The 126,631-nt window shown below is 50.7% G+C and overlaps 6 protein-coding genes and 6 pseudogenes across 7 annotated transcripts; 5 read left to right on the forward strand and 7 right to left on the reverse strand.

The window, feature by feature from the left end:
* Positions 1-7,257: 7,257 nt before the first annotated feature.
* On the reverse strand, positions 7,258-16,225 carry LOC127038245 (probable G-protein coupled receptor 33). 2 transcript variants are annotated; one of them, XM_050930765.1, is made up of 2 exons: positions 16,110-16,225; positions 7,258-10,176 (listed from the first exon to the last, which is right to left on the reverse strand). In XM_050930765.1, exon 2 carries the CDS (start codon positions 10,168-10,170, stop codon positions 9,121-9,123), a length of 1,050 nt encoding a protein of 349 aa, XP_050786722.1. In that variant the 5' UTR covers positions 10,171-10,176; positions 16,110-16,225; the 3' UTR covers positions 7,258-9,120. The 2 variants fall into 2 exon arrangements, with proteins under 2 accessions (XP_050786722.1, XP_050786723.1); XM_050930766.1 differs by having other exon boundaries at positions 7,258-11,193.
* A 3,224-nt stretch (positions 16,226-19,449) lies between these two features.
* Positions 19,450-21,844, reverse strand: LOC127038356 (probable G-protein coupled receptor 33; annotated as a pseudogene).
* Positions 21,845-22,590: 746 nt separating this feature from the next.
* On the forward strand, positions 22,591-25,605 carry LOC127038357 (probable G-protein coupled receptor 33; annotated as a pseudogene).
* Positions 25,606-33,778: 8,173 nt separating this feature from the next.
* Positions 33,779-37,495, reverse strand: LOC127038242 (probable G-protein coupled receptor 33). Its single transcript, XM_050930763.1, has 2 exons — positions 37,363-37,495; positions 33,779-36,232 (listed from the first exon to the last, which is right to left on the reverse strand). Exons 1-2 carry the CDS (start codon positions 37,384-37,386, stop codon positions 35,177-35,179), a joined length of 1,080 nt encoding a protein of 359 aa, XP_050786720.1. The 5' UTR covers positions 37,387-37,495; the 3' UTR covers positions 33,779-35,176.
* A 4,746-nt stretch (positions 37,496-42,241) lies between these two features.
* LOC127038358 (probable G-protein coupled receptor 33) lies at positions 42,242-45,620 on the forward strand (annotated as a pseudogene).
* Positions 45,621-47,995: 2,375 nt separating this feature from the next.
* LOC127038359 (probable G-protein coupled receptor 33) lies at positions 47,996-50,553 on the reverse strand (annotated as a pseudogene).
* Positions 50,554-55,596: 5,043 nt separating this feature from the next.
* LOC127038239 (probable G-protein coupled receptor 33) lies at positions 55,597-76,672 on the reverse strand. The gene is made up of 2 exons (XM_050930758.1): positions 76,434-76,672; positions 55,597-57,868 (listed from the first exon to the last, which is right to left on the reverse strand). The coding sequence occupies exons 1-2, from the start codon at positions 76,503-76,505 to the stop codon at positions 56,837-56,839; spliced, it is 1,104 nt and encodes a 367-aa protein (XP_050786715.1). The 5' UTR covers positions 76,506-76,672; the 3' UTR covers positions 55,597-56,836.
* On the forward strand, positions 62,099-67,738 carry LOC127038248 (probable G-protein coupled receptor 33; annotated as a pseudogene).
* Positions 73,182-75,896, reverse strand: LOC127038255 (probable G-protein coupled receptor 33; annotated as a pseudogene).
* Positions 76,673-79,793: 3,121 nt separating the features above from the next.
* Positions 79,794-82,634, forward strand: LOC127038244 (probable G-protein coupled receptor 33). Its single transcript, XM_050930764.1, has 2 exons — positions 79,794-79,914; positions 81,445-82,634. Exon 2 carries the CDS (start codon positions 81,451-81,453, stop codon positions 82,498-82,500), a length of 1,050 nt encoding a protein of 349 aa, XP_050786721.1. The 5' UTR covers positions 79,794-79,914; positions 81,445-81,450; the 3' UTR covers positions 82,501-82,634.
* Positions 82,635-93,947: 11,313 nt separating this feature from the next.
* Positions 93,948-97,671, forward strand: LOC127038261 (chemerin-like receptor 1). The gene is made up of 2 exons (XM_050930782.1): positions 93,948-94,127; positions 96,507-97,671. The coding sequence occupies exon 2, from the start codon at positions 96,514-96,516 to the stop codon at positions 97,450-97,452; it is 939 nt and encodes a 312-aa protein (XP_050786739.1). The 5' UTR covers positions 93,948-94,127; positions 96,507-96,513; the 3' UTR covers positions 97,453-97,671.
* A 2,437-nt stretch (positions 97,672-100,108) lies between these two features.
* Positions 100,109-114,832, reverse strand: PPP2R1A (protein phosphatase 2 scaffold subunit Aalpha). Its single transcript, XM_050930756.1, has 15 exons — positions 114,717-114,832; positions 109,807-109,897; positions 109,240-109,340; positions 108,570-108,802; positions 108,008-108,155; positions 107,672-107,827; positions 107,267-107,381; positions 106,688-106,758; positions 106,144-106,278; positions 105,711-105,884; positions 105,178-105,238; positions 103,064-103,218; positions 102,695-102,837; positions 102,285-102,376; positions 100,109-101,622 (listed from the first exon to the last, which is right to left on the reverse strand). Exons 1-15 carry the CDS (start codon positions 114,792-114,794, stop codon positions 101,606-101,608), a joined length of 1,770 nt encoding a protein of 589 aa, XP_050786713.1. The 5' UTR covers positions 114,795-114,832; the 3' UTR covers positions 100,109-101,605.
* Between the last annotated feature and the right edge of the window lie 11,799 nt (positions 114,833-126,631).

Here is a 126,631-nt window from a genome sequence, read left to right on the forward strand (position 1 = left end):
CATGGCCAGGTTCTGTGTAACAGACACACTGGGGAAAGCTTCGAGTTTGAGGGTTTTAAGCTAGAAAAGGTAGTGGCAGCAATTTCCATGAATTCCTTCACCAAGGGACTTACCAAGAACATGTCGGTGAAACAGGAATCCTCGCTTCTCTTTTCTCAATGCCCAGCCACCCTGCCGCTCAAACCGCCCAGAGCTGGGGATACAACCCAGGAGTCCTGACCCACAGACTCCACTCTAAGAGCACTTAGGGTAGGGACATTGCCTGGACAGCTAGTCCAGCTGTAAGCAGCCATGTGGACTGAGAGGCCCAGCAAAGGTTAATAAAGACACCCCAGATTTTTCAAGTACTTACCCAATGCAGCTCTACACCTGCATGCGATGTTCTCCAAACCTCACTTTAGCTGCATAGCATCCCACTGCCAGAGTCATTCATTGCTTCCTGGAGGACCAATGCATCAGGCCTTCTTATGGGGTGGCACTGGCCTATCATCAGCACCTCCCTGTAGCAGAGCCTTGTGGTGAGTCCTCAGCAACTGAGCTCTCCGGACGAGTCACACACAGTCTGTATGTGAAATACAAACCAAACTTTGTCCAGGGTACAAGTCCAACAGGAGCCTGTCTCAGTGCCCTCTGGCATGTCTGTATCTGCAGCTCTGTCCTTCACAGCCCCCTGGCTCAAACTGGCTCCCAGCCCCTTCTGAGCTCTCTCAAATTATCCCTGCTCTGGTATGGAGCAGTGCCCCAGGGCTCCCTATCTGGAGGTGATGTCTTCACCCTTTCTGGGCCTCTCGCCCCAGCTCTCCTGCTGCACCACTAAAAGTTCAGTTCCACCTTCTGGGGTGCATCAAAAGTCCAGGCCAGATGTCCAGTGGGATACAGGCCCACTCACTACTCCAGATCCCAGCCTAGGGACCTCACGGATATCAGCCACCAGCCTTGTCTCTTTAAATAAACTGTGTCACTGCTACAATTCACTAGGCCACTTCCCCAGAGCCACAGCACATTCTTCAGCCACACCTCAGGGTCATGTCCTGGTTGAACCCCAGCAACCACCCCAGAGCCCTTTCTTGCTCCCCCAGGTCTCTGCAAGCACTGCTCTATCCCAGAGCCTTTAGCTCAGCCAAGACATCTACACTCCTCCAACTCCAGCAAAGAGCTGCACCCAGTACCTTTTATATGGGCCTGCTGGACCTGGATTGGCTGCTCCCTGCAGCCTCTCTGATTGGCTGTGTCCCAAACAGCCACTCTAGGCAGCTTGGAGGACCCTCTCCACTGCCCTTTTCTGGGTCAGGATGTGGCGGGCCCTCAGGGCCTCCTCCACTTTGCCACAGACCTAATAAATTGGCTCCCAGAAGGGGAGTGTTTTAATTCCCTTTGGACTGAGATGTGGAGTTCTATACCCTGCCCCCAGTGTGGACAGTCTTAGACAGACTCTAGGAGTCCACCTCTGTAGCTTAACAAAGAGAAAGTTAAGCAGGGACCTGATACCCATCTGTCAGTACTTCCATGTAGAGCAAATATTTGACCATGGGCTCATCAATCTAGCTGAGGAAGGTCTAACGTGACCCAGTAACTTGAGGCTGAGGTTAGACAAATTCAGGCAGGAAATAAGGTGCTTATCTTTAACAGAGTGGAGAATTTACCATTGGGGCCATTGACTGACGTTTGCGGTGGATTCGCCATCACTGGCTATTTATAATCAAGGTTGGGTGTTTTTCTGAAAAATCTGCTGTAGGAATTGTTTGGGGACGTTCTCTGGCCTGTGCTATATGGAAGTCAGTCTTCCTATATGGTCACAATGGTCCCTTCTTATCTTAGAATCTCTGAATATAAGAAGCCACAGAAATTTGATAGCATTGTGGTTAACCTGTGGGACTCCCTGCCACTGGATATGAGTGGGGTTAACCTGTGGGACTCCCTGCCAGCAAACACAAGTGTTATCAACCCAAGGTTCTCTCTGCTACTGAACAAGAACGGTGTCAATCCAGAGGATGCTCTAACAGGTGCCTCCTGAGCACCTCCTTGAGGTCAGATGTTGTGCTGCAGTACCTGGCCTTAGTTCCCCTTGTATTAATATCAAAAGGGGGAAAAAACACATTCCCCTTCTGGGGTCCAGTTTATTTCCTCCAGACACACATTGGCCTTCTGGGCCCTGAGCCTCATTCAGTGTTTTTATCTCCATAGGTGGGAAGCCCCCAGCCCTCCCTCCTGGAGATGGCTCACAGTTCAAGGTGTCTCTCTCCCCTCAGGTGGACTAAAGCCCATTTCCCCGTAAGGAACAGCCACCTGGTTACAGATGGCACTCAGTGCCATTGGGATTAACTTGTGGGACTCCCTGCCACTTGGGATTATTAGGCTTAACCCATGGGAATCCACGCCACTGGGGATTAGCCCATGGGACTCTCTGACACTGGGGATTAGTGGAATAACCCAGGTGTGACCGTTTTTGTGGTACCAAGGACTGTGAGTCGTCTTCTTATCCTCTATCCCCCCCCAACAGTGCCCACACCTGTTGGTATGGTTCAACTCAACATCACAGCGCTGAGATGTGTTTATAGTGAAAACATACATACGTTTGTTATCCAAGGGGCGTGATGGAAGAGCCAGTAATGGGAAAAAATAGGTCATAGAGAAAGCAAAATCACAACTTTCTTCCTAGAGATTTCCCTGACAAGGCTGCGATCCCGCCTAAGAAAGTTTCTCTCACTCGTCACATTCACAGCCTTTCAACTAACCTCGGTTGAGATCCCTGGCTGACATCTTGATGCAGAATAAAATGGTGTCTCCTTGCCTTCTGCCTCTATCCCCTCTGTCTTTGAATACGGCCAGTATTTTTTTTTTTATGGGGTGCTCCTTTCCATGTAGATGGCCCTCCCGTTGCGTTGGCTCACGATGCCTACTCTACATGGCCAGCTGAAAGCCCAGCGAATAAATCTCTTTTGTGTGGCAGGAAGCCCATCTCTCTACCTCTGCTGCACTACAGAAGAACCATATGTAACTCCTGCCACTAATACCTAGTGCCAGAGAGTCCCACTGGTTTGCCTTGGTAATAGCAAATGTCTGTGGCATCTTGGCAGGATTAGCAAAGAAATTCCCCTTCAGACCCAACGAGCGGCCCCTGCCCCTCGTCTCCACTCACCTGGGCAACGCAGCACCCAGCATAGAGAGAGACTCGGATGGTGGGTGTTTGCCCAGCAAAGCGTCCGTGAGTCTGTGCTGTCCTGTGTGTTGAGTTGACTCTCCTTAACTCTGTGTCTTCTACACGCTCCGCCTCCACCTGCTCTGTGAGCTGGAGAAGCTGCAAACCATAAGTGGAAATGATCATTCAGATGCTGTCTTAGCAAAGAGACAATCTAAGAAACAGCCATTGCTTTAAAACTAGCCCCCACTCCCCTGCCAGAGCTGGGGATAGAATCCAGAACCCCGGCTCCTAAACCTCCAGCTTTTCTAATCCACTAGCCCCCACTTCCCTCCCACATCTGGGACTAGAACCCAAATGTCTTCAGTCACCCCTTCCCTGCTCTAACCACTAACGCTGAGGCCTCAGCAGGAAGCAAGAGCCCTCCAGTCCCAGGGCTGCAGTGGGGTCCAGGCATTGGGGCTCCTCCAAACCACTTGGTGCTTCTGCCTGGGAGTGGTGTCAGGGCGTGGGGGTTTCCCCAACCTAGCCCACCCAGTGCTTCTGCCAAAGCTCCAAGATTTCTGCTGAGGTGGGGTGTCCATTTTTACGGGGCCCCCAAATTGGTCAGAGTCCTTGGGCACAGACCCCATCAGTCCAATGGATAATTCGCTACTGCCCAGCCAGACTCCTTACGCCGGTCGGGTGTGTAGAGCAAGGGAGCACAGAACTATGGGGTCCAGTGGTACACCCTGGACAAATATCAACACCACCCGCCACCCGTCGGATGGAGTCATGTGTCCAAAGGCATTAGAGCTTCGACGGGGCTCTCAAAGAGGCACGTGCCCCAGAGACACAGCCACGGTGCCTGGCATGAATGTGGCCAGGCTTATGCCCCGAAGTTGGACGTGAGTGTGCAGAGAGGAAAAGGCCTTTGGATTCAGGGGGCTGCTTGCAACCAGGTGCTGCAGAAACTGAGCTCAGAACTGCCCAAGAACTGGGAGCCCGAATCCTGCCCACAGCAGATCTGCTAAGGGCGCCCAGGCAGCCGGGCCTGCGGAGAAATCTCTTCCTGTTGGAACTGATGAGTCAAAGTGCTCTGAAACCCACACACCCGCTCAGCTTGGCTTTAAACTGGCCACCTCTGAGCAAGGCCGGAGCATAGCGACTGGGGCAGGTTCAGAGACTTCTGATCCAGGGCCTTCAGTTAAAGCTGCATGAAAAGGAGTTGCTCTTAATTTTTTCACAACGCTCTGAGAACCAGTTGCAGACTTGTATCGACTTGGAAAGTGGCACCAAGCTGCAGGGACTCTGCTGGAGTCGGCGAGAGCAAAGTGCGGTCGTTTGATCAGGGACATTGGGAGATGCAGCCCCCTGAAGATGAGCAGCTGTTAATATTCACACCTTGCACTGACGCCCCCATGCGGTGGGCAACTACCTTGAAAATGGGCACTCAGAAACAGAGGTGGAGGTGGGGTTTGTGATGCAAATTTGGGGTCATTTGGTCCAGGGGTGCCCACAGTACTGACGCCTCCCCACACATGCTGTTTGAACATGTTCAGATGGTTATAACGTTCGTGGTGCAGAGCGAGGGGAAAAAGGAAAGAGGTTGAACTTTGGGAAACGTTGAGCCTAGTTGGACCCTCAGTTCGGCTACACCACTGGACAGAGGACAGGTGTGGCCGTATTGCAAAAGTGAGTCCGCTCCTTGAGCTGTTCACACCTGTATTTAATAGCAGTTCACACCTCTGCGAGGTACGGCTTCCACCGGAAATTGAGGGTGAGTAACACCCATGCTGAGCTGACACATGGGGGCTTAGAGACACAACCACTGCTCTTTTGTTCTAAACATGGAGATGTTTGAGTTCTTGTCCCTATTATTAACATTGACCTGGTGTCTTCAGCTGCAACAAGGCTGAAATGGGACCACAGAAGGCATGTGAGTCCTGTGCCAATAACCGAATTGTCAGGTCTCTAGTTGCTCTGAACAATCGGGGTAGTGGGGGTTTGAGTCCTGGAGTGACTTGGAAACCAGGAGTTTCTAGAACCTAGCCACAAATCTAGAATTCACAGGACACTATTTTTTTTTCAAACACATAGATGCTTGGATCCTTTGAAGTGCTAGACCATGTCAGATCTGATTGGGTTTCAAGACATTGTCACATCTAGAACTCAAGAGGTTCTAGAGCTAGCCAGATATCTAGAACCAAGGCGTAAGGCTACAATGTTGTCATAGATATTTTTAGTAAAAGTCATGGACAGGCCACAGGCAATAAACAAATTATCATGGAAGCCGTGACCTGTCCCTGACTTTTGATAAAAACATCCCTGACATAATATGGAGGCAGGAGGATCCAGCACCATGCTTCCATCCCTCACAGGGCTAAGAGCTGCAGGAACCCCATTTCCCAGGAGTTGGGAGGGATCCCCCTGCCACCCTGCAGGGCTGGAGCTGTGGAGGTCCCCCATGCCCACAGCCACTGAGCAGCTCTGGGATTCCTCTGATGCAAGCGGTGGCAGCTGGGAGCTGTGGGGGGGGGGGCTGGTTGCCCGCTGGAGACAAGCCACTGCAGGGTGGAACTTTGCCAGGGGTGGTGGCTGGGCAGCTCAGGGGTCACTGCTGATTGTGGCAGCTGGTCAGTTGTTGGATGTGCTGCTGCTGGCTGTGGCAGGTCAACTGTGAGGCCCACAATGTCATGGAGGTCACTGAGTTATGGTTTCCGTGACTTCTGCTACCTCTGTGACATAACCTTAGCGTTACTCATGAGGTACTATGGTGTGTGTGTGTGTGTGTCTGTGTGTCTATTTTATACACAGACACAGACACACACATACACACAATTAAAATCCCAGTAGTACATAATGAAGTCTAGACATCTGAGTGGTTCTTAAAACTCATGGGTTTTTTAAAACCCAAACTGATCCTATGTGGTCTCGGACATCATATATGAGGTTGGAAAATGGGATGTTCTAGACCACATATGAGTTGTTTGGATTTTAAAGCTTTGGTAGACCTAGAACGCAAGCGGTTCAAGAACCAGCCACATATCTCTAATGAATAGGACCCTATTAGTTTTGAAACATACAGTGGCTTGGAAAACATGATATTCTAAATCTGGCACACATCAGATCAGTTCACATTCCTAACACTGACAGACCTGAGATCCAAGATGTGAAGAACTGGCCCAGGATTCCTAGAATCCATGAGATCCTATTGAATTTTGAATCAGGGAGAGGTGTTATCTGTCACAGTTGGCAGTCTTGTTTCATCTGAGCAGTATGAATGGAAAAAGATTTTTGAAATAGATGATTTAAGCACATGTCTAATTTACCTGCAACCTCCGCCCATAGCTAATGGCCCACACAGGCCTAGCTTCCTTAGATACCCTAGTGGGTCCAGGTGACAACTGGTTCAGCTCCCCGACAACGTCTGCCTGACCTCTGGAGAGAATCAGAGATTCCAAGGCCAGAAGCAGCATGGTGGTCCCCTACTCTGACCTGCTGCAGAACATCTCTGAATTAGTCCCTGGTTGAACTGGAGCAGACATGTTAAAAATACTGGGTTAAAAATTGTTGGTGATGGAGAAATCATCAGGATGAGTCCTTTTTACTCTTTATAATCTTTTGGATCTGCTGACCTCCAGGCTTGGCCCAGATTTTGTAATTTAGCTAGAGCTGGCAAGTGAGATCTTCACAGTTACTGGGACCTGGGACCAGAGGTGAAGAGGGAGGCCCACACTGAAAATGCCAAGGTCAGGGCAGGCTGCAAAAAGGAGAGCACTTTATCCCAAAACTGGTGGTTAATACAGTAGTTAGATTCACTAACCAGTCACAAGCTATGCTCCTGATCCCTCACAAGGGTTATCAAGAAGCCAAGAAAAAAAGAAAGAAATCACACAGCCCCCTTTACTGCATTCCAATCTAGGCTCCCAATCAGCAAATTGGTCCAGTAAAGTGAGAAGTTACTTAAAACTCTATTCACTGTACAAAATGTTCTTCTAGATCCCCAAAGGGCCAGCCACATTTCCAGATCAATACTGGTTTGGATTTTACCCAAAAAATTCCATGTTGCCAGCAAATCCTTTAACATCTAAAACCAAAGGTTTTACTGTAAACAGAAAGAAAAGAAGAAGCAGAGAGTTAAATGGTTCCAAGCAATCAGATACACACAGACACTTCAAAGCCCATTTATCAGTGGTCAGTTTGCTGGCTTGTAAAGTCCCCCTGGAACACACCCAAAGCTTGGATTGGTCATTCAGTCCTTTGTTCAGAGGTGCAGTTTGTAGAGAAGTTACTTCAGAGTTGAAAGGATGATTGAAGACAAAATGGAGAAGGTGCATCTGCCATCTTCTATCCTGGGTACATCCTCTGTCCCAAACACAAGTTCCCAGCATGCAGGTACGGAAAAGCTCTAGGAGTCTCCTGTCCACAGGCATGTCCCAACAAGTCCCGCTGACTCAAACGCATAGCCCCCGGCTTCTCTCAGTGGGTTTATTGTACAATGATTTCCCTTGATGAGTCATCCAACAGTCTAGGCAGTGCTAATGCCAATCTATCTGGGGGTTTCACCCAGATACACAGCACACTATCAATATACCGCACATATTTATAACTCACACTACATATATCACACATACATATAAACAAACTTACTATATTTAGAAAATCATATATTACCACTAATATCTTACGTGGCATATCTGGTATAATTCATGCAATTTCATAATATTGGTATCCATAATGTTAAGAATGGTCATCCACATTCCGTACAGCGATACGGTTACTAGCTTGGACGTTACCTCTTCACTACCCTGAATGTTCATGGGCAGGTGGTTTCTTTGCTCTTCGCTCTTCATTCTCCTGGCTTCTTTTCCTGACTGGTCACTCTTAAACTAAGCCAGAGACTCTCCACACTAAATATCCCAGTGAGTGGGTCACACAGTGTTTGTAAATTATGTCAGAGCCACCACAGAAAACTTACAGAATGTATGTAGTTCAAGGAATGCCCGGGAATTATTATTTATTATTATCTTTTATTTTGGTAGCATTGGGAACCCCAAATCCTGGCTCAGGACCTCACAAAACACAGAGCAAAAACACAGTGTCTGTCCCAGACAGCTCACAATCTAAGGGGATCCATGGACAGAGACCTGGGCTGGGACACAGCTGACATGGGTTTGTTCTGGGTCGTGCCACTGGATGGACCAAAGGTTCTATTGGATGACCTTGGCAAAGTCACTTCCCCACTCCGTGCCTCAGTTTCCCCATTTGTGAAAACTGGAAGACTGCCACTGACCTCCTTGCTAAAGTTCTTTGAGATCTACTCATGACAAGCACTAGAGAAGATCTAGATATCACTATAGCAATATACAGACCCTTCGACGAAGTGGGTATTCACCCACAAAAGCTCATGCTCCAAAACATCTGTTAGTCTATAAGGTGCCACAGGATTCTTTGCTGCTTTTACAGATCTAGACTAACACAGCTATCCCCTGATACTAGACCCTTATATAATATACCACACCTAATGGATTGTAAACCATTTGGAAATCTAGAACCCCATTGAGACTTTTAGCAAACAATCTGGAACCTGTTGGATTCTATGGGGTTTGAAAGCAGTCTAGAATCCAGTGATGTCCTAGATCCTGTTGGGAATCTAGAACTCATAGACTTTGAGTTTGAACACATTAAGAGGCTTACTATAAAGGAGATTCCAGAACCAGCTAGTGATGCAAAATCCAAGAGAATCAATTAGATGAGAACACATTGAGAGATCTAAAACAAACAAGATTCTGAGGCTGGCTACTGATCTGGTGCCATTGATGACAAATTGAGTTTGAAAAAGTTGAGTGACCTAGAATGCATGGGATTCTAGAGAGAGGAGGGAATCTAGAATCCAGGGACATTACAGGGTTCGTGAACAGTTAGATACTTGGAACCCATTAGGATTTAGAACTGTCAGGAATCTAGGGACAAAGAGAATGTCAAGTTTTCAACTCTCCCTAAGTCTGACCACCTTGTTTTGTGTTCTCAGCTTCTGACCCATGTCTTCCACTAGACTCGGGGCCACTGCTGCCAAGATCGTCAGCAAAAGCCGCCTTGACTAGAGTGACAAGAGACGTTCTGAAGACCTGCCAGAACTTCTCCCCCATAAAGAGATAGAGGATGGGGGTGAAGCAGGTGTTGAAGCTGCATGACAAGATGTAAATGATCAAGAGGGGGCCTCTCACTAACTCTGTCTCCTCCTTGTAGAGCTTCAATCCATAGTAGAGGTGGTAGGGCAGCCAGCTGAGGAAAAAGGAAACCACCGCGATCACTATGACTTTGAAGGGCTTCCCTGCCCACACCAGCTTCTTCTCTCTCATCTTCAGCCCAACGTGGACATAGCATCCCATGATGGTGCAGAAGGGCAGCAGGAAGCCCAGCAGGAACTCAACCATGAAGAAAGCCTGGTGGACCTGTCTGCCCAGTTCCCGCATCTCGGCTCCATTCCAGTCTCTGGAGAGGGTGTAATTACTGATGCAGATGATCCTGCCCCCATCCACCTCACGGGTCTCCCGGAAAGCCAGGTAGGGAGCGCTGAGACCGAAGGAGGCCAGCCACAGACCCACAATCAGCTTCCCAGCACGGGGGAGGGTGCGGTGATTCCGGGACCAGATGGGATGGTGAGTGAGGATGTAGCGGTCCAGGCTGATGAGGGTGAGAAGGAAGGCAGAAGTGAACATATCCACAGAGATGAAGGTATAGAGGAGCTTGCACATGGCTGTGCCGAAGACCCAGTGTAAATCCATGAGGAGGTAGACGATGAAGAAGGGGGTCATCAGGGTGAAGAGGAGGTTGCAGGAGACCAGGGAGAGGAACCAGAGGGTGGTCACCGTCCTCCTCATCTTCAGCCCCAGCACCCACAGGTACAGCCCGTTCCTCAGCACACCCACCAGGAAGGTGGGGAAGAGCAACACTGCAGAGGCCAGGTGAGCGGTGTTCACTGCTGCTGGGGGCTGACTGGAACTCACCTGAGTGGTTGATGGGAGAGTCGTGTTCCCTTGGTCCATGGTGCCCTGGGGAGAGACAGAAGAGGAGTTGGAAGGGATGACCGTGAAGGGGAAAGGGAAGAGTGGAGGAGGAGGAATGAAGCAATAACAGAGGAGGTTAGGAACTCACTATTGGATAGGACCTAGCTGGGCACCCTCTGGTCCTCCACAATATCCAGGCTGGATATTCTCCGTAACTGGGCTATAGCCGGTGGAACTCCCTGCTACAAGATAGGACTATGGGCAGCAGAGGAGGAAAAGGGTGCTAACAAATGTGGGAGGAGTGGGGAAGGGGACAGTCTAGTAGGTCAAATACACAGCTGTAATCTGGGTGATGGACCGGCTCGGGGTGGGGTGGGGAATGGGACACAAGGCTTTTTCCCCCCCTAGCAGATGCCAGCTCCAATCTGTCTCCAGGGCAGGGACTGGCTGGCTCAGGGAGGTGGGGATAGGTGTTGTTGACTCCAATCATGCAGGAGTTGGTGATGGTGGAAGTCACTGCTACAAGCTGGACAAAGCCACCCACCCAAAACTGTCTTCTGAGCTCATCTGCCTGCCACAGGAATTGTTGCTACACCCTGACTTGTGAGAATGGGCAGGGTTCTTCTCACCTCAATGTGACACAGGAAGCCTCAATCCACTGACCTACTTCCCTGCCCCACAGCCGTGCTACCAGCCCTGCACAATCTGTTCTAACCTCATTGACTCCCTTGGGTTCTGCATCACTAGCTGGATCTGGAATCTCATTTCTTGTAAGCCTCTCAATGTGTTCAAACTCAGTCTATGGGTTCTAGATTCCTGGCTGGATCTAGGACCTCTGGGTTCTTACCTCTGCCTGGGAATCCCTCTGCCCATTGTCGCGACTCACCTGGGTAGCGCAGGACCCAGCAGAGAGAGAGAGTTAGATGGTGTTTATTTGCTCAGGAAAGCATCCGTGAGTCTGTCCTCAGAACCCCTGAGTCCTGCCCTGTGTGTTGTATTCACGCCCCTTTACTCTGTGTCTTCTACATGCTGTACCCCCACCAGCTCTCTGAGATCCACAAGCTGCAAACCATGAACGGAAATGATCATTGGACACTGTCTTAGCAGAGAAACTGCCTAAGCAACAGCCATTGATTTAAAACCGGGCCCCACTTCCCCTCTGAGCCTGGCACAGAACCCAGGAACCCTGGCTCCCAGCCCCCCACTCTAATGCACTAGATTCTTAGCCAGCAGCTGATCTATTGAGCTGTGCCCCCGTGAAGAGGAAGGGCCTGTATTTTGCACAAGTCTTTTCCTGACAGGGGCTGCACCCAGAGATAACCCAGCCCTGTTAGCTCACTACAAAAGCTGAGTCACAAATGATGCAAGTCCCAGCTCAAGGGGGTGGAGGGTCTAGTGGTTTGGAGCTTGGGGAAAGAGGTCACTGGGAGCCAGGACTCCTGGGTTCTGTAGTCAGCCCTGGAAGGGGGGTGGAGTCTAGTGGTTAGAGCAGGTCAATAGCCATGAGGGCTCCTGTGTTATCTACATGTTGTGGGTACATCCCTGCATGAGACAACTCCTGTGACATCCTGCCCCTTCCCTTTCTAGATAAAATCTCAGTCCCCCCTCCCAGACCCTCCCCAGAGTGTTCGTTACACAGGTCCCATCCTCGGAGCTCCCCAATAGGAACCCAGTGCTACTGGGAAAATAACCCCCAAGAGCATGGTATGCTAGACCAAGGTTGAATTCTGAGGAGAGTGGGGCCTAGTGGTTAGAATGGGGGAAAGGGGCTAGGAGCCAGGGCACCTTGGTGCTGCCTCTGCTTGGGGAGAGGAGTGGGCTCCTGTGATCAAGGCGGGGCTGCAAGCCAGGACTCCTGGGTTCTATCCCCAGTTCTGTGTGGAGAGTGGGGTCTAGTGAGCTGGAGCAGGGAGAGTGGGGTAGGAGTCAGGACCCTGCAGTTCTATCCGTGGCACCAGGAGAGGATGGGGTCCAGTGAGATAGATCAGGAGGCATGGGTGTTGGGAGTCAGAACTCCTGGTTTTCCCTGTATCGGGCGGGGGACTTGCCAGGTTGTGCAGGGAGGAGAATGAAATGCAGGGATTGTCAGTGCAAGGGCTCCACACTTCTGTCTCTCCCTCTTCTCCTGTCCCCTTTGTGTTCTTCCCACACCCCCTTAGGGGCTCATGGCCCCTCTGCATTCCCAACTGGCCTGATCCCTCACAGCCCCTCTGCCTTCCCTGCTGACTCGGCCCCTCCGCCTTCCCAGACAGCCAGACTCCTCATGGCACCCCCACCTGCCTCTCATGGCACCTCCACCTTCCCAGCCAGCCCAGCCCCTCACGGTCCCTCTGCCTTTCCAGCCAGCCCAGCAACTCACCCAACTGTTGAGAATAGGCCACTTCCACCTTGAGTGAACTTGTCTCATTAGCACTGACCCCCCACTTTGTAATGCAACTCCTATCTTTTCATATGCAGTAATATATATATATACAGCTTATTGTATTTTTCACTCCATGCATCTGATGAAGTGGGTTTTAGTTCAAAAAAAGCTTATGCCCAAATAAACTGGATCATCACTACGGTGCCACAAGGACTCCTTATTGTTTTTCCTGATAGACTAAAATGGCTACCCCCTGAAACCTGTTTCACTACTAGGTCAGGTGGTCCTGGCACCTGATACTAAATATTACCTGGGACTTCTTGTAACTTTCCACTGGAAGGGAAGGGGGTGTCAAGTTAGGGAAACAAAGGATTCCTGCCTTATGTAAAACTTATTTAAGAGTGGGGAGGAAGGGAAACAGGACTCCTCTCCACGGCCTGTCTGCCCAAGAAGAAAGACTGCTAAAGTCACCTGAAGAGAGGGCGGGGCGGGGGGGGCAGGGAGTCCACACTGAGACAGGGATCCAGTCTGAAGAGAAATATAACTGGAACGGTGAACCACAGAAACTTTGCAACCTGCCTAAAATAACATTTAGGATAAGAAATTACATGGTGTAACGTGTTTCTTAAGTATATTGAGCGTAGCTTGCGTACTTTCTTTTACTTGCTCAGTAATCTGCTTTCTTCTGTTGTCTCTTATACTCACTTAAAATTCATCTTTTCCAGTTAATAAACTTATTTCTTCTTTATAACATAACCCTGTGTGTACAATTCATAATTGAAATGTGTATGTTGGGGTGGCGGGGGGAAGAGGCTGTGCGTACCTTCCTCCACATTGAGGGAGGAAGCGGATTTCATAATATACCTTTGTGTCTGCACTCCAAGAGAGGTGGACACCTGAGTGCTGGGTAAGTCCTGTGAAAGTAGAATGAATTATATTGTGAAAATAGAAAGGATTAAAGAAATGCTGTCTGTACCTTTAAGAAAAACTGTTGGAATGTTGCAATCCAGGTGTCAGGAATACAGACATTCACATAGAACAATTGCACCATTTAAGGGCAATTGGTGAAGTATTAGCCTCAGATCCATAAAGAGTTAGTAAGGAAGTAGGATATGCATGCTGTGCCCCAGGTGAATTTTACAGTTTTGCTTTCTTTGTTCCTTTGTCTGATTCCCGCTCTTTTATCTGTATAAATAAGACTGTTTTGGCCTTGCATGGCCGCTCACATATTCTGAATGTTATTGGCAGAGCGCTGTGCTAATAAAACAGAGTGGTCTGACAAATTGTGAGTCCTGATTCTAACTTTGACAGTCCCTTATGTTCTTATAAGCTGAACCTTCCCAGAACTGATCTCAGTGTCTGTTTTGTTCTGCAGTTTGCTGTGGCCCTGCCTGTGTGTGCTGGAGGAAGCTTAATAGCTTGTCTCAGCAAGACAGGTAAAAAGGGTCCCCAGATTGGCATAACAGGCAGGCTCAGTGGTATCTGAGCACATTTGGTGGCATCCTAAGGAGGGCAGCCCGTTACACTGTGGATCTCAGGAAGGTCCCAGCTCTGGAAGGAGGGTTACTTGGAGATTTATGAAACAAGTCTCTTATGCAAAGGGCCAAGGGCTGGAGATTTAACTTCGCCAAAGTGGCTGGTCATGCTTGGAGCTTCAAAATTTTGAATGTCTCCGATGTGAGTGGTGTGATGTTCAGAAATTATTCAGCAACCTCCCTGTGGAATATCAGGTCTCTTTAAGGGTGCTCAGCTGGGAAATATCTGAAAAACTAGAAGCACAAAAAAATTGCCAACATTTTTGGGAAACTAAACTTGAAAGTCAATAGGGCAATGGAGTGAACAGGCTAGATTCTCAGCTGGTGTAAATCAGTATGTCTGTTGTTTTCACTTCAGAACTCTTGAGTAATTCTACTGCCTCTGAGTTGGGGGTGGGGAGTGAAGTCTGGTGGGTTAGAGCAGCGGGGGCTGGGAGCCAGGACTTCTGGGGTCTATCCCCAGCTCTGGGTAGGGAGTGGGATCTAGTGGTTAGAACAGGGGATACTGGGAATCCGGACTCCTGGGGTCTATCCCTGGCTCTGGCAGGGAAGTGGGGTCCAGTAGTTAGGGTAAGGGAAGACCAAAACAAGGATTCCTGCATTCTCTACATTTTGCCGATGCATTAAATCGTGAACTGAATCCTGAGAACGGCTGCCTCCTCCTGGTCTAGCTAAACCCCCCCGGTAATGCCCAGCCCTGCTGGGACACCTCACAAACTGCAGGTTGGGTGTGCAAAGATGGATCAGGACAACATCAGACTCCTCATCTCGAGGTGCAAAGACAAAGAAAGGTGCCCGTGGTCCACCCCCAGCCAGCACACAGTTCAGGGTGTGTATTTCTCCCTGCAGAGTTCCTGCACAAGCTACATTCTGCAGAGGTGTGAACGGGCCGTGAGCCAAAGTACAAACACTTTAGTTGAACAACTTTTGAAATATTTCTATACCAGTCCCTGCCCTCATTTAACAGCCAAGTTCCGGGGCTGTCCATGCTCTGCATTTCATGATGGTCCGAGCCTTCGGTTTTCCCCTGGCTCTGCAATAAGAATGTCCTGACAATCTGAAAACGAGATATTGGCTCAATTTTTTGGAGAGCGGCTGAATCCTGGGAGCTCCTTGACCTAACGCTCCCAAATTTGCCACACAACCCCCACCCCAGCCTCTGTTGCAGAGTGCAGGTTTTCAGCGCAGTTGCCCTACACGCGGGGGTGTCCATGCAATGTGGATATTATGAGCGGCTCACATTTCATGAACTCCCCAACCAAACGGTCACCCTTTTTCCCCAGCAGACTCCAGCACAGCAGATGAGACCTTTCCCCACTAGAGGCTCTGGCTCTGATCTGGCTTCAGGGCCTTGGACTAGGTGGTTCAGGGAGGTGGGGATCGGGGGTGTTGACTCCTAGCATGCAGGAGCTGGAGCCAGTGGAACTCTCTGCTACAAGGTGGAAATAAACCATCCCTCCCTGACCCTATCTCTTGTACTCATCTGCCTGTCACAGGAACTGCTGCAACACTCTGACTCGTGAGAGCCTGCAGGGTCCTTCTCACCCTCATTGTAACACAAGAAGGCCCCAATCCACCAAGCTGCTCCTCTGCCCCTCAGCAGTGCTGCAGCTCTGAACCAGGGACCTCTGGGCTATTGTCTCTGTCGGGGACTGCTTCCTCCACGGCCTTGTTAGCTTGGTGTCCTCTCTGCCTTGCAGACTGGCCTAATGGTTACAGCAGGGGAGACTGTGAGGCAGGACTCCGGGGTTTTAATCCTGGCTGTGGCAGGCGAGACAGGTTTAGTGGGTCAGAGCTGCAGGAGCTGCGGGGAGGGACGGGGGTCCTGTGTCTTAGAGCCTGGTAATGGGGAACACCTCATCTGATTAACCTGAAACAAAAGAGGAAAATTCACCATGTCACAGACCCCACCTACTACCTCTGTCTATTGAGTCCCCATGTTAACCCCATTAATACCCAGTGGCAGGGAGTCCCACAGGTTTGCCTTCATAATAGCAAATGTCTGTGGCATCTAGGTAGGACTAACAAAGAAATTCCCCTTCAGACCCAACGAGGGGCAGCTGCCCATTGTCTCGACTCACCTGGGCAGCGCAGGACCCAGCGCAGAGAGACTCGGATGGTGGGTGTTTGCCCAGCAAAGCGTCCGTGAGTCTGTACTGCCCTGTGTGATGAGGTCACTCCCCTTAACTTTGTGTCCTCTACACGCTCCGCCTCCACCTGCTGTGTGAGCTGGAGAAGCTGCAAACCATAAATGGAAATGATCATTCGGACACTGTCTTAGCAAAGAAACCACCTAAGAAACAGCCATTGCTTTAAAACTAGCCCTCACGCCCCTCCCAGAGCCAGGGATAGAGCCCAGCAATTCTGACTCCCAGCCCCCCACTTTCTCTAACCCACTAGACCCCACTCCCCTTCTACATCTGGGGCTAGAACCCAGCTGTCCTGAGTCACCCCTCGCCTGCTCTAACCATTAACCCTGAGGCCTTGGTAGAAAGCAAGAGCCCTTCAGTCCCAGGGCTGCAGTGGGGGTCTGGGTGCTGGGGCTTCCCCCATCCAACCAGGCACTTCTGTCAGGAAGTGGTGTCGGGAACAGTGTTCGGAGGCGAGGATTTTCCCTCCCTTGCTAACCCAGTGCTTCTGCCAGGGCTCTGGGATTTCCACTGGGGTGGGGTGTGCATTTTTCTGGGGGCCTCCAATTGGCCAGAGCCGCTAGGCATAGGCCTCTTTGGTCCATTTTGATAATCCACTACTGCCCAGACAAGCTCCTTAGACCGGTCAGGCGCGGAGGGCCAGGGATGCACAGAAATGTGGGGTCCAGCGGCACCTCTCAGAAAATATCAGAGCCACCTGCCACCCATTGGAGGGAGTTGTGTATCCAAAGGGACTAGAGTTTCAACGGGGCTTTCAAAGAGGCACATGCCCCAGAGATGCAGCCACGGTGCCTGGCATGAGTGTGGCTGGGCTGTTGCTCCGGAGCTGGACGTGAGTGTGCAGAGAGGAAAGGGATGTTGGATTCAGGGGGTCTCTTGCAACCAGGTGCTGCAGACCCTGAGCTCAGAACTGCCCTAGAACCATTGGAAATACCATGAAGCCCTGCGTTAAAAATTGTAGGTGATGGAGAAACCGGGTTGGTCTTTTTTAGTCATTGTCATCTTTTGGATCTGCTTGCCCCCAGCCTTGGCCAAGGTTTTGTAACTTGGCTGGAGTTTGCAGGTGAGATCTTCACAGTTGATGGGACCTGGGACCAGAGGCGCAGAGGGCTGCTCACACTGAAAATGCCAAGGTCAGGGCAGGCTGCATTAAGGAGAGCAGTTTATCCCAAAACTGGAGGCTAATACAGTAGTTAGATTCACCAACCAGTCACAAGCTGCGCTTCTGATCCCCCACATGGGTTATCAAGAAGCCAAGAAAAAAAGAAATAAATCACACAGCCCCCTTTACTGCATTCCAATTTAGGCTCCCAATCAGCAGATTGGTCCAGTAAAGTGAGAAGTTACTTAAAACTCTATTCACTGTGCAAAATGTTCTTCAGATCCCCCAAAGGACCAGACACATTCGCAGATGAATACTAGTTTGGATTTTACTCAAAATACCATGCTGTCAGCCAATCCTTTGACATCTAAACCCAAAGGTTTTACTGTAAACAACAAGAAAAGATGAAGCAGAGAGTTGTTAAATGGTCAAAGCAATCAGATACACACAGAGACTTCAAAGTCCATATGCCAGTTCTCAGCAGAATTGATGAGTGTCCTTGCTTGTAAAGTCCCTCTGGAACACACCCAAAGCTTGGATGGGTCATTCAGTCCTTTTTCCAGAGCTGCAGTTTGTAGCAAAGTTACTCCAGAGGTCGGAAGCAGGATCAAAGACAAAATGGAGAAGATGTAGCTGCCATCTTATATTCTTCGTACATCCTCTGTCCCAAACACAGGTTCCCAGCATGCGGGTATGGAAAAGTTCTTGGAGTCTCCTGTCCACAAGCATGTCCCAACAAGTCCTGCTGACTCAGAGGCATAGCCCCTGGCTTCTCTCAATGGGTTTACTGTACCGATTACCCTTGATGGGCCATAGATCAGACTATGCAATGCTAATGCCAATCTCCCTGGGGGTGTCAGCCATATACACAGCACAAATTGGAGATATCAATACACCACTCATATTTATAACTCACAATGCAAAGCTGGCACATACATATAAACAAGCTTACCATATGTAGGAAATCATACCTTTCCCACTGATACCTTACCTAACTGGTATGATGCATGCAATTTCTTAATATTGGTATCCATAATGGTATGAATGATCACCCACATTCCATTCAGTGCCACAATTACTAGCTTGGACTTTACTAGCTTTACCACCCTGAATGTTCACGGGCACGTGGGTTTCTCTGGAGCCACTCTTGTTTCTGCTGGCTTGCTTTCCTTACCGCCTGCTCTTAAACTAAACCAGAGCTTGCTCACAGGAAAAATCCCAGTGAGAGTGTCAAGCGGAGTTTTTAAATTATGTCTGAGTCGCCCCACAACATTTACAGAATCTATGTAGTTCAAGGAATGCATGGGAATGACTATTTATTATTATTTTTTATTTTGGTAGTGCTGTGAACCCCAGTCCTGGCCCAGGACCCCACTGTGCTAGGTGCTGTACAAAGAGAACTCACAATATAAGGAGATGCATGGATGGAGATCTGGGCTGGGACACAGCAGACATGGGTTTCTTCCCAGTTGTGCCAGTGGATGCACCGAAGGTTCTACTAGGTGACCTTGGCCAAGACACTTCTCCACTCTGTGTCTCAGTGTCCCCATTTGTAAAAATTGGAAGACAGCTAAAGATCTCCTTGATAAAGTTGATTGAGATTTACTGACTAGAAGTATGGAGAAGAACTAGATATCACCATTGTAATATACAGACTCTTCTATAATATACTACACTTCATTGATTTTAAACCATTTGGAAATCTAGAACCCAAATGAGACTTTTAGCAAACAATCTGGAACCTCCTGGGTTCTATATGTTTTGAAAACACTCTAGAATCCAGTGATATCCTAGATACAAACAGGAATCTAGAACCAATAAACTCTGAGTTTGAACACATTGAGAGGCTTACAAGAAATGAGATTCAAGAGCCAGTGAGTGATGCATAATCCAAGAGGGTCAATTAGGTATGAATACATTGAGAGATATAAAACAAACAAGATCTTGGAGCTGGTTACTGAACTAGTGCCATTGATGACCCATTGAGTTTGAAAAAATTGAGTGACCTAGAACACATGGGATTCTGGAGAGAGCAGGGAATCTAGAATCCCGGGACACTGCAGGGTGTTTGAACAGTAAGATACCTGGAACCCATTAGGATTTAGAACTATCAGGATCTAGAAACAAATGAGATGCCAAGTTTTCAACTCTCCCTAAGTCTGGGCATCTTCAGGCCATCACCTGTTTTCTGTTCTCTTGTCTTCCACTAGACTCGTGGGTACCGCTGTCAAGATCATAAACAAAAGCCACTTTGCCCAGAGTGAGAAGAGATGCCCTGAAGACCTGCTGGAATTTCTCTCCCACAAAGAAGTAGAGGATGGGGGTGAAGTAGGCATTGAAGCAGGAAAACAAGATGTAAATGACAAAGAGGGCACTCATGATGGACTCTGGCACCTCCTTCTTGTAGAGCTTCAAGCCATGGTAGAGGTCGTAGGGCAGCCAGCCAAGGAAAAAGGAAACCACCATGGTCACTATGACTTTGAAGGGCTTCCCAGCCCATGCCAGTTTCTTCCTCTGCCTCTTCAGCCCAATGCAGACATCGCATCCTGCAATGGTGCAGAAAGGCAGCAGGAAGCCCAGCAGGAACTGGACAATAAAGATGGCCAGGTGGACTCATCTCCCCAGGTCCTTTGTCTCGAGTCCATTCCAGACTCTGAAGAGGGTGTAATTGTTGATGCAGATAATCCTGTCCCCGTCCACCGCCTGGTCTCCCGGAAAGCCAGGTAGGGTGTGCTGAGAACGAAGGAGGCTAGCCACAAGCACACAATCAGCTTCCCAGCCCGTGGCACTGTGCGGTGATTCCGGGACCAAATGGGATGATGAGTGAGGATGTAGCGGTCCAGGCTGATGAGGATGAGATGGAAGATGGCAGAGAACATGCCCACGGAGATGCAAGTGTTGAGGATCTTGGACATGGCTTTGTCAAATACCCAGTGTAAACCCATGAGGAGATAGACGATGAAGAAGGGGGTCAGCAGGATGAAGAGGAAATAGCAGGAGACCAGGGAGAGGAACCAGAGCGTGGTCACCGTCCTCCTCATCTTCAGTCCCAGCACCCACAGTTACAACCCGTTCCCCAGAACACCCACAAGGAAGGTGGGGAACAGCAACATGGCTGCGATGAGGTGAGAGGTGCTCACAACTGCTGGGGGCTGACTGGAATTCACCCAAGTGGTTGATGGGAGAGTCGTGTTCCCTTGGTCCATGGTGCCCTGGGGAGAGACAGAAGAGGGTTTGGGAGGGATGACAGTGGAGGGGAACGGGGAGAGTGGAAGAGGAGGAATGAAGCAATAACAGAGGGGGTTAGGAACACACAAGTGGACAGGATGTAGCTCGGCACTGTCTGGTCCTCCAGAATATCCAGGCTGGATATTCTCAGCAACTGGGCTATAGCCAGTGGAACTCACAGCTACAAGGTAGAACTATGGGCAGCAGAGAAGGAAAAGAGTGATAGCAGACTTGGGAGGAGTGGGGAAAGGGGACAATCCAATAGAAGAAACACACAGCTATGCTGAGAGTACCATGTCACCGTGGTCTTGATGACGGGCTGGCTCAGAGGAGCGGGGAATGGGAGATTAGGCCTTTCCTCCCTAGTAGACGCCAGATCCAATCAGCCTCCAGGGCATGAATTGGCTGGCTCAGGGAAGTGGGAATCGGTGCTGTTTACTCCAAACATGCAGGAGGTGGTGATGGTGGAAGTCTCTGCTAAAAGTTGGAAAAAAACTGCCCCACCCCCAGCCTGTCTTCTCTGCTCATCTGCCTGTCGCAGGAATTCCTGCCACATCCTGACTCATGAGAATGGGCAGTGTCCTTCTCACCCTCATTGTAACACAGGAAGTCTCAATCCACTGATCTACTTCTCTGCCCTGCAGCCATGCTGCCAGCGCTGCACAATGTGTTCTGTCCGAATTGATTCTCTTGGATTCTGCATCACTAGCTGGATCTGGAATCTCATTTCTTGTAAGCCTCTCAATGTATTCAAACTCAAAGTCTATGGGTTCTAGATTCCCAGCTGGATCTAGGACCTCTGGGTTCTTACCTCTGCCTGGGACTGCATCCTCCCCATGGCCTTGTTAGATTGGAGTTCTTTCTGTTTTGCAGAATTGCCTAATGGTTAGAGCAGCGGGGGGAGCTGGGATTTCTGGGTTCTATCCTTGGCTCTGGGAGTGAGGTGCAGGGCTGGGGGTCAGAAGTTCTGGGCTGTGGGAGGGAAATGGGGTCTTCTGTCTTAGAGCTTTGCAAGTGGGAAACACCTCGTCTGATTAAATGTCAGAGATCTCACCTCCTACTTCTGTCTACTGAGTACTCCAGGTTAACCCCAGTATTACCCAGTGGCAAGGAGTTTCTTGGGCTAACCCCCCAGATACCCAGTGGCAGGGAGTCCCACCGGTTTGCCTTGACAATGGCAAATTTCTGTGGCGTCTAGGTGGCCTTAAAATGGAAATTCCCCTTCAGAGAGAACAGGGGGGTCTCTGCCTATTGTCTCGACTCACCTGGGCAGTGCAGGATCCAGCACAGATAGAGACTCAGATAGCATTTGTTTGCCCAGCAAAGCATCTGTGAGTCTGTCCCCAGCATGCCTGAGCCCTCCCCTGTGTGTTGTGTTCACTCTCCTTAACTCTGTGTCTTCTACATGCTTCAACCCCACCGGCTCTCTGAGATCCACACGCTGCAAACCATGAACGGAAATGATCACTGGACACTCTCTTAGCAGTGAAATCACCTAAGGAACAACCATTGCTTTGAAACTAGCCCCACTCCCTCCCAGAGCCTGGCACAGAACCCAGGAGTCCTGGCTTCCAGCCGCCCTGCTATAATACACTAGAAGCGTAGCCAGCAGCTCATCTTTGGAGGCGTGCCCCCGTGAAGAGGAAGGGCCTGTATTTTGCACAAGTCCCTTTACTGACACAGACTGCACTATTACCCAGAGATAAAGCGGCTCTGTTAGCTGACAAAAAAGGCTGAGTCACAAATGATGCAACTCCCAGCTGAGGAGTGGGGGGTCTTGTGGGTTAGAGCAGGGGAAGCGGGCACTGGTAGCCAGGGCTCCTGGGTTCTGTCCCCAGCTCTGGGAGGGGGGTGGGGTCTAGTGGTTAGAGCAAGCCAATAGCCGTGAGGAGGGCCTGTGTTATCTACATGTTGTGGGTACATCCGTGGGTGAGAGACAACTCATGTGACATCCTGTCCCCTCCTGTCCTAGATAAAATCTCAGTCACACCCAGCCCTCCCCAGAGTGTTCGTTACACAGGCCCCATCCTCAGAGCTCCCCGACAGGAACCCAGTGCTACTGGGAAGACATCCCCCAACAGCATGGTACATGAGACCAAGGTTGAATTCTGGAGAGAGTGGGGTCTAGTGGTTACAGCTGGGGACCGGGAGCCAGGACTCCTGGATTCTGTCCCCAGTTCTGTATGGAGAGTGGGGTCTAGCGAGTTGGAGTAGGGAGAGTGGGGTGGGAGTCAGGACTCCAGGGTTCTGTCCAAGGCCCAAAGAGGGGATGGGGTCCAGTGAGATAGATCAGGGGGCATGAGTGTTGGGAGCCAGAACTCCTGTTTTCCCTGTATCAGGCTGGGGGACTTGCCGGGTTGTGCAGGGAGAAGAATGAAATGCAGGGATTGTCAGTGCAAGGGCTCCACACTTCTGTCTCTCGCTTCTCCAATCCCCTTTATGTTCTTCCCACACCCACTTAGGGGCTCACAGCCCATCCGCTTTTCCGACCATCCGTGCCCCTGTCGGCGCCTCCACCTTCCCAGCCAGTGCAGCTCCTCACAGCCCCTCCAATTCCCAGCTGGACCAGCCCCTGACTACCCCTTTGACTTCCCAACCAGCTCAGCCCATCACAGCCCCTCTGCCTTCCCAGTGAACCTGACACATCATGGCCTCTCTGCCTTCCCAGCCAGCCTGGCTTCTCCACCTTCCCGGCCGGCCCAGCACCTCAAGGCCCCCTCACCTTCTCAGCCAGCCCTGCCCCTCACAGCACCTCCAGCTTCCTGGCCAGCCCAGCCCCTCATGGCCCCTCTGCCTTTCCAGCTGGCCCACCTGTGACATTGTGCAGTCTATATGGTTTTATAAAAAATTAATAATAAGTGAATATAATGTAACTGGAATATGCTTCATGCAAAAGGTCTGTTGTAAGGTATCATTACAAAGCTTCTAATCTACTGAGTGTGGTCGTCCTATTTGTATAAATGTACCACTCTTGTATCTGAAACTAGAAATATGAAATATAACTCTGAGGGCCTATTGTAATTATGCAAAGTGTGGGCCATTAATGGTGGTTTGGAATCTTGATGACTCCCATTAACCAGGACAACTGACTGCAGATGGGTGTGTTTTGCCTGTGAGTCTCTCTGTATACCTGTGTGCTGGCAAGTGGGCAATGAAGTCTTGCAGTGACATGTGATCATGTCACCTGAACTGGAATCCATCTTTAACCTGGTGCTTTTCCATTTCGAAGGAAGGGGTGGGGACCCAGAGAGGGACAAAGGATTCCCGCCTTATGCAAAAGATATATAAGGGGGTGGAACAGAACAAAGGGGTGAGCCAATATGAGGAATCCCCTAGCTAGCACCTGAGCTGGAACAAGAGCTGTACCAGGGGGAAGGATTGTGCCCAGGTCTGGAAGGTATCCAGTCTGAGGAAAAAAACTTACTGAAGCATCTCTAAGGGTGAGATTATCTGTATTCAGTTTGATTAGACATAGATTTGTGCGTTTTATTTTATTTTGCTTGGTGACTTACTTTGTTTTGTCTGTCACTACTTGGAACCAGTTAAATCCTACTTTCTGTATTTAATAAAATCACTTTTTACTTATTAATTAACTCAGAATATGTGTTAATATCTGGGTGGGCAAACAGCCGTGCATATCTCTCTGTTGGTGCTATAGAGGGAAAACAATTTATGAGTTCACCCTTCATAAGCTTTATACAGGGTAAAACAGATTTATTTGGGGTTTAGACCCCATTGGGAGTTGGGCATCTGAGTGTTAGAGACAAGCACACTTCTGTGAGCTGTTTTCAGGTAAACCTGCAGCTTTTGGGCAAGTAATTCACACCTTGGGTCTGTGTTGGAGCAGACAGATGTGTCTGGCTCAGCAAGACAGGGTGCTAGGGTCCCGAGCTGGCAGGGAAAATAGGAGCAGAGGTAGTCTAGGCACACCAGTTGGCAGCTCCCAAGGGGGTTTCTATGATCCAACTCATCACAGTACCCTTCATGGCCTCTCAACCTTCCCAGCCATCCTGACCCCTCACAGCCCCTACACCTTCCCAGCCAGCCCAGCAGCGAAAGGGGTGAACCCTCAGCTGGGTTTGAAGGGAAGTCAAGTGGCAGCTTCATGTGGCATCTCCTGCTGGGGTTGCTGGCTGTTGGCTCAGCCTGTGGGTTCTGGGGCTGAAAATGAGGGGGATGATGACCTCCCTTTTGTCCTTCCATCTGGTCCTCACCTACCTTCTCACCTCCTGCTTTATAACTCTGTTTGTGTCTACATCTGCCTCGGTTTCCGCTGGGTCTTCCGGATGGGCATGTATGAACTCCTAAAATGAGTGCCTCTCCCTGGGCATGTTCTCTGCCATCTTCCTCCTCACCCTCACCAGCCTGGACTGCTGCACTCTCCCTTGATGCCCCGTCTGGTCCCAGCATCACCCTACTGTGACTCAGGAGAGGAAGCTGTTGAAAGTCGTATATCTTGTCGTCTTCACTCTCAGCACTCTCTAACTGGGTTTCTGGGAGCTCCTGGAGATGGAGGGGGCAGACTTGCCTGAACAAATAGTTACACCTTCTACAAAGAGGAGGATGGAGCCAAGTGCAGGCCTGTAGGACACTTCTCCATCCATTCTGTTCAGAATGCAGTTCCTGCTGGGCTCCCTGCTGCCCCTCGGCACCAGCTTGGGAGGCCAAGGCTGGATGGGCTGGACATGAAGAAGAGGGGACTAGTGCGGTGTGGGAAGCCTTTCAAAGTCATGATGACTGCAGTGGTGTCATTCTTCGTCTGCTGGATGCCCTATTGCCTCTATCATGGCCTGCTGCTCTACAAGAACGCAGTGCCGGTGTCAGTCACAAGCGCCTTCCTGCTTATTTACACCCTCTTGACTTGTTTAAACACTTTCTGCACCCCTGTTCTCTACATTTTTGTGGGGGAGAGGTTCTGGCAGGTGCTCAGGGTGTCTGTCATCACTCTGGTCAAGGCAGCTTTTGTTGATGATCTCGGCAGCGAAGCACTTTAGCCCAGTGGAAAAAAAAGGGACAGAAGTTGAAGGACCAGAACTGGATATGGCCTGAAAGTGCCTAGAGTAAGAGAGCATTTGAAACTTGTCATTCCACCTGTCCCATCATCCCTGATTGAACTAAAACGTGATGAGTTCCTGGTATCTCAATGTTTATAAACAGATCAGTGTCCTGGGAATCCCAATTCCTGGTTGTTGTCTGAGGTGTGTTGTCAGATGCTACCGGTGTGGTGCTCTGCTCTCTCTGTTGGTATCACTCGGCTGCGTGCGTGAGCTCACCCTGTGTGCTGCCCCAGCTCTGCAGATAGCTGATACAGCAGACCCGACGAGAACCCCCAATGACCACAGACTCTAGTAAGGTGCAAAGTCATGTCTGCTAGGTTTATTGCGATCTTGGACACAATGGCAGTTCCCTGTAGGTTTCTTAGCCTAACTCAGGCCATACTACGAGAAAGTGCCTCTTGGCAATGGACCCGGCTCAGTCAGTGGCGGGACTTTCCACTGCCCCCTCGGCCGGACAAAGACACCGCCCCAGGGATACATTCTTATACACAGGCACAAACAAGTTACACATCACTCCTGACGTATTGAGGTGCAACCCCTCTACGCAGTAAGGTACAACCCCGCTACATAGTAAGGTGCCGCCTCTCACCTTGTACATGTTGGTTCGATTAAAACAACTCTATCCATCATATTACCTTTTTGGCCCTGTCATTGGGATGCGTCAGCCTGTTCCTTGTTATCTGTGTGGAATGGGCCAGTATGTGAATGTTCTGATCTCTAGTGTTCAGTACCTTTTAGATACGTATCTTCTTGCAGCATCAGCCCTTTCCTTGCCAGCTTCTGTGAGCAGGGCCTGCCTCTGGCTCACAGCTTCACTTTGCTTTATGTTATCAAAGTCTTGGCCATTATTTTAGTTCAGGCCTCAGGCCTCATACTGGGCCTTTATCAGGGCCTTCACTTACTACACTTGTCATCTGCAGAATCCCATTTGTTCTAGATCTCATAATCTTTTCAAAATCAACTGGTCTTTAATGATTCTAGATCATTGGCTCTAGAACCTAATTTCTTCTTGGTCTTTCAATGTTATGAATCTCAATGGGTGTTCAAGGGTTCCAGATCACTAGCTGACTCCAGAATTTCAATGTGTTCTAACCTAACTGATTCTTATGGGTTCTGTGTCACTGGCTGGCTCTGGAATCTTCATTTTAAGTCTTTCAATGTGTTCACACTCACTAGGGTCCATGAGTTCCAGATTCCTGACTGGTGCTAGGATCCCAGTGGATGCTAGAGTGTTTTTAAACCATATAGAATCCAAACAGGTTGCAGATTCTTTGCTGGATCTAAAAATCTTATGGGGGTTCTAAATTTCCAAATGGTTTAAAATCCATTTGGCATAGTGTATTATAGAAGAATCTGTGTATTATAACAGCAATATCTAACTCTTCTCTAGTGCTTGTCCTCAGAAGATCTCAAGGAGGTAAATAGCAATCTCCTGCTTAATACAAATGGGCAAACTGAGGAACTGAGTGCAGAATGACTTGGCCAAGGTCACCCAGATGGTCAGTGGCAGAGCCAGGAATAGTACCAAGGCCTCCTGAGACCCAGTCCAGCTCTCTATCTATCCTACCTCCTTAGAAAGTGAGTTCTCTTGTGCAGGGACTCTTTTTTGCTCTGTATTTGTACAGTGCCTTGCATAGTGGGGCCCTGGGCCAGGACTTGGGCTCCCAGCACTACCTGAAATAAACTGAGTAAACTGGGTAAACTGAGGCACACAGTGGGGAAATGACTTGGCCAAGGTCACTCAGTAGAACCTTCGGTCCCTTCAGTAGAAGAACCGGGAATAAACCCAGGTCTCCTGCATCCCAGCCCAGGTCTCTATCCACTGCATCCCCTTAGATTGTGAGCTTTCTGGGACCTGGACTGTTTTTTTACTCTATTTGTACAGCACCTAGCACAGCGGGGTGCTGGGTCAGGACTGGGGCTCCCAGAACTACCTGAAATAATTTATAATTAGTAATAATCATTCCCGTGTGTTCCTTGAATGACATAGATTCTGTAAAGTTTGTGAGATGGCTCTGAAATACTTTGCAACCACGGTGTGACCCGATCACTGGGATATTTAGCATGTGGAGGCTCTGATTTAGTTTAAGAGTGGCCAATAAGGAAAACAAGCTGGCAGAACAAAGAGCAGCTCCAGAGAAACCACCTTCCTGTTAACACTTCAGGATGGTGAAAAGGAAACGTCAAAATAACTATGAAGATCCCACCTGTCAGCTCCAGACAAGTTACAAAAATTTGGCCAAGGCTGGGGGCCAGCAGATCCAATGGACAATAAAGACTTGAAAAGATTCTCCCTGTTGGAATCTCTATCACTGACGATTTTTAAGGCAGGACTGAGTGGTTTTCTAAGAGATCTACTCTAGTTCAATCAGGGACAAATTCAGGGACGTTCTGCATGAGGTCAGAACAGAGGACCATCCTGTTCCTTCTAGCCTTGAAATTTCAATCTATCCAGAGGTCAGGCAGACATTGTTGGGGTGCTCCACTAGTTGTCACCTAGGGCCCACTCAGGTGTCTGACGAAGCCAGGCCTGCATAGGCTACCAGGGAGAGTGGAAGGCTGTAGCAGAGTTAGACATGAGTGTAGCCCCTTTGTTCTTTTAAAACCTTGTTTCTCTAAATGTTTCATTGCTCATGTTCAGATGGAAACAAGACTTTGATTAAAGCTGGCTTCCCATTGTTCAGACTCTGGAAGTCAGACCTGTAGTGTAAGCCACTTGATCGACAGGGCGCTGTGAGCCAGGGCTCAGATTAAGTGTGGGAGAACTGTCAGAGTCCCCTTGGGAAAGGTTAAAAGCACAAGGCCTGACACCTGGCAGGTTGCACTCTCAGGACAGAGGTGCAGTTAATCTTACAAGCATGATATACGCTACCTCTCAATATTTCAATATTCAATAAGATCTCATGGGTTCTAGGAATTCTGGGTGGTTTGTGAATCTCTTAAATTCTAGGTCTGTCAATGTTTTGGAATATTACCAAATATTATGTAGTCTAGAACCTCATGGTTTCTAATCCCCTATATGTTAAAAACCAAAGAGTTTCCCATGAGTACTAGTTATACCAATGGTTTTAGTACCTCTTGAGTTCTAGGCCCATCAATGTTTTGAAACAGCATCAGATATGATGTGGGCTAGAACAGCATTGTTTCCACCCTCTATATGTTTTAAAACCCAATAGGTTCCCAAGAATTATCACTGTACCATTGGTTCTGGAACATATTGGGTTCTAGGTCTGCCAATGTCTAAAAATTCATTCAGATCCTGAGTGGTTTAGGATCTCATTTTTTCTAACCCTCTGTACATCTGAAAACCCAGTAGGATCCTACAAGTTCTAGTATATGCCTGGTTTTTCAGTGTTTTTAAATGTGATCAGTACCATTGTGGTCTACAAACTCATGGGTTCCAAGCTCCTGCATGTTTGAAAACCCAGTAGCATCCCATGGGTTCTAGGTATCCAACTGGTTCCAGAATCTCCAGAGTTCTTGGTCAATCATGTTTTTTAGAAATACAGCCCAGAGCCTAAACCCCCTCTTGCAGGCATTGCAGAAAGAGAGAATATTCTCCATCCTGACGGTGAAGGTAATGGAAACAGGACCTTCTAGAACAGTGTGTTACATTGCACGCCGTATTCCTTATGGAAATATTCTTATGATATGGGTATGAAATAACTGAGATGTACTTTATGCAAGATGGGTCTTGTAAGATATGATTGGAAAGGTTATAATTTACTGAATGTGATTATCCAATTTGTAGGCATGTATCATTTCTGCATCTAAAGTAAGGAATATGGACTATGTAACCATTGCAACTGGGTGTGTATTGGGAAGATGACAGGCCGTCAAATGTGATAAGCCATAAGGAAAGAACAACAAGAAAATGAAGATACTAATCTCTCTCCCTCCCGGGAGGAATCCAGGGACATAACTGTGACACTAATAAGTCAGGTGGCCTTGTCACCTTATATTAAACATTGCTTGGGACTTCTTGTAACTTTCCACTGGAAGAGAAGTAGGGGTCAAGTTTGGGAAAGAAAGGATTTCTGCCTTATGTAAATCCTATTTAAGGGTTTGGAGGATGACAAATGTGACTCCTCCTCTAAACTGCCTGTCTGCCCAAGCAGAGATACTGCTAAAGCCACCTAAAGGGAAGGATAGGAGATAGGAGTCCAGTCTGAAAAGAAATATAACTGAAACTCTGAACCACAGAAACTTTGCAACTGGCCTAAAATAACGTTTAGGATAAGAAATTACATTTTGTAACCTGTTTCTTAAGTATATTAAACGTAGCTTGCATATTTTGTTTTATTTGCTCAGTAATCTGCTTTGTTCTGTCTGTTGTCTCCTATATTCACATGAAATTCACCTTTTGTAGTTAATAAACTTATTTCTTGTTTATAATATAACCCTGTGTGTACAATTCATAACTGAAATGTGTGTGTTTTGGGGTGGGGGGGTGGGGAAAGAGGCTGTGCATACCTTCCTCCACATTGAGGGAGGAGGCTGATATCATCATATACCTTTGGGTCTGCACTCCAAGAAAGGTGGACACCTGAGTGCTGGAGCAAGTCCCTTAAGATGAACCTTCCCTGAACTGATCTCAGTGTCTGTTTTGTTCTACAGTTTGGTGTGGCCCTGCCTCTGTGTGTGCTGCAGGAAGCTTAACATCTTGGCTCAGCAAGACAGGTAAAAAAGGGGCCCAGGCTGGCATAACAGGCAGGCTCAGTGGTATCTGAGCACATCTGGTGGCATCCTAATGGGAGCCACTCATCACATTGAGCATCTCAGGAAGGACCCAGCTCTGGAAGGAGTGTTCCTTGGAGATTAATGGCACAAGACTCTTGTACAAAGGGCCAAGGGCTGGAGATCTAAGCAGTTTTTAATTTTTTTTACACCACTCTGAAAACCACTTGCAGACTCACATTGAATTGGAACGTGGCATGAAGCCGCACGGGCTGTGCTGGAGTCTGCAGGAGCCAAGGGGAGTTGTCTGATCAGGGACTTCACGAGATGCAGCCCCCTGGTGATGAGCTGCTGTTAATATTCACACATTGCACCGATGCCCCCGTGCGGGGGCAACTCTCTTGAAAACCGGCACTGAGCAATAGAGGCGGGGGTGGGGGTTGTGATGCAAATTTGGGGTCATTTGGTCCAGAGGTTTCCGCAATACAGACCCCCCCGCACACACACACAAACATGTTTTGATTGAACATTTTCAGATGGTTATAATGTTCTCGCTGCAGAGTTAGGGGAAATAGCAAAGAGGCTGAACTTTGGGAAATGTTGAGCCCGGACGGCCCCTGAGCTCAGCTACGTAACAGGACCAAGGGCCAGTGTGGCCATACTGTAAAAGTGAGTCCGCTCCTCCAGCTGTTCACATCTGTGTTAATAGCAGTTCACACCTCTGTGGATACGGCTTCCACTGGAAATTGAGGGTAACACTCACGTTGAACTGACATGTGGGGGCTTAGAAATACAGCCACTGCTCTTTTGATCTAAACATGGAGATGTTTGAGTTCTCATCCCTATTATCACTTTTGACCTGGTGTCTTCAGCCACAATGGGACTCAGTTGGGACCACAGATGGCATGTAAGTCCTGTGCCAATCACTAATTCTTTGGGTCTCTGGTTCTTCTGAAAAAACGAGGTTGGGAGGGGAATCATTTGGAATGACTCCAAAGTATTACCATGTGCCAGTAACCAATTCTTTTGGTCTCTGGTTGTTCTGAACAACCAAGGTGGCACAGGGGACTCATTTGGAACGAGTCCAAATTATTATTAGCTAACGAAAAGGTGTGTTTGTGTATGGAGGTGTGGAGGGGGAGATTGTTTCAGTCCAAACAAAATGTTTTTTTTCTGAGCTTGTTTTTTTTTATGCATTTTAAATGACTAAAAAAAAATTAAAGAATTTTAAGAAAAGCTGTTTCAAATAAGAAAATGGAAATTTTTTCTATTGAAATTTTCAGCTTTTTGGTGGTTGAGGGAAACAATTTGGAAAATTTGGCACTAGTTTATTAAATGCTTTGGTGTCACTAAGTCTACTGTAACTGCTAAACACCATTTCCTCACAAAGGTGGGGTTTGAACCCAGAAGCCCTGGCTCCTAACCCCATCCCCCACCACTAACCTGTTACACCTCACTAATCTCCCAGCAGCAAGAGAAGAGCCCAAGAACGCTGAAGTGGAGTCAACAGATCTACACTGATTTACACTGGCTGACGATCTGGCCTGTTCGTTCCATGCCCTACTGCCTTACAGGTTTAATATTCCAAAATAATAGGTTATTATTTGTTATGCTTCTATTTTGGGGAGTTTCCCAGCTGACCACCGTTAAAGAGGCCTGATTTTCCAGAAGAAGGAGCTGAATCTTTTGTGAACATTAGGCATCTTGGAAAGTGTCTCAAGTCAGTACATGATTCCATGTGCTTGGAACCCTTCACATACTAGACCATGTCAGATCTGATTGGGTTTCAAGACATTGTCATACCTAGAACACAAGAGGTTTAAGAACTAGCCAAATATATAGAACTAATGTGGTACTATTGTGCGTGTGTGTGTGTGTATATTTTACACACACATTTAAAAACACAATAGTACCCCATGAGTTCTAGACATTTGAATGATTCTTGAACTTATTGGGTTCTTGCTCTGACAAAAAATTTTAAAACCCAAACTGGTCATATGTGGTCTAGGACGTCATATATGAGGTTGGAAACCAGGATGCACCAGACCACAAAGGATCGATTTGGATTTTAAAATCTTGGCAGACCTAGAACCCAAGAGATTCAAGAACCAGCCTGTAGTGAGGTGGTTGCTCTGCTCCTAGCCTGAAGGGCTTAAAACAGCCCTGGGAGAGGGCTGTGGTAGGGAAAGCAGCTAATAGGCTGATTGGGGAAGCAGCCACAGCTGGGCCATGCCCCAATCAGGCCTCAGCTGGCCCTATTCAAGATCCTGGGAACCAGGAGCTCAGTAGTTTCTCTCTAGCTGTAGAGGGAGATGGACCTGGCTGCAGGGACCTGAGTGGAGCAGGACTGCGGAAAGGCAGAGGAGTTGGGGAGCTCCAGCCTGGAAAGCCCCAGGCTGCGGCCTAGCAGAGGGTAGCCCATGGGTAGGCAGAGGCAGCAGGTCCAAACCCAACCTTGCCGATGATGAGTGGCTTATACTGCAGTCGCCCCAGTGATCAGTTGGTGACTGGCAGTAGCCCACGACTGAGGCAAGGTAGGGATTAGAGGGTTGGGAGCTTCCCAGAGAGTGGAGACCCTGAGAGAAAAGGGTCCTGCCAGGGGGCAGCACCCCAGATAACGGGGCACCGGGTCTGGGAGGGACACGGGGGCCAAGCAGTAGTGGGATACTGGCCTGCAGAGGGCACTCCAGAAGCTGTAGAATTAATTCCCTGAGATGACCATCAGGAGGTGCCACAGGGATGAGTCTGCATCGCTACACAGCCAAATATCTCAAATGCATAGGATCAGATTAGCTTTTGAAAGGTAAAGTGGCTTGGAAAACATGATGTATAAATCTAGCCTATGTCAGATCAGATCACATTCAAAACATTGACAGGCCTGGGACCCAAGAGGTTAAAAACTGGCCAGGATTCCTAGAATCCATGAGATCCTACTGAATCCTGAATCAGCGAGAGGTGGTATCTGTCAGGTTTGGCAGTCTTGTTTCGTCTGAACAGTAGCAGTGGAAAAAGCCCCTCTTATAAAATCTAGGTGCATGTCTAACTTACCTACAACCCTCCTCCCTGGGGTGGTGGCCCACACAGGCCTGGCTTCCTCAAATACTCCAGTGGGTTCAGGTGACAACTGGTACAGCACCCCAACAACATCTGCCTAACCTCTGGACGGAATCAGAGCTTCCAAGGCCAGAAGCAGCATGGTGGTACTCTAGTCTGACCTGCTGCAGAACATCTCTGAATTAGTCGCTAGTTGAACTAGAGCAGACTTGGTAGAAATACCATCCAGCCCTGCTTTAAAAATTGCAGTGATGGAGAATAGACCAAGAAGGCTCTTTCTAACAGTTTATCATCTTTTGGATGTGCTGGACCCCAGCCGTGGCCAAGGTTTTGTAACTTAGCTGGAGCTGGCAGGTGAGATCTTCAGAGTTACTGTGACCTGTGACCAGAGGTAAAAAGGTCAGGGTGGGTTGCAAAAAGGAGAGCAACCAGTCAGAAGCTGTGCTCCAGATCCACCAAACTGGTCATGAAGAAGCCAAGAATGAAAAAGAAACCCCATAGCCTCCTTTATTGAAATCCCAATCAGCAAATAGGTCCAGTAAATTGAGAAGTCACTTTAAATTCTATTCATTACACAAAATGTTGTTCTTATCAAGAAGGGGCCAGTTACATTCCCAGATCAATACTGGGTTGGATCTTACCCAAAATACAACACTACCAGTCAGTTCTTGATAGGCCATCCAACAGGCTGGATAGTGCTGACGCAATCTATCTGGAGGTGTCACCCAGATACACAGCACAGGTTTGATATATCAATGTACCACACATTTACAACTCATGATACAAAGAGGATGCATACACATATATTTATCAAATGATAACTTTTCCACTGATAGCTTACATGGCATATCTGGTATGTTTCACTGCAATTTCGTATCCATAATATTATAAACGATCACCCATATTTCCTATAGCATCACTCTTATTAGCTTGGACTTTCCCTCTTCACCACCCTAAAGAGTTCATGGGCAGGTGGTTTCTCTGGAGCAGCTCTTTATTCCACTAGCTTGTTTTCCTTACCGGACACTCTTAAACTAAGCCATAGCCTCCCTGCATGAAATATCCCAGTGATTGGATCACACGGTGTTTGTAAATTATATCAGAACTGTCACACAAACCTTATAGAAACTACATAGTTCAAGGAAAACCTGGAAATTATTATTACCTCAGCTGGGATATAGGAGGCCTGCATTTGTTCCAGTTCTACCACTAGTCTGCTGGGTGACCTCGGCCAAATCACTTCCCCATTCTGTGCCTCAATTTCCCCATTTGTATAAAAATGGAAGACTGCTACTGACCTCCTTGGTAAAGCTCTTTGAGATGCACTGATGACAATCATTAGAGAAGAGCTAGATATCTCTATTATAATACACAGATTCCTCTATAATATACTATAACTTTTTTAAACCATTTGGAAATCTAGACTCAAGATGCAAGTTTTAGCAAACAATCTGGAACCTGCTGGATTCTATGTGTTTTGAAAACACTCTAGAACCCGGTGATGTCCTAGATCCAGTTAGGAGCCTAGACTCAATAGACTTAGAATTTGACCACACAGAGGGTTACAGTAAATGAGATTCCAGAGCCAGCTAGAGATGTAGAATCCAAGAGAGTCAATTAGGTTAAAACATATAGATAGACCTAAAAGAAAAAAGATTTTGGAGCTGGCTATCAGTGTGACATTGATGACCATTCAGATTCAAAAAATTGAGAGATCTAGAATGTATGGGATTCTGGAGACAGCAGGGAACCTAGAACCCAGGGACACTGTGGGGTTTACAAACATTGAGATACCTGGAACCCATTAGGTTTCAGAACCAGCAGGAATCTAGGAAGAAAAGAGATGCCAAATGTTCAACTTTCCCTAAGTCTGGGTACTTTCAGATGATCTCTTCTTTTGTGTTCTTAACTTCTGACCCACGTCTTCCATTAGACTTGGGGGCACTGATGCCAAGATCATCAGCCAAAGCTGCTTTGACCAGAGTGAGAAGAGACGTCCTGAAGACCTGCCAGAACTTCTCCCCCACAAAAAGGTAAAGGATGGGAGAGAAGGAGGCATTGAAGCAGGAAGTGAAGGTGTAAATGACCAAAAGGGTACCCGTCACTGACTCTGGCATCTCCTTCTTGTAGAGCTTCAAGCCGTGGTAGAGATGGTAGGGCAGCCAGCCCAGGAAGAAGGAAACCATCGCGGCCACCATGACTTTGAAGGGCTTCCCAGCCCACACCAGCTTCTTTGCCTTCATCTTCAGCCCCACACGGATATAGCATCCTGTGATGATGCAGAACGGCAGCAGGAAGCCCAGCAGGAACCGGACCACAAACATGGCCAGGTGGACCCATCTGCCCAGGTCTTGCGTCTTGGCTCCATTCCAGTCTCCAGAGATGTTGTAATTATTGATGCAGGCAATCTTACCCCCGTCCACCTCATGGGTCTCCCGGAAAGCCAGGTAGGGAGCGCTGAGACCGAAGGAGGCCAGCCACACACCCACAACCAGCTTCTGAGCCCTGGGCACGATGCGGTGATTCCGAGACCAGATGGGATGGTGAGTGAGGATGTAGCGGTCCAGACTGATGTGTGTGAGAAGGAAAACAGAGGAGAACATGCCCATGGAACCGAAGGCATTGAGAAGCTTGCACATGGCCATGCCGAAGACCCAGTGGAAATCCAGGAGGACATAGTCAGCGAAGAAGGGGATCAGCAGGGTGAAGGGCAGGTAGCAGAAGATCAGGTGGAGGAACCAGAGTGTGGTCACTGTCCTCTTCATCTTCAGTCCCAACACCCACAGATACAGCCCATTCCCCAACACACCCACCAGGAAGGTGATAAAAAGCAACACAGCAGAGGTCAGGTGAGGGATCTTCATGGTCTCTGTGGTCTTGCTGGAATTTGCCACTGTGGTTGGTGTGAGTGTCATGATATCTTGTTCCATGGTACCCTGAGAAGAGACATTAAAGGGATGGTAGTAGCGGCGAAAAGGGACAGTGGAAGAGAAGAAGGGAGAAATACCAGAGTGGGTTAGGGAGGTAACGTTAGAAAGGACATTGAGGGCACCCTCTCATCCTCCAGAATATCCAGGCTGGATATTGTCAGAAACTAGGCTATAGCTGGTGGAACTCACTGCTACAGGATAAAGCTGTGAGCAGTAGGGGAGGACAAGAGGGATAGCAGACGTGGGAGGTGTGGGGAAGGAGACACTTTAGTAGATCAAATATACAGCTGTGCAGAGAATACCACGCAGCTGTGATCTCGACGTCTGGCTGGCTCAGGGGAACAGGGAATGGGCCATGGGGCCTTTCCCCTGTAGGGTGGCCAGCTCTAATCTGGTCCCAGAGCCAGGGATCAGACTTACTCAGTTAGGTGAGGATCAGTGCTTTTGACTCCTAGCATGCAGGAGCTGGTGCTGGTGGAACTCATTGCTACAAGGAAGACAAAACCACCCCTCCCTCACCCCATCTCTTGTGCTTATCTGCCAGTCACAGGAATTGCTGCTACACCCTGACATGTGAGAGCATGCAGGGTCCTTCTCATCCTCATTGTAACATAGGAAGCCACAATCCTCCGAGCAGCTTCTCTGCCCCACTTTCCCCCCCGTGCTGCCAGCTCTGCACCAGGGACCTTTAGTATTTTGCCTCTCTCCAGGATTTCCCCCCTCACGGCCTTGTTAGCTCTGTAGAAAGGCCTAATGGTTAGAGAATGGTGGAGGGGTGGGAGGCAAGGTTCCTGGGCACTGGGAGGGACATGGGATCCTGTTTCTTAGACTCTTCAAATGGGGAACACCTCATCTGATTAACATGAAACAAGAGCGAAAATTCACCCACATTACAGATCTCATCAGCTACCTCTGTCTACTGAGTCCCCAGTGTTAACCCTAGTGCTACCCAGTGGCAGGGAGTCTCACAGGCCAACCCCACTGATACCCAGTGGCAGGGAGTCTCACAGGCCAACCCTACAGATACCCAGTGGCAGGGAGTCCAACTAGTTTGCCTTTTCAATAGCAAATTGCTGTGGTTTCTAGATGGCCTTAACAGGGAAATTCCCCTTCAAATCCAACAAGGTCAGGCTCACCTGGGCAGCAAGTGGTGGAAACATACCCAGTGCAGAGACTCGGATGATGTGTGTTTGTCTGTCCCCGCCTCGGTACTGTCCTGTGTGTTGAGTTCACTCCCTTAACTCTGTGTCTGCTACATTCTCCACCCCCGCTTGCTCTCTAAATAGAATAGCTGCAAACCATATATGGAAATGAGCATTCGGACACTGTCTTAACAGAGCCACCACCTAAGAAACAGATATTCCTTTAAAACTAGCCCCCACTCCGCTGCCAGATCCAGGGCTTGAATCTAGTGGGAGGTGGAGTCATGGCCACTAGCCCCACCTTGCTAGCACTGTATAAAGAGAGAGGAAAAAGACAGTACATGCACATGACAGCTTAATGTCTAAGGAGTCTGGGTAGATAGAGACCTGCACCAGGTCTCAGGAGGCCTTGGTACTGGCAGACTGAGTGCTCTGGGCCAAGTCACTTCTGCAGTCTGTGCCTCAGTTTCCCCATTTGTAAAATCCAGGAGACGGCTACTGACCTCCTTGGCAAAGTTCTTTGAGATCTACTGAGATAACTGGCTCTGCGGGTATGGAGAAAGTGGTGGACATGATATATCTTGACTTTAGGAAAGCTTTTGGTACTGTCTCCCGCAGTATTCTTGCCAGCAAGTTAAAGAAGTATGGGCTGGATGAATGAACTATAAGGTGGATAGAAAACTCACTAGGATGGAAGAATCCAATCCACTGCTGCAGGCTGGAGACCAACTGGATAAGTGGCAGTTCTGCAGAAAAGGACCTGAGATTACAGCGATATGAGTCAGCAGCGTGCCCTTGTTGGGAAGAAGACTAACGGCATATTAGGCTGTATTAGTAGGAGCATTGCCAGCAGATCGAGAGAAGTGCTTATTCCCTTCTATTTGCCACTGGTGAATATTGCGTACAGTTTCCTACAGAAAGGATGTGAGAGAGTCCAGTGGAGGGCAACAAAAATGATTAGGGTGCTTGGGCACACAACTTACGAGGAGAGGCTGAGGGAACTGGGACTGTTTAGTCTGCAGAAGAGAAGAGTGAGGGGGGATTTGATAGCAGCTGTCAACTATGTGAAGTGGGGGGTTCCAAGGAGGATGGAGCTCGGCTGTTCTCAGTGGTGGCAGAAGACAGAACAAGGAGCAATGGTCTCAAGTTGCAGTGGGGGAGGTCTAGGTTGGATATTAGGAAACACTATTTCCCTAGGAGGGTGGTGAAGCACTGGAATGGGTTACCTAGGGAGGGGGTGGAATCTCCTTCCTTAGAGGTTTTTAAGGTCAGGCTTGACAAAGCCCTGGCTGGGATAGTTTAGTTGGTGTTTGTCCTGCTTTGAGAAGGGGACTGAACTAGATAAATTCCTGAGGTCTTTTCCAACCCTATTATTCTATGATTCTATGAAACCAAGAATCCGTATATTTTGTTAAAATGACAGATTCATACATTCCAAGGCTCAACCATGAGATAAGGGCTGGATGGAGGAATCCCTGGTTCTCTGGCCTGGGCTATGCAGGAGGTCAGATGGGATGATCGGAACAAGAATAGAACCCAGGAGTCTGGACTCCCAGCTTCACTCCCATCTCCCATCAAATCCATGACCCAAGCAGGAAGGGCCCGGGATCGTGATTGAAATGTGGCAAATCTAGAACAAATCATGTCAAACAAATCTGATAACTTTCTTTGATAGGATAAAGAGTCTTGTGGATAAGGGAGAAGCGGTGGATGTGGCATATCTAAACTTTAGTAAGGTATTTGATACAGTCTCACATGATATTCTTATTGATAAACTAGGCAAATACAATTTAGATGGGATTACTATAAGATGGGTGCATAACTGGCTGGATAACTGTACTCAGGGAGTAGTTATTAATGGTTCCCAATCCTGCTAGAAAGGTATAACGAGTGGGGTTTCGCAGGGGTCTGTTTTGGGACCGGCTCTGTTCAATATTTTCACCAATGACTTAGATATTGGCATAGAAAGTATGCTTATTAAGTTTGCAGATGATAACAAACTGGGAAGGATTGCAACTGCTTTGGAGGATAGGGTCATAATTCAAAATGATCTGGACAAATTGGAGAAATGGTCTGAGGTAAACAGGATGAAGTTTAACAAAGACAAATGCAAAGTGCTCCACTTAGGAAGGGAACAATCAGTTTCACACATACAGGATGAGAAGAGACTGTCTAGGAAAGAGTATGGCAGAAAGGGATCTAGGGGTTACAGTGGTCGACAAGCTAAATATGAGTCAATAGTGTGATGCTGGTGCAAAAAAAAGCAAACGTGATTCTGGGATGCATTAACAGGTGTGTTGTGAGCAAGACACGAGAAGTCATTCTTCCGCTCTACTCTGCGCTGGTTAGGCCTCAACTGGAGTATTGTGTCCAGTTCTGGGCACCACATTTCAAGAAAGATGAGGAGAAATTGCAGAGGGTCCAGAGAAGAGCAACAAGAATGATTAAAGGTCTAGCGAACATGACCTATGAAGGAAGGCTGAAAGAATTGGGTTTGTTTAGTTTGGAAAAGAGAAGACTGAGAGGGGACATGATAGCAGTTTTCAGGTATCTAAAAGGGTGTCATCAGGAGGAGGGAGAAAACTTGTTCACCTTAGCCTCTAATGATAGAACAAGAAGCAATGAGCTTAAACTGCAGCAAAGGAGGTTAAGGTTGGACCTTAGGAAAAAGTTCCTAACTGTCAGGGTGGTTAAACACTGGAATAAATTGCCTAGGGAAGTTGTGGAATCTCCATCTCTGGAGATATTTAAGAGTAGGTTAGATAAATGTCTATCCGGGGTGGTCTAGACAGTATCTGGTCCTGGCATGAGGGCTTGAGGTTCCTTCCAGTCCTAGAATCTATGAATCTATGAAATCTGACACCAGTCAAATCCAATATCGAGACTGTCAACCTCTGGAACACCTTGCCACTGGATGCTGCCATGGACAATTGCTCAGCCAAAGGAAAGGATGTTGGGTCAGATGACAGGGAAGGCCTGGAATTAAATCGGTGGCCTAGGGGACTCAGGGCCACAGGAAACTCACTGCCAATCACAGCACAGAAGAAATCAAGAGATGGTCCTATGAGTAAGGCTGCGTGGCTGTCACAGAGGTCAGGGAAGTCACAGATTCCATGACTTTCCATGATCTCCATCATTTCTGCAGCTGCCAGTGGTGGCTCAGGGGCCAGCAGCAGCAGTTTGGGTGGGGGCTCAGGGCTGGGGCAGGCGGTTGGGGTGCAGGGCGGTGCTTACCTAGGGGGTGGGCTCCTCACCTCCCCCAGCATGTCCCTGTAACTCCTAGGAAGAGGGGTCAGGGGGCTCATTGTGGCACCTGCAGGAGCCGGTCCTGCAGCTCTCATTGGCTGCAGTTCACAAGGCAGGCAAGACCACCCCCAAGGCAGGAATAGAAACCAGACATCCTGAGACTCAGCCCTTAAGCAGGCCCGAGGCTGCCAGGTGGAAAGCCCCGTCCAGACACAGAAGCTCGGCACTTTCTCCTGCTGGGTTCGGCGTGTGCATTGTGAAACCACTTCAGCTTTTGAGGTTTTCTGCATCAGCCAGACAGCAGTTCCCCTTCCCGTTGCCTGCCCCCAGCCTGCCGAGCCTCACGTGTCCCGGTGACGCTCAGGTCTGTGCCGGGGATCTGGCTGGCCAGATGTCAAACACATTTATCCCCAGCGAGAAGGGAACGCAGTGGAGAGGGCTCTGACTTGAGGGCAAAGTTGCTCTGAATTCTCAGCCTCCTGATTCTGCTAATTCATAAATCCGTCTGTCTGGAACCCAGACGGGCCCCTGGTTCATTCTAGTCTCGTCTCCGGCACAGCCCAGGCAAGGGGCACTCAATTAGTCCCCCCGTACTGAGCCCAATCCCTTGTGTTTGCCAAGAGCATCTCCTGGAAATGCCACCAGGTGTCTGGCTGGCTGTTCTTAAAACCCTCCAGCGGTGGGGATCCCAAAACCACCCCTGGAAGCCAATTCCAGAGCTTCTCCCACTTGAGAGTTAGAAAGTTTTTCCTAACATCTGACCTAAAATGTACAAACTTTTAAATTTTGGGGGTAAAAGTGTTGAGTTTGCAGTTTAAAAAGAATCTGGATTTTTTTAAAATGGAAAAATCAGTGTTTTTTCCCTGAAAACCAGTTGGGAAAAATCAAAGATTGTGCTAAAAGTTGTTTTCTGAAAACTCAAGATTTTTAAGAAGCCTCTGAATGGTTTTCATCAAAACTGAAAGTTTTGAATCAAACCTCAAATGCAGTTATTGAAATCTGATTGAGTTTTTTTCCCTCACTGAAAATCCGTTTTCAAAACTCAAGCATTTGGGCTTAAAACAGTTTATAAAAACTGAACATTTAACTCAAGCCTCACTTTTTTTCTTACCAAACCTGCCATTTTTTTATCCATCCCCCAAAATATTTATTCAAACTGCCAATTTTTTTTACTCCAGTCAGTTTCCAAAACCTGAAACAAATCCAGTTTCCACTTCTTTCATTAACAACAAAAAATTGCATTAAATTTTTGAAAAGGAACCAGACCTGGTTTGAAATTCCTGGCGATAAATCGCTGACATATCCATCTGGTTCCATCCATTTCCCTATTACTCCAGAGTCCTTGCTCTCACTTAGGAAGGAAAGGGTCATACAAGGGTGCTGATGAAGATATTGCAAAAATCCTGGGCACAGAATGCTCAGATCAAGAGGTGATCCGTAGCTCTGCCTTGTAGCAGTGAGTTCCACTGGCCATATCCCAGCTGATCTGAGAATACCCAGCCTGGATAGTCTGGAGGAAGAGAGGGTGCCCAGAGAGGTCCTCTCCAATGATGCATTCCTGACCCTCTGGTATTTCTCCCTTCCTTGTCTTCCATTCTCTGTTTTCCCCTCCTCTGGGGTCATTTTTAACCCCTCTTTTGTCTCTTCCCAGGGCACCATGGACCAAGACAACATGATCATCCAAACACCACTGGGGAAAATTCCAGCCAGACCCTAGCTGCTGTGAGCGTCACTCACCTGGCCACAGCCGTGTTGCTCTTCCCCACTTTCCTGGTGTACATGGTGGGGAACGGGCTGTATCTCTGTGTGTTGGGGCTGAAGATGAAGCAGACGGTGACCATGCTACGGTTCCTCTACCTGGTCTCCTGCTACCTCATCTTCACCCTGCTGATCCCCTTCTTCATCGTCTACATTCTCCTGGGTTTCCACTGGGTCTTCAGCATGGCCATGTGCAATCTCCTCTGTGCATGCCTCTCTCTGAACATGTTCATCTCCATCTTACTTCTCGCACTCATCAGCCTGGACTTTGACACCCTTATTCACATTCCCATCTGATTTCGGAATCACCACTCCCTGCCCTGGAGTGGAAAGCTGGCCGTGGGTGCTTGGCTGGCCTCCTTGGCTCTCAGTGAACCCTACCTGGCTTTCCATGAGATCCGCATGGTGGAAGGGGGCAGGATCACCTGCATCAATAATTACAACATCTCTGGAGGCTGGAACGGAGCCAAGACACAGGACCTGGGCAGGCAGTCCACCTGGCTGTCTTCATGGTCTGGTTACTGCTGTCTTCCTGCTGCCTTTCTGCACCATCAAGGGATGCCATGGCCGCGTGGGGCTGAAGATGAAGGAGATGAAGATGCGCTGGTTAGGCCTCAACTGGAGTATTGTGTCCAGTTCTGGGCACCGCATTTCAAGAAAGATGTGGAGAAACTGGAGAGGGTCCAGAGAAGAGCAACGAGAATGATTAAAGGTCTTGAGAACATGACCTATGAAGAAAGGCTGAAGGAATTGGGTTTGTTTAGTTTGGAAAAGAGAAGACTGAGAGGGGACATGATAGCAGTTTTCAGGTATCTAAAAGGGTGTCATCAGGAGGAGGGAGAAAACTTGTTCACCTTAGCCTCCAATGATAGAACAAGAAGCAATGGGCTTAAACTGCAGCAAGGGAGATTTAAGTTGGACATTAGGAAAAAGTTCCTAACTGTCAGGGTAGTTAAACACTGGAATAAATTGCCTAGGGAGGTTGTGGAATCTCCATCTCTGGAGATATTTAAGAGTAGGTTAGATAAATGTCTATTAGGGATGGTCTAGACAGCATTTGGTCCTGCCATGAGGGCAGGGGACTGGACTCGATGACCTCTCGAGGTCCCTTCCAGTCCTAGAGTCTATGAGTCTATGAGAAGAAACGGGCATGCGCTGGGAAGCCTCTGAAAGTAATGGTGACCCTGGTGGTTTCCTTCTTCCTTGGCTGGCTCCCCTACCACCACTACCATGGCTTGAAGCTCAACAAGAAGGAGATGCCAGAGTCAATGACAGGCTCTCTTTTGGTCATTCATGCCTTCATGTCATGCATCAATTCCTCCTTCTCTCCCATCCTCTAGCTCTTCATGAGGGAGACATTCTGGCAAGTCTTCAGGATGTTTCTTCTCACTCTGGTCAAAGAGGCTTTTGTTGATCTTGGCAGCAGTGCCCTGAGTCTAACGCAGTGGTCCCCAACCTTTTTGGCTGGCAGGTGCCAGCCGAAGGACCACTGCAGCGATGGTGCACCCGCCAAAATGCTGCCAAATTTCGGTGGCATTTCTGAGGCGACACCTCTCGATGACGCCACTTGCCGTTGACAAGCAAAGTCATTGGGGGCGTCCCTGCCAAAATTTGGGAGCGATGCCTCTCGATGATGTCACTTGTCGATGGCAAGCAGCGTCAGTGAGAGGTGTCCCCGCCAAAATGCCACTGAAATTCAGCGGCAATTCGGCGGGTACTCTCCCAGGGGCCAGGACACAGGCACGTTGGGGACCACTGGTCTAACGGAAAGCAGGGATCAGAAGTTGAGAACACAAAACAGGAGATGGCCTGAAGGTGCCCAAACTTAGGGAGAGTTGAAAACTTGGCATCCCCTTTGTTCCTAGAACCCATATGATTCTAAATCCTGATGGGTTCCAGGTATGTCAATGTTTATATACCGTGCAGTGTCTCTGGATTCTAGATTCCCTGCTCTCTCTAGAATCCCATGTGTTCTAGATCTCTCTTTTTTCCCCCAATCTCAGTGGGTCATCAATAGAAACAGATCAGTAGTCAGCTCCAGAATCTTGTTTGTTTTAGATCACACAATGTGTTCTCACCTCATTGAATCACTAGATGGCTCTGGAATCTCATTTCTTGTAAGTCTCTCAATGTGTTCACATTCAGTCAATGGGTTCTAGATTCCCGACTAGATCTAGGACATCACAGGATTCTAGAGTCTTTTCAAACCACATAGAATCCAACAGGTTCCAGATACTTTGCTACACCTTTCATTGTGGTTCTAGATTTCCAGGTGGTTTTTAATCCCTTAGGTGTAGTATATCATAGAAGACTCTAAGTATTATAGGAGAGATATCTAGCTCTTCTCTAGTGCTAGTCATCAGTAGATCTCAAAGAACTTTAGGAAGGAGGTCAGTAGTAGTCTTCCAGTTTTTACAAATGAGGAAACTGAGGCACAGAGGAGGGAAGTGATTTGGCCAAGGTCACCCAGTAGAAACTTCAGTTCTTCCCGCAGCAGAACCGGGAACAAACTCGGGTCTCCTGCACCTCTCTCCAGGTCTCGATCCATTGCATCCCCTTAGATTGTGAGATCTCTAGGACACAGACTCTCTCTTTCCTCTGTTTGTACAGCATCTAGCACAGCGAGGTCCTGGGCCAGGACTGGGGCTCCCAGAACTACTTCAAATAATAAATAATAATCATTCCTGAGTGTTACTTGAACTACTTAGATTCCATAAAGTTTGTGTGACGACTCTGAAATATTTTACAATGACCGCATGACCCGGTCACTGAGATATTTAGTTTTCAAACCCCTTGTATGTTTCAAAAGTCAATAATATCCTATGAGTTCTATATATTTAGCTGGTTCTTGAACCTTTGGGTTCTAGGTCTGTCATGATTTTAAAACCCAGTAGGTGCTATGTGGTCCAGAACATCCTAGTTTCCAACCTCATATATGATGTCCTAGCTGACATAAGACGAGTTTGGGTTTTAAAAAACTTGTCAGATCTAGATCTCAAGAGGTTCAAGAGTACTCAAATATCTAGAACTGATGGGATATTATTGGGTTTATATGTGTATATATCTATATCAATCAATATCTATCTATACAAAGAAAGAGGGAGAGAGAGTAGTATGACGAGTTCCTGATATTTGGCTAGTTCTGAAACCTCTTGAGTTCTAGGTGTGACGGGGGGGCACATAGACTGTGGCACAGCCAGGGCGCAGTGTCACTGAAGGAGGACGCCGTGGTCCTGGGAGTGACGTAGGCCCAAGAACAGAGGTGATAGCAGGCAAGACACCACCAGAAGAGGGCACAGCGTTAATTCCCTGGACAGCCAGCAGGAGGCACCACAGTGGGGAGTCATGCCCCTTCACAGTGTTCATCTGGGAAACACCCCCAAAATAGAAGCATAACAAATAATCACCAATTATTTTGGAATATTAAGCCCGTAAGGCAGTAGGGCATGGAGCAAACAGGCGAGACCCTCAGCCAGTGTAAATCAGTGTAGCTCTGTTGACTTCGCTTTGACTTCGCTTCATAGTTCTCAGGTTCTTCTGCCTCTGAGAGGGGAGTTTAACAGGGTGGGGGTCTAGGAGCAAGGAATCTTCGGTTCAATCCCCAGCTCTGGGAGAGCAGTGGTCTCTAGCAGTTAAAGCATAGTTAGTAACACCAAAACATTTGGTGAATTAGTATCAAATTTGCCAAATTGTTTCGCTCATTCACTAAAAATCTGACATTTTCAAATGAAATATTTTGATTTTCTTTTTCAAAATGGCTTTGTCTTGAAGTGTACTTCAATTTTTTTTAAATGTGTATAATCTAAGCTCACAACAAAAAAAACATTTTGTGCAGACTGAAACAACCCCCCCTCCTTTTCATTTACTAAAAAAATTACTAAAAAAAAATTCATTTGGGGTCATCTCCAAATAAGATCCCCTGCCACTGCCCCCCCAATTTTTGGAAGAACTAGAGACATGAAGAATCAGTTATTGGCACAGGACTTACATGCCATCTGTGGTCCCAATTCAACCCCATTGTAGCTGAAGACACCTAGTCAAAGGTGATAATAGGGACCTGAACACAAACATCTCCCTTTCTAGATCAAAAGAGCAGTGGCTGTGTCTCTAGGCCCCCTTGTGTCAGCTCAGCGTGGCTGTTACTCACCCTCAGTTTCTGGTGGAAGCCGTACCTCGCAGAGGTATGAACTGCTATTAAACGCAGGTGTGAACAGCTCGAGGAGCAGACGCACTTTTACAGCACAGCCACACCGGCCCTCGTTCCCATTGCGTAGCTGAGCTCAGGGGCCCTCTGGGCTCCATGTTTCCTGAAATTCGGCCTCTTTGCTTTTCCGCCTCACTCTGAATCGAGAATATTATAACCATCTGAACATTTTCAATCAGCACGTGCAAGCGGTGGGAGGGGGAGTCTGTATCACGGGAACCAAATGACCCCAAATTTGCTTTATAACCCCCTCCTCCCCCACCTCCGTTTTTCAAGGCAGTTGCCCCCTGCATGGGGGCGTCAGTGCAGTTTGTGAATATTAACAGCAGCTCATCATCAGGGGGCTGCATCTTGTGGAGTCCCCAATCAAACCCCACCCCTTGCTCCAGCAGAGCCCCTGCAGCTTGGTGCCACGTTCCGAGTGGAAGCAGAGTCTGGATGACCTCTCCCCTGACATCTAGTGGTGAGCTGTGGACAAAGACTTCAGAAGCTGATCTCGTTTGCATGGACACACTCACACTGCCTAGGCGCTCACGATGATGGGATTGCTTGCCCCAATGATCACTTGTGGCTGGTGATGGATCCCTAGTCTCCTTGTTTGGGGGGCAGGATTAATAAACGGTTATTATCCTTGTGTGAACCAAGGGCAGCAGAACTGTACCTGGCATAATCCCAATACCCAGGAATGATGATTCATTATTATTTTTTTATTTCGGTAGCGCTGGGAGCTTGAATCCTCACCCATAGCCCCACTGTGCTAGGAACTGAACACATACAGAGCAAAAAGACAGTCGCTGTCCCAGAGAGCCCACACTCTAAGGAGATTCAATGAATAGAGATCTGGGCTGGGACAGAGGAGACATGAGTTTGTTCCCAGTTGTGGCAGTTGATGGACCGAAGCTTCTACTGGGTGACCTTGGCCAAGTCACGTCCCCACTCTGTGCCTCAGTTTCCCCATTTGTAAAAACTGGAAGACTGCTAGTGACCTCTTTGGTAAAGTTCTTTGAGGTCTACTGATGAAAAACTACTAGAGAAGGGCTAGATATCACTATTATAATACACAGACTCCTCTATAATATACTACACCTAATGGATTTTAAACCATTTGGAGATCTAGGACCACGATGAAACTATTAGCAAACAATTTGGAGTGTATGTGGCTGGAAAACACTCTAGAATCCAATGATGTCCTAGATCCAGATAGGAATCTAGAACCCATAGACTTTGAGTTTGAACACATTGACAGGGTTACAATGCATGAGATTCTAGACCCAGATAGTGATGCAGAATCCAAGAGAGTCAATTAAGTTAGAACACACTGAGACACCTAAAACAAACAAGATTCTGGAGATGGCGACTGAACTGGTTCCACTGATGACTCATTGAGTTTGAAAAAAATTGAGTGATGCATGGAATTCTGGAGTCAGCAAGGAATCTAGTATCCAGGGACAATGCAGGGTTTATGAACAATGAGATACCTCGAATCCATGAGGATTTAGAACCATCAGGAATTTAGAAATGAATGGGATGCCAAGTTTTCAACTTTCTCTAAGTCTGGGCATCTTCACGCCATCACCTGTTTTGTATTCTCGACTTCTGCCCCGTGTCTTCCACTTGACTCGGAGGCACTGCTGCCGAGATTGTTGACAATAGCTGCTTTGACAAGAGTGAGAAGAGACGTCCTGAAGACCTGCCAGAACTTCTCCCCCACAAAGAGGTAAAGAATGGGGGTGAGGCAGGCATTGAAGCAGGACGTGAAGGTGTAAATGACCAAGGGGGCACCCGTCACCAACTCTGGCACCTCCTTCTTTTACAACTTCAAGCCGTGATAGAGGTGGTAGGGCAGCCAGCCCAGGAAGAAGGAAACCACCATGGTCACCATGACTTTGAAGGGCTTCCCAGCCCACAGCAGCTTCTTCTCCTTCATTTTCAGGCCCACGTGGACATAGTATCCCACCATGATGCAGAAAGGAAGCAGGAAGCCTAGCAGGAACCGGACAATGAAGACAGCCAGGTGGACTCATCTTCCCAGGTCTTGTGTCTCGGCTCCACTCCACTCTGTGGAGAGAGAATAATTATTGATGCAGATGATTCTGCCCTTGTCCAGCACGTGGGTCTCCCGGAAAGCCAGGTAGGGAGCTCTGAGACCAAAGGAGGCCAGCCACACACCCACAGCCAGCTTCCATGCTTGGGGAATCGTGTGGTGATGCCAGGACCAGATGGGATGGTGACGGAGGATGTAGCGGTCCAGGCTGATGAGGGTGAGATGGAAGATGGTGGAGAACATGCTCATGGAGATGCAGGTGTTGAGAAGCTTGCACATGGCCATGCCGAATATCCAGTGTAAACCCATGAGGAGGGAGACGATGACGAAGGGGATCAGCAAGGTGAAGAGCAGGTAGCAGGAGACCAGGTGGAGGAGCCAGAGCGTGATCACTGTCCTCCTCATCTTCATCCCCAGCACCCACAGGTACAACCCGATCCCCACTACACCCACCAGGAAGGTGGTGAAAAGCAACACAGCAGAGGCCAGGTGAGCGGTGCTCACAGCTGCTGGGTTCTGGCTTGAATTCACCCCAGTGGTTGGTGGGAGGGTTGTGTTGCCTTGGTCCACGATGCCCTGGGGAGAGACAGAAGAGGGTTTGGAAAGGATAACAGAGGAGGGGAAAAGGGAAAGTGGAAGAAGAGGAAGGAAGAGATAGTAGAGGGGTTTAGGAAAATACTATTGGACAGGACCTAGCTGGGCACCTTCTAATCTTTCAGAATCTCCAGGCTGGGTATTCTCAGCAACTGGGCCACAACTCACTGCTACAAGATAGAGATATGGGCAGCAGAGGACGAAGAGAGGAGTAGCGGACGTGAGAGCAGTGGGGAAAGGGGACAGTCTGGTAGGTCAAATACACAGCTCTGCTGAGAATACCACATTGCTGGGATCTGGATGATGGGCTGGCTGAAAAGGGTGGGAAATAGGACATGAGGCCTTTCCCCCCAGCAGACACCAGCTCCAGTCTGTCTCCAGGGCAGAGATTGACTAGCTCAGGGACGTGGGGATTGGTGCTATTGACTTCTAGCATGCGGGAGCTGCGGCCAGGGGAAGTCACTGCTAGAAGGTGGAAAAAGCCACCCCACACCCACCTCATCTCTTGTACTTATCTGTCTGTCACAGGAACTGCTGCTACACCCTGACTTGAGAGAGCCTGCAGGGTCCTTATCACCCTCATTGTAACACAGGAAGCCTCAATGCACCGAGCTGCATCTCTGTCCCACAGCCCTGCATGAGGGACCTCTCAGCTACTGTCTCTTTCAGGGAGTGTGCCCTCCACCCCTAGTAGCCTTATCAGCGTGATGTCCTCTGTGTTGTGCCAACTGGCCTATTGGTCACAGCAGGGGAGACTGGAAGCCAGGACTCCTGGGTTCTATTCCTTCCTCTGGCAGGTGAATCACATCTAGTGGGTTAGAGCTGCAGGGGTTGGGCTGTGGGAGGGACTTGGGATCTTGTGGCTTAGAGCTTCGTAAATGGGGAACACCTCATCTGATTAATCTGAAACAAGAGAGGAAAAATTCACCCATATCGCAGACCCCACCTACTACCTCTGTCTATTGAGTCCTCATATTAACCCCGCTAATACCCAGTGGCAGGGAGTCCCACAGGCTAATCTCACTAATACCCAGTGGCAGGGAATCCCAGTGGTTTGCTTTGTTAATAGCAAATGTATGTGCCTCCTATGTAGAATTAGTAAGGAAATTCCCTGTCAGACCCAACAAGGGGCCTCGGCCCATCATCTCAACTCACCTGGGCAGCACAGGACCCAGCGCAGAGAGACTCGGATGGTGGGTGTTTGCCCAGCAAAGCGTCCGTGAGTCTGTGCTGTCCTGTGTGTTGAGTTGATTCCCCTTAACTCTGTGTCTTCTACATGCTCCGCTTCCACCTGCTGTGTGAGCTGGAGAAGCTGCAAACCATAAATGGAAATGATCATTCGGACACTGTCTTAGCAAAGAAACCACCTAAGAAACAGCCATTGCTTTAAAAATAGCCCCCACTCCCCTCCCAGAGCCAGGGATAGAGCCCAGAGCCCTGGCTCCCAGCTTCTCTAACCCACTAGACCCCACTCTCCTCCCACATCTGGGTCTAGAACCCAGATGTCCTGAGTCACCCCTCCCCTGCTCTAACCACTAATGCTGAGGCCATGGCAGGGGGCAAAATCCCTCCAATCCCAGGGCTGCAGTGGGGGTCCGGGACCTGGGGCTTCCCCTAACCTGCCCAGTGCTTCTGCTGGGGAGTGGTGTTGGGGCACAGGGGTTTCCCACACCTTGCCCACCCAGTGCTTCTGCCAAGGTTCTGGGAATTCCTCCTGGATGGAGAATCCATTTTTCCAGGGAACCCCCAATTGACAGAGCCCCTAGGCACAGGCCCCAACAGACCATTGGATAATCTGCTATTGCCCAGCCTGGCTCCTTAAACTGGTTGGTCATGGAGGGCCTGGGATGCACAGAAATGGAGGTCCAGCTGGAACCCCCTGGGCAAATATCAGTGCCACCCGCTGCCCCTCGGAGGTGTCCAAAGGGATTAGGGCTTTGACGGGGCTTTCAAAGAGGCACACACCCCAGAGATGCAGCTGTGGTGCCTGGCATGAGTGTGGCCGGGCTTATGTCCTGGGTTTGGATGTGAATGTGCAGCGAGGAAAGGCCTGTTGGATTCAGAGGGCCACTTGCAACCAGATGCTGCAGATGCTGATCTCAGAACTGCCCAAGGCCTTGGAGACCGAGTCCTCTCACAGCAGGTCTGCTAAGGGCGCCCCTGCAGCCAGGCCTGCAGAGAAACCTCTTCCTGTTGGAACCAATGATTCAAAGTGCTCTGACATCCACACACCCACTCGGCTTGGCTTGAAATTGTCCGTCTCTGAGCAAGGGGGCAGGTTCAGAGGCTTGTGATCCAGGGCCCTCGGTTAAATAAAGCCACATGAAAAGGAACCACTCTTAATATTTTCACACTGCTCTGAACACCCGTTGCAGACTCGCATTGACTTGGAAAGTGGCACCAAGCCGCAGGGGCTCTGCTGGAGTCTGCGAGAGCAAACGGTGGTCGTTTGATCAGGGATGTGAGGAGATGCAGCCCCCTGAAGATGAGCTATTCTTAATAGTCACACATTGCACTGATGCCCCCGTGCAGGGGGCAATTACCTTGAAAACCAGCCCTGAGCCATAGAGGCAGGGGTGGGGTTTGTGATGCAAATCTGGGGACATTTGGTCCAGAGGTTCCCGCGATACGGGCCCCTCCCCCCACATGCAGTGACTGAACATTTTCAAAGGGTTATAACGTTCTCCGGGCAGAGTGAGGGGAAATAGCAAAGAGGCCGTGAGACAGGTGGAATCACAGAAACCCCCCTGGGAGCTGTCACCTGATGTGCCAAGACCACTTCTGCCCCTGCTTTCCTGCCCTGTCAGCTTAGGACTTCAGTGCCCTGCCTGGTTTGAGCCAGACCCGCTAGCCTGCTGCAAACCCAGACCCAGGTCTGACTCACAACCCCTAACAGCCATAGGCCTAACTGAAAGCAGCTCCCAGAAGTGTTCTTGTCTCAGATGCCCAACACCCACTGGGATCTAAACCCAAATAAATCTGTGTTATCCTGTATAAAGCTTATGCAGGGTAAACTCATGAATTGTTCGCCCTCTGTAACACTGGTAGAGAGATATGCACAGCTGTTTGCCCACCCAGGTTTTAACACATATTCTGAGTTAATTAATAAGTAAAAAGTGATTTTATTAAATACAGAAAGTAGGATTTAACTGGTTCCAAGTAGTGACAGACAGAACAAAGTAAGTCACCAAGCAAAATAAAATAAAATGCGCAAATCTATGTCTAATCAAACTGAACACAGATAATCTCACCCTTAAAGATGCTTCAGTATGTTTATTCCTCAGACTGGATACCTTCCAGGCCTGGCCACAATCCTTCCCCCTGGTACAGCTCTTGTTCCAGCTCAGGTGCTAGCTAGGGGATTCCTCATATTGGCTCACCCCTTTGTTCTGCTCCATCCACTTATATATCTTTTGCATAAGGCGGGAATCCTTTGTCCCTCTCTGGGTCCCCAGCCCCTCCTTCTCAATGGAAAAGCACCAGGTTAAAGATGGATTCCAGTTCAGGTGACATGATCACATGTCACTGCAAGACTTCATTGTCCACTTGCCAGCACACAGGTATACAGAGAGACTCACAGGTAAAACACACCCATCTGCAGTCAGTTGTCCTGGTTAATGGGAGTCATCAAGATTCCAAACCACCATTAATGGCCCACACTTTGCATAATTACAAGAGGCCCTCAGAGTTATATTTCATATTTCTAGTTTCAGATACAAGAGTGGTATATTTATACAAATAGGACGACCACACTCAGTAGATTATAAGCTTTGTAATGATACCTTACAAGAGACCTTTTGCATGAAGCATATTCCAGTTACATTATATTCACTTATTAGCATATTTTTATAAAACCATATAGACTGCAACGTCACAGGCCTGAACTTTGGGAAACATCGAGCCTGGATGGCCCCTGAGCTCAGCTATGCAATGGGACCGAGGGCTGGTGTAGCTGTACTGCAAAAGTGAGTCCGCTTCTCAAACTGTTCGCATCTGTGCTAAATAGCAGTTCACACCTCTGTAAGGTACAGCTTCCACCGGAAATTGAGGGTGAGTAACACTCACGTTGAACTGACACGTGGGGGCTTAGAGGCACAGCCACTGCCAGCATGGAGATGTTTGTGTTCTCGTCCCTGTTATCACCTTTGACATGGTGTCTTCAGCCACAAGGGGGCTGAATTGGGACCACAGGTGGCATGTACGTCTTGTGCCAATAACCAATTCTCTTGGTCTCTGGTTCTTCTGAACAACCGAGGTGGCGGGGGGAGGGGGAGAGAACAACTCATTTGATATGACCCCAAATTATTATTATTAGCTAACGAAAAGGTGGGGGGCGGGAATTGTTCTGGTCCGAACAACATTTTTTTTCCCTGAGCTTGGTTTTTACACATTTGAAATGAATAATCAAAAAAAAAATATAGAATTTCAAGCAAAGCTGTTTTGAATAAGAAAATCAAAATGTTTTATATTGAAAATGTCAGCTTTTTGGTGGTTCAGGGAAACAATTTGGTAAATTTGACACTAATTCATTAAATGTTTTGGTGTCATTAAATCTACTGTAACTGCTAAACACCATTTACTCACAGAGCTGGGGTTTGAACCCAGAAGTCCTGGCTCCTTGCCCCACCACACTAACCTGCTAGACCCCACTCATCTCCCAGTGGCAGGAGAAGAGACCAGGAACTCTGAAGTGAAGTCAGCAGAGCTACATTGATTTACACTGGCTGAGGATCTGGCCTGTTCGCTCCATGCCCTACTGCCTTACAGACTTAATATTCCAAAATAATAGGTTATTATTTGTTATGCTTCTATTTTGGGGGGTTTCCCAGATGAACACCATTAAAGAGGCCCAATTTTCCAGAAGAAGGAGCTGAACCCTTTGTGAACATCAGGCTTGCTGAAAAGTGTCTCAAGTCAGTACGTGATTCCATGTGCTTGGAACCCTTCAGGTACTAGACCATGTCAGATCTCATTGGGTTTCAAGACATTGTCATACCTAGAACACAAGAGGTTTAAGAACTAGACTAATATCTAGAATTAATGTGGTACTACTGAGTGATTCTTGCAACACTTGGGTTCTTGCTCTGACAAAAAAAATTAGAACCCAAACTGGTCCTATGTGTTCTAGGATGTCATATATGAGATTGGACACTAGGACACTCAAGACCACATAGGATCTCTTTGTGTTTCAAAATCTTGGCAGACCCAGAACTCAAGAGGTTCAAAAACCAGCCAAATATCTAGAATGCATAGGATCCTATTGGCTTTTGAAACTTAAAGTGGCTTGGAAAACATGATGTCTAAATCTAGCCCACATCAGGTCAGAGCACATTCACAACACTCACAGACTCGGACCCAAGAGGTTAAGAATGGGCCAGAGTTCCTGGAATCCATGAGATCCTATTCAATTCTAAATAAGTGAGAGGTAGTATCTGTCATGTTTGGCAGTCTTGTTTCTTCTGAACAGTAGCAATGGAAAAAGATTTTTAAAACAGACGGGCTACGTGCATGTCTAACTTACCTACAGCCCTCCACCCATGGATGGTGGCCCACTCAGGCCTGGCTTCCTCAGATACCCCAGTGGATCCAGGTGACAACTGGTACAGCACCCCAACAACATCTGCCTAACCTCTGGATGGAATCAGAGATTCCAAGGCCAGAAGCAGCATGGTGGTACCCTAGTCTGACCTGCTGCAGAACATCTCTGAATTAATCCCTAGTTGAACTAGAGCAAACCAGGTAGAAATACCATCCAGTCCTGCTTTAAAAATTGCAGTGATGGAGAATCGACCAGGGAGGATCTTTTTAACTCTTTATCATCTTTTGGATGTGTTGGACCCCAGCCTTGGCCAAGGTTTTGTAACTTAGCTTGAGCTGGCAAATGAGATCTTTACAGTTACTGTGACCTGTGACCAGAGGTGCACAGGCAGCCCACATTGAAAAAGCCTAGATCAGGGTGGGCTGCAAAAAGGAGAGCAGTTTGTCCCAAAGCTGGAGATTAACATTGTAGCTAGATTCACCCACCAGTAACCAGCTGTGCTCCAGATCTCCCACATTGGTAATCAAGAAGCCAAAAAGAAAGAAAGAAATCCCACAGCCCTCTTTATTGCATTCCAATCTTAGGCTCCCAATCAGCAAATAGGTCCAGTACAGTGAGAAGTTACTTAAAATTCCATTCACTGTACAAAATGTTCTTCGGTTCCCCAAAGGGGGTTCGAATCTTACCCAAAATACAGCGTTGCCAGCCAGTTCTTGATGGGCCATCCAACGGGCTGGATAGTGCTGATGTAATCAGTCTGGGGGTGTCACAGCACAGGTTTGAGATATCAGTATAACACATATATTTACAACTCATGATATAAAGAGGATGCATACACATAAACAAGATTATCATATTTATCAAATGATAACTTTTCCACTGATACCTTACATGGCATATCTGGTATGTTTCATTGCAATTTTGTTTCCATAATATTATGAGTGATCACCCATATGCCATATAATGTCATTATTATTAGCTTGGACATTACCTCTTCACCGCCCTGAAGTGTTCATGGGCAGGTGGTTTCTCTGGAGCAGCTCTTTATTCTGCAGACTTGTTTTCCTTATCAGCCACTCTGAAATTAAGCCAGAGCCTCCCCACACTAAATATCCCAGTGATTAGGTCACACTGTGTTTGTAAATTATGTCAAAGCTGCCACACTATCTTTACAGAAACTATGCAGTTCAAGGAAAACCTGGGAATCATTATTCTTAATTTTTGTTTTGTTAGTGCTGGGAGCCCCAGTCCTGGCCCAGGACCCCGCTGTGCTAAGCACTATACAAACATATAGCAAAAAAAAAACAGGTCGAGCCACAGAGAGCTAAGTGTGTGAAGATATGAAATGGAAAAAAACCTCAACTGGGATGTAGGAGACCTGCGTTTGTTCTAGTTCTGCGATTGGCCTGCTGGGTGACCTTGGCCAAGTCACTTCCCCACTCTGTGCCTCAGTTTCCCCATTTGTAAAAACTGGAAGACTGCTACTGTCCTCCTTGGTAAAGTTCTTTGAGATCTACTGATGACAAGCACTGGAGAAGAGCTAGATAGTGCTATAGTAATACACAGACTCTTCTATAATATATCACACCTAATGGATTAAAAATCATTTGGAAATCTAGAACCAAGATGAATGTTTTAGCAGACAATCTGGAACCTGCTGGATTCTATGTGGTCTGAAAACACTCTAGGACCCAGTGATGTCCTAGATCCAGTCAGGGACCTAAACTCAACAGACTTTGAGTTTAAACCTATTGAACGGCTGACAATGAAAGAAATTCCGGAGCCAGCTAGAGATGCACAATCCAAGAGTCAGTTACGTTAAAACGCATTGAGAGACCTAAAACAAACAGGATTCTGGAGCTGGCTAGCAATCTGGTGCCATTGATGACCCACTGAGTTTGAAAAAATTGAGAGAGAGACAACAGGGAATATAGAATCCAGGGACACTGAGGGGTTTATAAACATTGAGACACCTGGAACCCATCAGGTTTAAGAAACAGCAGAAATTTAGGAATAATGGGGATGTGAAGTTTTCAACTCTCCCTAAGTCTGGGCACCTTCAGACCATCTCTTTCCTTATGTTCTAAACTTCTGACCCGTGTCTTCCACCAGACTCGGAGCCACTGCTGCCGAGTTCTTCAACAAAAGCTGCTTTGACCAGAGTAAGGAGAGACGTCCTGAAGACCTGCCAGAACTTCTCCCCTATGAAGAGGTAGAGGATGGGGGAGAAGGAGGCATTGAAGCAGGATGTTAAGGTGTGAATGACCAAGAGGACACCTGTCACCGACTCTGGCACCTCCTTCTTGTAGAGCTTCAAGCCATGGTAGAGGTGATAGGGGAGCCAGCCTAGGAAGAAGGAAACCACTGCGGCTACCATGACCTTGAAGGGCTTCCCAGCCCACTCCAGCTTCTTATCCTTCATCTTCAGGCCCACGCGGATATAGCATCCCATGATGGTGCAGAAAGGCAGCAGGAAGCCCAGCAGGAACCGAGCCATGAAGACAGCCAGGTGGACCTGTCTTCCCAGGTCTTGCAGCTCGGCTCCATTCCAGTCTGTGGAGAGGGTGTAATTGTTGATGCAGATGATTCTGCCCCCGTCAACCACATGGGTCTCCCGGAAAGCCAGGTAGGGAGCGCTGAGACCAAAGGAGACCAGCCACACACCCACAATCAGCTTCCAAGCCTGGGGCATGGTGCGATGATTCCGGGACCAAATAGGATGGTGAGTGAGGGTGTAGCGGTCCAGACTGATGAGTGTGAGAAGGAAAACAGAGGAGAACATGCCCATAGAAATGAAGGTATTGAGAAGCTTGCACGTGGCCATGCCAAAGACCCAGTGGAAATCCAGGAGGACGTAGATGGCGAAGAAGGGGATCAGCAGGGTGAAGAGCAGGTAGCAGGACACCAGGTGAAGGAACCAGAGCGTGGTCACTGTCCTCCTCATCTTCATCCCCAGCACCCACACGTACAGCCCATTCCCTGCCACACCCACCAGGAAGGTGATGAAGAGCAACAGAGCAGAGGCCAGGTGAGGGGTCTTCATGATCTCTGTGGTCTTGCTGAAATTTGCCACTGTGGTTGGTGGGAGTGCCATGATATCTTGTTCCACTGTGCCCTGGGAAGAGACAGAGGAGGGGTTGGAAGGGACGACAGTGAAGGCAAAAAGGGAGAGTGGAAGAGGAGAAAGGAGAAATACCAGAGTGGGTTAGGAAGGTAACATTGGAGAGGACCTCGCTGGGCACCCTCTGGTCCTTCAAAAGATCCAGGCTGGATATTCTCAGAAAGTGGGCTATAGCTGATGGAACTCACTGCTACAGAATAGAGCTGTGAGCATTAGGAAAGGACAAGGGGGTAGCAGACGTGGGAGGAGTGGGGAAGGGGACATCCTAGTAGATCAAATATGCAGCTATGTAGAGAATAGCACGTAGCTGTAATCTGGATCTCTGGCTAGCTCAGGGGAGCAGGGAGTGGGCCCTGGGGCCTTTCCCTTCTTGGATGGCCAGCTCTAATCTGGCCCAGGGCAGGGGATCAGGCCTACTCAGTTAGGTGAGGATCGATGCTGTTGACTCTTAGCTGGTGCGAGTGCAACTTACTGTTACAAGGAAGAAAAAGCCATCCCTCCCCCACCTCATCTCTTGTGCTCATCTACCAGTCACAGGAACTGCTGCTACACCCTGTCTCGTGAGAGCCTGCAGGGTCCTTCTCACCCTCACTGTAACACAGGAAGTCTCAGTCCACCGAGCTGCTTCTCTGTCCCACAGCCCTGCTGCCGGGCAGCAGGGTCCTCTGGGCTATTGCCTTTCTCAGGGACTGCGCCCCTCACAGCTTTGTTAGCATGGAGTCCTCTGTGCTCTGCAGACTGGTCTAATGGTTAGAGAAGGAAGGCTAGGAGCCAGGATTCCTGGTTTCTATCCCCAGCTCTGCGAGTGGGGTGGAGGTCAGAACTTCTGGGCTGTGGGAGGAGAAAGTGAGGTCTTGTGGCTTAGAGTAGAGGTTCTCAGTCAGGAGTACGTGTATCGTGGGGGTACACAGAGGTCTGTCAGGGGGTACATCAACCCATCTAGATATTTGCCTAGTTTTACAGGCTGCATAAAAAGCACAAGTGTAGTCAGTACAAACTACAGTTTCATGTAATTACTTATTTATCCTGCTCTATATGCTATACACTGAAATGTAAGTATATTTATATTCCAATTCATTTATAATTATATGGGAAAAATGAGAAAGTAGCAATTGCTCAGTAATAGTGTAGCTGTGACATTTTAGTATTTTCACATCTGATTTTATAAGCAAGTAGTTTTTAAGTGAGGGAAAACTTAGGGGTAGGAGAAGAAGGGGTACAGGAGTCTGGTTTAAAGCTTCATAAATGGGAAGCAGCTCGTCGGACTAATATGAAACAAGGAGGGAAAATTTCACGTCACAGACCTCACCTACTACCTCTGTCTATTGAGTTCCCCATGGGAACCCCACTGTACCCAGTGGTAGGGAGTCTCAGAGGCTAACGTCACTGATACCCAGTGGCAAGGAGTCTCCCAGGCTAACCCCACTGATACCCAGTGGCAGGGAGTCTCCCAGGCAAACCCCACGGATTCCCAGGGGCAAGGAGTCCCACTGATTTGCCTTTACAATAGCAAATTTCTGTGCCTTCTAGGGGGCCTTAGCAAGAAAATTTCCCTTTAGACCCAACACAGGTCCCTCTGCTCATTGTCTTGACTCACCTGGGCAGCGGGTGGTGGAAACACAGATCCAGCACAGAGAGAGCCTCAGATGGCGTGTGTTTGGCCAGCAAAGCATCCGTGTGTCTGTGCCCTGCACCCCAGAGCCCTCCCCTGTGTGTTGAGTTCACTCTCCTTAACTCTGTGTCTTCTACATGCTCCACCCCCACCTGCTCTCTGAGATCCACACGCTGCAAACTATGAACGGAAATGATCATTGGACACTGTCTTAGCAAAGAAACCACCTAAACAACAACTATTGCTTTGAAACTAGCCCCACTCCCTCCCAGAGCCTGGCATAGAACCCAGGAGTCCTGGTTCCCAGCCCCTCCTCTCTAATGCACTAGATGCTTAGCCAGCAGCTCAACTATTGAGGCGTGCCCCCATGAAAAGGAAGGGATGGCCTGTATTTTGCTCAACTCCTTGGGTGATGGGCTGCCATGACCCAAAAATAACCCAGTCCTGTTAGCTCACAACAAAGTCTGAGTCACAAATGATGCAATTCCCAGGCAAGGATTGAGAGAGTCTAGTGGTTTGGAGTGTGTGTGTGTTGCGGGGAAGGGAACACTGGCAGTAAGGACCCTGGGCTCTGTCCCCAGCTCTGGGAGGGGGGTGGGGTCTAGGGGTTAGAGCAGGTCAATAGCTGTGAGGGGTCCTGTGTTATCTACATGTTGTGGGTACATCCCTGGGTGAGACAACTCATGTTACATCCTGCCCCTTTCTGTTCTAGATAAAATCTCAGTCACACCCAGCCTTCCCCAGAATGTTCGTTACACATGCCTCATCCTCAGAACTGGGACCCTGAGAACCCCATAGGGAACCCAACGCTCCTGGGAAAACAACCCTCAATGTCATGGTACACGAGACCAAGGTTGAATTCTGAAGGGAGTGAGGTCTAGTGGTTAGAGTGGGGGGAAGGGGCTGGGAGCCAGGATTCCTGGGTACTATCCCTGGCTGGGGGAGGGGAATGGGATCTAGTAGTTAGAGCAGGTCTGTGTGGGACATCATAAACCAGTGGTTCTATTCCCAGCTCTGGAAGGGGAATATGGCCCAAAGGGTTAGATTGGTGGAGTTAGGAGTCAGGACTCCTGGGTTCTGGCCATGGCTCTGGGAGGGGAGTATTTTGTACTGAGTTAGATTGGTGGAGTTAGGAGTCAGGACTCCTGGGTTCTGGCCATGGCTCTGGAAGGGCACTGGTGTGTACTGAGTTAGATTGGGGGTGTACAGGTGCTAGCACCAGGATTCTGGTTCTACCCTGTGTGTGGCTGCAGCCTAATGAGTTTGTGCAGAGAGGAGAAAGAAATGCTGTGTTTCTCACTGCTAGGGCACGGGCTGCACACGTCTGTCTCTCTCTCACCCTTCCCGTCTTCTGTCTCCTCCAATCCCCTTTGTGGTCTTCCTGCTGCTCCTTAGGGTCTCACGGCCCCTCCGCCTTCCTGACTGGCCTGACCCCTCGTGGCACCTCGGCCTTCCCATCCAATCTGGCCCCTCACTGTACCTCTGCCTTCCCACCAGCCCGACAGCCAATGGGAGCAACTCCCAGCTGGTCGGGAAGGGAAATCAAGTGACAGCTGCATGTGGGAACCCCTTTTGGGGGTGGGTGGCAGTGGGCTCTGCCTGTGGGTTTTGGGGCTGAATATGAGGATGAGGGTGACCTCCCTCTTGTCCTTCCATCTGGTCCTCACCTACCTGCTCACGTTCTGCTTTATAACTCTGTTCCCATCTACACCTACCTGGGCTTCCTCTGGGTCTTCAGTGTGGTCATGTGGGAGCTCCTCAATGCCAGCTTCTCCCTGGGCCTGTTTTCTGCCATCTTCCTCCTCACCCTCATCTGCCTGGACCAGCCCACTCTCCCCTGACACTCTGTCTGGTGCTGGCATCACTGCACTGTGACCCAGGCCAAGAAGCTGGTTGTGGGGGCGCAGCTGGTCTCCTTCACCCTCAGCGCTCCCTAACTGGGTTTCCAGAAACTCCTGGAGTTGGAGGGGGCAGGGTATGAACAGTTACACCTTCTCTGGAGAGGTGGACAAAGCCAAGATGCAGGCCTGGAGGAGACATCTCCATCTTCTGCTGTTCAGGGTGCAGTTCCTGCTGGGCTTCCTGCTGCCCCTCGGCACCAGCGTGGGATGCCAGGGTCGGACAGGGCTGGAGATGAAGAAGAGGGGGTTGGTGAGGAGTGGGAAGCCTTTCAAAGTCACAGTGACTGCAATGGTGCCGTTCTTCATCTGCTGGCTGCCGTACCCCCTCTGCCATGGCCTGCTGCTCTCCAAGAATGTGGTGCCAGTGTCGATCATGAGCACCTGAAAGTGCCTGGAGTTAGAGAGCATTGGATAGAATAGCTGTGTATTTCACCTACTAGACTGTCCCTGTCCCGACTCCTCCCACATCTACTATCCCTCTTTCCCTCTGCCCATAGTTGTACTTTGTAGCGGTGAGTTCCATTGGCTATAGCCCAGTTTCTTAGAATATCTAGCCTAGATATTCTGGAGGACCAAAGTGTGCCCAGAGAGATCCTCTCCAATGGTGCCTTCCTAACTCCTGATTATTTCTCCCTTCCTCCTCTTCCTTTCCTCTTTTACTCTCCTCTGTCATCCCTTCCAAACCCTCTTCTATCTCTTCCCCATGGCACCATGGACCAAGGCAAGATGCCTCTCCCACCAACACTGGGGCGAATACCAGACAGACCCCAACTGCTGTGAGTGCCACTCACCTGGCCATGGCGGTGGGTGTGATGGGGCTCCCTTGTGGGTGTGATGGGGGACGGGCTGTACCAGTGGGTGCTGGGGCTGAAGATGAGGAGGACGGTGACCACCCTCTGATTCCTTCACCTGGTTTCCTGCTACCTTCTCTTCACCCTGCTGATCCCCTTCTTCTACGTCCTCCTAGGTTTCCACTGGGTCTTCGGCATGGCCACATGCAAGCTTCTCAACACCTGCATCTCCATGGACATGTTCACCTCCGTCTTCCTTCTCATCCTCCTCAGCATGGACTGCTACACTCTCACTCACTGACCCATCAGGCCTTGGAATGACCTCACCGTGCCTCAGACTCGGAAGCTGTCTGTAGACGTGAGGTGGCCTACTTCGGTCTCAGTGCTCCCTACCTGGTTATCCAGGAGACCCGGGTAGTGGACAGGAGCAAAATAATCTGCATCAACAATTACGCCCACTCTGGAGACTGGAATGGAGCTGAGCTGCAGGATCTGGGAAGACAGGTCTGTCATAAACATGCCCCCTAAATCGCAGACAGTGGGGAACCTCACTGGCGGTGATTTCTTCCTATAACTTTAGAATAAACAGGTAAATACAACACATGTACCTTTACATATACTACTAAGTATGTAAACTACAAGACTTTCTACATTTTAAGGACAAATTTCAACCAGTGGATTCTGGGAAACTTTCACGAGAGAGTGCATCAGCTACTTTGTTAGAAGCTCCTGAAATGTGTTGAATTTCAAAATCAAAATCTTGGAGAGCTAAACTCCATCGAAGCACTTTTTTGTTGTTTCCCTTGGCAGTATGGAGCCACTTTAGCGCAGCATGGTCAGTTTGTAGCTGGAACCGTCGTCCCCAAATGTATGGGCTTAGCTTTTCCAGGGCGTACACAATGGCGTAGCATTCCTTTTCACTGACTGACCAGTGACTTTCCCTCTCAGACAGTTTGTTGCTTAGAAACACGACAGGATGGAAGTTGTGATCCAGTCCTTCCTGCATGAGAACTGCTCCTATACCACGCTCAGATGCATCTGTGGTTACTAGGAATGGCTTGTCAAAGTTCGGGACCCTTAGCATAGGGTCAGACATGAGCGTTGCCTTAAGTTGGGTAAAGGCCTTTTGACACTCATCAGTCAACTTAACTGCATTCGGCTGGGTCTTTTTGGTCAGGTTGGTCAGTGGGGCAGCGATTTGGCTGTAGTGTGGTACAAATCGCCTGTAATACCCGGCCAAGCCTAAGAAGGATTGGACCTGTTTCTTTGACTTTGGGACAGGCCACTTTTGGATAGCATCCACCTTGGCCTGTAGGGGGTTTATGGTTCCTCGACCCACCTGGTGCCCCAGGTAAGTCACTCTGTTTTGGCCTATTTGACACTTTTTGGCCTTAACAGTTAGTCCAGCCTGCCTGATGCGCTCAAAGACCTTTTCCAGGTGTTCTAGGTGTTCAGACCAGGAGTCAGAAAAAATGGCCACATCATTGAGGTAGGCAACTGCGTATTCGCCCAGTCCTGCTAGTAGACCATCTACCAGCCTCTGGAAGGTGGCGGGTGCATTTCGCAGCCCGAAAGGAAGTACATTAAATTCATACACCCCCGCATGGGTGATGAATGCTGACCTTTCCTTGGCAGGTTCATCTAGCGGTACTTGCCAGTACCCCTTGGTTAAGTCTATTGTAGATATGAATTGGGCAACTTTTCCAATAGCTCATCGGTGCATGGCATTGGATAGTTGTCTGGACGAGTTACTGCATTTAGCTGACGGTAGTCCACGCAAAAGCATATTTCCCCATCTGGTTTGGGTATCAGAACCACTGGAGATGCCTATGCAATGGTAGATGAGCTTATTATACCCATCTGTAGCATGTTCTGGATCTCCCGTTCTATAGCAGCTTGGGCATGAGGAGACTCTCGGTAGAGTGGGGCTCTGATTGGGTGAGCATTACCTGTGTCAATGGAGTGGTGTGCTCGTTCAGTCTGTCCTGGGGTGGCTGAGAACAATGGGGCGAAGCTAGTGCACTGCTCCTTGATTTGTTGCCGCTGCAGATGTTCCAGGGTGGTTGAGAGGTTCACCTCTTCCACGCCACTGCCTTTTTTCCCTTCCTAGTAGACACCATCAGGACACTCAGTGTCATCTCCTCCCTGGACTGTAAACTGACAAACCTGTAAGTCTCTGGAATAAAAGGGCTTGAGAGAATTAACATGGTAAACTCTGGGCTTTAGGGAGGAATTGGGAAATGCTATGAGGTAGTTAACAGCTCCCAGGCGCTCTTGGACCGTGAATGGCCCTTCCCATGATGCTTCCATTTTATGGGCCTGTTGCGCCTTCAAGACCCTAACCTGGTCTCCTACCTTGAAGGAAAGCTCCCTGGTATGTTTATTATACCAGGCCTTTTGCTCTTTTTGAGCATCCTTTAGGTTTTCTTTAGCAAGGGCTAAAGAATGTCGGAGGGTGTTTTGTAGGTTGCTTACAAAGTCTAGAATGTTAGTTCCTGGAGAGGGTGTAAACCCCTCCCATTGCTGCTTCACCAACTGTAATGGCCCCTTAACCTCATGGCCATACACAAGTTCAAATGGTGAAAACCCTAAACTGGGATGTGGTACAGCCCTGTAGGCAAAAAGCAACTGTTGCAACACTAGGTCCCAGTTATTGGAGTGTTTATTGACGAATTTACGTATCATGGCCCCCAAAGTTCCATTAAACCTTTCCACCAGGCCATTGGTTTGATGGTGGTACAGGGTGGCAACCAAGTGGTTCACCCCATGAGTTTCCCACAGTTCTTTCATGGTCCCTGCCAGGAAATTAGATCCTGAATCTGTAAGGATGTCGGAGGGCCAACCTACCCTGGCAAAAATGTCTGTTAGGGCCTGGCACACAGTGTTAGCCCTGGTGTTGCCTAGAGCTACTGCTTCCGGCCATCGGGTAGCAAAGTCCACGAAAGTCAGTACGTACTGCTTTCCTCTGGGTGTCTTTTTTGGGAAAGGACCCAGAATATCCACAGCAACTCACTGAAATGGGACCTCAATTATAGGGAGTGGCTGGAGAGGGGCCTTGACCTGGTCTTGGGGCTTTCCCACCCTTTGGCATACCTCACAAGACCAGACATACTTGGCAACGTCCTTGCCCATCCCCTCCCAGTGGAAGGACTTCCCCAACCGGTCCTTGGTTCTGTTCACCCCAGCATGGCCACTGGGATGATCATGGGCTAAGCTTAAGAGCTTTTCCCGGTACTTAGCTGGAACCACCAACTGTTTTTGCGGGTGCCAGTCTTCCTGGTGTCCACCAGAAAGAGTCTCCTTGTATAAAAGTCCTTGTTCTACAACAAATCGGGATCGATTAGAAGAGCTGAGAGGTGGTGGTGTGTTCCGTGCTGCCGCCCAAGCTTTCTGAAGGCTTTCATCTGCTTCCTGCTCAGTCTGGAACTGTTCCCTTGAGGCTGGAGACACCAGTTCTCCCTTAGACTGTGGACTTGGGCTTGGTCCCTCTGGAAGCAATGTAGGTGATGGGGTTGTTTCCGTGGCTAGTGAGCTGCTCTCCGCTGGTGGACCAGGGGGTATTTCAGGCTCTGGCTGAGCCTCTTGGGTGTGGTTGTCTGCTGCTTCTGCCAGTTCAGGCTCGCTGGCGCCCTCTGGCGTTGGGGTTGAAGATGGATTTGCAAGCACTGTCATCAGTGCTGGCAACGGTTCTGGTGCTGGCTGCTTTTCCAGTTCCTGGTCTGGGACTGGAGGCACTGTGGCTGTTTCAGTTGTTGACAGCGTGTGAGATAAGAATCCAAAAGCCAGTAAGATTATTAATTTGCTTCTCTGCTAGCTGGTTATAAGCAGAGGGTAGGGGGTTATTTTTTTAAACTGCAACCAGAGAATTTTTTTTCCTTGCTTCGGTCTGGCTGTGCATAGATATGGCCTCAGGCAAGGGCCATTAAGTTTAACAGGGGTCTTTTGTTAGACAATAGAACTCCAGCTGTGAGTCATCCCACCTCTGACACCATGTCACAGTATAATTCCCAAATCTGGACCTTAGCGTCCAAAATATGGGTACTAGCATGAATTCCCCTAAGCTTAATTATCAGCTTAGATCTGATAGGCTGCCACCAATCAGGACTTAAGTAGAGCGCCTAATAGACTCTAGTGTCCCCAAACCCTTCCCTGGGGACCCCCAAGACCCAGATTCCTTGAGTCTCACAACAAAGGGAAATAAACCATTCCCTTCCCCCTCTTTACCTCCTCCCAGATCTTTCCCGCCCTGGGTACCCTAGGAGATAACCATAATTCAAATCCTTGAATCACCACTTCTCCCTTCTTCCCCAGAGAGAGATACACAGATAAACGCCGAGAGCAGGCTTTTCTTCCCTCCTCCCTTTCCTTTCTCCCACCAATTCCCTGGTGAGTACACAGACTCAAGTCCTTCGAGCCTTAACTAGGAGAAAAAAATCAGACAGGTCTTAAAAGCAAAACTTTTAATAAAAAAAGAAAGAAAAAAGTAAAAGGTTTATCTCTGCAATTTAGATGGTAAACAGTTACAGGGTCTTTCAACTTATAAACAATAGAAAGAAACTTTCTCCAGCAGAAACACAATTTAAGCTACTTCCAGCAAGTACACATATGCAAATGGAAAAAAACAAATTAAAAGACTATGACCGCCTTTTCTTACTTACAATTCTGAATAGATAAGAGACTGTAGCAGGGAGATTGGCAGAAACCTGGTTGCACCTCTAGCCCCATCCAGGACCCAGAGAGAACAAAGCCAAACCCAAAACCCACAAACAAAGGTTTCCCTCCACCGAGATTTGAAAGTATCTTGTCTCCTGATTGGTCCTCTGGTCAGGTGTTTGCAGGTCACTGTTTGTTAACCTTTTATAGGTGAAAAAGACATTAACCCTTAGCTATCTGCTTATGACAAGGTCCACCTGGCCATTTTCATGGTCCGGTTCCTGCTGGGCTTCCTGCTGCCCTTCTGCAACATTGCGGGATGCTGTGTCCATGTGGGGCTGAAGATGGAGAAGAAGCTGGTGTGGGCTGGGAAGCCCTTCAAAGTCATGGAAGCCACGGTAGTTTCCTTCTTTCTCAGCTGGCTGCCCTACCACTTCTAACAAAGCCTGAACCTCTATAAAAAGGAGGTGCCAGAGTAGGTGGTGGGCACTTTCTTGGTCATTTACACCTTCTCATCCTGCTTCAATGCCTGCTTCACCCCCATTCTCTACCTATTCATGGGGGAGAAATTCTGGCAGGTCTTCAGGATGACTCTTCTCACTCTCGTCAAAGCAGCTTTTGTTGAAGAACTCAGAAGCAGTGCCTCCGAGTCTAGTGGAAGACATGGGTCTGAAGTTGAGAACACAGAACAGTGGATGGTCTGATTTTGCTCAGCCTTAGGAAGAGTTGAAAACTTTCCATCCCAGCTGTTCCTAGACCCCTGATGGCTCTAAAACCCGAAGTGTCCCACATACCTCACTGTTTATAAACCCTGTAGTGTTCCTGAATTCTAGATCCCTGCTCTCTCCAGAATCCAATGTGTTCTAGGTCTCTCAATTTTTTCATACTCAATGGCCATCAATGGCACCAATCAGTAGCCAGCTCCAGAAACTTGTTTGTTTTAGGACTCTTAATGTTTTCTAACCTAATTGACTCTTTTCAATTCTGCATCTCTAGCTGGGTCTGGAATTTCCTTTATTCTCAGCCTCTCAGTGTGTCCATACTCAAAGTCCATAGGTTCTAGATTCCTGACTCGACCAAAGACATCACTGGATTCAAGAGTCATTTCAAATAGAATCCAACAGATTTCAGATTATTTTCTGAAATTTTCATTGTGGTTCTAGATTTCCAAATGGTTTTTAATCCGTTAGGTGTAGTATAATCTAGAAGAATCTGTGTATTAGTATAGTGGTATCTAGCTCTTATCTAGTGCTTGTCATCAGTAGATCTCATAGAACTTTAGCAAGGAGGTCAGTAGCAGTTTTCCTGTGTTTACAAATGGGGAAACTGAGGTACAGAGTGGGGACAAGACTTGGCCAAGATCACCCAGTAGAACCTTCAGTCTGGCCAGTGGCAGAACTGAAAACAAACCCAGGTCTCCTGCGTCCCAGCCCAGGTCTCTATCCATTGCATCCCCTTAGACTGTGGGTTGTCTGGGACCTGGACTGCTTTTTTACTCTGTTTGTACAGCACCTAGCACAGTGGGGGGCTGGGTCAGGTCTGGGGCTCCCAGAAATACCTGAAATAAATTATAATTAGTAATAATCATTCCCAGGCATTCCTTGAATGACATAGATTCTGTGAAGTTTGTGTGATGGCTCTGAAATACTTTACTGCCACTACATGACACAGTCACTAGGATATTTAGTGTGTGGAGGCTCTGGCTTAGCTTAAGAGTGGCCAATAAGGAAAAGAAGCTGGTAGGACAAAGAACAGCTCCAGATAAACCACCCTCCCTTCAGGGTGGTGAAGAAGTAACATCCAAGTAACCAAGAAGACTCCACCACTCGGCTCCAGCCAAGTTATAAACCTTTGGCCAAGACTGCAGGCCAGCAGATCCAATGGACAGTAAAGACTTGAAAAGACCTGCCTGCTGGATTCTCCATCACTGGCAATTTTTAAGGCAGGACTGGGTGTTTTTCTAAGAGATCTGCTCTAGTTCCAACCAGAGGACTAATTCAAAGAAATTCTGAATGAGGTCAGAATAGGGGAGTACCATGCTCCTTCTGGCCTTGGAATCTCTGAATCTATCCAGAGAATAGGCAGATGTTGTCAGGGTGGTGCACCAGTTGTTACCTAGGGCCCATTGGAGTGTCTGAGGAAGCCAGGCCTGCATAGGCCACCAGCTCAGGGTGGAGGCTGTAGGTAAGTTAGACATGTGTGGTTTACTGTCCAAACAAAACAAGCCTGACAACTGTGACAGTTGCCACCTCTTGCTGATTCAAAATGAAATAGGATCTCATAGATTCTAGGAATCCTGGCCAGTTGTTAACCTCTTGGGTCCCAGTTCTGTCTTTGTTTTGAATGGGATCTGATCTGGTCTAGATTTAGACATAATGTTTTCAATCCCCGTGTATGTTTCAAAAGCCAATAGGATCCTATGAGTTCTTGATGTTTGACTGGTTCTTGTACCTTTAGGTTCTAGATCTGCCAAGATTTCAAAACCCAATAGGTCCGAAGTGATCTAGAACATCTTAGTTTCCAATCTAATGTATGACGTCCTAGCTGACATAGGACCAGTTTGGGTTTTTTAAAAAATGGTCAGACGTAGATCTCAAGAGGTTCAAGAACTGCTCAAATATTCAGAACTCATGGGGTACTATTGGGTTTATATCTATCTAATCTATCTATCTATCTATCTATATCTATTTCAGGGTTCCCTCCCCACTCTGAACTCTGGGGTACAGATGTGGGGACCGGCATGAAAGACCCCCTAAGCTTATTTCTATCAGCTTAGGTTAAAACTTCCCCAAGGCACAAGTTCCTTTCCTTGTCCTTGGATGGTATTGCTGCCACTACCAAGTGATTTAGACAAAAATCCAGGAAAAAGGGTGACTTCAAGTCCTCATTCCCAAAATATTCCCCCAAGCCTCTTCACCCCCTTTCCTGTGGAGATTTGAGAATAATATACTAACCAGTTGGTTACAGAGTGATCACAGACCAAACCCCTGGGGTTTTAGGACACTGAAAATCAATCAGGTTCTTAAAAAAATAATTTTATTTAAAGAAAAAGTAAAAGAATCACACCTGCAAAATCAGGATGGAAGGTAACTTTACAGGGTAATAAAACACAGAGGATTCCTCCTCTAGGCTCAGCTCTATTCCCCCTCTGTCTACATTGAGAACATTATAACCATCAGCACGTGCAGGGGGGAGGGGAAGCCTGTATTATGGAAACCAAATGACCAGAAATTTGCATTACAAACACCACCCCTGCTCCCGTTGCAGAGTGCTGTTTTTCAAGACAGTTGCCCCCTGCACGCTGGTTTCACTGCAATTTGTGACTATTAACAGCAGCTCATCTTCAGGGGGCTGCATCTCATGCAGTCCCAAACTAAACGACCACCCTTTGCTCTAGCAGACTCCAGCAGAGCCTCTGCAGCTTGGTGCCACTTTCCGAGTAGAAGCAGAGTCTGGATGAGCTCTCCCCTAACATCTAGTGGTGAGCTGTGGAAGCTGATCTCGTTTGCATGGACACTTCCGCGCTGCCTCACTCAACATGATGGGATTCATTGTCCAAATGATCACTTGTGGCTGGTGTTGGATCCCCAGTCTCCTTGTTATTGGGGAAGGAGTAATACACATTGATATCCTTGCTGTGTGAACTGAAGGCAGCAGAACTGTACCTGGTATATGACAATGGAGGGGCTCACCCTCAACTGAACAGCACTCGCTAGGCAGAGGACATGGATTCCAAAGACCAATGAGTGGAGAGAGGAAGGAAATCTAGATAGATAGATAATCTGGTGTCTTTTGTCTTAGACCTTTTCTTCCTTGGTGGTATAATAAAAGAGCTAAATTAGGCTAAATGGATGGAGAGAGGAAGGAAGGAAGATAGATAGATAGATAGATAACTGGTGTCTTTTGTCTTAGACCTTTTCTTCCTTGGTGGTATAATAAAAGAGCTAATTTAGACTCAACTGAAAGTCTTGTTAGATGCTGCAGAGCTGAAATCAAAGATATCTAGGTCTAAGTATTAGACCTACTTTGGGACAGTGTTTCTATTGCATGAGGCTATCCAGGTGCACCAGCAGTGAGGCTCCCCTGCTAACAGCTGAAATCACTGAGAACTGTGCTTAAGTGTATGTGGGGGGACCTGAAGACATCTTGGCGAGTGGCCATCAAGGTGGATGGCGGAGAGGCGTAGTAAGCGGCTAGTAGAGAAGAACATAAGAGTGGCCCTACTGGGTGAGACCAAAGGTCCATCTAGCACAGTGTCCTGTCTGCTAACAGTGGCCAGTGCCAGATACCCCAGAGGGAATGAACAGAGCAAGGAATCATCAAGTGATCCATCTCCTATCGCCCATTCCCAGCTTCTGGCAAATAGAGGCTAGGGCCACAATTCCCTAGCCATTCCCAACAGAAGCTGGCAGAGATGGCCAGAGCAGAGCCCTGCAGAGGCATGGTGATCAGCGAGTGCCTGAGCAGTCCAGCATGTAAGGTGCCTCCTTATTGCCCCCACCCCCACCTTCCACACAGGGTGGGCGGCGACTCTGCAGATGAACCTCTGAACTCTGGGGCTCCACTGGCCAAGGACAGCAACTGTGCGTGGGGTACAGAGAAGGGACGGGAACGTTAAACGGACTTTGGGGGTTGCTGACTTAAGACCCTGAGGGGAAAAGGACACCGCCCAACCTACTTGGGGGTGGGTCTTTTACTCATGGTTTATGTTTATGAACCCTAGTTGTGGTGTTTTCCCAAATGAATGCTGAGTTACTTCCCTTCTTTTATTAAAAGTTTTTGCTACACTCAGACTCCGTGCTTGCAAGAGGGGAAGAACTGCCTCTTAGAGGCACCCAGAGGGTGGTATGTAATTGTCCCAGGTCACTGGGTGGGGCTTGAGCAGGCTTTGTCTTGTATTGTTCAAAAGGAACCCACAGGCCTTTGTTGCTGCTGGCTCCACCTGGCAGAAGGGTTTCACAAGTCAATGCGAGTCTGCAACTGGTTTTCAAAGCAGTGTGAAAAAATTAAGAGCAACTCCTTTTCATGGGCTGTAACTGAGGGCCCCAGATCCCAAGGCCCCAAACTTGCCCCATTCATTCCACTCCCGGCTCGCTCGGAGACAACCAGATTCAAGCCAAGCCGAGCGGGCACGTGGATTACAGAGCACTTTGACTCATCGGTTCTGACAGGAAAAGTTTTCTCCATGGGCACAGATGCAGGAGCATCAGCAGCACCTAGTTGCAAGCGACCCCTCTCCTCATAAGTCATGTGCCCAGCCCCTTAACCATTTTCATTGCCCTCCACTGGACTCTCTCCAGTTTGTCCACATCCCTTCTCTAATGGGGGTCCCAAAACTGGACACAAAACTCCAGATGTTGCCTCACCAGAGATGACTATAGGGGAATAATCACTTCCCTCGATCTGCTGACAATGCCCCTACTAATGCAGCCCAATATGCCATTACCCATTGTTGACTCATAACCAGCTTCTTGTCCACTGTAATACCCAGGTCCTTTTCTACAGAATTGCTGCTTAGCCAGTCAGTCCCCAGCCTGGAGTGGTGCATGGGATTCTTCCATCCTAAGTGCAGGACTCAGCACTTGGCCTTGTTGAACCTCATCAGGTTTCTTTTGGCCCAATCCTCCAATTTTTCTAGGTCACTTTGGACCCTATCCCTACTCTCTGGCATATCTACCTCTCCCCACAGCTCAGTGTCATCCGCGAACTTGCTGAAGGTGCAATCCATCCCATCAGGCAGATCATTAATGAAGATTTAAAAAAAAAAAGCACTCTGCTTGATACCGGCTGCCAGCTAGACATTAAGATGTTGAACACTACCCCTTTGAGACAGAGAATCTAACAAGCTTTCTAGCCGCCTTATAATCCATTCATCCAATCCATACTTTTTTAACTTGCTAGCAAGAATACTGCAGGAGACCATATCAAAGTCTTTTCTAAAGTCAAGATATATCACGTCCACCGCTTTTCCCATATCCACAGAGCCAGTTATCTCATCATAGAAGGCAATCAGGTTGGTCAGGCATGACTTGCCCTTGGTGAGTCCATGTTGACTATTCCTGATCACCTTCCTCTCCCTTTATTGCATTCCAGTCACAGGATCCCAGGCAGCAAATAACTCCAGTAAAGTGAGAAATTATTTAAAACTCTGTTCATTATACAAAATGTTGTGGTCCCCAAAGGGCCAACCACATTACCAGATCAATACTAATTTGGATCTTACCCAAAATATCATACTGCCAGCCAATCCTTTTGTATCTAACAACTAAAGATTTTATTATTAACTAAAAGAAAAAAAAAGAGAAGAGAGTTGTTAAATGGTGAAAGCAATCAGATGCATAAATATGATCTCTGAGTCCATATTTCAGGTTCCTAGCAGCATTGGTGAGTTTGCTGGCTTGTAAAGGTCTTCTGGAACACACCCAAAGCTTGGATGGATCTGTCAGATCTTCATTCAGAGCTTTAATTTGTAGATATGTTGCTCCAGAGGTAAGAAGCAGGGGTTGAAGACAAAATAGAGAAGATGCAGCTGCCTTTTTATATGTTTGCCACATGGCGTGTACATCCTCTGTCCCAAACAAAAGCTCCCACCATATGGGCATGGAAAATCACTTGGAATCCCCTGTCCACAGACATCTCCCTACATGTCCTGATGACTTATAGGTATGGCCCCTGGCTTCTCCCAATGGGCTCATTGCACAGTTGAGTTCCCTGGATGGGCCATCCAACAGGCTGGATAGTGCAGATGCCAATGTGTCTGGGGTGTCACCCAGATACACAGCACAAGTTGGAGATATCAATATACCACACATATGTATAACTCACGATATACAGATGACATACATATAAATCAGCTTATAATATTTAGCAAGTCATAACTCTAAGGTGGTTGTGGCTGTTCCTCCGTCTGGGCGGGAGGCCATGCCCCCTCACTGAAACACTGGTGGAAGGGCACAGTTCATGGGGATTTGGCACCAGGGTCTCCATCACTCGTCGGTGTAGAGCAGTAAATAGTTAGGGGCCCAGGCCCTCTGACAGGGCAGGGCACCAAACAACTACAAGGCTCTGGCCTGAAATCAAGGTAAAGCAGCAGTGTCTATGAGCTCAGGCCCTCAGGCAGGCCAGCAAACAGAGGGCTCTGGCCTGCAGTCAGGACAGAGCAGTAATGTGTCTATAAGCCCAGGCCCTCAGGAAGGGCAGGGCACCAAACAGTCAGGAGACCACCAACAAATGCAGGCCTTTTGGCCTAGAGTGGGTAGCCTGCTATCCCTGTGTGAGGTGGCAGAGGGTAGGGGGATCCGGGCTCACTCGACTCCATCAGGTCCCAGCCCAGGGCCCTACCAGTGGTGGATTGGTACACCAATAGGTCAGCAGGGAAATCCAGCCACAACATACTGGCCAGTTGTCAGCAACACAGCCAAATTCTATTCAGCTCCCCAGGCAACTTCCTACACTCCCGTTCATGGGGAGGGGTGGAAGTAGCTGGGTCCCAGGATCATTGTTCGTCCTGTCAGGACAAAACAGCTAACAGCAGCCCCAGCAACTCCTCAGTGTCTCCAGCGACTGACAGCTCTGGCAGCCCCTCCAGGTCTGAACCACTAGAGCGGACACTGTTGGGGATAAGCTCCGGCACCATGTGGGAGACATCCTTCCCCTCCAGCAGCTCCTCCATAACTGAGCTGGAGGGCCTGACTTTTATACTTCTGCTTCCTGTCCCGCCTCTCTGCTTTCAGTGGGATGGGCACAGATGTCCTGGTTCTGCCAACCAGGGCGCAATTGTGACTGTCTCTCCGGCCATCTGGGAAGGAGGCCACACTCCGCTGCTACAATAACTTTTCCACTGAAACCTTTCATGGCATATCTCGTATGATTCACTGCAATTTTGTAATACTAATATCCATAATATTATGAATGGTCACCCACATTCCATACAGCATCACAGTTACTAGCTTGGACGTTACCTCTTCACCACCCTGAAGTGCTCACAGGCAGAAGGGTTCCCTGGAGTCACTCTTTGTCCTGCCAGCTTGTTATCCTTACCAACTGCTCTTAAATTAAGCCAGAGCCTCCCCACACTAAATCTCCCAGAGCTCGGGTCACATGGTGTTGGCAATTATTTCAGAGACGCCGCAAAAAACTTATGGAAACCACGTAGTTCAGGCAACACCTGGGAATTATTATTAATTCCTATTATTTATTTCAACAGAGCTTGGAGCCCCAGTCCTGGCCCAGGACCCCGATGTGCTAGGCACTGTAGAAACACAGAGCAAAAAGACCATGTCCCAGAGAGTTCCAAATGGAAAGAGAACTGGGCTGGGACACAGGAGAGCTGGGTTTGTTCCTGGCTCTGCCCCTGGAGAGACCGAAAGTTCTACTAGGTGACCTTGGCCAAGGGTGACCCATCTCCACAGGTCCTGCATCTTGGTTCCATTCCAATCTCTGGTCACGTCGTAATTATTGATGCAGGCAATCCTGCCCCCATCCACTACGTGAGTCTCCCAGAAAGCCACGTAGGGAGCACTGAGACCAAATGAGGCCAGCCCGACACTCACGACCAGCTTCCCAGCCCAGGGCATGGTGTGGCGATTCCGGGACCAAATGAGATGGTGAGTGAGGGTGTAGCAGTCCAGACTGATCAGAGTGAGAAGGAAGATGAAGGAGAACATGCCATAGAGATACAGGCATTGAGAAGCTTGCAAATCGCCATGCCGAAGACCCAGTGGAAATCCAGGAGGACATAGATGGCAAAGAAGGGAATCAGCCGGGTGAAGAGGAGGTAGCAAGAGACCAGGTGGAGGAGCCAGAGGGTGGTCACCGTCCTCCTCATCTTCATCCCCAGCACCCACACGTACAGCCCATTCCCCAGCATACCCACTAGGAAGGTGATGAAGAGCAACACAGCAAAGGCCAGGTGAGGGGTCTTCATGATCTCTGTGGTCTTGCTGAAATTTTCCACTGTGGTGGTGGGAGTGCCATGATATCTTGTTCTACTGTGCGCTGGGAAGAGACAGAGGAGGCGTTGGAAGGCATGACAGTGGAGCCGACAAGGGAAAGTGGACAAGGAGAAGGGAGAAATACCAGAGTGGGTTAGGAAGTTAACATTGGAGAGGACCTCGCTGGGCACCCTCTGGTCCTTCAAAATATCCAGGCTGGATTTTCCCAGAAACTGGGCTATAGCCAGTGGAACTCACTGCTACATGATAGAGCTGTGAGCAGTAGGGGAGGACAAGGGGGATAGCAGACGTGGGAGGAGTGGGGAAGGGGACACTCTAGTATATCAAATATACAGCTGTGCAGAGAGTACCACGTAGCTGTGATCTGGATCTCTGGCTGGCTCAGGGGAGCAGGGAATGGGCCCTGAGGCCTTTCCCCTCTAGGGTGGCAACCTCTAATCTAGCCCAGGGCAGGGGATCAGGTCTACTCAGTTGTGGTGAGGGGGGAATCGGTGCTGTTGACTCCTAGCATGTAGGAGCTGGTGCTGGTGCAACTCACTGTTACAAGGAAGACAAAACCACCCCTCCCCCCCCATCTCTTGTGCTCATCTGCCTGTCACAGGAACTGCTGCTACACCCTAACTCGAGAGCGTGCAGGGTCCTTCTCACCTTAATTGTAACACAGGAAGTCTCGATCCACTGACCTACTTCTCTGCCCCACAGCCGTGCTGCCTCCTTCATAGCCGTATTAGCATGGAGTCCTGTCTGCTCTGTAGAATGGCCTAATGGTTACAGAATGGGGCAGAGGCTGGGAGCCAAGACTCCTGGGCTGTGGGAGGGACGTGGGATCCTGTTGCTTAGACTCTGCAAATGGGGAGCCCCTCATCTGATTAACATGAAACAAAACAGGAAAATTCACCCACGTTACAGACCTCACCTCCTACCTCTGTCTATTGAGTGCCCCGTGTTAACCCCAGGGCTACCGGTGGCAGGGACGTTCACAGGCTAAACCTACTGATACCCAGGGGCAGGGAGTCCCAACGGTTTGCCTTTAAAATAGCAAATTTCTGTGGCTCCTAGGTCGTCTTAGCAGGGAAATTCCCCTTTATACCCAATGCTGAGCCCTCTGCCCATTTTTTTCTCACCTGGGCAGCGGGTGGTGGAAACAGAGACCCAGCCGAGAGATACAGGCGACATGTGTTTGACCAGCAAAGCATCTGCGTATCTGTCCCGTGCACCCCAGAGCCCTCCCATGCGTGTCGAGGTCACTCCCCTTAACTCTGTTTTCTACACGCTCCGCACACAACCTGCTCTCTCAGGTCAAAAAGCTGCAAAGCATAAATGGAAATGATCATTCGGACTCTGTCTTAGCAGAGCAACTACCTAAGACACAGCCATTGTTTTAAAACTAGCCTCCACCCCCCTCCCAGAGCCGGGGCGAGAACCCAGTGGGAGGTATAGTCATGGCCCCAAATCCCGCTCTGCTAGGCACTGTATAAAGACAGGTGAGAGCTTACTGTCTAAGAAGTCGATGTTTGATAGAGACCAAGTCCAGGTGTCAGGAGCCCTTGGTACTATTCCTAATTCTGCCACTGGCGGACTGAGTCGCTGTAGCAAAGTTCCTTCCATACTCCCTGCCTCAGTTTCCCCATTTGCAAAAACTGGGAGACGGTTCCTGAGCTCCTTGGCAAATTTCTTTGAGATCTACTGAGGACAAGCACTAGAGAAGAGCTAATTATTGCTGTTATAATACACAGACTCATCTATAATACACACCGCCAAAGGGATTTTAAAGGATTTGGAAATCTAGAATCCCCATGTGATTTTAGATCAAGCAAAGAATATGGAACCTGTTGGAGTCTATATGGTTTAAAAACACTCTAGAATCCACTGAGGTCCTAGCACCAGTCAGGAATCTAGAACCCACTAGACCCTATTGAGCGTGAACACTTCGAGAGACTTAAAACGAAGATTCCAGGGCCAGTCAGTGATGCAGAACCCATGAGAATCAGTTAAGTTAGAATACATCAAGAGACTAAACCAAACAAGATTCTGGAGCCAGCTAGTGATCTGGAACCCTTAACAGCCATTGACTTTGAAAAGATTGAGAGACCTAGAACGCATTGGGATTCTGCAGAAAACAAGGAATCTGGAATCCCAAGGACACCGCTCGGTTTATAAACATTGAGACACCTGGAACCCATCAGGTTTCAGAACCATCAGGGATGAAGAAACAAGTGGGATGACAAGTTTCCAATGCTCTCTATCTCCAGGGACTTTCAGGCACTTGTAACTGACACTGGCACCACGTTCTTGTAGAGCAGCAAGCTCTGGCTACAAGCCCACAACCAGCTTCCTGACCCGGGTCACAGTGCAGTGACACCAGCACCAGACAGGGCAGGAGGCAAGAGTTCAGTGGTCCAGGCTGGTGAGAGTGAGGAGGAAGATGGCAGATAACATGCTCAGGGAGAGGCAGGCATTGAGAAGCTCACACATGGCCGTGCCAAAAATCCAGTGGAAACCCAGGCAGATGTAGACACAAACAGAGTAATTAAGCAGGACATGAGCAGGTAGATGAGGACAACATGGAAGGACAAGAGGGAGGCCACCATCATCCTCATATTCAGCCCCAGAACCCACAGGCAGAGCCCACAGCCAGCCACATGCAGCTGCAGCTTGACTTCCCTTCCCAAAAAGCTGCAGGTCGCTCTTGGCTGCTGGGATGCCTGATAAGGCAAAGGGGTGGCGAGAGGCCACGCAAGCAAGAAAGGTGGAGGTGACGTGAGGGTTGGGGTGTCTGGGAAGGTGGAAGGGCTGTGAGGGGCCTTGCTGGCTGCGAAGGGGGAGGGGCTGTGGGGGTGCTGGACTGGCTTGGAAGGGGAGGTGCCATGAAAGGATGGGCTGCCTGTGAAGGTGGAGGGGCCATGAGGGGTCGGGCTGCCTGTGAAGGCAGAGGGGCCAAGTGGGGCCGGGCTGGCTAGGAAGGCGGAGGTACAGTGAGGGGGTCAGTCCTGTTGGGAAGATGGAGGGGCCCTGAGACCCTAAGGGGGAACAGGAAGAACAGAAAGAGGATTGGAGGAGACAGAAGAAGGGAAGGGTGAGAGAGAGACAGATGTGTGCAGCCCGTGCCCTAGCAGTGAGAAACACGGCATTTCATTCTCCTCCCTGCACAAACCCATTAGGCTCCAGCCACACACACGACCTGCTAGACCCCATTCTCCTCAGAATTCAACCTTGGTCTCGTGTACTGTGCTGTCAGGGGCTCTTTTCCCAGGTGCGTTGGGTTCCCTATGGGGGTCTCAGGGTCCTGGTTCTGAGGACGGGGCCTGTGTAACAAACACTCTGGGGAGGGCTGATGTGACTGAGATTTTATCTAGAACAGGAAGGGCAGGATGTCACATGGGTCGTCTCACCCAGGGATGGACCCACATGTAGTTAACATAGGACCCATCAGGGCTATTGACCGGCTCTAACCACTAGACCCCATCCCTCTCCCAGTTGAGGACAGAACCCAGGGTCCTCACTCCCAGCTGCCCTCTGCACTAGACCATTAGACCCCACTCATCTCCCAGAGGAGGGGACAGAACCCAGGAGTTCTAGCTCCCAGCCCCCCTGCTCTAACCAACAAACCCCTCCCCATTCCTTGGCTGGGAATTGCATCATTTGTGACAGCCTTTGTTGTGAGCTAACAGGGCTGGGTTATCTCTGGGTTATGGTGCAGTCCTCTGTCAGGAAAGGAATTGTGAGAATTACAGGCCCTTCCTCTTCATGGGGGCACAGCTCAATAGATGAGCTGCTGGCCAAGCAGATCATGCATTAGAGCAGGGCGGCTGTGAGCCAGGGCTCCTGGGTTCCATGCCAGGCTCAGGGAGGGAGTGGGGCTAGTTTCAAAGCATTGGTTGTTGTTTAGGTGGTTTCTTTGCTAAGACAGTGTCCAATGATCATTTCCGTTCACGGTTTCAGCTTGTGGATCTCAGAGAGCAGGTGGGGGTGGAGCATATAGAAGACACAGGGTAAAGTGGAGTGAACTCAACACTCAGGGGAGAGCTCCGGGGTGCAGGGCACAGACACACGGACACTTTGCTGGCCAAACACACGCCATCTGAGGCTCTGTCTGCACCTGGTCTGAGTTTCCACCACTGCTGCCCAGGTGAGTCGAGACAATGAGCAGAGGGACCTGTGTTGGGTCTAAAGGGGAATTTTCTTGCTAAGGCCCCCTAGAAGGCACAGAAATGTGCTATTGAAAAGACAAACCAGTGGGACTCCCTGCCCCTGGGAATCAGTGAGGTTAGCCTGGGAGACTCCCTGCCACTGGGTATTAGTGAGGTTCCCATGAGGCACTCAATAGACAGAGGTAGTAGGTGAGGTCTGTGACATGAGTGAATTTTCTCCCTTATTTCATGTTAAATGAGTTGCTCCCCGTTTACAAAGATCTGAGCCAGAGGTTCTCAACCTTTCCAGACTCCTGTACCCCTCGCAGGAGTCTGATTTCTCTTCCTACCCCCAAGTTTAACCTCACTTAAAAACTACTTGCTTACCAAATCAGATGTAAAAATACAACAGTGTCACAGCTGCACTATTACTGAGCAATTGCTACTTTCTCATGTTTCCCATGTAATTATAAATGAATTGGAATATAAATGTTGTACTCACATTTCAGTGTATAGTATATAGAGCAGGATAAGCAAGCCATTGCATGAAATTGTAGTTTGTACTGACTAAGCTCGTGCTTTTTATGTGGCCTGTTGTAAAACTAGGCAAATATCTAGATGAGTTGATGAGCCCCCAACAGACCTCTGTGTACACCCACCCCTGGCTGAGAACCTCTGCTCTAAGCCTCAAGACCCCTTTTCTTCCCCCAACCCAGGAGTTCTGACCTCCACCCCACTCGCAGAGCTGGGGATAGAACCCAGGAGTCCTGGCTCCCAGCCATCCCTTCTCTAACCATTAGGCAAGTCTGCAGAGCAAAGAGGACTCCATGCTGGCAAGGCCGTGAGAGGCGCAGTCTCTGACAGCAGCAATAGCCCAGAGGACCCTGCTGCAGAGCTGGCAGCGGGGCTGTGGGACAGAGAATCAGTTTGGTGCATTGAGGCTTCCTGTGTTACAGTGAGGGTTAGAAGGACCCTGCAGGCTCTCACGAGTCAGGTTGCAGCAGCAATTCCTGTGGCAGGCAGATGAGCACAAGAGACAGGGTGGGGGAAGGGTGACTTTTTCCACCTTGTAGCAGTGAGTTCCACCAGCACCAGCTCAACAGAACCAATCCCCACCTCCCTGAGCCAGCCAGTCCCCACTCTGGAGCCAGATCGGAACCAGCACCGCCTGGTGGGGAAGGCCCCATATCCCATTCCCCACCCCTCTGAGCCACCCCGTCCTCTAGATCACAGCACCGTAGTATTATCAGCATAGCTGTGTGCTTGACCTACTAAACTGTCTCTGTCACCACTCCTCCACATCTACTATCCCTTTTTCCCTCTACCCATAGTTCTACCTTATAGCAGTGAGTTTCACTGGTGATAGCCCAGTTGCTGAGAATATCCAGCCTGGATATTCTAGAGGAGCAGAGGGCACCCAGAGAGATTCTCTCCAAAGGTGCCTTCCTAACCACCTCATTTCTCCTCTTCCCCTCCCCCTTTTCCTCTTGTCTGTCGTCCCTTCTAACCCCTCTTCTCTCTCTCCCTAGGGCACCATGGACCAAGGCAACACGACTCTCCTACCAACCACGGGGGCAAATTCCAGCCAGACCCCAGCAGCTGTGAGCACCACTCACCTGGCCACAGCTGTGTTGCTCTTCACCACCTTCCTGGTGGGTGTGGTGGGGAACGGGTTGTACCTGTGGGTGCTTGGACTGAAGATGAGAAGGACGGTGACCACACTCTGGTTCCTTCACCTTGTCTCCTGCTACCTTCTCTTCACCCTGCTGATCCCCTTCTTCGCTATCTACGTCCTCCTGGGTTTCCACTGGGTCTTCGGCATGGCCTTGTGCAAGTTCCTCAACACCTGCATCTCTGTGGCCATGTTCACCTCTGTCTTCCTTCTCACCCTCATCAGTCTGGACCGCTACATCCTCACTCACCATCCCATCTGGTCTCGGAATCACCGCATCGTGCCCAGGGCTCAGAAGCTAGTTGTGGGTGTGTGGCTGGCCTCCTTCGGTCTCAGCGCTCCCTACCTGGCTTTCCGGGAGACCCAGGTGGTGGATGGGGGCAGAATCATCTGCACCAACAATTATGCCCTCTCCAGAGTCTGGAATGGAGCTGAGCTGCAGGACCTGGGAAGACGGGTCCACCTGGCTGTCTTCACGGTCCGGTTCCTGCTAGGCTTCCTGCTGCCCTTCTGCACCATCGCAGGATGCTATGGCCGGGTGGTGCTGAAGATGAAGGAGAAGAAGCGGGTGTGGGCTGGGAAGCCCTTCAAAGTCATGGTGGCTGCGGTGGTGTCCTTCTTTCTCAGCTGGCTGCCCTACCACCTCTACCAGAGCTTGAATCTCTACAAGAAGGAGGTGCCAGAGTCGGTAACAGGTGCTCTCTTGGTCATTTACACCTTCTCATCCTGCTTCAACGCCTGCTTCACCCCCATCCTCTACCTCTTTGTGGGGGAGAAGTTCTGGCAGGTCTTCAGGAAGTCTCTTCTCACTCTGGTCAAGGCAGCTTTTGTTGATGATCTCAGCAGCAATGCCCCCGAGTATAGTGGAAAACATGGGTCTGAAGTTGAGAACACAAAACTGGAGATGGTCTGAGGTTGTCTAGACTTAGGGAGAGTTGAAAACTTGCCATCCCAGTTGTTCCTAGATTCTTGATGGCTCTAAAACCTGATGGGTTCCAGGTACCTCACTGTTTATAAATGCTGCAGTGTCCCTTGATTCTGGATTCCCTGCTCTCTCCAGAATCCCATGTGTTCTAGGTCTCCCAATTATTTCATACTCAATGGGTCATCAATGGCACCAGATCAGTCACCAGCTCCAGAATCGTGTGTGTTTTAGATCACTCAGTGTGTTCTCACCTAACTGACTCTCTTGGATTCTGCATCACTACCTGGCTCTGGAATCTCATTTATTGTAAGCCTCTCAGTGGGTCAATACTCAAAGTCCATGGGTTCTAGATTCCTGACTGGGCCTTGGACATCACCGGATTCTAGAGTGTTTTCAAGCCACATAGAATCCAACAGGTTCCAGATCGTTTGCTAAAATTTTCATTGCGGTTCTAAATTTCCAAATGGTTTTTAATCTATTACATGTGGTATATTATATGTGGCAAATTGCCAGTACTGTTATGCTGGGTCTCATGCTTTCTCTTCTTTGGGGAAGGTTCAGGGCACCATTGCTTGCCTCTGAGCCGGTATTTTAATTACCCCACTAGTGTCCTTGAGGAGGGGAGTGGAGAGGGAGGGACCTGGGCCCGCCCTCTTCTCCAGGTCCCAGCCAAGGGGCCCTGAGGTTTGTGGTGAACCACTTGAACTAGTGGTTCCTTCCCCTGGGCTACTTCCCTCTCCTGCCCTTCAGCTTGTGAAGGGGCTTCTTGCCCTCCTTCTACACAAGCCAGGTGCCCCTTACCTAGGGTTTCTTTTGGATTTCTCAGCCCACTGCAGCACTCCTCCAAACTTTCCTTTTGTCTCTCTTCAAAACTGTTCTCTTCTCCAACTCCTTCAAACTGCTCCAACCAAACCTTCCTGCTCCAACTCCCACACTGTCTGACTGAAGCAGGAGTTTTTATCACATGACTGACTGCTGGTGCTCTAATTGGCTTCAGGTGCTCTAGTTAATCTATAGCAAACCTTCCTCCCCTTGCAGGGAATAAGGCTCCCTGCTAACACTCTCCTACTGCCCTCTGGCCATGCTGTATCACAGAGAGAAGAGTCTGTGTATTACTATAGCAATATCAAGCTCTTCTCTAGTGCTTGTCCTCAGTAGATCTCAAAGAACTTTACCAAGGAGGTCAGTAGCAGTCTTCCAGTTTTTACAGATGGGGAAACTGAGGCACAGAGTGGGGAAGTGACTTGGCCAAGGACACCCAGTAGAACCTTTGGTTCGTCCAGTCGCAGGACCGGGAACAAACCCAGGTCTCCCGCATCTCTGCCCAGGTCTCCATCCATTGCCTCTCCTTAGATTGTGGGCTCTCTGGGACACCACCTGTCTTTTTGTTCTTTGTTTGTGCAGCATCTAGCACAGCAGAGCCTTGGTCCAGGACTGAGGCTCTGAGAACTACCTGAAATATAATAAGTAATAATCACTCCCAGGTGTTACTTGAACTACATAGATTCTGTAAGGTTTGTGAGGCACCTCTGAAATACTTTAAACCACCATGTGACCCGGTCACTGGGATATTTAGTTTGTCCAAGCTCTGGCTTAGTTTAAGGGTGGCCAATAAGGAAAACAAGCTGGAAGGACAAAGAGTGGCTTCAGAGAAACCACCTGCCCATGAACACTTCAGGGTAGTGAAGGGGTAATGTCCAAGTAACCAAGGAGATCCTACCTTCCAGCTCTACCCATCTCCGGCAATTTTTAAGGCAGGTTTGGGTGTTTTTCAAAGAGGTCTGCTCTAGTTCAATCAGGGACTAATTCATGGATGTTCTGCAGGAGGTCAGAGTAGGGGACCACCATGCTCCATCTGGCCATGGAATCTCTGATTCTATCCAGAGGCGAGGCTGATGTTGTTGGGGTGCTCCACTACTTGTCACCTAGGGCCCACTGGGTTGTCTGAGCAAGTCAGGCCTGCATAGGCTATCAGCCCAGGGTGGAGGCTGTAGGTAAGTTAGACGTGCATTTTACTGTTCAGATGAAACAAGGCTGACAACCATGACAGATACCACCTCTCGCTGATTTAACATTCAATAGGATCTCATGGATTCTAGGAGTCCTGGCCAATTGTTAACCTCTTGGGTCCCAGCTATGTCAGTATTTTTAATCGATCTCATCGGATGTGGGCTAGATTTAGACATCATGTTTTCCAAGCCCCTGTATGTTTCAAAATCAATAGGATCCTATGTTTTCTAGATATTTGGCTGGTTCATGAACCTTTGGGTTGTAGGTCTGTCAAGATTTTAAAACCCAAATAGCTCCTATGTAATCTACAATATCCTAGGTTCCAAGCTCATATATGACATCCTAGACCACGTAGGAGCAGTCTGGGTTTTAAACAACTTGTCAGATCTAGCTCTCAAGAGGTTCAAGAACCACTCAAATGTCTAGAACTCCTGAGATACTATTGTATTATATATATATATAATATGTGCGTGCGTGTGTGTGTAAAAATAAATACACACTCAGTAGTATCACGAGTCCTAGATATTTGGTGAGTTCTTAAACTTCTTCAGTTCTAGGTGTGACATTGTCTTGAAACTCAATCAGATCTGACATGATCTAGCACTTCAAGGGATCGAAGCACCTTTATGTTTGAAAAAACAATAGAACCCTGTGAATTCTAGATATGTGGCTAGTTCTAGAAACTCTTGGGTTCCAAGTCACTGCATTTTTAAAGAAAAAACTACAGAACCTAGAGCCTTTTATAAACAAGACCCCTCAGGGCAGCAACTCTGGAATTGAGAACATTCTCCACATTGTGGGAAAAGCACATGGAAGCATGTACTGACTTGAGACACTTTCCAAGAGGCCTGATGTTTACAAAGCGTTCAGCTCCTTCTTCTGGAAAATCTGGCCTCTTTAAGGCTGTTCCTCTGGGAAACCCTCCAAAAATAGAAGCTTAACAAATAATCACCAAATTATTTTTGAAAATTAAGCCTGAAAGCCTGTAGAGCATGGAGCAAGCAGGCCAGACCCTCAGCCAGTGTAAATCAGGGTAGTTCTGTTCACTTCACTTCAGAGTTCTTGGGTTCTTCACCTGCCTCTGGCAGGGGAGTGGGGTCTAGGAGGGTAGAGTAGGGGGAGCTGGGTGCTAGGACTCCTTGGTTCAATCCTCAGCTCTGGGAGGGGAGTGGGGTCTAGCAGTTAGAGCAAACTTAGTCACTAAAACATTTAATGAATTAATATCAAATTTGCCAAACTGTTTTGCTCAACCACGAAAAATCTGACATTTTCAATATGAACCATCTTGATTTTCTTTCTCGAAATGGCTTTGTCTTCAAATGTGCTTCAATTTTATTTCATTTTTTATTTAAAATGTGTAAAATCCAAGCTCACAAAAAAAACAACCACCATTTTGTTCCGACTGAAACAAACTCCCCCTTCCCTGCCCCCCACCTTTTCATTTGCCAAAAAAAAAAAATTAGGATTGTCTCCAAATACATGTCCCCCCACTGCAAAAAAAAATTAGAAATAACCAGAGACCCGAAGAATTGGTTATTGGCACAGGACTTACATGCCATCAGTGGTCCCAATTCAGCCCTGTTGAGGCTGAAGACACCAGGTCAAAGATGATAATAAGGACAAGAACTCAAACATCTCCATGTTTAGATCGAAAGAGCAGTGGCTGTGTCTCTAAGCCCCTCCGTGTCAGCTAAACGTGGCTCTTACTCACTCTCAATTTCCAGTGGAAGACGCACCTTGCAGAGGTGTGAACAGCTATTAAACACAAGTGTGAATAGCTTGAGGAGCGGACTCACTTTTGCAGAATGGCTGCACCAGCCCTCGGTCCTGTTGCATTGCTGATCTCAAGGGCCATCTGAGCTCAATGTTTCCTGAAATTTGGCCTCTTTGCTTTTCCCCCTCGCTCTGCACCAAGAACATTATAACCTGAAAATGTTCCATCAGTACCTGTGGGGAAGGGGAGCCTATATTGCGGGAACCCCTGGACCAAATGACCCCAAATTTGCATCACAAACCCCATCCTGGCCTCCATTGCCAAGTGCTGGTTTTCAAGGCAGTTTCCCCCAGTATGGGGGTGTCATTGCAATATGTGAATATTAACAGCAGCTCATCTTCAGGGGGCTGCATCTCCTGAAGTCCCTAATCAAACGATCACCCTTTTCTCCAACAGACTCCAGCAGAGCCCCTGCGGCTTCATGCCACTTTCCAAGTCAATGCGAGTCTGCAACGGGTTTTCAGAGCAGCGTGAAAAAATTAAGAGCGGCTCTTTTTCACGTGGCTTTAACTGAGGGCCCCAGATTCCAAGGACCCAAACCTGCTCCCATTCGCTCTGCCCCCAGCCTTGCTCAGAGACGGCCAATTTCAAGCCAAGCCAAGTGGGCGCATGTTTTTCAGAGCACTTTAACTCATTGGTTCCAACAGGAAGAGGTTTCTCCGCAGGCCCGGCTGCAGGGGCGCCCTTAGCAGATCTGCTGTGGGCAGGACTCGGGCTCCCCGTCCTGAGCTCAGCGTCTGCAGCATCTGGTTGCAAGCAGCCCCCTGAATCCAACAGCCCTTTCCTCTCTGCACACTCACATCCAACCCTGGGACATCAGCCCGGCCGCACTCATGCCAGCCACTGTGACTATGTCTCTGGGGCACATGCCTCTTTGGGAGCCCCGTCGAAGCTCCAGCCCCTTTGGACATGCGGGTCCCTCTGAGGGGCGGTGGGTGGAGTTGATATTTGCCCGGGGGGTACCGCTGGACCCCCATTTCTGTGCGTCCCTGGCCCTCGGTCCGGCCATGCTGCCGCCTCAGCCTGGTGTATGGCCAGCCAGTCTCACAGGGCTCTTCCTGCCAAGGCAGACGCTGAGTTATTGTTTCCATTCATAGTTTGTGTTGTCTGGGTCAGACAGAGCAGCCTGGGGTCAGGGTGTGAAGATTCAGAGATAAAGGAAGTGATGTGAACACATGGACGCGGTGGGGGGAACAGACACACAGACCATTTGCTGAGCAAATACTCACATTTCTCTCCACCGAGTCTCTCACCGCGCTGGCTCCGCTTTCCCATCGGCCCCGTTACCCGGGGAAGGTGAGACAATGGGCAGAGACCCCCTCGGCGGGGCTGAAAAGCCACTTCCATTCTAAGCCCTGCTGGAAATCACAGACATTTTTATCATCAGGGAAAACCTGTGGGACTCCCTGCTGCTGCATACTGGTGGGTTAACCTGTGGGACTCCCTGCTGCTGGGTACTGTTGGGTTCAAACTGCAGGACTCCCTACCACGGAGTATTAGTGGAGTTAACCTATGGGACTCAGTGCAAAGAGATATAATTATGCGAGGTCTGTGATAGAGAGTGAATTTATCTGTCTTGTTTCAAGTCAATTGGATGTTAAATTCCCACCTTATGATGCTTGAAATCCCTCCCTCCCAGAGCAAGAGCTAGAACCCAGGAGTCCCAATTTCCTATTTTCCTACTCTAATCCACCAGACCCCTCCCAGAGCTGGGGACAGAACTCAGGAGTCCTGGCTCCCAGCTACCCCCTGCTCTAACCATTAGGCCATTCTGCAGAGCACAGAGGACTCCATGCTAAGAAGTCACAGGAGATGCAGTCCCAGACAGAGCCAATACCTCGAGGACCCTGGTGCAGGGCTGGCAGCACGGCCTGGGGCAGAGAAGTGGCTCTGTGGATTTAAGCTTCCTGTGTTACAGTGAGGTGAGAGGGACCCTGCACGTACTCAAGGCCGTCCTTAGCCATAGGCAGAACAGGCAGCCGCCTAGGGCACCACTAGGTCTGGGGGCACCGCTCTGCCGGGAGTCCGGACAGATGGGAAGCAGTGGAGAATGCAAGAGCAGGGCTGCTGGGTCCTAGAGAGAGCCGAATGCAGCACAGTCTGAGGGAGGGGATTGGCTACTGGGGTCTCTGGGCAGGGGTGGGGGAAGCAACTCACCTATGAGTGTGACTCTTTTCCCCGGCATGAGGGCTGTCAGGGCTGGGTTGGGTGAGGTCCTGGGGTGCAGGGGGGAGGCTGGCTGCCTACCTGCTGAGGAATGACAGTGAAAGTAACTCACTTCCTCGCAGGCAGCCAGGATTGGAATGATCACACACGGCTGGGCTGGGGATAGCCAGATAGCATGTGTGAAAAATCAGGACGGGTATTGGGGTAGGGTGAGCAGATGTCCCACTTTTATAATTTTAGGGTCTTTTTCTTATATAGACTCCTATTCCCCCCCACTTCCTGTCCTGATTTTTCACACTTGCTGTCTGGTCAACCTAGGTGGGGGTAACTGGTGCCTATATAAGACAAAGCCCCAAATATCGGGACTGGTCTTATAAAATCAGGACATCTGGATCTGGTCACCGTAGCTGGGGAGCGCGTCTCTCCCCCGGACTGGCAGTGATCCATCTCATCCAGGGGGAGCTGCACAGGGCACGATGAGCTGCTGTGGCTCCATGGGTGCCCCGTCCCTGAGATCAGATGCTGTGCTAACTTCATCATGGTCCATTGGGCTGGCAGTGGTGCCCATTGGCGTGTGATCAGACCTGAGGGTTTGCTGCTGCTGTTGCAACTCTGCACCCCTGTCATGGCATATTTCTCCGATCTGAACCTTAGAGTCCAAAAGTTGGGGTACCAGCATGAATTCCTCTAAGCTTAATTACCAGCTTAGATCTGATAAGCTGCCACCAATCAGGAATTCCAGTGCCTGATACACTCTGGTCCTCCCAAAACCTTCCCTGGGGACCCCCAAGACCCAGACCCCCTGGATCTTAACACAAGGAAAGTAAACCCCTTTCCTCACCGTTGCCTTTCCTAGGATTTCCCTCCCTGGGTTACCCTGGAAGATTACCGTGATTCAAACTCCTTGAATCTTAAAAAAGGGAGGAATGTCCCTTCCCCCTCCCCCTTTCTCCCTCACCCAGAGGCAAAACAGATTCAAGCTCCGTGAATCTAAAACAAAGGGATTCCCCCTTCTCCCCTCCCTCCCTGTTAAGTACAGACTCAATTCCCTTGAGCCTCAACAAGGGGGAAAAATCAGACAGGTCTTAAAAGCAAAACTTTTAATAAACAGAAAGAAAAAAGAGTAAAAGGTCTCTCGGTACTTTAGATGGTAAAAGTTACAGGGTCTGTCAGCTTATAGAAACTAGAAAGAAGCCTCCCCCCCCAGCAAAATACAATTTAAAATACTTCCAGCAAACTACACATTCGCAAATACAGAAACAATCAAAAGACTATAACCGCCTTTCTTACTAAATTACTCACTATTCTGAATATATAAGAGACTGTAGCAAGGAGATTGGCAAGAAACCTGGTTGCACGTCCAGTCCCTTCCAGGACCCAGAGAGAACAAAGCCAAACCCAAAACCCACAAACAAAGGCTTCCCTCCACCGAGATTTGAAAGTATCTTGTCTCCTGATTGGTCCTCTGGTCAGGTGTTGCAGGTCACTGTTTGTTAACCCTTTACAGGTGAAAGAGACATTAACCCTTAGCTATCTGGTTATGACAACCCCAAGAAGTGGATTTGGGGGTCCTGCAGTTTTCCACCTATCTCCTCCTCCACTGCAGCTGTTGGACCAGCAGGCGGGGGGAGAGAGGGTGAACCAAGCATGAAAGCAGTACTGTGTTGCCATTTTGATTGTCATTGAGCAAATTTGTTTGCCAATAAATGCTTGCTAACAAACCTGAATTCAATTTCAATTTTTTTTAAATCAATATCTTAGCCAAAAACAGAAAATTAAGTTGTTGACAATTATTTGTGACAAGTTTGGTATGGGGAAGGGAGTGGGCCAGTTTTCATCAGAGAAACAAAAAATGTTGACTGATTTTCCTATAGCCCCGTTACTGCTAAATAGAGCCCTCCAACAACTGTAATATGCTCATCTCCTTTCTAGTGTACAGAGAGGGGTCGGCAACCTATGGCACATGTGCCAAAGGTGGCACTGGGGTTGTGGCTGCTGCCCCATTGCCACCCGGGGTCCCGGCTGCCAGCCCCACTCAGCACCTGCTGCTTGGCTGGGGACCTCCAAGGAACCCCAGGCTGGCAGTGGGCTGAGCAGGCTGACGGCTGAGACCCCAGCTGAGCCACTCAACCCACTGTCGGCCTGGGGTTCCATTCACTCAGCTCGCAGCAGGCTGAGCAGGACTAAATTCAATGAAATAGGAAAACAAGAGCAATTAATGACAAAGTGCAAGAACCTACAGCAGTGATCCCCAACCTTTTTTGTCTGGCAGGTGCCAGATGAAGGACCACGGTGGCGGATGGCATCCGCTGAAATGCCGCCAAATTTTGGCGGCATTTTGGCGGTGATGCCTCTGGATGACGCTGCTTGTTGGCAGCAAGCAATGTCATCCAGAGGTGTCGGTGCCGAAATATCGCCACATTTCGGCAGATGCTGGCCTCCAGCCAGTACGCAGGTGCATTGAGAGGCTTCTGTGGGCACCATGGCGCCTGCGGGCACCGCGTTGGGGACCCCTGACCTAAAGAGTCTCCTGAAGCACGGTGATCATTTTGATTTAAATGGACTGGAACCGTACAAAGAATTGAGTTGTTGCCACATGCAAAATCGATAATGGACATTGTACAGTTTATTCGTACCAGAAAACTTGTTAACATATATCCTAATGTGGACATTGCCACTCATATTGTACTGACAATTCCTGTAACAGGAGCATCAGGAGAACGGAGTTTCTCAAAACTAAAGCTCATTAAAAACTATCTCCACTCTGCAATGAGTCAGGAACACTTGACTGGTCTTGCTATTCTTGCAATCAAACAAGACATCGCTTTGTCTTTGTCATACGATGACATTCTTACTGATTTTGCAGCCCAAAAAGCCAGAAAGATTGCTTTTAATTAAAAACTAATCCTTGTTTCAATACCTCTTCATAGAAATTTCCAATAAAATGTTGACAAATTTAAAAAACTATATTATTTGCATCATTCTGTCAAATCAGAATTTTTTCTATAGTCCTAACTCTTTAGTGCTAGTCCATCAGCATGACAGTGTGCTTCATTAAGTTAAACTGGTTTTAATAACATGCCTGTGGCAAGTTTTCCAATACTGCAAGCTTATGTTTGTGTTGCTAAGAGCAAGGCAGGCACAGGGGTCCCAGTTTAATAATCCCACCTAGGGCACCAAAAATCCTAAGGACGGCCCTGCACGTAGTCCCCAGCTCAGGATGCAGCAGCAATTCCTGTCACAGGCAGTGTGTGGAGGGTGAGTTACTTTGCCTTGTAGCAGAGAGTTCCACCGGCACCAGCTTTTCTGTGCACTTGGAGTCAACACAGCACCATTCCAAGCGCCCTCCCCCCGGCCACTCAGTCCCCTGCCATAGGGCCAGACCAGAGCCGGTACCCCCTAGAGGGGAAAAGACCCGTATCCTAGTCCCTGCTCCAGAATCTTGTGCGTTCTGGGTGGAGGGCCAGGACGCTGGGTTCTATTTTGGATTCTGGGAGGTGAGTGGAGGCCAGGGGGTTAGAGTGGGTGGGGGAGGGCAGAACTCCTGGATTATGTCCCCTCTCTCTGACTCAGTTTCCTCATCGAACAATGATGTGTGTGTGTGTGTATCCCTGCTGCCCCCTGCTGGAGGAGACGAGCCCTGCTCTGCTCTGTGTGTGTATGTGTGTGTGTGTGTGTGTGTGTGTGTGTGTGTGTGTGTGTGTCCCTGTTGGAGGGGACGAGCCCTGCTCTGTGTGTGTGTGTGTGTGTCCCTGCTGGAGGGGACGAGCCCTGCTCTGCGTGTGTGTGTATGTGTGTGTGTGCGCGTGTGTGTGTCGCTCCCTGCTGGAGGGGACGAGCCTTGCTCTGCGTGTGTGTGTGTGTGTGTATGTGTGTGTGTGTGTCCCTGCTGGAGGGGACGAGCCCTGCTCTGTGTGTGTGTGTGTCCCTGCTCAGAGTTGCTGTGTGATACCTGTGTGTGCTTTCACGCACTGATTGGGAGTGCCCTCGGGGGGAGGCCTGGCACCAGAAATGACCCCTCCCTACCCCTGCACACTGTCTGGGAGGGCGAGGGGGTGAAAAGCTGAAAAGTACCACAAACTGGAGTTAGGCTGGGGGAGAGAGGCTCTGACACACACACAACAGGGCCCGTCCCGGACGGACACACACACACACACACACACACACACAGCAGGGCTGATCCCCTCTCCAGCACGGGCAGCACACACACACACACACACACACAGTCTCTCTCTCTCCCCACCCCCCTCATTACTCCCCTACAGACACACACGCCCGGCCCGGCTCCCTGCGCAGCGGACTCGGACCCGGACCCGCCCCCGCCCGGGCCCCCCCCGGCAGCCGCAGCCAGGTGAGTCGCGCCCCTCTCCCTGTGCGGGGGCCGGGCAGCCTGGCTCCCATCCCCGCGGCCTCTGGGCTCCTACCAGACGGGGTTAACCCCCTCGCCCGCTGGAACAATTTGTAGGGGAGGGGGCTCTGAGAGCCCTTGACCAAACTGCAAACCCCGTATATATACTAGAAACCACATCAAGCACGGCTGGTTCCAGCACCTAGTCCCCCCCCCCCCGGAAACCAGCGCTACCTGCCTCAGGCAGCTGGGGAAACTGAGGCACGGAACAGGCAAGAGTCCTGGCTCCCAGCCCGTCCCACGTCAACCCACTAGACCCCACTCCCCTCCCCTAGCTAGGGATTGAACCCAGGAGTCCTGGCTCCCAGCCCACCCCCCTCGCCAAATCTAAGCCCTGGAGAATTGTTCCTTCAGGTGAGTGATTTTGCTTTTGCTATGGGGAATTCGGGGGGAGGGGGCAAGCTGGGATTTAATGGGTCAGAGCAGGTGGGCTGGGAGCCAGGACTCCTGGGTTCCTTCCATCCCCAGCTCTGGGAGGGGACTGGTATCTAGTGGTTAGATGGGGGCTGGGAGCCAGGACTCCTGGGTTCCTTGCACCCCCAGCTCTGGGATGGGGACTGGTACCTAGTGGTTAGATGGGGGTGGGGGGAAGACAGGACTCCTGGGAGACAAGTGGGGTCTAGCGGATGGGGGAGGGGAGTAGTCCGGACTCCTGGGTTCTATTCACAGCCAGGGATGCCACCCGGCCAGTTCCCCGCCTTCTCTGTAGCGGAGACCTTGAGGATGGATGCCGTTGCTCTGGCTACAGCTGTACAGTGTGTCTGGGAACATTGCAGGGGGGGGGGGACAGGTGAACGGGTCCCACCAGGGGCGGTGGGAATTGGCAGGGGAGGGAAGGTACGTTCTGTTCCTGGCTGGGGGCGGGGGGCTTGGAGGCAGGACACCTGGGTTCCCCCTGTGGGAGGGGCATGGGGTGGGGTCTAATGGGGGGAGGCAGGACTCCTGGCTTCTCTCTCCAGCTCTGGGCACGGAGTGGGGTCTAGTGGTTAGAGCGGGGCGGGGGGGAGGATAGTATTTATACAGAGGGGTGAACGCCAGAGAAGAGGAAGGAGCGACAGACGCTCCCCCAGCAATCAGTCGCAGAGGCAGGAAGAGGACCCAGGAGTCCTGGCTCCCAGCGCCCCCCTGCTCTGCCCCACAGGCAGGGCTGCCAAGCAGCGCTTCGGACGAGGCTTTTCATCTCCCCGCGAGGAGCTCGGGACTCGCTGAGTTCTGCAAAAAGCAGCAAGAAACCGCCCTCCCCCCCGGCGAATGTCGGTGAGTCCTGCTCAGGGTTGTTACTAATAATAATGATAAACAGAACAGCAATAGCGGGGGGGAGGCGCTAAGAAAACACCCCCTTACTTTTGAAATATGTTGGCAACTTTAAACCCACCCAGAGCCAGGGAAAGAACCTAGCAATCCTGGCTTCCAACCCCCCCGTGCTGACCACTAGACCCCACTCCCCTCCCAGACCCAGGGAAAGAATCCATGAGTCCTGGTCCTGACTCCCAACCTCGCCCCCACCCTGCTCTAACCACTAGACACCACTCCCCTTCCAGAGCTCAGGATAAAACCCAGGAGTCCTGCCTCCCAACCCCCCCACCCTCTAATCACTGGACCCCACTACCCTCCCAGAGCTGGGAATAGAACCCAGGAGTCCTGGCTCCCAATGTCTCCACCCCCACCGTAACTACTAGATCCCACTCCCCTCCCAGACTTGGGGATAATAACCAGGACTCCTACCTCCCACCCCCGCACCCCAACCAATAGATCCCACTCCCTTCCCCTCCCACAGCTAGAGCTAGAACCCAGAAGTCCTGCCTCCCAGCCCCCCCTCTAACTACTAGACCCCTCTCCCCTCCCACAGCTAGAGCTAGAATCCAGGAGTCCTGACTCCAATTCCCCCCCCCCTCCACACACACACACACACACACTCCCTCCAGCTAGCACAGGGGCCTGGGCTCCAGCAGCTGGCTGCTGAAGTGATGATCATGCAGCAGCCATGCTCAAGCCCTAACCACCCCCCACAGGGGCAGGGGGCCTGGGGAGCTGGCTCCTTGCCCAGTGCCGAGTGCTGAGCGCCGCCAGCCCCCCAGGCTGCCCGCCGGCACAGCACCCAGCTGAGCTCTCAGCCCCACGGGGCTGGGAAATTGACGCATTAGGATGGAAGCATTAGGCCCAGCTGGCTGTTTGGGAACAAAGCAGGGAGGGGGGCCTGCGGTCAGTGCAACTGCGTCCATTAGCGTCACTAAGTGAGCGGGGCTCAGAGAGATGGACGGTGGGGGGAGCCGTAACACACACATACACATGCACGCACACACACACACACACACACACACACACTCATTCCTTCCAGCAGGGTCGGTCACACGCACACATGCACATATAAGAACGGCCGTACAGGGTCAAACCAAAGGTCCATCTAGCCCAGTATCTGTCTACCGACAGTGGGAAATGCCAGGTGCCCCAGAGGGAGTGAAGCTAACAGGTAATGATCAAGTGATCTCTCTCCTGCCATCCATCTCCATCCTCTGATGAACAGAGGCAAGGGACACCATTTTTTTTACCCTTCCTGGCTAATAGCCATTTATGGACTTAGGGAACTGGATAAATTCATGGTGGCTTTTAAACATTGTTATAGTCCTAGCCTTCACAACCTCCTCAGGCAAGGAGTTCCAGAAGTTTACTGTGCACTGCGTGAAGAAGAACTTCCTTTTATTTGTTTTAAACCTGCTGCCCATTAATTTCATTTGGTGACCCCTAGTTCTTGTATTATGGGAATAAGTAAATAACTTTTCCTTATCTACTTTCTCTACATCACTCATGATTTTATATACCTCTATCATATCCCCTCTTAGTCTCCTCTTTTCCAAGCTGAAGAGTCCCAGCCTCTTTAATCTTTCCTCATATGGGACCCTCTCCAAATCCCTAATCATTTTAGTTGCCCTTTTCTGAACCTTTTCTAGTGCTAGAATATCTTTTTTGAGGTGAGGAGACCACATCTGTACACAGTATTCGAGATGTGGGCATACCATGGATTTATATAAGGGCAATAATATATTCTCAGTCTTATTCTCTATCCTCTTTTTAATGATTCCTAACATCTTGTTTGCTTTTTTGACTGCCTCTGCACACTGCGTGGATGTCTTCAGAGAACTATCCACGGTGACGCCAAGATCTTTTTCCTGACTCCTTGTAGCTAAATTAGCCCCTATCCTATTAGCCCCCATTATCATACACAACCATTAGTTTAGTTAGTACATGGGTAGTGGTGGGGGTGGAGGTTTGGATCATCCAGCATTCAGCTGAGACTGGGACCTCAATGGTGGCCCAGTTATGGGGTCCTGGCTCCCAGCCCCTGCCTGCTCTAACCTACCAGACTCCACTCCCCTCCCAGAGTCATGGGTAGAACCTAGGTGTCCGGGCTCCCAGCCCCTGCCTACCCTGACTAATCAGATCCCATTCCCCTCCCAGAGCCAGGGATAGAACCCAGGTGTCCGGGCTCCCAGCCCCTATATGCTTTAACCTACCAGACCCCACTCCCCTCCCAGAGTCATGGGTAGAACCCAGGAGTCCTGACTCCCAGCCCCCAATCCAACCTCCAGGGAGAGAACCCAAGCATAGAGCCTTTCACAACCTACCCTGTCTCTTCAGCAGGGCGATGCCGCCCAACAACACCACATCTGGGGAGGCCTCGCTGCGCCAGGCCATGAAGGTCACCACGGCCGTGGCTTTTGGCTTCATCTTCTTGGCAGGGGTGGCCGGGAACGGGGCGGTGCTGTGGGTCACGGGCTGGAAGCTGCGCTGGACCCCCAACACCGTGTGGTTCTTCAACCTGGCCGTGGCCGACGTGGCCTCCACCTCTCTGATCCTGGTCACCGTCCTGTACCTGGCCCTGGATCTGGACTGGCCCTTCGGCTCCGTGGCCTGCAAGTTGGCCAACTGCCTCTTCGGCTTGAGCCTCTGCAGCGGGGTCCTGCTGCTCAGCGCCATCAGCGTGGACCGGTGCGTGGTGGTGGTGGCCCCGGTCTGGTGCCGCAATCACCGCACGCCACGGCTCAGCTGGGTGGCCTGTGCCACTATCTGGGCCCTGTCGCTGGCCACCTTCGTGCCCAGCTCCTTCCTCTTCTCCGAGCTCTCCTTGGAGAGGAACCGGAGCTCCTGCAGCAACCTGGACGTCTTCCAAGACTGGAGGCGCCAAGAGGCCGAGATCTTGACCGTATTCATCTTCCTCTCCCAGTTCCTCCTGCCCTTGATGGTCATTTCCGTGTCCTACTCCATTCTGGTGGTGGCCATGAGGCGGAAGAGGCTGGGCAAGTCCAGCAAGCCCCTCCTGGTGGTCACCAGAGTCATCTTCTGCTTCTTCCTCTGCTGGTTGCCCTACCATGCCTTGGCCTTAGCCAGGATCTCCATGGCCCACATGCCCAGCGCCGTGCGCCTGGTGGCCATCCCTCTCTCCAAGTGCCTGGCCATGTTCAACAGCTGCATCAACCCCCTGCTCTACGTCTTTGCCGGGAGGGAGTTCCAGAACGCCGTGCGGAGGCCGCTGGTGCAAGCCTTCAAGGCAGCCTTCGACGAGGCACCACCAACTCATGTGTGACAGGGGAGACGCCATACTGCAGGGAGCCAGCTGAGGGAGCTCTCCCCTGGCAGGCAGGGCTGGCCCTGATGCCCCAGCATGGCACTAGGGGGCGCTGTGCTGCAGGGGGCGGAGTGGGGGCTCTCCCCTGGCAGTCAGGGCCAGCCCTATGCCACTAGGGGGCGCTGTGCCACAGGGAGCCAGCTAGGGTTGCTCACCCCTGGCAGTCCGGGCTGGCCTCCATGCCCCTGGGTGGCACTAGAGGGCGCTGTGCTGCAGGGGGCAGGGTGAGGGCTCTCCCCTGGCAGTCCAGGCTGGCCCCGATGCCCCAGGCTGGCACTAGGTGGCGCTGTGCTGCAGGGAGCTCTCCCTTGGCAGTCTGGGCTGGGCCCCATGTCCCTGGGTGGCATTAGGGGGCGCTGTGCTGCAGGGGGCAGGATGGGGGCTCTCCCTTGACAGTCCGGGCTGGCCCTGATGCCCCTGGGTGGCACTAGGGGGCGCTGTGCTGCAGGGAGCTCTCCCTTGGCGGTCTGGGCTGGCCCCGATGCCCCAGGCTGGCACTAGGGGGCGCTGTGCTGCATGGGGCAAGCTGGGGGCTGCCTTGGCAGGCAGGGATGACCCCCATGCCTCAGTGTGGTGCTAGGGGGTGCTGTGCTGTGCTGCAGGGGGGGGCTCTGCCCATTATGAACCAGAGACCCTGCCTGGGACATGGACATTTTCCTATGTCACTTGTCCCTGGGTCCTTTCCTTTCAGGTCGGGGGCAAAGCTGTGGCTAGAACCAAGATCTCAAGCCCCATGTCCCACCTCCTCTCTCCCGGCCTCGGGTGGGAGCTGGCCAGGAAGCACAAGTGCAGTTTGGAAGGAAACTCCTCCCACCTTGGTTCTGAACGGAAACAAAAGAGACCTAATGTCAAGATACCAGACTGTGAAACTTGGCACAGCAGGTTTGAAAAAAAACCCCAAACCCAAGGCTGGTTTCAATGCACTGGAAGTTTGATGCCACCAGGACTTGTTAAATACAATTGATAAAATACCAATTAATGGTTTATCATATAAAAATAACTATTGACCAAGACATGACCACCCCCACACCGCCCGAAATGGGGACTTGTTTGCCTTTGATGTATTTCAAAACCCCAACCAAACCCATTCTGGCCCTTCCATTTGCTCCATTGCACAACGCACCCAGGTCAGTTGCTACTTTGGTTCCTCTCATAGCCCTCGTCCAGACTAACCCGCGGCATCGGCGGGTTAAAATCGATTGCTCGGGGATCGATATATCGCGTCTAGTCTGGACGCGGTGTATCGATCCCCGAGCGCGCTTACATCGATTCCGGAACTCCATCAATCCGAACGGAGTTCCGGAATCGACGCGGAGAGCCGCGGACATCGATGGCGCCCCGTCCAGACTGGTGAGTACCTCGATTTTAGAAATTCGACTTCAGCTACGTTATTCCCGTAGCTGAAGTTGCGTATCTAAAATCGATTTTAATTCCTAGTCTGGACGTGGCCTTAATAATAATAGGAGATACACCCGTCTCCTAGAATAGGAAGGGACCTTGAAAAGTCATCAAACTCCAGCCCTCTGCCTTCACTAGCAGGACCAAGTACTGATTTTGCCCCAGATCCCTAAGTGGCCCCCTCAAAGCTTGAACTCACAACCCTGGGTTTAGGAGGAAAGTGCTCAAACCACTGAGCTATCCCTCCCCTAGAAACATCAAAATCAGCAAACCCATCTGGAAACCTCCAAAAAAGGGTCATTTTGAAATGAAACAACTCAGCTGAGTCCGCTGGCTTTGAACCCGCCTGCCTCGCCAGGGAATTGCCTCTGAACAGACGCCTTCCCCAGCTTGGGTCCATTTCAATCCAGTGGCGTTCTCCAACAGAGACTCCGCCCTTTGGAAAACCTCAGGCAGCTCTCCTGGAGGGGGTGGCCTCCGCTGGGGGTACAGAGCCCCCCAAGGGGTGACAGTCCTGTGTCTGCCCTCAACAGTCACGGTACTTTTAGGGAGAAGGAAGGGATCAAGAGGCTGATCTCCAGGTGACAGGGGAGGGGCCCTTCCCCTCAAAGGGGCCCAGCCCCAGGCTGGGGGACAGGGAACATGCAGGCCCAACTCCAGGCTGGCTTGGGGGGCAGGGAACAGGACATAGGCACCTTCCCCTATAGGGGGCAGAGCCCCAGGCTGCGAGACTGGCTGGCTCAGGGGGCAGGGATGGTCCTAGAGTCCTCAGCGACTGCAGCACTTCTCTGGGAGGAAACTGAAATTCCAGGGAAAGGGTCACAAACCCTCAGTGCTTGGCCTGAGGCCCTCGACTTGCCAGCCCCAGCTCAAATCCCTTCCACCGCCCACAAGTCCTCACAGGGGTTTCATGGGGACACAGAATTTTCCATTACAGCCTGTCTCTGCAGTTGCCTTGCTCTGGAGCTGGATAAACAGCTACCCCAGCCCAGAGCTGGTTGCCTCTCACCACCGCATGAAGGGTTCCTGTAGAACCAGCCCCAGTGCCCCACCCCAGAGGTGGCTGCATCTCAGCAGCAGGTGAGGGATCCCTGTATAAACAGCCCCTGCACCCCACTGCCCCCTAAGGTTGCTTCAACCCTCTAAGATCCTCTTCTTCCACCCTCCACCCCGCCCTGGGGACCACCCGGCTCTGTCCACACCACAACCACGCAGGAACGATCGAGCATTTTATTAATCATGGAGAAGAAAAAAAATAAAACAAGTTTCCACAAAAAAACCCATTAGCTTGAAAGTGACGTTTCACTAACGGTGGGGGTGGGGGGGGGGAGGGACTTGTGTTAAAGGGTGCGGGGGGTTAGGGATCACCCTGTATTTGCTCAGTGCATGACCACCAGGGCAGCAGCAAAGGGAAGGGTCACACTGGGGAACAGGTGTTTGCATGGTAAGGGTGGGAGTGACCCAACCCCCCTTGACCTCAAGAGGCCACCCCAATCCCCACCAGACAGCTGTGAGGCCCTGCCCCTTCCAGGTGAGGGGCACAACCCCCCAGAACTTAAAGCAGAGGCATGGGGCAGGACTGACAGCCATGGGGCTAGAACCCAGGGGAAATCCTGAGCCAATTCCTGCCCACTCAGCAGCACCTGAGGAGTGGGGGCTTTTCCCTACCACCGCTGAGAGGGCACGGGGTGAACTCGGAGCAGATTTTACACACATCACCCCCCATGACCCAGAGCAAGGTCATGACCCCCCCACCCCAAACATTGCCTGTAAAATCCCAGCTCAGTTCTCCCAAAGTAGCTCCCCATGGGGGCTGGGGAAAGGGGCTCAGACCCTTTTGAGGGTTGATTTGAGAATGTCAGCTGACCTGCTGCGGTGAGAGGGGCCGGGGGGGCCCCCCAAGTTCTAATCAGCATCTCACACCCTGGAGAGATCGCCCCGGGGGTTTCAGGCCCTTTGCCCCATGGCTGAGAAGCATCTGCAGCCTCCTTGAGGCTGGCATCAGGCGGGCACCTGCCAGCATGAACCTGCCCAGAGCCCAAAGGTGAAACTGACAAAGGAGACCCCCCCCACCCTCCACCCCCAGCCCAGGGTGAAACTGACCAGCGCTGAAACTAACATTGAAGAAACCTGTTTCCATGGGGAGGTTTGGTCTTTTCTCTGCTTAAAACTTGCCCCAGGGAGTGGTTCGGGGAGTGAGAACAAGGGACGAAGGAGGAGGAAGGAGGAGAGCAGGGACACAGGTGGCTGTGAAACAGTGCATAAAACCAGCTGAACACAGCCCTGCCCCCGCTTCCCCTCCCCCCATCTCATCCTGTGCCCCTCACCCACTGGGCAGGGACTGGAGGGGCGAAGCTGCCGCTAAGGGACATGACGAGCCATCCAGAGGGGGAGACAGTGCAGGGATGGGGGACTCCGGGAGCAACGAGGCACCCCCCAAACTGCAGTGTTTGACTGTGGGGGAGATACTGGGGGGCCGAGTGCTGTGTGCCGGGTGAGTGACCAGACAGGAGATGAACTGTCGGAGGGGGAAGGGCAGTGAGGCCCTGGTGAGCAGGGGGCTGATCGGAATGTGGGGGGGTCTGTATTGGGCTGTTGGGCACCCCTACCCAACAGGGGTTCATACACATGCACAGAGGCTTGGGGAGGGGCTGGGGACCGAGGGGCCGACAGCAGCTGGAGGTCAGGGAGACGACAGGGCACATCCTTGGGGTCAGGCCAGCGCCAGCACTGTGGGGAGGAGAGAGAGAGTCAGTCAGATCACAGGGTCATGGCTCTCAGCCCCAGATACTCCCCCCCTTTCCAGATGGGGGAGTTCTCCCTGCAGGCCCATCCCCCCACAACTGGAAAATCGCAGAAGACAGATGGGGTATCACCTAAGCACCCCACACACTTGGTGGAGGCTTCTGGGTTCCCCCTCTCTGACCTGACAACCCTAATCATACAACACTGCCCCTGGTCTGATGTGGGGGAGGGGTTCAAGGCCGAGCCCGATCAGAGGGGAGCAGGGAACCCACTCAGAGATCTGCTGATTGCCCCGGGGAGAGAAGAGGACATCTGGAACCTCCCCTTTGAACCCCAACACCACTTGGATGTCTCCCCGCTCCATAAAGGAGCCCCCTCCTATGGCCACCCCACCGCACACAGCAGAGAAGGGGTCTTTGACCAAGACACCCCCAAACCCCATGCTCCCAGCAGGTCTGAGTCTCCCCACAGCTGGGGAGGATGGGTGATGGGAGGTAATGACTACAGACCTTGCCTAGCACTCCCCACCTCCACAGGGCCCCAGGAGCCTGGATCAGTCGGGCAGGGCCCAGCGACACCCCGCTCCCTCCAGTGGGGAGGGCCTCAAGGGGCTGTGGGTGCAACCCGGTCCCAGCCTCTCCCCGTACCGGTCAGGGCCTCCTGTGCGAAGTATTTCACGTCAACGTCCTGGTCCTGCGTGAGCTTCTCCAGCACAGGCTTCACCTCATTCTGCAGGGTGCTGTGGGGTGCAGTGGGGCAGTTAGGGCGACCCACAGAGCAAGAGACATGGGGGGCAGAGCAGACTTGAACCTTGGCCCAGGGAATCCTCCCCCCTCCCCGCAGCTACTTGGAGGAGGAGAACAGCAGCTGGGAGTCCTGCCTCCCTCCGCCCCTCCCCTTGATGCCCCCAGCCCTGCCTCAGTGCTGCTCCCCTCCCCTCCCCACACACACCCCATCCCCGCTCCTCTAGAAGATCCCAACCTCCCCTCCCCAACCCCAACCAACCCTGCCCAGTGCCACAGCCCCAGCCCAGCCCAGCCCCACCCCTTGGCTGTACCTGTTGTCCAGGATTGGTCCTATTTTCTGCAGGGACTTGGCCACGTTGAAGCGGACATTGGCCACGGCATCGCCCGCCATGCGCAGCACAGTGGGCAGCATGTGCTTGGTGGTGATCTCCTGCCCGCACACCTCCGAGAGCACCTGGGGGGTGGGGGGAGAGTGTTATGCCAGCGCTGAATCTGTGCCGATCGCCCAAAACAGGAGTAGAACCCAGGAGTCTTGGTTCCCGGCACTAACCTGTAGACCCTACTTTCCTCCTAGAGCTAGGGAGAGAACCCAGGAGTCCTGGCTCCCAGTCCCCTGCTCTAACCCCTTGGCCCCCCACCCCAGGCGTCTGGGCTCCCCCTGCCCCCAGCAGGGCACTCACATTGATGCAGAAGAGCGTGGTCATGCGGTGAAGATAGTTGGGGTCGTTTGACATGGCCAGCACTTTGGGGATGATGGTGGCGTGGGCCCAGTCTTTGCCGAATTTCTCCACCAGCTTCTTCAGGTTGCTGGTGGCTGCCTCCCGGATGGCATAGACTGGAAAAGGAGAAGAAAACGCATCACCGGGGGTGGCCGGGGCTCTGTGCCAATCCTGACTGCTGGCTACCAACAGTGGCATGTTAACCCCAATCCCTCCCCCCTGAGATCTCAGCTAGGAAGAGTCACCCTTTGGATTCTGAGTCTTCAGGGGTTACAATTCACCCTGCCCCCGGCAGCCCACATTCACCAGGTGCCCTGTTTATCCCCCATTTTCGGCAGCCACCCCGCAAAACACTGGGAGGAAAACAGTATTTGTCGAGGTTTTCCCTTTATGTTTCTGGGAATTCTCATGTAAAACACAGGCACTTTCTGCTTCAGCTTTCCCTGCCACGCAAGAGTTGCTGATTGTCCCTAATAATCCCCCATCGGATGCCATTAGAAATCCGCACCAGCCCCAGGGCTTCTCGTGGCCAAGAAGGTGAAAAATTGGCTGTTCCTTTTAAACAAATGCTGGGATTTATGCATGATCCGAGTCCAGAAGTGCCGAATTAGATCAGTCGATGTCATCGCCGCATAGCGCAGGCCATTCCATTTCCTCCAGCTCCCCCGGGTGGAGTCCTACAACTTGCGCGTGGCTAAAAGCATCTTCCAGAGATACCTCCAGTCTGGATCTGGGCCTTATTCTCACATGAATTTAAGTGGCTCCCCTCTGGGAAGAACTGAGGAAGCCAGGGCAAGCTACCCCCAGGAAGCAGAGCAGGCTCTGGGGGGAATTGGGGGTAGAGTCCTGAGACAGGGCCCACGCGGACCAGGAAGAGATGAACGGCAGGAGTGGCTGGCGAAGGGAAGCAGCGGGTGAACGCTGCTGGGGAAGACACAAGGCGAGAGGTGCTGGGCCAGGCAGCAGAGGGTTTCGGTGGAGCCCGAGAGGGGCTGAACTATTAATTTGGGCACCTGGGTTGGGCTCTAAGCTGGACCTTTTGCTGTCGTGGAAGGGGAGCGAAGTGACAGGCGAAGACCCGAGCCACTGACTCCCCAGAGATGGAATTGGGAGAAGACCCCAGCTGGGACTGGAAACAGCCACCGGAGGGGGACGTGTAGGGTACAAAAGGCAAAGCCCTATGCAATGCCATGTCGAGCCACAAGGGGCGCCCTAGAGGTGAGGATGCCCCACCATTTCCACCCCAAGCTGAATCACACATGCAGGCCTAGGATGCTGCATCTCTAGCCCTCTGTCCCAGCCACTGCCCTGCAGCTGAGGGGAATTCTCACCTCCTCCTGTCCCCCACATAATCCCTTTCAGGAGTGGATTATCTCTGTGGAGCCCCCTACACACACTCCCTTCCAGAGCAATGGGGGAGTGAAACAGACTGAGTCTTGCTCACCCCATAGAACTGAGCTGAGCCACAGAGCTGAGGAGCAAAGCTGTCCTGAAACCGACCAGACTCCTGTTAATTGCATTTCCCTGGGGGGAGTGACCTAGATCTTGTTAGTGTCACTGGCTGTGACAGCTTGGACCAAGTGGATGGGGCTATAAAACCCCCAAGCAGAGGCTCTGGGAGCCCTTATAAGTCAATAGACCAAAGGGCAATTCATCAGTGAAGGGTAATTTGTTTACATTCGAGTAGGATGCAGAACCTCCGTAGTGGCTGTGTCTGAGCGACGCCTGGCAGAGACAGCCCTGGCCCCATAGAGCGCAGTCGAAACGAAGGAAGGAAGGAAGGAGTAAAACCCGCGATTTCTAAGCACATCCACGCCCTGCTGGTGGTTACAGCCAGTCTGTGGCACAGCCAGGAACAGAGCCCAGGAGTCCTGCCACCCAACCCTCTGTGTGAGCCTTGAGCAGCCGTTGCCTCCTGTGACCTTAGAGCCCAACTCCCACGATGCACCGTTGCTTGGTCAGAGTTGCAGGGCTCCACCCTGCAGCAGTGAGGTCCCCACTCAAACCAAGGGCCCAGGAGCCAGCACTGGCCACGGGGAGAGCCCTGAGGGGCGGGTCCCTGGAGCGACACTCACCGTGATCCACCAGCCAAGCCATGCACAGGGAATTCAGCTTCTCGTCAAAGAACTCCACCCCCTGGAAAGGAAGAGACCGTTAGCTCTGGAACTCTGTGCCAGACCCGGGACATGGTGGGAGACAGGGCCCCTGGAAAACAGGCACTGTTTGATTTCACAGATGAGGGGCTCCTGGCAGAGAGAACCCAGGAGTCCTGGCTCCCAGGCCCCTGATCTAACCCCACTAGAGACCCCATTCCCCTGGGTTCTCTCCCTAGTTCTGGCAGGAGTCCTGGCTCCCAGCAACCCCAGGCCTGACGAATTAAGCTCCCTGCAGCACAGCGCCCCCTAGGGCATCGGGGCTAGCCCCCCACAGCACAGTGCCCCCTAGTGCTACACTGGGGCCAGCCCTGACCAAGCGAGAAGCCTAGACCCTCTCATTCAAATCCTGATCAGGCACCTCCCCGCTTAGCAAGAGACAGGACACCACGAACCAGGCCTGACCCTCCAGGCCTTGAATCCCGAAGCCCCCCGACTCCCCATGGCCTCCTTACCAGCTGCCCGGCCAACAGGGGCATGTACTCGATGATGGCCAGCCTGACGCGCCACTTGGCATCCTCGGCCAGCTCCACAATGGCCGGCAGCAGAGACTGCGAGAGCTGTCGGATGCCGATCACCTCGTTGACGCAGTCCAGGTTCGAGATGATGTTGAGCCGAACCTCAGGGCACTGGCGGGAGGGGTAGAGCTCAGAGCAAAGGCTTTCCACACAAGATCGAGCCCAGGAGTCCCAGCTCCCCAATGCTGTAACCACTGGGGCCCACTCCCCTCCCAGAGCCAGGAATTGAACCCAGGAATCCTGGCTCCCAGCTCCCCATGCTCTAATCACTAAACCCCACTGAGCTCTTCCCAAAGGAAAAAAACAGCTACCAGCAAGACAGGAGCACAGCGGACCCAAAATGCAGACACCTCTGGGGCGGGGCGCTCACCTCGTCTTTGAGCTGGGCCAGGAAGAGCGGCAGCAGGTGCTCGATGGTGTTGTCCTTGCCCAGGATAGGTGACAGCCCCATGATGACAGAGGCCAGCGCCGACTTGACGTGCTGATTGGCGTCCGACACCAGCTCCTGCTCGGGGGGGGGGGGGGGAGGAGGGTGTTAACGCAGATGGGCCGACGCCAGTCTCATGGCACTGTGAGCTGCAGGGGCTGCCTCCCACAACCCCCTGTGCTCCCCTTAAACCGCCCCCCACCTCACCCACTACCCCTTCACACTCCTGTCCTTGGTGGCAACCCCTGACCCCAACCCCTACCATCCTCTTACGCCCCTGCTCCCCAGGCCCTCTACATCCCTCTCCCCATGCTCCCCTGCCCTTCCACCACATCCTGTGCCCCCTATTCTCACACCCTCCTCCCCCTACACCATGCTTCCCTCTACCCCATTGTGCCCCTATGCTCCCCTGCCACCCACCCATCCTTCCCCTGCGGGAGGGGGGATGCCAGCAGCAAGGGGGATCAGGCTGAGCCCCGCCCTGTACCTTGATGCAGGGCAGTATCTGGGTCATGATGACGTTCTCACGGCAGTCGGCTGACAGGTTCTCACAGAACTCTGGGGAGGGCAGATGGTGAAAGGGGACAGGGGTTAATGAGGGGGAAGCAGCTCCCACAGGGGGCTGAGACCAGCTGCTTCAGGAGGCCGGCGCAGGGCACTGGGGACCAGAGTTCAGACATGCAGCAAGCGACCTACTCCCACCCCCTTTCTCTCCCCAAGTCTATTTGCTCCCTCCCAAATCTCCCCCCAACAGCAGAAAAGGCCAGGATCATACCCACCATCCATCCCCCTCCCCTAAGGCCTCCCCCAAGGGGCCAGGATCAGCTGAGATCAATACCCTACACCCAGCAGGGTAGGACCACCCTCTCCTGTCTATCCAGTCCACGAGATAGGCATAACCATCCCAGCTCCAGCCAATTACCAAGGGCTCCACCCACGGGGTTCCCAGCCAGTCCTTGGGGGAGACTATATCCCACCCACAAGCCCCATCCACCCTCCCCCCAACGACCCCCTCTGGCTGGTCCTTCCAGAGGGCAATCCCGACAGATGGTGCACCAAGGCTGACCTTTGACCTTGTGGGAGGCAGCAGCCCGCACCTCGGCCTCACAGTCCTTCATGAGGTTCTGGAAAGCCGGCACCAGGTCGGTCTTGGTGATTTCAGGCCCGACAGCTTTCTGGAGCTGTTGGGGGGGGGGGGGGGAGGGAGAGGAAGGGCAGTGGGTCAGCAAGGGACAGATGGGGAGTCACCAGATCAACAGCCTGTCAATTTCAGCTCAGGGGAAACTGACAAGCATCAACACTGTGCACAGATCTCAATCCCCACCCGCAGGCCCCAGCGATCCCAGCCCTGAGCTCCCCCCTCCCCCAAAGCTCTGCCAGTGCCCCTCACTCCCGACCCACAGCCTCCTGCCAGCCCACACAACATCAGGTCACCACAGATCACTGGAGCGAGGAGGGAAGCAGCACTCACCTCTGTGAACTTATCAGCCACCATGTACCGGACCCGCCATGATTTGTCCTCAGCTGCTTGCCGTAGCGTGGGCATCACCAAGGACTCCAAGTCCTCCTGGGGCAGGAGCTGAGCGATATTGACGCAAGCCTCCACCGCCAGCAAGCGCACAGAGTCCTGCGGGAGAGAGGCAGGGATGGGTTAATGCCAGACCCCATTCCCCTCCCAGAGCCAGGAGGGCGACCCAGGAGTTCTGGGCCCCAGTCCTCCTGCTCTAACCCACTAGGCCCCACTCCCCTACGTGAGCCAGGGAGAGAACCCAGGAGAACCCAGCCCTCTCCCCCACGCAGCTCTCACCTGCTCATCGGAAGCCAGGTTGGAGAACATGGGGATAATCTCGCCCTTCACATGCTCCAGCTCCAGGACCTTTGCGAACTCACCCAGCTTGGAGGCTGCCGCCCTCCTCACCATGGGGGTGTCGTCGGAGCACAGGTTCCGGAAGTACCTGCCGGGGAGGGGGGAGTGAGATGCCTGTAAGAGCTCCTCCCTGTCATCCCAGTTCAGCCCCAGGGGCCCATGTAGACCAGTTCCACCCCCTCTCTGCCACTTCAGATCAGCCCCATGGGCTCATCTAGCTTGGTGTCCCACCCCGGATCAGACCAGTCAAAGGAGGGTGAACCTCATCTCAACTGCCTCCAGTCACAGAGAGAGAGAGACACACATACAGATCCCACTTCTGAAGGGGATGATGAGGTAACAGGGACCTATCCCATGGACCCGGGGTCCCTTCCAGCCCCGTGATCAGCCCTGCGGGGGGAGGAAGGGTCCCACGGACCCAGAGGCTCTCACCCAGCACCGCATTCAGCCCTGAGAGGGTCTCCCCCAGTCGCGCAATCAGCCCCAGAGGGGTTTCACTCACTGCCGGAGCTCTGCCTTGACCGAGCTGGACACGCGAGGGTAGCAGACGCTGAAGAGGCCACAGGCCGAGGTGCGGGAAGTGAACCAGTCGCCCCCCGCCAGGCGCTTCACCAGGGGCACGAAGTGTCCCTCCAGGTCCGAGGGCGAGTGCTCATGGGAGATGGCGCGCAGCGACTCCACCGCCTTGTCTCGCACCACCGTCTCCTCCACCGTCGCCAGGCTCTCCAAGGGGGGCTGCGGGGAGCAGTGAGATCGGAGCTGGACTGATTCCACCCCTGCTTGGAGTGGGGAGAGAACCCAGGAGACCAGCCCCCTCCCCGCCCCGCCCCCAAACCCACAATGCCCCACTCAGAGCTGGGAGAGAAACCAGGCGTCCTGACTCCCAGTCCCCCCCCCTCTAATCCACTAGACCCCACTGCCCTCTCAGAGCTGGGGATAAAACCCAGGCATCCTGACTCCCAGACCACTCCCACCAACCCACTGGACCCCACTTCCCGGCTCACAGCTGGGGAGAGAACCCAAGCATCCTGCCTCAAAGCTCCCCCCACCCCCTCTCTAACCCACTAGACCCCACTGCCCTCCCAGAGCTGGGGATAGAACCCAGGTGTCCTGACCCCCCCAGTGCCCGCATGATGAGGCTCCATGCCCTAGGTGGCAGGGGTCTGACCTACCAGTAAGCAGTGCACATATTCGGGTCCCCCAACCAGAGCAGTGAAGGTCCCCAGCTGTTCAGCCAGAGCCAGCAGCACCTCGTCCTCATCGTAAATCGTGTCTGAAAGAGAAGTGGCGGGTGAGCAGGGAGAGGACAAGGCGGCGGACGCCTTGGAAAGCCAGGCCCGTGGGTTCAGAGGGGAATCGAGAGCCGCTAGTTGACTCAACACAGTGCCCTGTCTCTCCGACTCACTCGGACACAAGGTTTCAGCAGTAGCGTTCCAGAGCCCGCTCCTGCCCTGAAGGAGGGTGGAAAGCCTACAGCCCCCGCTCCAGCCCTGCAAAGCCCCTGCCCGCCCCCCCCCCCCACCAACAGCCCTGCCGTCCGCCACCAGTGCTGGCTATTGCTATCCACCATTTAAAAAGCACAGCGAACCGAGGTAGTTTACCCAAGGTCAAAGTGGGGGTAGAACCCAGGAGTCCTGACTCCCAGAACCCCCTGCTCTAAGCCACTAGCCCGACTGCCCTCTCAGACCCGGGGAGAGAACCCAGGAGTCCTGGAGGCCAGCGTGGAACCCTCTGGTCACCTGTGAGGAAAGGCAGGAGCTCGCTGCGGGTCCTCTCCACGCCGAGGGCCAAGGCGATGGTGGAGAGTTTCTTGATGCTGTTGAGCCGTAGCTGTGTGGAGAGGAGAGTGGGTGAGAACTAGGTGACCAGTGCAGACTGGGGAGGGGGACGCTGGGCTAAAAGCTAGGTCAGACCCCGGGCATCTGAATCACCACTGAAATCAGCTTCCCACCTGGCAATTTAAAAGCAAAGCAATTTGTAATGGCAGCTTTCCGCAAGGGGATTGTAATTGCCTCGCTCCAAATTGTGGTTTAAATCGCCAAGTTTAATTAACTTCTCCATTTGGGCTGCAGTGATGGTCTAAAGAAAGGCGCATTCTCCCTGGCTGATGGGACCATTAAAACACGTCAATTACAGCTAAATGGAGCTGTCAGCCTAGACTTCGTTCGTCTTTTGGCTGCTTAGGAGGGGACGCTAACAATATACATTGATTTAGGCCATTCTAGAGCACAGTATTTTCAAATGCTTATTAATAACATCTGTAATCTGTTAGAAAAAAGTGACTGATCGGTGGCTCGTTCACTAGCTAATTCACTTCTTCCTCGTGATTTATGTGAAGCTGCATTCGGACGGCGACTGGAATTTAATTACACACACAAAACAGCATGTACAATTTATTTGTATTAAATAATCTCTCACACAGAAGTGCAAGTCCTCGGTCCCCCACAGGAGCAAGTCCTTAATACAGTAGATGACCTACTGAAGCAGATTTACAGAGCTTAACTGCAAAAGTTAGATATTTTTCCCAATTCTTTCTTTATACAGAAAAGCAACCTTTCAGTCTGAGTTTGCGACAGACTCACAGATTCAGCATTTGTTTTTTATTTAAGAGTTTTAAGAGACTCCTAAGTTCAGGCCCGAACATATTAAACATATAAAACACAGATTTCATTTTAAGCCAGTTTATTTGAAAAAATTATTATTCTAATTTAAACAAAATAAAAACCTGATTTAAATAAACACACATCACTCTTTATCAATCCTGTAGCCACATGAGCATTGCTGCTGAGACAGGAATTAATTTCAGCTCTTGACCACTGACTGCAGCTACCTCAGACCTCCTTCCTGAGGCCAACTTTTGATATTAGCCCCTGCCCTGCTGGGAACAGCACTGAGAACCCACCAACTCATGACATGCAAGAGACTGTCAAAGAGCAGTGATTACACTTCTGGACACACATTTCTTCTTGTGTCCCTTTGCTTCCTTTATCAATTCTCTAGTTCCCCTTTCTTCCGCTATATATTTTTTTTCTTTTTTATAGCTTCCTTCACTTTCCTTCTAAATCACACCAGTTTGTTGTTGTTTTTAAGCAGTATGGTTTTCTTCCTTGATTGGGGCTTTTCAGGCATCCAGTGGGATTCATAACCAGTGGTCTATTATGAGTCACATTTCCTAATTCAATTCTTCCTCCCAGTTGATTTGGCTCAATTGTTTTTGGCTTTCTGAAACTGGCCCTTTTAAAGCACCAAATAAAATCTCTCTCACTGGTCTGGACTTCATTCTGTTTGTACATTATAAATGTGATCAAGTCATGATCACTCGCACCTAAGTTACCATTAGTTTTTAGGTCTGTGATTAGCTCCCTTTTACTGAGAGGACAAGAGCTAATATAGAATTCCCCCACATTGGACGCAACCCTTTCTGAGTTGGGAAATTGTCCTCTAACACTTACAAATTCCAAGGATGTTTTAGTACTGGCAGCCTGAGAGCTCCAGCACAGGTTAATCAGAGTGAAGCCCCTCAGGATCTCACACTTTTTCCTCTTGCACATTATAGATCTGTCCTCCTATTCCCCAGCATGGACTACAGTAAACCCCAACTAATATTGCATCTTGTGCTTCCTCTGTTAGGACATTTATCCATAAGCATTCAAGATCATTTTCTTCCGAGTTATCAGTGACTCAGAAACAGGTGATGCCATTTTGACAGTGCCCCTCCCCTTCTGCCCACTCAATCCTTCCTAAAGAGTTTAACAGGGGGTTTCAACCTTTTTCTATTTGTGGACCCCTAAAAATTTTCAAAAATGACAGTATGGACTCCTTCAGAAATCTTAGACACAATCTGCAGGCCGCCAGGGAACCATGGACCATAGGTTGAAAACCACCCTTCTATGGTAAGAACTACCTTTCGCTGACCCCCTAAACGCAGTCTGCGGTTCCCCAGGGATCTGTGGACCACAGGCTGAAAACCACCGGTTTATGACCATTGATATTAACATTCCAGTCGTGCAAATCATCCCGCCAGGTTTCAGTAATACCACCTCGACTGAGCTTTTGCTCATAAAGGAGTAATTCCAATTCCTTTGGTTTGTAACCCAGGCACTTAGCACTGGAGTAGAGGCAAGTCAAGAATTTCTTCTCTTCATGCCCTTCCGTTCCTTAATTAATTTTGTTCTCAACATCTCAATTCTGTGCTCAGGGCTCGTATCTTCCCTCTTTTTATCCTCCCCTTTTGTTACTAGTTTAACACCCTCCTGACTAATCCAGGCAATCCCTGAGAAGGTCAGTCCCCCTTCCAAGCTACACAGCTGCCACTCCCCATAGAAGCTGGGCCAATGTTCACATTCAGACAGGAACAGAACCCAGGAGTCCTGTGCTCTAATGCACTAGACCGCACCCCCTTTCCAGAGCCGGGGACAGAATCCAGAAATCCCGGCTCTCAGGCTCCTTTCACTAACCCCTAGATCACACTTCTCCCCACATGCAGCCCACAGCTTCTCCCCCTCGCAAGGTCTACTCCCACACCCCTTCCACTGCATCACCACTGGGGCATCCTGTCTGGCCAGTCCTACTCTGCCTGATATACCCACTCTGGGAGCCACACCCTGGAGATAGCCAGGTAGAAAGGCCCTGTACAGAACACATTCCCCACCCCTAGCACATCCCCACAGGTATGCAATTAGAGCAGAGGTGGGCAAACTACAGCCCAGGAGCAGCATCCAGCCCTCCATTTTAATTTGGTACTCGAGCTCCCGCCAGGGAGCAGGGTCTGGGGCTTGCCGCTGCTTCTGGGAGCCATGCAGAGTGGGGCATGTCCCCCTTCCAGCTCCTAAATGTAGCGGCAGCCAAGGGGTTCCACATGGTGCCCCTGCCCCAAACACTGTCCCTGCAGCTTCCATTGGCCAGGAACCATGGCCAATGGGAGCTGAAGGGCAGTACCAGTGAACAGGACAGCGTGCAGGGCTGCCTGGCTGCACTTCCACATAAGAGATTCTGGGAGCTGCTTGAGATAAGCGCCACCAGGAGCCTGCACCCCCGATCCTCTCCCATGTCCCAACCCCTTGCCCCAGCCCTGATCCCCCTCCCGCCTGCCAAACCCCTCGGTCCCAGCCTGGGGCACCCTCAACCTCTTATCCCCAGCCAGAGCCCTCACCCCACCCCCAGCACCCCAACCCCAGCCCAAAGCCCTCTCCCACACCCTGAACTCATTTCTGGCCCCACCCCAGGGCCCACACCCCCAGCCAGTGCCCTCACTCCCACCTGCACCCCAACTCCCAATTTCTTCAGCATTCATGGCTGACCATACAAAGATGTGGCCCTCGGGCCAAGAAGTTTGCCCATCCCAGCTTAGATTCCCATGGCAGTCCTAAAACACCATATGTTGATCTAATTACCCCCCCGACCCACTCACCCCACAGATAATCCCCCCCACACACACCTCTGCTCCCATATTCTCCATCCCCCACCACCCTCATCCTTAGCCTGAGATCAAAGCTACCGGAGCACCCCCTGAACCAAGCCCGAGCCCCCTTCCCCCCCAAAAGGAAGAGATCAGAGGACTGTGCCCTCCATATATACCACGGTTATATGGCAGGAACTTTTCCAGCCAATCACACAGCTGCTTCCTAGGCTAATCCCCGTATTGGTCCCTGGGGGGCATGCCCCCTCTACACCACAGCCTTTCCCAGCCACTTTTATGCAACAGCTCATTGAGGGGAGCCCCGAGATTGGTTTTTACAAGCTTTGGCCAGCATCAGTCATGGAGAAGTCTAGTAAGGACCAATCACAAGCTGCTCATGTCAAGGAAGCCCTAAGCTTGGCTGTGATAAACGACACTCTCCTGGGATGTGCCCCTACCAGCCACGTTCACCACCTCCTAGGGGACGCCCAGGATTGGCTGCCACACGTCACTTCCAGTGATGCCACAGGCCAGTGGCAGGGACTGACTCCCACAGACCATGCTTCCCCCAGCCAATCACAGAGAGAGGTTAAGGATTGGCTCTCACAGGCCCCACCCCCACTCCATATACCACAGGGGAGCCCCCTTTGGCCCACCCCACATGGAGCCCCAGCTCAGTGGTATATCAGGGTACAGTCTGTAAGACGCTCTTAAGAGCCTCTGTGATTGGCTCCCTGACTCCCCAGTATACCATGCCCCCACCCCCGAAATCTGACCAATCAGCAACCTCCTCTCATCCACCCCACCCGTGGGAACGAGGCATGGCCTGTGATTGGCTATGGGGGATATACCTGTGCCCCCTCGCACCACACCCCAGGTCACGTGAGCCAAACCCCATGACCGGCTCTATAGGCATCCCACAGCCAATCAGGGGTCAGGGCTCACTGAGCCAGGAGAAGAGACACCCCGCTGGAATGAATGGGGGAGACGTTCAGCCAATCAGCGGCCGTTTCTCATCTAACCCACGAGGCGGGGGAATCGGACACACTGGCCCCCAGACTCCCATTCAGCCCGATGCGGCACTCGCATCCAATCAGGCGTCTCCTCTCACGCCGCAGCGCGGCTGTGGGGATGAGAGGCGGTCCCTGATTGGACGCCGGGCCCCGGGCTGCATTCGCCGTGCGGCTCCCCGCCGCCCAGCCTCCTCCCCCGGCCGCGGCCCGGCCCGGCCTCCCCAGCCCCAGCCGGCACCTGGACGTCCTCGTTGCGCAGCTCGTCGATCAGCACCGCGATGGGGTAGAGCGAGTCATCGCCGTCGGCGGCCGCCATTTTCGCTCCCAGCTCCGGCACTAAGGAAAACGCAGGGTGGCCTCGGCCGCTTTGCAGGGGCGGCTCCGCTCTCATTGGCTGACGGCGACTGTAGTCCCGCCTACTCTCGCATTTCATTGGCTGATTGGGCAATGGCCTCGCCCTGCCTGTCATGCCATTGGCTGGCACCCAATCTGGTGGTGGAATCCCATTGGCTGATAATTTAACCAATCATCTGAATTATTATTGGCTAATGCCACACCTTTCTCCCGCCCATTTTCTATTCCCATTGGTTCTCAGTGCACTTTCCCCATCTCCTCCATAACGCCATTGGCTAATTCCCCGACATAATCCCACCTTCTATAATATCCAATTATATGATAATACCCAAGATGCCTTCTCTCCAATCCCATTGGATACTGTTTCACCATCAGTCCCGCCTCTTTCTTATTTCTATTGGATAAAAACCCTTAAACCCGCCTTCTCCCTCAGACTATTGGATTCGACCACCACGCCTGTCGCCAAATCTCCCAACCGATTTGTTGCTTTCCTCGAGTGACAGGCTCAAACCCCACCCCTACGTGAGCCCTCGCTTTGAACGGGGTGTCGGGCAACTAAACTTGGTGGTGAGGGCGGTGCCCAGAAGGCGGAGTGTATACGCGTTGCCCCGAGCAACAGTGGTGTCGGCCATCTTGGTTCCGTCCCCATGACAACGGCACTCACAGTCCTTGGCAGTGAAAAGGTCACCGACCTGTGGCGTCATAAGACTCGATCCACAATGATGTAACACAGCTTTTGATGATGTCATAACACACTGTGATGTCACAGTACAACAGCCTCTAATATGATGCCTCATGCCCATGGCGATGTCCCACAGAAACTATGAGGTCATGGTGCCAGTGATGAGGTCATAACACCCATTGTGATGTCACCACAGAAGTAGTGATGTCATAATGCCCACCTTAGGCCCCTTCTGAGAGCCGCGTAGGGAGCCTGCCTGAGCCCCAGGAGCCACCTGGCGTAAGCGCTGCCCAGACAGAGCCCGTACCCCAAACCCCCTGCCCCAGGTCATAACCCCCTCCCCCATCCTAACTCCCTCCCAGACAGCCCCCCCCACCCGCACACCGTACCCCCTGCCCCAGGTCATAACCCCCTCCCCCACCCTAACTTCCTCCCAGACATCACAGCCCCCCACCACACCCCGAACCCCCTGCCCTAGGTCATAACCCCCTCCCCCACCCTAAGTCCCTCCCAAACCCCACTCGCTTCCCATCTGCACCCCGAACCCCCTGCCCCAGGTCATAACCCCCTCCCCCATCCTAACTCCCTCCCAGACAGCCCCCCCCACCCGCACACCGAACCCCCTGCCCCAGGTCATAACCCCCTCCCCCACCCTAACTTCCTCCCAGACAGCCCCCCCCACCCGCACACCGAACCCCTACCCCAGGTCATAACCCCCTCCCCCACCCTAACTTCCTCCCAGACATCACAGCCCCCCACCACACCCCGAACCCCCTGCCCTAGGTCATAACTCCCTCCCCCACCCTAACTTCCTCCCAGACATCACACCCCGCCACCGCACCCCGAACCCCCTGCCCTAGGTCATAACCCCCTCCCCAACCTTAACTTCCTCCCAGACATCACACACCCCCACCCGCACCCCAAACCCCCTGCCCTAGGTCATAACTCCCTCCTGCACCTTAACTCCCTATCAGACATCACCCCCCCACCTGCAGTCAAAACATCTGCCCCAGGTCAGAATCCCCTCCTGCACCCCAACTCCCTCCCAGACCCCGCACCCCCCGACATGCACCCCAAACCCCTGCCCCAGGTCAGAATCCCCTCCTGCACCCTAACCCCCTCCCAGACCCCACACCCCCCCACCTGCACCCCAAACCCCTGCCCCAGGTCAGAACCCCCACACACACCGTAAATCCCTCCTTTAAGCATTAGGCTTACCATTAACCAGACCATAACCATTTACCCTGGCAGCCAGCTGGCCACACTGGGCTGGCCGGTGCCGGGTCAGGCTGGCGGGCCAGAGGGACCTCATCCTTGGCTGGGCCGGTGGGACCCCAGGCCCGGCAGGTGGTCTGGAGCAGCCCCAGCCACCCAGGCAGGCTGGAGTGGGCCAGGTAGGAGCGACCCAGCTCCAGCCATGCCAGGATGCCAGCCACGGCTGCACCGGAGCGGCCCCAGCCACGGCTGTGCCAGGCAGGCAGGACGCCAGCCCTGCTGCCCCCCGCCAGCCTACCTGACGGACCTTGGGTAACGGTTAACTGATATAATTTTAACAGCTGGAGCCCTCAGCCCCTCCTGCACCCATAAACCACTCAGCCCCAGCCCAGAGCCTCATCCCCTCCCACACCGCAACCTCCTGCCCCAGTCTAGTGGAAGTGAGTGAGGTTGGGGGAGAGCAAGTGATGAGGGGAGAGGGGATGGAGTGAGTGGGGAGCAGGGCCTCAAAGTAAGGGCGAGGCATCGGTGTTTGGTTTTGTCACAGCAGGACGCAGGATACCGGGCTAGATGGGCCCATAGGGCTAATCTGGAGTGGCAGTTAGGGGGTGGGGTACCGGGCTAGATTGTCCCATGTGGCTGCTCTGGGGCGGCAGTTAGGGGGTGAGATACCAGGCTAGATGCGCCCTGTTACAGCCCAGGGTTGGCTGTACCCCTTGCTCGCTTCAGCAGCTCTATCCAAATGCTCCCTTCCAGGCTTTAATTCTCCAGCCTGTACCTGCTGGGGCTGGATTCGCCCCATTCCCCTTCTCTCAAAGCAGGTGCCAGCCTGTGGACCCCAGCCATGATTGCTCAGCTAGGTCCCACGGGCTTCAGGACCCACCCGCCAGGGCTGGCTCTAGCCATTTCGGCGCCCCAAGCACGGCGGCACGCCGCAGGGGGCGCTCTGCCGCTCACCGGTCCCGTGACTCCGGTGGACCTCCTGCAGGCGTGCCTGCGGATGCTCCACCGAAGCTGCGGGACCAGCGGACCCTCCGCAGGGACGCCTGCGAGAGGTCCACCAGAGCCGCCTGCCGCCCTCCCAGCAACCGGCAGAGCGCCCCCCACGGCATGCCACCCCAAGCACGCGCTTGGCCCGCTGTGGCCTGGAGCCAGCCCTGCCACCCGCATTCCCCTGGGGAGCCAACACCACGGTGTGGACCTGGGGACAGGAAGCAGTAGCCTTTTCCAAACAAAGTCTCATTTAATCTGAACAGCAGGAGCCAGCAAAACAAGGAAAGAGATGCAGCTGTTGCTATCTGAGCTACAGCTTAGCTGGGCGCATTTTATCCCAGATTCCCCCCCGTCCTAATGAGACTGGGGGCTGTGTCTGTACCCCAGCAGACTCTGTCCGTCTCTCTGACTATCCCATTTATGAATCAACCAGATCTTTCATCATCTTCTCTTCCCTTTCAGCCTGGTCTAACTGCTTTGTCCAGCTCTGCAGAGGGTCAGGATATAGCTGGGATAATATCACAAATTTTAGTTCATCCCAAAAAAGTCAGAGGGAAATAATTCATTTTAGGTTAAACCAAAACCAAAAACTTTCTAAATTTTCAGCAAACCAAATTAAAAAAAAATTAATTTTGATCTGAAAGAAAAAGGGTGTTTTTTTTTCAAAATTTTCCAGAAATCATAATGTCAAAACAAAAAATTGGTTCAATTGAAACCTAAACTAAAATTTGTTGAATTTTTCAGCGTACTGAAAATCTGGGGGGAAAAATCATTTTGGGTCGAACCAAAAGCAATGGTTTTCTTACTTTTCAGCACACTTTTCATTTCAGACTGAGCCAAAAAAAATTGTTTTGAAATTTTTGGGCCACAATGAGGTGGGGGAAAAAAATGCAATTTTGGATGAACCGAAAACAAAACAATGTTGAAATTTTCAGAGCCCTAAAAAGTTGGGGGGGAAATTATTTTGGCTTGAAAGAAATATTTCATTTCAATTTTGAGGACTTTGTAAAACATTTTTTTCATACCCTCAAAAAAAATTAAACTACATTTCTAAACAAAAACACAGAAACATCTAAACTTTTCTTTTGGCAAATGTCACAATGGAACATTTTGATTCTTTTCAGAATTTGGGGAGGTTCCCCCCACAACATGAAAAATTCAACAAAATCAACACAAATTCACAAAAGTTTTGGTGTGACTGAGTCTGCATTTTTCACCAGAACAAAATTTTGCCTGGTTCTAGTTGGGAACAATCTTCTCAGTTGTTGGTTTCTGCGTCCTCTTGTGAGGATCGGTAAATATGGGTATTCTGTTCTATCCTGTTCTATTCTCTCTATGTCCTTTTACTACGTTCATCACTGGAGTATCTGAGCTCCTATCAGTCATCATAGACATAGGGCAAACATCATAATAACTATCAGGAAAATAGACAATATAGAATAGTCATGAAAATATTACAGGGAGCCTCCATGTACTTCCAGGCTTATGGGACAGATCTGGGGCAGCAGGGAGGGGGCTGGATACTGGGCTAGATGGGTCTCAGGCAGGGTGGCTGTCCCCCAGATGAAGTCTCATGTCCTCTTTCCAGTGAGATTCTATTTTTAGCTCGGCTTTTCCCGTAGCAGAGGAACGGCCCCATCTACATGCCTGAGACAGTAACCACGGATTTCCTGGCACCAGGTCTGTCCTTCCTTCTGCTTCCACAACAGCAGCAGGGTATCTTGAGAGAGAGAGAGAGATAAAGAGATAGATAGAGTGGATGGATGGATGGAAGGCTGGCCAGCTGGCTAGACAGATAGGTAGGTAGGTATTTGTTAAGTAGATCGGTTGATAAGTAGAAAAGTAGCTAAATAGGTAGATAGGCTGGTGGGTATGTAGGTGGGTGGATGAGTAGGCTGGTGGGTAGGTAGCTAGGCAGGTTGGTAGGGAGGTACATAGGTAGGTGGATGGGTGAGCAGGATGTTAAGCAGGCAGCTAAGTGGGTTGGTAGGTGGGTAGGTCAGTAGGTGGGTCGGTAGCTGAGTTACCGTCTGTAATAGAGCAGAGTGAGGTAATAGCCAGGAAGAATCCAGTCGCCACAAAGATGAGTTTGCAGCTGATTTCAATAAATGTCCAAGTGAGGCCACCTGTGGGAGCAGGAACACTCTGAGAACCTGGGCTAGATCCCTGCAACCCTGCCCCGAGTCAGCCAGCCCCTGCCCTGGGGCTGGGATGGAGCTGCACCCCTAGAGGGGAAAGGCCCTGTCATAGGTTTCACCCCCACTCTGGACTTTAGAGTACAGATATGAGGACCTGCATGTGAACCCATAAGTTGAATTACCAGCTTAGATCTGGTTTTGCTGCCACCACTCCGAAGTACTAACTCCCTTCCCTGCGTAGTCTTGAGAGACTTCTTCACCAAGCCCCTGGTGAACACCGATCCAACCCCTTGGATCTTAACACAAGGAGAATTTAACCATCCCCCCCACCAATTTCTGGTGAGTCCAGATCCAATCCCCTTGGATCTTAACACAAGGAAAAATCAATCAGGGTTTTAAAAATAAGACTTTTCATTAAAGAAAAGAAAGGTAAAAGAAAAAAAACCTCTGGGAGAGATTAGCATACCAGCTACTCTCACAGATAACAGATTCAAAACACAGAGGATGTTCCCCTGGGCAAAAATTTAGTACACAAAAGAATTGTCAATTTGATTATTCCTCTATTTGCACAAAGACAAAGTCATAAAATAAAATAAACATAAATCTATTTATTCTTTTCTAAAACTTACTACTCTGGTAAGAGGCTGGTTCCTTGATCTTTTCCACTCTGGCCAAAAACTGAAACTGACCAAGACAAAGGGAACTTTCCTCCTTCCTTTTCAAACACCCTGTCCTCCCATTGGTTCATCTGGTCAGGTGTCAGCTAGGCTAGGTGAACTTCTTAACCTTTACAGGTAAAAGAAGAATTAACCCTTAACTATCTGTGTGTGACAGGCCTCATGCCCCCTTCCCCACCCCCTGCACCAGCCAGTCCCTGCCTTTCGGCTGGGTCAGAGCTGGCGCCCCGAGAGGGGAGGGGCTCTCACCTGTTTCTGGTGGGCTCAGCAGTACAGAATACATCCTATGGGGGTTGGAGCTGCCACAGAAGATCCTGGGGCCCCATCCCCACTCAGCTCAGGGTGCTGATGACCTTGTCCCCCTGGGACCAGGAGCTGATCTGCAGGGCCCCCACAAGCTATTCCCAGCCAGGGCCTCCCCATCCACCTGCCACTGGAGCTGGGGCGGGGAGTGGGAGTGCAGGGAGCAGTTGCAGTTGACGTTGTGCCCCTGGCACTGGCAGGATGCGTTCAGCCTGGTCCCCAACCGAGGGCTCTCTGGGGAGAGCAGAGACACAGCGATAACAGTCAGAGAGAGAAACACAGTGGCAAGGAGTCCCATAGGTTAACCTGCTAATATGAAGTGGTAGGGAGTCCCTGCTAGCTCTGGAACGGTGATCTGCAGAGTCCTCACTAGGGACTGACATACCCACGGCAATAGCATTAAATTGGAGAGTGCCCCCCCATTGGCCCCCATGCCGGTAAGATCTGGATCTCTGGCTCCTCTGTCAGCCCTGAAACATGGGGAGAAAATCATCACGTGACACGGGATCTTTCCTCTCTAATCTGATTGGCCCCAGGGCGGGAATTGGCTGGCTCAGCGGGGCGGGGAATTGGGCAGGGGGCCTTTCCCCTCTAGGGGTCACTGGCCCCATTCTAGTAGGGCGGGGATTGGCTGGTTCGGGGGGAGGGTGTGAGGAACAGGTCATGGGGCCTTTCCCCTCTTTGGGGCACTGGCTCTGACCATGGAGTCACAGCGGCCCATTCTGTGAAAGATGGAGCCAGCTGCTGCCAAGGGTGCAGTTTCTCCATGGGCCTCTGCACAGCTGGGAATGGGTCTGAGCCCCAGCCAAGTCATTGCACGTCGGGGGTCAGGCAGTGGCACACAGGGGTCTGACATCCCAGCTCCCTCGGGTCCCACCGGGCCAATGCTGGAGGAAGGAGCCACTGGGAAATTCCCCTCAGCTGAAGCATCGGGGTTACTGGGTTTCCACTGGGCTTTTCCTGTAGGGAAACAGAGCAACTCAGACAGGGATGGAAACAGATACAAGTGACTCGCTGCAGAGATCAACCCCAAGTTATGCAAAGACACAAGCTGTTTACACAGGGATCCCTCACCCAGCGCTGAGATGCAGCCACCTCTGGGGTGCAGCAGCTGGCTAACAGCCACACACAACTGGGACAGGATGTGAAGGAGAATCCTGTAGCTGGGAGATTCGATGGATGCAGAACAGAGACACCCAGCTGGGCATATCACCAGGATACTGTGGTTCACACACCAGCTCGGGGGAAACTTGCCCAGGGATCTCTGTGGGGCATAGCTAATGGTCTGTGCGGCGCAGCCAGGTGGGGACTTACCCATGGGAGCTCACCCACAGGAACACCAGGAGGAATCCGACCGCCATAATGCCCCCTTGCAGACCCACGTGATGACGGGTGGAAGCTGCAGTGCCTGGGCTGGAAGCCTGGCTGCAATGAGGGGGGAGCCAGTTAGCAGCTCGGGGCTCGGAAGTGAGTCTCCCTTCATTTGCTGTTTCCCGTTTGTTTCTGGAGCTGGGTATTATACTGCAGATTCTAAAGCATTTCCTTTCCCCTACTCTCACCATTAGACCCTATTCCCCTCCCAGAGCCAAGGCTAGAACCCGGGAGTCCTGGCTCCCACCCCCAGTCTAATCACTAGACCACACTCCCCTCCTGGAGCTGGATAGGGATCACTCACAGCCAGCCTGGAGCCAGAGGGCTCTATGAGTGGAGACCCCGATGTGGGGCATGTGACACTGCAGATGAACTCTTTGCCGTGGTCTCCTGGGGCCGGCGTGAAGCTGAGCATGGAGCTGTAGGAGATGCTGCTGTTCGCCAGGGAGACTGAGAGGTCCCTGGCTCTGGAGTTGAACCTTCCCATCCAGGTGATTTGGGGAGGGGTCCCGAAGAAGGTCCCTGGAGCCTGGCTGATCATGTTCATCGAATGCTGAGCAGCAGCACCTCGGGGACCCCCAATACCAGCTGCTCCATCAGCTCTGTGACACCAAGGAGAGGATGGAGGTTAGCTTGGGGTATGAGACCTTTGGTTTTCATCCCTAGGGGGCGCCAGCTCCAATTCATCCCCAGGGTAAGGGTTTGGCTGGCTCAGGGGTGCCAATGGGACACGGGGCCTTTCCCCTCTAGGGGACACTGGCTCCAGTCTGCCCCAGGGCAGGGGACTGGTTAGTTCAGGTGGTAGCAGTGGGATACCTGTGACAATGAGTTCAGGCTGTGTTGCTCGGTAGCTGTTCCGGAATGTGCAGGTAACAGCAGCCTTGGTCCCCGTCTCTCACATCTTTGATGTCCAGCGAGCAGCCCACCTTCTCCAGGTCCCTCAGCAGTGGCCCCATGTCCCGTCCAACAACTCCCTGTAGAGGATGTCAGCAGCGATGGTTTTCCCCCAGATGATGTTCACTTGCATCATTAAACAAGACAAATCCAGGGTAGGTTGACAGTCTGAATGTGCAGGAATCCTGCATGGGGGAGATGGGGCAGGATGAACAAGCTGTTCTGGAGGGATCCAGCAGATAGTGCACTTACATAAAGTCATACAAGGTCTTAGCGTGTGAGCAAGTGTTCAGTCTTTGAAGAAATGTAGAATCAATTAGGTTCATTATTTTATGTAGCTATATAGATCTATATATGTATATATGTATATATATATCATACTATAATATTACTATATATCTACCCATATATATACATGTACACAAACACAATATATAGAGAGCATCTAATTATTCTTACCTTTATGTTAATATGTGGAGAGAGGGAGACTGTGTTTGTATATATATATACAAATGTATGTTGACAATTATGTTATGAAATATTTTATATAATAATGTTAATTATGTTTTGTTTGTTGTACTAAAATTACTGCACAAAATCTTGGCTGGTTTTTAAAATAAATGTTTTTTGTGGAAATGTTCTGTTTCTTAAAAAATAATCACAAGATTTGTGGTTCTTCAAAATGTTTCACAGAGATGGCAGCCAGTTAAAGCAAATGATCACTGGAAAAAAATCATTGGATAGGAAATTTTCACACAACAAAATCCCAAATTTTTCCATTACCGAACCCACCTCCCATGATTTAAAATATCCTCATGATACAGAAAAAAATGGACATTTGAATTATTAAGATAGATAGATAGATAGATAGATAGATAGATAGATAGATAGATAGATAGATAGATAGATAGAGGGGGTATGGGGATAGATAGATTGATAGATAGAGGGGAGTATGGGGATAGATAGGTAGATAGAGGGGGTGGATGGAGATAGATAGATAGGTAGGTAGATAGATAGAAGGGGTGGATGGGGATAGATAGATAGATAGAGGGGGTGGATGGGGATAGATAGATAGATAGGTAGACAGACAGAAGGGGTGGATGGGGACAGATAGATAGATAGATAGATAGACAGATATAGATAGGGTGTTTGGGGATAGACAGACAGCTAATGACTGGCAATTAACACTTACCCTCCCATGGCAGAGCAGTAAGAGATGGATCCCAGTCACCATGATCCTCATGTTACCAGCCATGATCTCAGCTTTGGGGCTCCAAGATTTCTGAGCGAATTTCTTTTTTTCTGGAGTCTGAACCTGGTAATTCCCAAGACCCAGGAAAACACTGGCTGGGGACCCAAGCGGCCGCACCCCAGTGTTCAATGGGACTAGTTGTCACAGACTCACAGGACTCGTGCTCTGTCAGCTCTGTATGGTCCCTGGGGGGAACCCCCTTCAGAGCCATAGCCCTTCTCGGGGGTCCGCCCTCTGCGGGGGTTCAGCTCCTCCGCCTCCTGGAGCCGCACCTCTCTGAGCCTTCAGCACACCTGTCTCTTGCCCCCTCAAGGAGTCCACTCAATCTGGACCCCTGGGGCCTCCACTCCCAGAGGGAATAATGCCACCCTGCTCTCTAGACTGCAGCGACTCTCAGCCAGTGTAAAACAGGAGGGTTTATTGAACGTTTGAACCCAGCACAGGGAACTCTCAGGGCCACAGGCCTGGCCTCCCTCAGCACAGCACATCTAGGTCTCTCCAGCCTCCAGGTGGGCTCTGGCTGCTCTCTCCCGAGCCCAGAGACCCCCTCCTTCCAGCTGGGCATCCAATGTTGTTACCCCAGGTTCTTTCAAACCAAAACTCTTGGTAACTTTACTCTGTGTGAGGTGGTGTCAGGAAATAAATCAGGGGAGACAAGGCTGTCAGACCGATAGATGCACAAACAGGACGACACAAGAGTGCTTTCACTTAAAGCTAAACTTTACTTAGTCTCAAGCACTTACACACGTCCGCAACAGGTAAGTAAAACACCTCCAACCCTTGATAATTACCAAAGCTGAGTGTGGCTTTTGAATGATACAGCGGCAGCCGCTGGGGAACACAAGATGCATCCAGAGGGAGAGGCCAGTCCAGAAAGGAGTCCCACCTGTCTCAAGCTTTTTCCCCTTATTTATACATTAGTAATTAAAGAAACCTTGTTAAGTAAGCAGTTTCAAGCAAGAGGTTCCTTCTGATTATTGATTAAACAGGTGTGGGTTTTTCCAGAACTTGCAACCTTGAGACCTCAATAGCCATTCCTGGAGCATATCCTACTCTTTGTATCAGCAATTTTAACTCAATTCTTATCAGGAAGGAGGCGGGGTCAAGCTGCCCTTTTGGTGGCACCCTAAATCCCCCTCCCCTCCTGCCTTAGTCAAGCTGAGACTTGCTTTTAACAGCTTGCTGACTAGGCTGTCTTTAACAATAAGCCATAGTGGTTTCAGGCACTTAACTGGTTTGCCAAAGTCTCTCTGTACAATGTCACCCTCATCCAAGCCCCACCTCTGTCCTTTGCCTTTTGTCCTAGGTAGACAGGCTGCCTGGGTCTCCTCTCCTCTCAGCCTCTCCTTTCATCCGTACTATGCTCCCCACTGGCTGGAACCATCTGGTCAGGTCACCGGGGCCCTCTCCCCACAGCCCATTGTCCTCCCACTGGCCAAAACCAGCTGTGACTCCCGAGCTGAGCCTCCCGGTCACCAGGTCACGAGTCGCTTGACTGTCCATTCTCCAGGCCGTTTGCTGGCCCTCTGTAACAACAAACTCCCTCTCCCACCACCTCGTTAAACCAGTAACAGCCAGGGAAACTGAGTCCCACCCCCTCTGCATGCCAAGCATTACAAAAACAGAACAAAAAACCTCGCTTTATTACACCTGCTCACCTGCTCTCTTGCCCTGCCCCAAACTGGGGCTAACCGACTGGAGGTGGAGCAAACTCACTGACTGGAAACTTCCTGTTGTGCAAGAACTGCTCAGCAACCGGTCTCCCAGCACAGCTGCCAGTGCCCACATGCAGGGGGGAGAGCTGATGTGCCCCTGGCCTGGGGCAGAGCGGGCCAGGGTCTGGCTGGGGCGAGAGACTCGGGACGGCCCAGCCATGAGGCTGGTCCCAATGCCCCTAAGGGCGCTGTGTTTCTTTTCGTTCTAGGTTTCTCTCAAACCCTTGTGTATCTCCACGCTAGGCAAGGGATCCTTGTATAAACAGCCCCCACATTCCACCCCAGAGGCAGCCACATCTCAGCACTGGGGAGAGGTCCCTGTGTAAACAGCCCCCATGACCCAGGCCAGATTCTCTGCGTCTCAGCTCTTAAGCTGAAGGACGGAGTCTGTGGCGGGTGATGGAATCCAGCTGCTTCTGCTGATCCAGCCAATGACGTGGGTCCCATCACAAGTGAATCCCCAGACTCAGTGACCCGGGACCTGGGAGGCGTTTGAGGAACCGAGAGACAGAGAACAAACACTGGGTTCAATGGACCGGCTCCGATCTGCTGGCGTCTC

The sequence above is a fragment of the Gopherus flavomarginatus genome, chromosome 20, assembly GCF_025201925.1.
Source record: "Gopherus flavomarginatus isolate rGopFla2 chromosome 20, rGopFla2.mat.asm, whole genome shotgun sequence".
In the NCBI taxonomy this organism is placed as follows: domain Eukaryota; kingdom Metazoa; phylum Chordata; order Testudines; family Testudinidae; genus Gopherus; species Gopherus flavomarginatus.

Coding starts and splice junctions, on each gene's coding strand:
- LOC127038261 (XM_050930782.1), top strand. CDS start 96,514: ATGCCGCCCAACAACACCACATCTGGGGAGGCCTCGCTGCGCCAGGCC.
- LOC127038242 (XM_050930763.1), bottom strand. CDS start 37,386: ATGTTTCCACCACTTGCTGCCCAG. Junction 36,233..37,362: donor TTCCACCACTTGCTGCCCAG/GTGAGCCTGACC, acceptor GTCTCTTCTCAG/GGTACCATGGAACAAGATAT.
- LOC127038244 (XM_050930764.1), top strand. CDS start 81,451: ATGGACCAAGGCAACACGACTCTCCTACCAACCACGGGGGCAAATTCC.
- PPP2R1A (XM_050930756.1), bottom strand. CDS start 114,794: ATGGCGGCCGCCGACGGCGATGACTCGCTCTACCCCATCGCGGTGCTG. Junction 102,838..103,063: donor CCACGCTCTTCTGCATCAAT/GTGAGTGCCCTG, acceptor CCCACCCCCCAG/GTGCTCTCGGAGGTGTGCGG. Junction 102,377..102,694: donor GGACCAATCCTGGACAACAG/GTACAGCCAAGG, acceptor TGCACCCCACAG/CACCCTGCAGAATGAGGTGA.
- LOC127038245 (XM_050930765.1), bottom strand. CDS start 10,170: ATGGACCAAGGGAACACGACTCTCCCATCAACCACTCAGGTGAGTTCC.
- LOC127038239 (XM_050930758.1), bottom strand. CDS start 76,505: ATGAAGGAGGCAGCACGGCTGTGGGGCAGAGAAGTAGGTCAGTGGATC. Junction 57,869..76,433: donor CTTCCTGTGTTACAATTAAG/GTGAGAAGGACC, acceptor GTCTCTTCCCAG/GGCACAGTGGAACAAGATAT.